General features: G+C 48.0%; 3 protein-coding genes and 1 non-coding gene across 4 annotated transcripts in view; 2 read left to right on the forward strand and 2 right to left on the reverse strand.

Moving 5' to 3' along the window:
* Nucleotides 1-6,109, forward strand: part of LOC144496908 (zinc-binding protein A33-like) — a 15,758-nt gene extending 9,649 nt beyond the window's left edge. The window contains exons 4-6 of the mRNA XM_078217523.1: nt 2,488-2,510; nt 2,613-2,728; nt 5,114-6,109. Of these exons, the coding sequence (XP_078073649.1) occupies nt 2,488-2,510; nt 2,613-2,728; nt 5,114-5,724 (750 nt within the window). The 3' untranslated portion in view covers nt 5,725-6,109. The remainder of the gene's footprint in view (nt 1-2,487; nt 2,511-2,612; nt 2,729-5,113) is intronic.
* A 12,576-nt stretch (nt 6,110-18,685) lies between these two features.
* Nucleotides 18,686-37,597, reverse strand: LOC144496910 (zinc-binding protein A33-like). Its single transcript, XM_078217525.1, has 6 exons — nt 37,070-37,597; nt 35,404-35,499; nt 35,037-35,270; nt 33,624-33,646; nt 33,392-33,510; nt 18,686-21,604 (listed from the first exon to the last, which is right to left on the reverse strand). Exons 1-6 carry the CDS (start codon nt 37,484-37,486, stop codon nt 21,048-21,050), a joined length of 1,446 nt encoding a protein of 481 aa, XP_078073651.1. The 5' UTR covers nt 37,487-37,597; the 3' UTR covers nt 18,686-21,047.
* Nucleotides 37,598-40,180: 2,583 nt separating this feature from the next.
* LOC144496909 (butyrophilin subfamily 1 member A1-like) lies at nt 40,181-79,974 on the forward strand. Its single transcript, XM_078217524.1, has 13 exons — nt 40,181-40,985; nt 45,833-45,955; nt 50,739-51,086; nt 56,035-56,316; nt 59,478-59,606; nt 62,165-62,191; nt 62,735-62,761; nt 65,797-65,823; nt 65,945-65,971; nt 68,387-68,413; nt 70,170-70,196; nt 72,557-72,583; nt 78,194-79,974. The coding sequence occupies exons 2-13, from the start codon at nt 45,859-45,861 to the stop codon at nt 78,718-78,720; spliced, it is 1,572 nt and encodes a 523-aa protein (XP_078073650.1). The 5' UTR covers nt 40,181-40,985; nt 45,833-45,858; the 3' UTR covers nt 78,721-79,974.
* Nucleotides 65,566-65,638, reverse strand: trnak-cuu (transfer RNA lysine (anticodon CUU)). Its single transcript has one exon. It is a non-coding gene; the product is annotated as a tRNA-Lys (tRNA).
* Nucleotides 79,975-144,179: the final 64,205 nt, after the last annotated feature.

A 144,179-nucleotide genomic window follows, 5' to 3' on the forward strand; every position in this document is an offset into this window, starting at 1 on the left:
GCTCTCTGCACAGAACAGAAAATGAAACTAACCAACAGCCTGTGAAACACCCCAATGACATCACCATTACATCATGTGACCAGCTCTTAAAGCAATCATGCAATCACTTAAATACGTAACAGTGGACTCATTGAAACTTAGAAAATTCTTATAGAGCATGCCATGTCAATGTGGATAGGATGTTTCCCCTGGCTGGTGGGGTTGGGGAGGAGGGGGGGTCTAGAACTAGGAGACTGAGTCTCAGAATAAGGAATAGGCTGTTTAGGATTGAAATTAGGAGGAATTTCTTTCTCAGAGTGTGGTGAATCTCTGGGACTCCCTGCCCCAGAGGGCTGCAGAAGCTCAGTCACTGAATATGTTCAAGATAGAGATGGTGTTGAGTTATATAATGAGATTGATAAGGGGAGGCAGTGGCGTAGTGGTACTGTCACTGGGCTAGTAACCCAGAGACTCAGGATGATGCTCTGGGGATCTGGGTTCAAACCCCATCATGGCAGACGATGAAATTTGAATTCAATAAAAATCTGGAATTAAAAGTCTACTGATGACCATGAAACCATTGTTGGTTGTTGTAAAAACCCATCTAGTTCACTAGTGTCCTTTAGGGAAGGAAATCTGCTGTCCTTACCCCGTCTGGCCTACATGTGACTCCAGAGTCACAGCAATGTGATTGACTCTTAACTGCCTCTCTGAAATAGACCAAATGAGACACTCAATTCAAGGGGCAATTAGGGAAGGGCAACAAATGCTGGTCCAGCCAGCGACATCCTCATCCCATGAATAATATTTTAAAAGATAATTGAATGGCAGAGCAGGCCCGATGGGCTGGATGGCCCATTCCTGTTCCTATGATGTTTGTGATGCAGATCAGTGTGTTGCTCTCCAGCCTGAGAATTATTTCCCATGATTTCCCAAAGGAATGAGTGTGAGTGTGTATGGGAGAAAGTGTGAGAGAGAGTGTGTGTGCGTGTGTGAGAGAGAGAGAGTGAGTGTGAGTGTGTGTGTGTGTGTGTGTGAGAGAAAGAGAGAGTGAGTGTGTGTGTGTGAGAGAGAGTGAGTGTGAGTGTGTGTGTGTGTGTGTGTGTGAGAGAGAGAGAGAGAGTGAGTGTGAGTGTGTGTGTGTGTGTGTGAGAGAGAGAGAGAGAGTGAGTGTGAGTGTGTGTGTGTGTGTGTGTGAGAGAGAGAGAGAGAGAGTGTGAGAGTGTGTGAGTGAAGATAGGTTATGAAGAAGAGTTGGTACTCCAGCAAAGGGGAACTAATCCCGGACAACATTGGCTCTTGCTGAATTCAGCTGGTGGTTATGTGTTCTACACTCATCATTTCTGAGAAGTAGCTGTGGGACAGATAATCCAGTGTTACATTTATTTTCGCTGCTGAAGGGGGGCATTTGGAAGGTTGTTTGGAATGTTAGGTGTTGGTGTTGGACCTGACTTGAACCATGTTCTCTTTGGGTGCAATGCCAGTACTTCTCATCCTATTCACCACTGCCCCCCCCACCCCCAACACCTACATTTTCCTTATTTGCTGCATCGAGCCAATCTAGCGGCCTCTTGTCCTTCCAGATGGTAGCGATCATGGTTTTGGAAGGCAACGTTAACGCAGCCTTGGTGAGTTGCTGCAGGGCATAATGTAGCTGGTACACACGGCTGCCACTGTATGTCGGTGGTGGAGGGAGTGAGTGTTTGTAGATGTGGTGCCAATCAAGCGGGCTGTTTTGTCCTGGATCCTGGATGGTGTCGAGCTTCTTGAGTGTTGTTGGAGCTGCACCCATCCAGGCAAGTGGGGAGTATTCCATCACACTCCTGACTTGTGCCTTGTAGATGGTGGACAGACTTTGGGGAGTCAGGAGGTGGGTTACTCAACACAAGATTCCTAGCCTCTGACTTGCTCTGGTAGCCACCGTATTTCTTTGGCTAGTCCAGTTCAATTTCTGGTCAAAGTTAACCCTAAGATGGGGAGGGGGTGAAGTGGGTGTGGGGAGGGGTGGGGGGGGCATGGGGGCAATGTGGGGAGGGTGTGATCAGCGATGGTTATACCACTGGATGTCAAAGGGAGATGGTTAGATTTTCTCTTGTTGGAGAGGGCCGTTGCCTGGCACTTGTGTGGCGTGAATGTTACTTGCCACTTCTCAGCCCAAGCCAGGATGTTGTCCTGGTTTTGTTGCGTTTGGACGCAGAGGGAGAACAGAGTTAACATTTTCGGTGCGATCTTAGTGGCCGTTCATGCCACGCTCCCGCTGCAGCGAGGTCAGGGAATTTGGCATCCAGACAAATCTCCATTCACTGCAGCGGGATGGGAAAATCCTGCCGGCGTGAATGGCCGTAACATTCCGACCTTTGAGTCTAATATGACTCTACCCTGGGACTGTTTCCAGGTCTGTTTTTAAATTGGCGAAATTCCAGATACAGGTTTACGTGGAATTTTCTGGGTTCTTATTCCGTTTTAAACTGACTGATAAATGTAGACGTGTATCTGTTTTTATTCCAGGAGGAAGGCTGCTGGAACACCAGGTGCGATATTCCATTTCTTGTTTCAAATAATAAAAAACACACCAGACTTTAAAAAAAAATAAAAGGAAATATTTCTGCAATGACCAACATTTGTGTTTGCAGTTTCAGTGAAAAACGTGAGTCTATGGCGTTGGTGGACAAGGAACTCCCACTGGGGATATTCAGAGGCCCCTTGCAATATATAGCGTGGAAAGAAATGATGGATTCCATCAGCCCTGGTACAGAGATTTAAATGTTCTCAATTGCCTCCTTAAGGGGTGATGTTGATATAGTGATAATAGCTTAATGTGTCACGCCGTGATCGTATAATGGTTAGTATTCTGCGTTGTGGCCACAACAGCCTTGGTTCAAATCCAAGTCACGGAATTGATCGTATGCATTGCTTTAGGGTGGCACGGTGGCACAGTGGTTAGCACTGCTGCCTCACAGTGCCAGGGACCCGGGTTCGATTCCCGGCTTGGGTCACTGTCTGTGTGGAGTCTGCATGTTCTCCCCGTGTCTGCATGAGCTTCCTCCGGGTGCTCCGGGTTTCCTCCCACAGTCTGAAAGACATGCTGGTTAGGTGCATTGGCCGTGCTAAATTCTCCCTCAGTGTACCCAAACGGATGCCGGAGTTTGGCAGCTAGGGGATTTTCACAGTAACTTCATTGCAGTGTTAATGTAAGCCTACTTGTGAAACTAATAAATTATAAATGATCTTATTTATAATATCACTGGACTAGAATCACTGGACTAGAAACCCTGCTAGGGCGACACGGTGGCACAGTGGTTAGCACTGCCGCTTCACAGCTCCAGCGACCCGGGTTCGATTCCGGCCTTGGCTGACTGTCCGTGTGGAGTTTGCACATTCTTCCCGTATCTGCATGGGTTTCCTTCGGGTGCTCCGGTTTCCTCCCACAGTCCGAAAGATGTACAGGTTCAGTGGATTGGCCATGCTAACTTGCCCCCTTAGTGTCCCAAGATGTGTAAGTTAGGTGATAAATGTGTGGGGTTAGGACGGGGGAGTGGGTCTGGATCCAACATGTCCTGGAATCAAGGAAAGAAGACTTTGTCAGGGAGTCGGTGCAGACTCGAAGGGCCGAATGGTCTCTTCTGAGCTGTAGATTCTATAATTATACGCCCTGGTACATGGACTTACACCACATTGAAACAGCTAAATTCAATGAATTCAAAGTAGGGGGGAGTGGAGCAAGTGGATTTTAATGGAGGAAATGTGAGTCTAGTTTTGGGCCTTAAAAAAGATAAAACAGACGTATTTTCCAAATGGTGAGAAGGTTGGGGGTTCAAAGCCATTAGCGGGTTGGGGTGGGGGGGCGCGGGGCAGGTACCTATTTTGTGACAATTCAATTAACCAATTCAAATAAATCAAATAAACTGAGAGAGAAATCAGAGGGGCAGCTCCTTAAAGGGACACCATCTGAGCCATAAAGAAAATCACAAATCAGACATCAAACCAAAGTGTGATTAAAATGGTCAGTAAGGCATCCCAGCTGTGGTAGAGGGGTAGACAGTCAGGTCGGAGAGCACCCTCGGTCGCCCGCTGCCTGGACCTGTTTATGGCGAGTTTGACCAGGTCCGGGAGCAGGTTCATGAGGAGGTCCCTCCGCCTTCCCCGTCCCCCCTCCACTGCTGGTGCCCATAGATCAGAAGCGTGGGATGAAGTTCAATCAAATCTGTAATGAAAGGCTTTTTAAGAAGACAAAAAGGCCGACCTTACCTGGTCTGCCCTTCATTTGACCCACAGTAATATGGTTGACTCTTAACTGCTCCTATGAAATGTCCCGAGTGAGACACTCAGTTCAAGGGCAATTAGGGACGGACAATGAATGCTGACCCAGCCAGAGACGCCCACATTGCATGAATGAGTCAAAATAGAATAGCTTTCGCAGGGATGGATGGTCCACTCATGATTTGGTGAAAGTTTCCCATGGTGTTGGGTCCATCTTAGAAGAGAGCTGACTTCATGAGTTCTCATTCGCCGAATCTCAGAATTGTTACGAGGGAGGCCATTCAGCCCATCGTGTTGGCACCAGCTCTACAAATGAGCATCATGACCTAGTGCCATTCTCCTGCCTTTTCCCCCCCGTAACCCCCGCACATTGTTTCGATTCCAATAATGATCTAATTCCCTCTCAAATGCCTGGATTGAACCTGCCTCCGCCACACTGCCAGGCAGCGCATTCCAGACCCCAACCACTCGCTGGGTGGATAAAGTTTTTTCTCACATCACATTTGCTTCTTTTACAAATCTCTTTAAATCTGTGCCCTCTCGATCTCGATCCTTTTACGAGCTGGAACAGTTTCTCCCGATCTACTCTGTCCGGCCCCTTCATGATTTTGAACATCTCTATCAAATCTCCTCTTAGCCTCTTCTGTCCAAGGGGAACAGTCCCGACCTCTCCAATCTATCCTCGTAACTGAAGTTTCTCATCCCTGGAACCATTCTTGTAAACCTTTGCCCTCTCTCCAACGCATTCACATCCTTCCTCTAATGCAGCACCCAGAACTGTACACAATACTCCAGCTGAGGTCAAACTAGTGTTTCAGTAGATGAATAAAGTGATTTGTTCTGATTTTTAAACAAGTATCTTTTGGTCCCTCAGTGCCAGCCGCTCTGACTCTGAATCCAAAGACAGCGAATCCCTGGCTCATCCTGTCCGAGAACCTGTCCAGTGTCAAGATGGGGGAGCAGCGGCAAATGCTGGAAGACACACCCCAGAGATTTGACCGCTGCGCCTGCGTCCTGGGAGCGGAGGGATTCACGTCAGGGAGGCACTACTGGGACGTGGAGGTGGGGGACAAAACCGAGTGGGACCTGGGGGTGGCCAAAAGGTCCTGCGCCAGGAAAGGGAGGATCAAACGGATGCCCGAGGATGGCTACTGGAGACTGAGCCTGCGGACCGGGGGCGAATACAAGGCCTTCAGCACACCTCCCACCCACCTGAGCCTGAGTGTGAACCCCCGAAAGATCGGGGTGTACCTGGACTACGAGGGGGGACAGGTTTCGTTCTACAATGCGGGCGACATGTCCCACCTCCACACTTTCACCGACGCTTTTGACGAAAAACTCTACCCCTATTTCTGTCCCTGCCTGAGTGACGGGGGGAGGAACACAGGGCGAATGAAAATCTGCCACTTTAACCAAGATCCGGAACAGGAATTCTCCAGGACTCCTTCGATGGCATCTTCCAGCATTGGAACCTCTACCACATAGAAGGACAAGTGTTATATACTTGTCCCTTTTAGCTCAGCCTGGAGTCCGCCGTAGTAATGTACACATAGAAGTGATGCACTGTGATGTAGAGTGGGAAGTCGGTATGGGAGAGAACACCCCGCAATAAAGTTACATTCGAGTGCTCCGGAGTGTCAATCTCCAAAACTGGCGACGAGGATAAATGGACGTGCACTTGCTTAACCACTCGGAAGAAGAGGTTTAAGCAAAGAAAAGACAGAAGACGGGAAAACTTTCATACATACTTTGCTGTCTATGGGGAAAATCAGTTGGCTAACATAGCTCTGAGTAGAAGATACTCTGAAAACATAGCTGGCTAGTAAATGACAGCTCAAGTTAATGCCTTGGGTAAATAAGAAAACTGGGGTAGCAGCCAAAACCATGGTTGCAAAATACACATAAATATGACGGGGGGGGGGTTTCGGCATCGCTGGAGCTTTTAATGAGAACATGGAGCTCTTACACAGAACATTTCGATTATTTTCGCTGGTGACAAAATAGATGAAGACATTATGGCGCCTACTTTCCAGAGCGTGGTGGGAGGTACAATGTTCGATATCCTCCTCAGTCTTGTGCAACCGGATAAACCAGGCACTGTAAAACGTACCAGCAACTTGTGGGAATTTTACCACCACATTTTTCACCAAAATCCCTGGTGATTGCAGAGCATTTTAGATTCTGTAGAAGAAACCAGGAGCTGGGGGAATCAATCGCACAATTTGTTGCAGTGCTTAAGAATGCAGAATAAGAATTTGGAGACGTGCGTAATGATACCATCAGTGACAGACTTGTTTGTGGTCTATGGGACAAAGCAACACAGAAACATTTTGTTAACTGAGGGTAATCTCACTCTGCAGAAAGCCTTTGACGTCACTGTTTCTGTGGAGCTGGCTGCAAAGGGAGCCCAGCAATTGAATTCATCCACTCGGTTGCACGCGTTGTCTGTTGAATCGATATCCTAAGCCATCAGGGCCTGTACATGTTACCGGTGTGCAAAGCTGGGGCATTCTGCTGCTGAATGCCGGTGTAAAGACATGGAGGTGGGGGGAGGGGCGATTTTACCACTTTGCCGCACCCATCGATGGGCAGGACGAGCCGGGAAAACCACGTTAAAGCCGAGAAATCAGTTTCGCGCCCGGTTTCTCGGCTCCTGTGATCTTATCGGCACAGGATATCCAGCTCATTCATTTCCAGAGAGAGGCTGAATATATTATTGAAATATATTTATTTAAGTGTATTTGACGAGCTCGGGACGCAATCGTCTGGGCTCACCTGCCTTTGTGACCTCACCGGGAGAGGTTCTTTCTGGCAAGGATCACGCATTGGACCCACGAACAGGGACCAGTCGCGATGGCCTCGCTGGTGGAACCGGAAGCCATTGAGGCCTGCCCAGGGGGTCGAGGGTGAGGGTGCCCCTTGGACAGTGCCAGCCTGGCACTCTGGCACTGCCCACTGGGCATCTTGACACTGCCCACCGAGCAGTGTCAGGAGTTGGGTCCTGAGGGGGGGGGCTATGGGGTGGTGCCTATGGAGGGGGAGGCCTGGAGGGTGTGGGGCCATGCTGGGGAAGGCCAATTGGATAGGGAGGGGGTCCCACTCCAACACTACATCGCAATCGGTGGGAGAGGGAGGGGCCTGCTTCCACTCTTCATTGTGATCAGTGGGGGAGGGGGGCAATCGGCCTCGGCGGTGGGGGGCACGATATTTCCGGGTGGTATGGTGCTCACAATTGGCGGCGGGCCCCTGCAATCGCTGGTGGGGGGGAGGGGGGAGGCTGGGCCGAGGCCAGCTGCAGCAGCAGAGGCCTGACATGTCTCTCTCTCAGACCCAACAGGCCTCAGCTGGTTGTCATTGCGCGTGTGCAGCCACAGAGGTCTGCACTTGCGCAATAGCGCCCTCTGCTGGTAAAGCTGGCTTGCTGGTGATTTAAACCCTGTCCCTTCCCAGACAGGCAAGGATTGGTTTAGCCTATTCTTTCATGCATTGAGTGCATAAACTTCTGGACTTGAACCCGCCCAAAAAATGAATGAGAAACTCTCCCATTTTCTAGCCCATCCTTAACTTAGACTCTTTTTGGTAAGATTGCCCCCGGAGTGTCAAAGCTGTGGGGACCAAAAGGACACGGAGGGGTGATTTTACCAATGCATTGAGCCCGTTTTTGGGTGTGACGTGGTGGTAAATTGGGGCGTAAAGCATTGAGCAAAAACTGGCACCATTTTATGAGCGCCGGATTTCCTGCACAGTCAGTCTCGCCGGAAATGGACAGCAGGCAGGTTAATGTATTTAAATTTATTTTAATGCTGTTTTACATCTGCTTCGTGAGCCTAGCGCTGAATCGTCCAGGCTTGGCCTCCTTGCCGGAAAAAGTTCTCGCCGGCGAGGAATAGACATGTTCCCCATGAACGTCAACTTGGCCGCGCCTGTGGAACCAGAGGCCGTTGAGGCCTCCCCGGGTAGGCCAAGGGCAAGGGGTGGGGTGCCTCTTGGGCAGTGCCAGACTGGCACCTGGGCAATGCCATCGGGGTCAGGCCAGGGGCCAGGCCAATGGAGGAGGGGCCAGTGGGGGAGGGGCCAATGTGGGGAAGGGCTAATGGGGGAAGGGGCCCGTTGCCACTCTGCAGTGATCATTGGGGGGAGGGCGGTGGGTCTGCGATTGGTGTGGGGAGGGGTCCGCGATCGGTTTGGGTTGCGGGGTTTTGGCAGGGACTCACATCACGGGCCGCAGGCTCCCACAATTGCAGAGGGAGGGGCGGCGGGGTGGTGAGCTGCTTCTGGCTACCTGCAGGAGCAGGGGCCTGACAGCTCTCTCTTTGTCTGTCAGACCTCTGCTACTGCTAATGCGGATGTGCAGCATCACAGACCTGCACATGCGCACTACCTCCCTCTGCAGGCTTTTGGGGGCACTTAGCCCCTCCCACAGGCTCCTGCAGCGAGCAACAGGCTCACTCAGAATCTTGCTGCCAGAGTGTGTATGGGGGGCGGGGGGGAGGGGGGTGGGGTGGGGTGGTGGGTGAGGGGAGTGGGGGGGGCTGGAAACACACCCAGAAGACGGATCTGAATCTCAGTTTCAAGTCCGCCCAGCACTTAGGAAAGCAATGATAAAATCTCCCCCATAGAGTATTTGCTACTTTTGTGTCAGGTCATCACCAACTGAGCCATTGTACTGCATCCCCGCGAAGATTTCCTTGAACCGGGTTTTAATATTTAAATGTGTCGGTAACGGTATATGTTAATAAAAAATAACCTTGTGAAAACCAGCCAATTGACTTCTCTTCCTTGGGTCCATTGTCTGCCTAACATGCTGCATCGTCTCCCTCCTGGAACCGGCTGCGAGCCTATGTGTCGGAGAGGAGGAAAATAAATGTAGGCCTTTGAGTGGCATTGGGCTATGGGGGCAGGTGAGGTGAGGGGAAGGTGGTGAAATTGGTCTTTACAGTCAAGATAAACGGATGATCATGAGTCGCTAACCATGTCCCTGGCACCATACCTCAGCCTCATTTTGAAAATTGCGACCTTGGAAGAATGTATAATGGCTGATTGTCTAAGGAATGGGATACTGACATTGGAGGCAGTCCAGAGAAGGTTCACGAGGTTGATCCTGGGTATGGAGGGGTTTCCTGATGAGGAGAAGTTGAGTAGGTTGGGCTCTGTACTCATTGGAGTTTAGAAGAATGAGAGATGACCTGATTGAGACATATTGGATTCTCAGGGGGTTTGAAAGGACAGATGCTGAAAGGTTGTTTCCCCTTGTGGGAGAGTCTAGGATCGGAGGGCAGAATCTCTAAGCGGTTATCCATTGAAGACAGGGATGAGGAGGAATTTCTTCTCTCAGAGGGTCGTGAATCTGGAATTCTTTACCGCAGACACTGTGGAGGCTGGGTCCTTGAGTATGTTCAAGGCTGAGATAGAGAGATTTTTAATCAGTAAGAGAATCGAGGGTTATGGAGATAAAGCGGGAAAGTGGAGATGGGAGTTATCACATCAAATCATTCATAATCTCATTGAATGGGGAAGCAGACTCGATGGGCCGAATGCCCTGCTTCTGCTCCTATGTTCTTATGGAATCTCTCAGCAAGGGTTATGGGGGATCGAGGAGGATTCTTCAATAGTACTTCACTGGGTGTTCAGCACTTTGAGATGTTCAGAGTTTGTGAAGACACTGTAAATTCTTTCTTTCGTCCATATCCTGTTTTACTCCCCCCAGAGAGAACAAAAGGATCATTTGTTCCATTGAGGGGACCTTTAGCTTTGTTACTGTATTCTCTAATAGGCTATGTTCTTGGGTGCTGAAGTTTGTCTCCTGGTTTAATGCCATGTACGGTCTCTGCAAGTGTCTTATTGCATTTGTCCGTTTGTTCCACCCCCCCCCCCCACCCCCCCCCCCCACCCCCCCCCCCGCTATGGTTATGTTCCAAATCCTTCATTTTCAAGACAGCAGTGTGAAAAGAAACAGACAAGTTAACAATTTGACGCGGCAGGGCAGCACAGTGGTTAGCAATGCTGCCTCACAGCGCCAGGGACACGGGTTCGATTCCTGGCTTGGGTCACTGCCTGTGTGGAGTTTGCACGTTCTCCCCGTGTCTGCGTGGGTTCCCTCCGGGTGCTCTGGTTTCCTCCCATGGTCCAAAAATGTGTAGGTTAGGGGATTGGAGGGTAAATATGTGGGGTTACGGGAATAGGGCCTGGGTGGGGTGTCAGAGAGTCGGTGCAGACTCGATGGGCCAAATGGCCTTCTTCTGCACTGTAGGGATTCTATGATAACTCACCGGGCTCAAGGAATTGGGTGGACACCAATGTTACATCAATGTTGCCTTCATTGGGGAGGGGTAAAATCAGGGGTGGTTACAAATCAGGGTTTCCCACTCCTTCCCTCTCCCCAACCACAGTTCCCATCAATTTTCCAATGAGTGGTTAGATTAAAGTTACCCCCTCCCATAAGGGTTAACTTTGCACTGCCGTTCAGTTCAAGCTTTAAGATAATATTTCCCACTGCTGCCTCCCCCCTCCCCCTCCACCAATGGTCTGGCCAAGTGACCACCCCCCCCCCCCCCCCCCCACCCCACCCCCCCCGCCCCCCGGCCATTTGTATTCATTTCACTACAGTGTGGGGTTAAATAGGGGTTTGTGCTTCCCAGGATACCCTGGGAGCCAACAGGCCCATCCGTCTCATCCTAATGGGCCAGGCAGGGAGTTATGTCCACCTAACTTGCGTTGGCACGTGCCCCTGGAAGAGGACATCATGATGACCCAGGCCTGGGAGAACGTGCCAGTGTCAGCCTCGTCACTTGGCAGATGCGAGTCAGGTTGTAGAATCATGCATTACAGAAGAGGCCCTTCAGCCCATTGAGTCTGCACTGACAAAACCACACTGAATCTCCTCTAATCCAACTTCCCAGCACTCGATCCATAGTTTTGAATGTTATGATATTTCAAGTGCTCATCCACGTACTTTTTAAAGCTGGCTGCTTTTCCGAGGCAGTGGGTACAGTAGACAGAATCCATCAACTCATAAGACCAAAAGACATAGGAGCAGAATTAGGCCACTCGGCCCATCGAGTCTGCTCCACCATTCAATCATGATATTTTTCTCACCCCCACTCTCCTGCCTTTTCCTCATAACCCCTGATCCCCTTATTAATCAGGAACCTATGTATCTCTGTCTTAAAGACACTCAATGACCTGGTCTCCACAGCCTTCTGCAGCAAAGAGTTCCACAGATTCACAACTCTCTGGCTGAAGAAATTCCTCCTCATCTCGTCCCTTTAGCATGAGGTTGTGCCCTGTGGTTTTAGTTTTACCCACTGGTGGAAACATCCTCTCCACGTCCACTCTATCCAGGCCTCGCAGTATCCTGTAAGTTTCAATAAGATCCCCCCTCATCCTTCTAAACTCCAACCAGTACAGACCCAGAGTCCTCAACCGTTCCTCATACGACAAGCTCTTCATTCCAGGGATCATTCTTGTGAACCTCCTCTGGACCCTTTCCAAGGCCAGCACATCCTTCCTTAGTTACGGGGCCCAAAACTGCTTATAATACTCCAAATGGGATCTGACCAGAACCTTATACAGCCTCAGAAGTGCATCCCTGCTCTTGTATTCTAGCCCTCTTGACATGAATGCTAACATTGCATTTGCCTTCCTAACTGCCGACTGAACCTGCACATTAACCTGAAGAGAATTTTGAACAATGACTCCCAAGTCTCTTTGTGTTTCTGGTTTCCTAAGCATTTTCCCATTTAGAAAACAGTCTATGCCTCCATTCCTCCTTCCAAAGTGCATAACCTCACACTTTTCCACATTGTATTCCATCTGCCACTTCTTTGCCCAATGGGTGGGAGGCTGGTTTGTGTGATGGATTGGGTTACATTCACGACCTTTTGTAGTTTCTTGCTGTTCAGTTACCCGCTAAGCTGCCATCTTCTTCCTTACTGTTACTTACATGGTTTACTTTATAAAAACCGTTAGTTTTATTTTCCTTGGATCATTGCAGAAAATCCTTGCACTTTGCCACATATTCAAATGTTCATGAGCATTTTTGTAAAGTTTTTAAAATAACCTCTTTGCAAACTTTTCTAAGATTTCCGTTACACACTCTTCACTTCTCCTCCGCATTGATCCAGTGGCGGTATTGATTATCCTGTCAATTGGCATTGATGCTTCCCTCTCCTTGAACCCCTGATGATTTCCCCTCTGCCGGTGCAGTGGTGACCATCCACCAGCAGAGGGTGGCATTGTATCACTTTCATCACAGGATAGAGACACCGGTTTGAGGAAGTGAGGCTTTGACCCAGAGGCAAAAGATCAAAAGCTCCCCCATTGCAGCAGCCAGCTGCTTCTGAAACGACTTTATTTCACTCCCAATAACACATCAGATCAGTTATTTCTCCCTGTAAATAACTTTCCCTTTTACATATGGATTGGGAGCAGTGTTCAGGCCCTCCTGCCAGCTCTGTCATTGGATAAGATCATGGCAGAGCCAATTGTGGCCTCAACTCCACTTTCCTGTCTACTCTCGATATGAGGGGGAGCCAGTGGCGCAGTGGTATTGTCACTGGACTGGTAATCCAGGGATCCAGGGTAATTCGCTGGAGACATGGGTTCGAATCCCACCACGGCAGATGGTGAAATTTGAATTCAATTAAAATTAGAAGTCTAATGATAATGAAACTATCATGGGTTGGTAAATCTGCCATCCTTACCAGGTCTGGCCTACATGTCACTCTTTACTGCCCTCTGAAATGGCCCAGCAAGTCACTCTGTTCAAGCGCAATGCAGTTAGGGATGGGTAATAAGTGCTGGCCCAGCCAGTGATGCCCACACCTAATGAATAGCACTACTGCCTCATAGCTCCAAGGACCCAGGTTCGATTCCCGGCTTGGGTCACTGTCTGTGTGGAGTGTGCATGTTCTCCTTGTGTCTGCGTGGGTTTCCTCCCACAGTCCAAAGTGTTATTTTTAAAGTTTATTTATTAGTCACAGGTCGGCTTACATTAACACCGCAATGAAGTTACTGTGAAATTCCCCTAGTTGCTGCACTCCGGCACCTGTTCAGGTCAATGTACCGAACCAGCAAGTCTTTCAGACTGTGGGAGGAAACTGGAGCACCTGGTGGAAACCCATGCAGGCATGGGGAGAACGTGCAAACTCCATACAGACAGTGACCCAAGCGGGAATCGAACCCGGGTCCCTGGCGCTGTGAGGCAGCAGTGCTATCCACTGTGCCACCGTGGGTTAGGTGCATTGGCCATGTTGAATTGACCCTTAGAGTCTTGGAATGCGTAGCTTAGAGGGATTAGCGGGGTAAATATGTGGGGTTACAAGGATAGGACTTGTGTGGGATTGTGGTCAGTGCAGACTCGATGGGCTGAATGGCCTCCTTCTGCACATAGGGATTCTATGATTCTTCTATGATTTTTGATTTGATTTATTATTGTCACATGTATTAACACAGTGAAAAGTATTGTTTCTGCGCACTATACAGACAAAACATACCGTTCATAGAGAAGGAAATGAGAGTGTGCAGAACAGTCATAGCTAGGGTGTAGGGAAAGATCAACTTAATGCGAGGTAGGTCCATTCAAAGGTCTGACAGCAGCAGAGAAGAAGCTGTTCTTGAGTCGGTTGGTATGTGTCCTCAGACTTTTGTACCTTTTTCCCGACGGAAGAAGGTGGAAGAGAGAATGTCCGGGGTGCAAGGGGTCCTTAATTATTCTGGCTGCTTTGCTGAGGCAGCGGGAAGTGTAGACAGAGTCAATGGATGGGAGGCTGATTTGCTATGATTCTATGAATAACTAAAAAAACCCTTTCCCTCCCTTGTCAATCACGAATCTATCTCACACAGCCTTAAAAATATTCATTGGACCTCTCCGAGAGGTGGGGCAGGAGGAAAAACCTCAGCCACCCTGATTGGTACATCATCATCATCCTATCAGTGTACGTGTCCTTCCCACCTCTGCAACCTCCCAGGATTCCACCCAGAGAAGATGACACAGAAATCACTGAGCATCAATATTTATCATGGCTAGAATATGAAGCATGATCTCCACCCCCCCGCCCACCCCCCTCACCGGCCCCGCCCACCCCCCTCACCAGCCCCACCATGAGGTCATTGGTCCCAAACCGCTCCACTTACATTGTCCCATCAAAATTCCCAGGACAGATATTGCAGAGGTTAGAAAAAGAGAAACAGTCTGCGCTTCTCGGCCTTTTGGCGAAGATCAAGTGTATGGAGGGCACCCCATGGTCGGCCCCACTTGGTCGAGGTCATTGGGTTGTGCTGAGGCTTCATATGTTTCATATGAAGCAATTTTTAAAAGCGGCATCTCGGCCTTTTGGCTAAGATGCAAATGAGCTCAAGTCTTGGAGGAGGCACCTCCCCCTTCTCCAATCAGCTTGGCTCATGTAGATCAGGCCCAAGACAGGGCAAAGGGTCGCATACCCTGTCTTGTCAGCCTGGTTCGGAAATGTCTCAACTTGTTGAGACTCTGAATTGGATTTGATTTGATTGAATTGGAAAAGTATTAAAACAAAAAAAAAACAGTCTGCCTGAATTCTGCACAGGGCAGCTACAGCATGAGGTTGTACACAAACACTCCACACTCTCCCCATCAAACCCTCCCAGGACAGGTACAGTATGGGGTTAGATACAGAGTAAAGCTCTCTCTACACTGCCCCCATCAAACACTCCCAGGACAGGTACAGCACGGTGTTAGATACAGAGTAAAGCTCTCTCTACACTGCCCCCATCAAACACTCCCAGGACAGGTACAGCACAGGGTTAGATACAGAGTAAAGCTCTCTCTACAGTGTCCCCATCAAACACTCCCAGGACAGGTACAGCACGGGGTTAGATACAGAGTAAAGCTCTCTCTACACTATCCCCATCAAACACTCCCAGGACAATTCGGAGCTCAATTAAAAGGGAAAGAGAGAGGTGGAAAGACATTATCAGCAAGAGTAACTCTCTATCTCAACTAGAAACTCCACTTGGGACTGTTTGGTTAACCTGGGTCACTCGCACACTCAGGTCAGCCTCCAGACTCACCTGGCTCAGTCACCGGCCAGGATTTCCCTCCCACCAGCCTGCACATTGAGACAGGGGCCCTCAGGGCCTCAATTGGCACAAAGGTGGTCTCGGCCTTGCCCGTCCCCCTGTAAAATGGCTGAGAGACCGGGCGAGCAGTAGCCCAGTGGGAAGCTGTCCGAGAAATTTCACTCAAACAAAAAATTGATAAAATGGCACTGAATTTGAGCCAATAGATGCAAGTCCAAAGATGTGCGAGTTAGGTTGATTGGCCAGGTTAAAAATTGTCCCTTAGAGTCCTGGGATGCGTAGGTTAGAGGGATTAGCGGGTAAAATGTGTGGGGGTAGGACCTGGGTGGGATTGTGGTCGGTGCAGACTCGATGGGCCGAATGGCCTCCTTCTGCACTGTAGGGATTCTATGTTTCTATGGAAGTGAAAGCTTTCCATTTGTCTTGGAAAGCAAAATGGCCGCCCTCGTCTCCCTCAGGCAGACATTTAACGGCTTTATTGGGGTTGGGATATAAAATCATGAGGGGCTGAGGAAGAGTGAGAGCAGAACGCTCAATTTTCAGTGAGTGTCGATTGAATGTCATGAATGCAAGGATTAGATAAAGAGGGTGATGGGAATCTGGAACTCACTGTCGGAAAGGTTGGCCGAGGCAAGAAACCTCATCGCAAACTTGGAACCTGTTGGACATGTGGTGGCAGCTAGAGTGAGGCCTAAGAAGGAGGGCCAGAATCTTCCGTACACACCTGGCACTGGGATTTTCCCAGTGCCGCTGAAAGTGAGTGCGTTTTGGCTGGAACACCAAATTTTCTACCCTCTCGCGCGACACATCCCACCACGGGTGAGGCCGGAGGGTCCCGTTCCAAGGGGGTGACCTGTGTGCGAATGATATAGTCGCAGCAGCACAGAAAGAGGGACGTTCGTCACAGCAATTTTGTCCGTCCCATCCCACACCAACACCCCCCCATCCGTCGTATCCTCACACCCGTGGCCCTGCAAATATCATCTCCTCAGCTCTCCGGCCAATTCCACTTTCGGAGGAGACGATTGAATCTGCCTCCACCACACTCTCAGGCACTGCGTCCCAGATCCTGACCCCTCACTGTGTGAAAACATTTTCCTCCTAGAATCCCTACAGTGCAGAAGGAGGCCATTCGACCCATCGAGTCTGCACCGACAACAATCCCACCCAGGCCCTATCCCCACAACCCCCCCCCCCCCCCATATTTATCCTGGCTAATCCCCCTGACACTAAGGGGCAATTTAGCATGGCCAATCCACCTAACCTGCACATCTTTGGACTGTGGGAAGAAACCGGAGCACCCGGAGGAAACCCACGGAGACACGGGGAGGACGTGCAGACTCCACACAGACAATGACCCAAGGCCGGAATAGAACTCGGGTCCCTGGCGCTGTGAGGCAGCAGTGCTAACCGCTGTGGCTCCAAAGATGTACGGGTTAGGTTGATTGGCCATGCTAAAATTGCCCCTTAGTATCCTGAGATGCGTAGGTTAGAGGGATTAGTGGGTAAATATGTAGGGATATGGGGTAGGGCCTGGGTGGGATTGTAGTCGGTGCAGACTTGATGGGCCTAATGGGCTCTTTCTGCACTGTAGGGTTTCTATGATTCTATGCCTCCTGTCACAATTCCCGGAAATTGGGATCCACTGGCTCTCGGTCCTTCGGGAACAGTTTCTCTCTCTGTGTCCTGGTCAGCAATTATCCCCCTGATTTTGAACGCTTCCATCAAGTCTCCCCTCAAACCCCCTCTTCTCGAAGGTGAACAACCCCAGCTTTTCCAATCTCATCATCCACTGTTATGATGACGGAAGGAAATTAAATTCCATGGAATTATCCACAGGAATACTGGACTTTAAAAACACCCGAGCTTTATATTTCAAAGTGGACACCGACCCCGATGATGGCTGAGAATGGGCAGTTAGTCACTGGCTGCAGGGGGTTTCTCGAAGGGTCAATGGAAGCCCTCCCCATGTTTCTAGACAAGTTCCTTCTAAAAGCATCCCAAAACCGATTACCATCTCTGGTAAAGACAAAGTGAAATAATTGCCATCCCATCTCGGAGACTCTGGCTGTAATTATCTGGATGGGCTCGTGTATTCTGGGTTTCCAGTTGGAATGTACAAAGAGGCAAGGTTAAAAGCTAGCTGAGAAAGCTGCCCAGGTCCTGCCTGCCTGTATCTGCCCTGCTGGTCTGTGTGCGTGTGTGTGTGTGTGTGTGTATTTGAGTGTGTGTATTTGTGTGTGTGTATTTGTGCTATGAGGAAAAACACTCAAGGTGCGTGACAGTCGCAGAAGCAAAAAGGAAATAGCCAGGAATATCTAAAACATCGCTCTCTGACTATAGAAATCAAGCAGCCAGCAAAAAAGGGTCACAACTAGGATTAGGAAGAGGGACTAGCAGTAGGGATTCTATGGACAGTTATTGAAACAAAGAATACTCATCAATACAGAATTAAAAGATAGAATTAAACACAAATGGGGAGCGGTTCGTACAAGTAAACCCTCTTAACTGTCTGTATTGCTGGAAAAACAAAGGTAGTTTTTGAGGGATTACTATTTGAATCAATAAATAAAGATATATAAATATTGTTTCAGGTGGGTTTAATTTAATGTTTCTATGTCTGGAAGGGACCTATAACTAGATTCATGCCGGACAAAGGTGTTTGTATATGTAGGGGTTGGTTAAGTTCCAACAATGTTTCTATTGTGCTTAGAGAGGGCTATGGTATGAAGAATAAGTATAGTTGCTGGGTGTTGCTTAGCATTTATTGTCCATCCCTAACTGCCCTTCAGAAGGTGGTGGTGAGCCACCTTCTTGAACCATTGCAGTCCCTGTGGTGTAGGTACACCCACAGTGCTGTTACGGAAGGAATTCTAGGACTGTGACCCAGTGACAGTGAAGGAACGGCCAATATATTTCCAAGTCAGGATGGTGAGTAACTTGGAGACGAACCTCCAGGTGGTAGAGTTCCTAAGTATCTGCTGCCTTTGTCCTTCTAGATGGTAACGGTCGTAGATTTGGAAGGTGCTGTCTAAGGAACCTTGGTGAGTTCCTGCAGTGCATCTTGTAGATGGTACAGATGGCTATCAATGTTTGTCAATGGTGGAGGGAGTGAATGTTTGTGGAAGGGGTGCCAATCAAGCGGGTTGCTTTGTCCTGGATGGTGTTGAGCTTCTTGAGCTGCACCCATGTAGGCAAGTGGAGAGTATTCCATCACACTCCTGCCTTGTGCCTTGTAGATGGTGGACAGGCTTTGGGAAGTCGGGAGGTGAGTTACTCGCTGCAAGATTTCCAGCCTCTGTCCTGCTCTGGTAGCCATTATATGGCTAATCCAGTTCAGTTTCTTGTCAATGGGCAGGCAATGACTCCGTTTAAGGCAATTTATACATTCAGGCAGTTTACATATTTATCCCAAAAATAATGACATCTTCAACAGGCAGCATCTGGCGTTTATTAGTCTGGCGTAATGTTAAAATTTGCCCCGATTTGAGTAACCTGTACCCAACATTCCAATTTCAGCATCTTGACATTGCTGCTTTCAGTGGAGATTATGAGTGCGATTTTCCGACCCTGCTATGCTGCTGGATTAGTGTAGCGGGGCGGGAAATTTAAGCGGGGAGACCAAAAACAGCCTCGGTCAGGATTTTCCTGGGCCATTTTGTCCCAACATAATCAGGCTCGCACTGGGAAATGGCTCGAGGCTGATTACAATATTCGTTGCCTCAATACAATCTATTTAGTGAGCCCAGGATAATAATCATAGAATCCCTACAGTGCAGAAGGAGGCCATTCGGCCCATCGAGTCTGCACTGTTCAGAATCCCACCCAGGCCCAATCTCCATAACCCCATGCATTTACCCTAGCTAGTCCCCATGACACTAAGGGGCAATTTAGCACAGCCAATCCTAACCCGTGGCTTGCCCACAGAAGGCAAAGAGTGGTTATAGATGGGTCATATTCTGCATGGAGGTCGGTCACCAGTGGAGTGCCCCAGGGATCTGTTCTGGGACCCTTACTCTTTGTGATTTTTATAAATGACCTGGATGAGGAAGTGGAGGGATGGGTTGGTAAGTTTGCTGATGAGGTGTTGTGGATAGTGTGGAGGGATGTCAGAAGTTGCAGCGAGACATTGATAGGATGCAAGACTGGGCGGAGAAGTGGCAGATGTGGTTCATTTTGGCAGGTCAAATAGGATGGCGGAATATAATATTAATGGTAGGACTCTTGGCAGAGTGGAAGATCAGAAGGATCTTGGGGTCCGAGTTCATAGGACGCTCAAAGCAGCTGTGCAGGTTGAGGCTGTGGTTAAGAAGGCGTATGGTGTACTGGCCTTCATCAATCGAGGAATTGAGTTTAGGAGTCGTGAGATAATGTTGCAGCTATATAAGACCCTGGTCAGACCACACTTGGAGTACTGTGCTCAGTTCTGGTCGCCTCATTACAAGAAGGATGTGGAAGCCATAGAAAGGGTGCAGAGGAGATTTACAAGGATGTTGCCTGGGTTGGGGAGCATGCCTTATGAGGATAGGTTGAGTGAGCTCGGCCTTTTCTCCTTGGAGAGACGAAGGATGAGGGGGTGACCTGATAGAGGTGTATAAGATTTTGAGAAGTATTGATCGAGTGGATAGTCAGAGGCTTTTTCCCAGGGCTGAAATGGTTGCCATAAGAGGACACAGGTTTAAGGTGCTGGGGAGTAGGTACAGGGGAGATGTCAGGGGTAGGTTTTTCACTCAGAGGGTGGTGGGTGCGTGGAATCGGCTGCCAGCAACGGTGGTGGAGGTGGATTCGATAGGGTCTTTTAAGAGACTTTTAGATAAGTACATGGAACTCAGTAAGATAGAGGGCTATAGGTAAGCCTAGTAATTGCTAAGGTAGGGACATGTTCGGCACAACTTTGTGGGCTGAAGGGCCTGTATTGTGTTGTAGTTTTTCGATGTTTCTATGTGACACGGTAGCACAGTGGTTAGCACTGCTGCTTCACAGCACCAGGGTCCTGGGTTCGATTCCTGGCTTGCGTCACTGTCTGTGCAGAGTTTGCACATTCTCCATGGGTTTCTTCCGGGTGCTCCAGTTTCCTCCCACATTCTGAAAGACATGCTGGTTACGTGCATTGACCCGAACAGGCACCGGAGTGTGGCAACTGGGGGAATTTCACAGTGACTTCATTGCAGTGTTAATGTAAGCCTTACGTGTGACTAATAAATAAACTTTTTATTTTATCTTGGACTGTGGGAGGAAACCAGAATACCCGGAGGAAACAAACGCACAAACTGAGAGAATGTGCAAACTCCACACAGTGACCCAAACCAGGAATCGAACCCGGGTCCCTGGCGCTGTGAGGCAGCAGTGTTAACCACTGTGCCACTCCTCTGGGCTCTGATGTTTCTGACTTCACTGATGGAGGTCTATACCAGCAGGGATCACGTATGGTCCCCAGCAACGGGGACCAGGCCTGATGACCCCGCGGGTGGAACCATAGGTCATTGAGGCCCCCTGGGAGGTCAGGGGCAGGTGCGGGGGGGAGGGGGGGGCACATTGCCCCTTGGGCAGTGCCATCCGTTTTCCCTGTCCATTGGGCACTTAGAATTTCTTTTGGAAAAATCATGCCCTATATGAAATCCTAAGAAAAATATTCTGCCTTTGCAACACAGACCTGTGACAACTTGCAGTTCCTGCGAGATTATTCCTTCATGTCAAACCTTAAAAACAAATTGCTGGACAGGTTCATGGAAATGTGATTTATTGTATGGGGTTTACTCTGACCAGAGACCCGTAACTGGGCAGATCTTCAGTGCTTCGGAGTTTTGATCCGCATCGATCAGTCCTGGGCTAAAGTAAGGGAAGAGTTTCTCCCTGAAAGTGTGGGTGAAAGTGTGCAGATGGGACATGTTGTCCGCATTGTAAAATGACACCTGCCCCCCCTCATAGTCCAGGTACACCCCCACCTTCCGGGGTTTGGAAGGTAGGGTCAGGTGGGTGGGGGATGATGTACAAGCCAGGTATTCCCTTCCTCTGGACAGCCACATGATCCAATATCCGTCCTCAGGGGCTGCGGTGACGTCACCTTTCCTATTGGCAGTCTCCCTAACCACCCCCACATCCCACTCGGTCTTCTCCCCCACCTCCACCTCCCAGTAATGTCTCCCCGAGGTGAACCCCTCCGACCCCAGGATGCTGACGCACTGATCGAACCTCTCGGGGCTGTCGGAGAGATCCTGCCATTTGTCTCCCGGTTTGACACTGGTCCGGTCCTCGGACACGATGAGCCAGGGATTCGCGGTGTTCGGATCCAGAGTCAGAGAGGCCGGAGCTGAGAGAGGGAAAAGGGAAATGAATGATTTGAATTAGTGAACAATCCCTATCGGCATAAGGGATGGCACAGTGCTTAGCACTGCTGCCTCACAGCGCCAGGGACCCAGGTTCGATTCCCAGCTTGGGTGACTGTGCAGAGTCTGTACATTCTCCCCGTGTCTGCGTGGGTTTTCCTCCGGGTGCTCCGGTTTCCTCGCACAGTCCAAAAGACGTGCTGGTTAGGTGCATTGGCCAAGGTAAATTCTCCCTCAGTGTACCCGAACAGGCGCCAGAGTGTGATGACTCGGGGATTTTCACGGTAACTTCATTGCAGTGTTAATGTAAGCCTACTTGTGACACTAACAAATAAACTAAGCTTTAATAACAGTTTCTCTTTCTCTCACAGGAGGTGGGCCTCACTGGCTAGGTTAGGGTTTGTTACCCATCCCTTATTGTCCTTGAGAATGAGCCAACTTTGTGAACCGCTGCTATCCATGAGGTGTCGGTACACCCACAGCTGGAGTACCGGAGACCAAGAGTTTTAGCAATTCTTCACCCAAGAACATAATAAATAGGAGGAGGAGGCCATTCGGCCCTTTGAGCTTGTTCCGTCATTCAATAAAACCATGGTCGATCTGCTTCAATTCCACCTTCCCTCGTTGTATCCCTCTATTCCCTTAGTAGCAAAAAAAAACGATCGACCTCCATCTTGGACATACTCATTTCAGACGGATTTGAAGAAGAATTTCTTATCTCAAAGACCGGTGAATCTTTGGAATTCTTTATCCCAGGAAGCTGTGGAGACCGAGTCCTTCAACACTTTCAAGGCTGAGATTGATATGCGTGGCACGATGGCACAGTGGTTAGCACTGCTGCCTCACAGCGCCAAGGACCCGGGTTCGATTCCCAGCTTGGGTCCTGTCTGTGTGGAATCTGCACATTCTCCCTGTGTCTGCGTGGGTTTCCTCCGGGTGCTTTGGTTTCCTCCCACACTCCAAAGATGTGTGGGTTAGGTGAATTGGCCATGCTAAATTGCACCTTAGTGTCAGGGGAATTAGCTAGGGTAAATGCATGGGGTTATGGGGATAGGGCCTGGGTGGGATTATGGTCAGTGCAGACTTGATGGGTCGAATGGCCTCCTTCTGTACAGTAGGGATTCAGTGATTCTAAATCAGCAGGAGAATTAAGATTTACAGAGAGAAGACAAGAAAGTGGACTTTGTAAGTGTTTGATCATCCATGATCTTATTAAATGGTAGAGCAGGCTCAAAGGACTGAATGGCCTCCTCCTGTTCCTATTTCTTATGGTCTAATCATTTGCTGCGTTAAAAAAGGTCCTTTTCAAATTGCCTTTAGTTCTTCCACCAGTCACCTTAACTCAGTGTCTTGTGGGGTTCTTAATCCTTCTGTCAATGGGAACAGTTCCCCCCTCCCACCCCTCGCCGTACCCCGCATGACTGTAGAGTCTGTAGCAAAGGAAGAGGCCATTCAGCCCATTGTGAGCATCTTGGCCAAAGAGCCTATCAACCACATCTTCTCCCTGCTTCTCCAAGTACAGAAAAGATTTATCAGGATGTTGCCTGGTATGGAGGGCATTAGCTATGCGGAGAGGTTGGAGAAACTTGGTTTGTTCTCACTGGAACGACGGAGGTTGAGGGGCGACCTGATAGAGGTTTACAAGATCATGATAGGCATGGACAGAGTGGGATAGTCAGAAACTTTTTCCTAGGGTGGAAGAGTCAATCACTAGGGGGAAATAGGTTTAAGGTGTGAGGGGCAAGGTTTAAAGGAGATATACGAGGCAGGTTTTCTACACAGAGGGTGGTGGGTGCCTGAAACTCGCTGCCAGAGGAGGTAGTGGAAGCAGATATAATGGAGTTTTAAGCGGCATCTGGACAAATCCATGAATAGGATAGGAATAGAGGGATATGGTCCCAGGAAGGGTAGGGGGTTTTAGTCCAGTTGGGCAGCACAGTCGGTGCAGGCTTGGAGGGCCGAAGGGCCTGTTCCTGTGCTGTAATTTTCTTTGTTCTTTGTTTTTTTATATCCATGTGACTGGAGTTCCTTAAGGCCGGAGTCATTCTCAAGAATCCTTTCTGCACCCTAACACCTTCACATCCTTCCAAAAGTGTGAGGCCCAGAACTGGACACAATACCTCAGTTGAGACAACACCACTGCCTTATAATGGTTCACCTTGATTTCGTACCCCTTACCCTAATAAAAGGTCCCACGGGCCTCAGTAACCCAAATTCTCAATCTGTCCTGACTACCTTCAACAAATTGTGCACATTTACCACCACCACCCCTGACAGATCCCTCTGCTCCAGCATCCCATTTGGGATTGTACTTTTTCTGTTATATTGTCTCTCCAAAATGTGTCACCATTCCTCAGAAATGTCCCGAAATGTCCATTTCTTGGGCACCGTGAAGCAGTCTTGTTGAAGAGACAAAGTCTTGATTAACAATACTGAACTATGTGGAGGGTACAAATATGGAGTGGGCCCCATATTAGGTCCTTCATGTTGCTACCTATCTCTGGTTTGATCTTAGCTCTCTCGGTCATGTGCCTTCTTACATCACTCTGTGGTGGTATTGTACTCAGTCCCATGGGCCACACAGTGGTTAGTACTGGATAAAAGCAAATTACTGCGGATGCTGGAATCTGAAACCAAAAGAGAAAATGCTGGAAAATCTCAGCAGGTCTGGCAGCATCTGGAAGGAGAGAAAAGAGCTGACGTTTCGAATCCAGGTGATCCTTTGTCAAAGCTAAAAGGCATAGAAAGTGGGAGATATTTATATTGCAGGGTGAGGGAATGAGAGATGAGTCATAGCCACAGAAACCAGGGGAAAGGACTGCTAATGGCTGTCCACAGAGAGAATAAAGGGTGTGAATGGCCAAACGGCAGAGAAGCTGTGAGCTGCGAGAGATGAAGATGTTGGGTGAGGGAGGGGGCGGGGGGGGGGGGGGGGGGGGGGGGGGGGAATGGGTGGGACAGCGGTAAAATTTAGCAAAGGGGAAGAAAAGGTCAGGGAAAGGGGATAAAGTAGGGGGAAAGAGTGGGGGAGGGGAGAAGAAAAATGAAGACAGACAAGAAAGAAATAAAAGGTAGAGAACAGTAAAAAATTAAATAAAATAGAATGAAAACAAAGGGGTCGAGGTGGGGTGGAGCAAATCATCTGAAGTTGTTGAATTCGATGTTCTGACCGGAAGGCTGTAAAGTGCCGAGCCAGAAGATGAGATGCTGTTCCTCCAGTTTGCGTTGAGCTTCACTGGAACAATGCAGCAAGCCAGGGACAGACATATGGGCCTGGGAGCAGGATTGTGTGTTAAAATGGCAAGCAACCGGAAGGTCAGGGTCCTGATTGCTCACAGACCGAAGGTGCTCAGCAAAGCGATCACCCAGTCTGTGCTTGGTCTCTCCGATATAGAGGAGACCACATTGGGAGCAGCGAATGCAATAGACCAAATTGAAAGAGGTGCAAGTGAAACGCTGCTTACCCTGGAATGAATGTTTTGGACCTTGGATGGTGAGCATAGAAGAGGTAAAGGGACAGGGGTTACACCTTCTGTGATTGCATGGGAAGGTGCCATGAGTGACGGGGAGAGGTGTTGGGTCAAGTGGAGGAGTGGACTAGGTTATCCCAGAGGGAACGGTCTCTGCGGAATGCTGACAGAGGGAGTGAAGGGAAGATGTGTTTGGTGGTGGCATCACGCTGGAGTTGGCGAAAATGGGGAGGACTATGTTTTTGCCCCTTAGTTTCAGGGGGATTAGCGGGGTAAATATGTGGAGTTATGGGGATAGGGCCTGGTAGGGTTGTTGTCGGTGCAGGCTCGATGGGTCAAATGGCCTTCTTCTGCACTGAAGGGATTCTATGATTCCTCAGAGTGTTCTGTTTTTCTCCCACACTCCAAGGATGTGCAGGTTTGGTGGATTGGCCATGCTGAATTAGTGTCCCTAGATGTGTAGCGGTGGCACAGTGGTTAAGCACTGCTGCAGGTTCGATTCCCAGCTTGGGTATCTGTGCGGAGTCTGCACATTCTCCCTGTGTCCGCGTGGGTTTCCTCCGAGTGCTCTGGTTTCCTCCCACAGTCTGAAAGACGTGCTGGCTTGGTGCATTGGCCGTGCTAAATTCTCCCTCAGTGTACCCAAACAGGCGCTGGAGAGTGGCAACTAGGGGATTTTCACAGTAACTTCATTGCAGTGTTAATGTAAGCCGACTTGTGACACTAATAAATAAACTTTAAACATTAGGTGGTAAATGTGTGGGATCATGGAGATAGGATGGTGGAATGTGTCTGGATCCAACGTGTTGTGGAATGAAGGAAAGAAGACTTTGTCAGAGAGTTGGTGCAGACCTGAGGGGCCAAATGGTCTCTTCTGCGCTGTAGATTCTATAATTATATGTGAACTTTCCCATTAGTGTCCCAGGATTTGTTGGTTTGATTTGATTTATTATTACTGTCACATGCATTGGGATTATAGTGGAAAGTATTATTTCTTGCTCATTGTACAAAATATACCACTCATGGAGTGCATTGGGGAGGAGAGGGTGCAGAATGTCGTGTTATAGTCATAGGGTGTAGAGAAAGATCAACTTAATGCGAGGTAGGTCCATTCAAAAGTCTGTTGGCAGCAGGGAAGAAGCTGTTCTTCAGTTGGCTGGGATGTGATTTCAGACTTTTGTATCTTTTTCCCGACGGAAGAAGGTGGCAGAGAGATGGATTAGCCATGGGAAATGTGTGGGGTTATGGGGATAGGCGAGGGGGGAAGGCCTAGGTAAGATACTCTGTCAGACTCGATGGGCCGAATGGCGTCTTCTGCACTGTAGGGATTTTATGATTGTATGAGTACTTGCCCAATATTTTCCATAACAAGTTAGAGAAAATGGTTAAATCATTCACATATTAATAGAACTGTTATCAGCTTCAAGTGATAAAAACAAAATAAATATTTACTCTTTGATTGGATACAGAGGCAGCACACGGCTCTCACTGTCAATGTTACACTCACTTGTCCTTGTTATGCATGTGTATCACTTTGGTCATACCAGTAGGAACGAAAAGTATGCAGATGGAAATCTGACAACACTGTGCATGGGTAACGGTCAACAAACTATCAACAAACTATCCAGTGTGCTGCACTCAGAATCTTGGTGGGCTGCTTGCAACTCACAGGGCCACAAGTTGCCAACCACTGCTTTATAGACTGGTCAGAGCACAGGAGGAGGCCATTCAACCCATCGTGCCTGTGCTGTCTCACAGCACCTGGGACCTGGGTTCGATTCCTGGCTTGGGTCACTGTCTGTGCGGAATCTGCATGTTCTCCCCACGTCTGCATGGATTTCCTCCGGGTGCTCCAGTTTCCCCCCACAGTCCGAAAGACGTGCTGGTTAGGCGCATTGGCCATGCTAAATTCTCCCTCAGTGTATTCGAACAGGCGCCGGAGTGTGGCAACTAGGGGATTTTCACAGTAACTTCATTGCAGTGTTAATGTAAACCTACTTGTGACACTAATAACTAAAGTAAATAAATGTGGAGAAGCTGAATATTATTGCAGTGTGTATGATGGCCGTGTTGAAATGTTTGTAATGTGCTTGCAAATATCATCAATTGTGTATATTTTCCCAAAAAAGCTTTCCTGAACCAGGACAGGATCGAGGGGGAAATTTCCCCCATCAATATGAAACAAAAGCTGCTGAATTTAATAGCTTGAATAAAAGTTTTGTTTGCAGTGCGTGCTTTCCATATTTGATGTTTTAAATGTTTTGACCATGTTGTCTGGGATTTTTTTCTACAAGTCAAACATGTTTTTCATCAGAATTGTGGTCAGAGAGGGGACTACAACAACGATTACAGCAACAGAAACAACGACAATTTTAGCTGTCAGAGCAACTGTGACAATGAGCATCAAGCATGCTGGGATTTTTGGTCAAGTTATGATCAAAAACAACTGCGGGTCATAAAGTGGCTGCAAGCTATGACCTGGCCTGTGACCTGACACTTCCTGTGCTGACCAAATAAGATAGTTGTTTGGACCAAGCTAGACATGTCAGAGTCATTGTTACCATTTATGGGCTAAGGCTTTGTGACCTACATGCCATTCGAACTAAGCATTTTGGAGTTGTTTGTGAGTAACTCCATTGGCCTGATCAAACCATGTAATAGGTTTCCAATTACACCATTGGCTGAGTGCCAGGGAACTTTCTGGAAGAATGAGAGAAGTTTAGGATGAAGAGATGCATTTGAGCCTTTGTCTTCAGTGATAACTCGGAGACCAACCATCGCAAGTGTGCCCTGAAGGAACATCTTCAAAGAAGATAAAGACGCATGTGGAGGAATCAGCCTGGCCAGCATTCAGTTTCAGTTAAAGAGTTGGAGTTTCAGTTAAGAATTAAAGTTGAAGTGTAAGAGTTAAAGTGTCGTAAGTTTGAGTTTGATACCTAAAGTGTTAAATAAACAAAATTTTGTTGAAGAGAATTTGAGTCCTTTGGTTTGTAATGCTGAACTAAATACCTGGAAAGTATCACAGAACCCCTTCAGTGCATCAGGAGGCCATTCAGCCCATCAAGCCTGCACCAAAACAATCCCACCCAGGCCCTATCCCCGTAAGGTCTTTGGCTCAATGGGCTTAGGCGGAAACGGGTGAGGCAAGGTAGGATTACTTCTTATTTTGTAATAACTTAAACTAGATAATTGTGATGGAGGGTCATGTGATGTGTTGTTGCTGCATGATGTGGGAGCTGGTGGACCCCACTGTGGATCCCAGTGAGCATGTCTGCAGTAAGTGTTGGTTGCTTGAGGAACTCCGGCTCAGGATTGATGAGCTGGAGTCTGAGCTTCAGACACTACGACATATCAGGGAGGGGGAGAGTTACCTGGACACTGTGTTTCAGGAGGCAGTCACACCCCTTAGACTAACTAATTCAGCCGGGGGTCAGGGACAAGAGGGTGTGGCTGCGAGTGAGGCAGGAATTGGGATCCAGAAGGTCGAGTTGCAAGAGCCTCAGTCCCTGAATCTGTACAACAGGTATGAAATTCTTGCTCCCAGTGTGGACGGGAACGGGGACTGCAAGGAGGACGAGCAAACTGCCCACGGCTCCGTGGTACAGGGAGCCATTCAGGGGGAGGAAGACAAAAGAAATGTAGTGGTCATTGGGGATAGTGTAGTTAGGGGCATTGACACTGTTCTTTGTGACCAGGTTCGAGAATCCCGAAGGTTGTGTTGCCTGCCTGGTGCTCGGGTCCAGGATATCTCATCTGGGCTGCAGAGGAACTTGGGAGTGGGAGGGTAACAATCCAGTTGTAGTGGTCCACGTAGGTGCCAACGATATAGGCAGAACAGGAACAGAGGTTCTGCAGAGGGAGTATGAAAAGCTAGGAGCCAAATTAAAAAGCAGAACCAACAAGGTGGTAATCTCTGGATTACTACCTGAGCCACAAGCGAATTGGCGCAGGGTCAATAAGATTAAGGAGGTAAATGCGTGGCTCAAAGATTGGTGTGGGAGGAATGGGTTTGAATTCATGGGACATTGGCACCAGTATTGGGGAAGATGGGACCTGTTCAGATGGGATGGTCTTCGTCTGAATCGTGCTGGGACCAGAGTCCTGGCGAATCGTATAACCAGGGCTGTAAATAGGGCTTTAAACTAAATAGTGGGGGGGGAGGGTTCAGGGGTATGGGGAATTACAAAATCAAAGGTAAAGGAGAGGGTATGAGTGAGGGTTAATGATGAGGACATTCATCTAGTTAAAGGAGTCAAGGGCTCAGGCAGAGTAAAAAAGGTGACAAACACAAGAAGGGAGGTGGTCAACGCAGTGCAAGGAGATGGTCTGGGGAAGGATAACCAGTTTGCCACAGGTAGGGACAGAGCGTGCAATTAAAAGAATGCACTAACAAATGGGGTCCATATAAAGGCGAGCATAAAGAAACTTTACCTGAATGCACGTAGCATTCGAAAGTGAATGAGTTGATGGCACAAATCAGTACAAATGGGTATGATCTAGTGGCCATTACAGAAACGTGGTTGCAGGGTGACCAGGACTGGGAACTGAATATCCAGGGGTATCAGACATTTCGGAAGGATAGACAGGAAGGAAAAGGAGGTGGGGTAGCTCTGTTAATTAAAGATAACATCAGGGCGGTAGTGAGAGGCGATATAGGCTCTAAGGAGCATAATGTGGAATCGTTGTGGGTGGAGATAAGGAATAGTAAGGGGAGAAAGTCACTGGTGGGCGTGGTCTATAGGCCCCCAAATAATAACTTTGAGGTGGGTCGGGCTATAAACAAGTAAATAATGGATGCGTGCCAAAGCGGAACAGCGATAATCATGGGGGATTTTAACCTGCATATTGATTTGTTGACTCAAGTCGGACGCGGTGGACTTGAAGAAGAGTTCTTAGAATGCTGTTGGGATAGTTTCCTCGAACAGTATGTTACAGAACCTACGAGGGAGCGAGCTATCTTGGATCTGGTCCTGTGTAATGAGACAAGTAAAATTAATGATCTTCTTGTGAGGGATCCTCTTGGAATGATTGATCACAATATGGTTGAATTTCTAATACAAATGGAGGGTGAGAAAGTAGGGTCCCAAACCAGTGTCCTCTGCTTGAACACAGGGGAGTACAATAGGATGAGGGCAGAATTGGCTAATGTAGACTGGGAGCGCAGACTAGTTGGTAGGACAGCTGAGCAACAGTGGCGGATTTTTAAAGGAGATTTTTCTCCGTACTCAGCAAAAATATATTCCTGTGATAAAAAAGGAATGTAAGAAAAGGGATAACCAGCCGTGGATAACTAAGGAAATAAAGGAGAGTATTAAATTAAAAACTGATGCGTACAGAGTGTCCAAAACTAGTGGGGAATTAGAAGATTGGGAAAGCTTTAAATAACAATAAAGAATTACGAAGAAAGCGATAACGAAAGGAAAGATAGATTATGAAACTAAATTAGCACAAAATATAAAAACTGATAGTAAAAGTTTTTACAAATATATAAAAAGGAAAAGAGTAGCTAAAGTAAATGTTGGACCCTTAGAAGACGAGAAGGGGGATTTAATAATAGGAAACGAGGAAATGGCCGAGGCCTTAAACAAGTTTTTTGTGTCGGTCTTCACGGTAGAGGACACAAATAGCTTACCGAAAATTGATGGTTGTGGGACTGTAGGGGGTGAGGTCCTTAAAAAGATTACTATTACTAAAGAGGTAGTGCTTGATAGGCTAATGGGAATAAAGGTAGACAAGTCCTCAGGCCCGGATGGAATGCATCCCAGGATACTGAAAGAAATGGCAGAAGTAATAGCGGATGCGTTGGTTGTAATTTATCAAAATTCGCTGGACTCTGGGGAAGTGCCAGCTGATTGGAAAACAGCTAATGTGATGCCACTGTTTAAAAAAGGAGGTAGACAAAAGGCGGGTAACTACAGGCCAATTAGCTTAACGTCTGTAGTTGGGAAATTGCTGGAATCCATCATTAAAGAAGAAATAGCAGGACACCTGGAAAAAGATGGTTTGATCAAGCAGACGCAGCATGGATTCATGAAGGGAAAGTCGTGTTTGACGAATTTATGAAGATGTAACGAGTGCGGTTGACAAAGGGGAACCGGTGGATGTGATGTTTTTGGATTTCCAGAAGGCGTTCGATAAGGTGCCTCACAAAAGGTTGCTGCAGAAGATTAGGGTACACGGAGTTGGGTGTAAAGTGTTAGCGTGGATTGAGGATTGGCTATCTAACAGGAAGCAGAGTGCTGGAATAAATGGGTGCTTTTCTGGTTGGCAGTTGGTGACTATTGGTGGCCGCAGGGATCGGTGCTGGGGCCTCAACTGTTTACCATATACATAGACGATCTGGAGGAGGGGACCGAGTGTAGGGTAACAAAGTTTGCGGATGATACGAAGATGAGTGGGAAAGCGAATTGCGTGGAGGATGCGGAAAGTCTGCAGAGAGATTTGGATAGGCTAAGTGAGTGGGCAAGGATTTGGCAGATGGGGTATAACGTTGACAAGTGTGAGGTTATCCACTTTGGAAGGAATAATAGTAAAATGGACTATTATTTAAATGGTGAAAAATTACAACATGCGACTGTGCAGAGGGATCTGGGGGTCCTTGTGCATGAATCGCAAAAACTCAAGTTTGCAGGTGCAGCAGGTGATCAAGAAGGCAAATGGAATGTTGGCATTTATCGCGAAGGGGATGGGGTATGTAACCCCCTGCTGACCACTATATGGGGCTACTATTTAAATATTCAATCAACAGGATCTCAAATTCCTAGCGGTTGATGTTGATTTGGCTAATTCCCTGTTTACCCATAAATGTCAGTACTGTAAGTCGGAATATCAAAAATAAATTTAATAACACATATCATTAACAACATAAAACAGTGAGCTCTGATCTATAACCGTTGGTGCACATATGGGGAAACTCATCCTCCGTAACACATTCGTAGATACTGTTCCAGTTGGACTGTATAGTCCCCACCAGTTACTCACGACACCCACACACAGTCCAGGAGAGACACATGTGTGGAAGATGATGCCGCAGGAGGCAGAGGTGCTGCGAGCTATCCGTGCAGCAACGTAGGTCGAGTGCGCTGAATGCTGTCCTCCTCGGCAGTAATGAAAAGAACAGGCAGGGGAACGCCTGGCTGCCTCTCCCTCCAAACCGAATTCTCCCTGCCTGGAAAAAGCTCTCTCTCTTCAGCTCTGCACCTTCAGCTCTGCACCTTCAGCTCTGCCTCTCTCTCTGCACTCCTTCACTTCCTGGCGCCTTTTTTTTTTCTCCCGCCCCCAGAGCAATCCCATTGGCCCAGCCCACATCACTCAACCAACAGCATCCTGTTCACAGCACCCACCCGGCAAACAGGACACTGAAGCCCACCAGGGACAAAGAACACTGGTAACTGTCTTCCCCACAAATTTTCCTCAGTCCCTTACAGGTATAAAAGCAGGGAGGTCTTGCTGCAGTTGTACAAAGTACTGGTGAGGCCGCAACTGGAGTACTGTGTGCAATTTTGGTCCCCTTATTTGGGGAAGGATGTATTGGCCTTGGAGGGAGTACAGAGAAGGCTCACCAGGTTGATACCGGAGATGAGGGGGTTAGCTTATGAGGAGAGATTGAGTAGATTGGGCCTGTATTCGTTGGAGTTTAGAAGGCTGAGGGGAGATCTTATAGAGACATATAAGATAATGAAGGGGCTCGACAGGGTAGAGGCAGAGAGGTTCTTTCCACTTATAAAGGAAACAAGAACTAGAGGACACAGCCTCAAAATAAGGGGGAGTTAGTTTAGGACAGAGTTGAGGAGGAACTTCTTCTCTCAGAGGGTAGTGAATCTCTGGAATTCTCTGCCCATTGAAGCAATGGAGGCTACCTCGTTAAATATGTTTAAGTCACAGGTAGATAGATTTCTGATCAATAAGGGAATTAAGGGTTATGGGGAGCGGGCGGGTAAGTGGAACTGAACTACTATCAGACCAGCCATGATCTTATTGAATGGCGGGGCAGGCTCGAGGGGCTAGATGGCCTACTCCTGCTCCTATTTCTTATGTTCCCCCACATTTTTACCCTGCTAATCCCTCTGACACTAAGGGGCAATTTAACATGGTCAACGCACCAAACCTACATATCTTTGGAGTGTGGGAGGAAACCGGAGCAGCCGGAGGAAACCCATGCAGACACGGGGAGAACATGCAAACTCCGCACAGACAGTGACCCAAGCCGGGAATTGAACCCAGGTCCCTGGCAGCAGTGCTAACCATCCCTAAAGTAGTTTAAGTTTAGAGCCTAATAACAGGATTATAGAATAGGTTTACCTGGGTTGATGCTGTCTATCATCTCTCTCCAGGTTATATACTGCAACGGACCTTTGAACGCACCCAGACTCAGATCTTCATCTACAAATGGCAGTGCAGAGTATTCCTTGCACTCAATGCTGGAAAATGATTTTAAAAAAATATTGGGACACAGGGGTTGCAGCACAAGGAAATTAAATAAACACGTCAAATGCAATCTTTATCATTTAAAAGAAGTCAGAATATGTCTCACCCATTCTTCCGAGAAGCTTCCACCTAAACAATAACAAAAGCAATGAGTTCAGGCTGGGCGACAGAAGTCTCATAAATCCCATTGAAAACCCCACTGCATGATGAAAACGAGATACAAACACCAGGAAAGGGAACAGGAGTAGCCCTCTCGACCCCGCGAGCCTGCTTTGCCATGTAACACGGTCACGACTGGTCTGATTGTAGCCTGGATTCCACTTCCCTGCCCCTTCCCCCACTCACCATAATCCTTGTCAATCAAAGATCTGCCTGTTGTAGCCTTGAATATAATCAATGGCCCAGCCCTCCATGCTCTCTTGTAGTGGAGAACTCCAAAGAAAGACAAAATTCTTCCTCATAGAATAGAATCATAGAAACCCTACAGTGCAGAAGGAGGCCATTCGGCCCATCGAGTCTGCACCGACCACAATCCCACCCAGGCCCTACCCCCACATATTTTACCCGCTAATCCCTCTAACCTACGCATATCAGGACTCTAAGGGGTAATTTTTTAACCTGGCCAATCAACCTAACCCGCACATCTTTGGACATCTTTGGACTCCAAGTTGCACATGAAAGTCCATACCTGGGATCAACCTAGTGAACCTTCTCTGGACATCGCCAACGTCAGTGGACGGCACAGTGGTTAGCACTGCTGCCTCACAGCTCCAAGGACCCGTGTTCGACTCCCGGCTTGGGTCACTGTCTGTGTGGAGTTTGCATGTTCTCCCCGTGTCTGCGTGGGTTTCCTCCGGGTGCTCCGGTTTCCTCCCACAGTCCAAAGATGTGCAGGTTAGGTAGATTGGCCATGGCTAAATTGCCCCTTAGGTTCAAAGATGTGTAGGATAAGGGGATTAGTAAATGCACAGGGTTACAGGGATAGGGCAGAAGGGTGGGCCTCGTAATGCTCTTTCAGATAGATGGTGCAAACTCAATGCACTGTAGGGATTGTATGGATCCCTTCTCTCATTCAATCCATCCCACCTTCCACCTCATACACATAAAAAAATACTTTATATATTTTTTATTTTTTTCACTGGACTTGGGGGGGTCGCTGGCTAGGCCAACACTTTTTATCACCACCTTACCCGCACATCTTTGGAGTGTGGGAGAAAACTGGAGCACCCAAGGAAACCCGAGCAGACACGGGGAGAATGTGCAAACTCCACACAGTGACCCGAGGTCAGAATTGAACCCGGGTCCCTGGCGCTGTGAGGCAGCAGCGCTAACCACTGTGCCACCCCAAGCTGTTTTAGTTCCCTCTCTCTCTCCACAGATGCTGCCTGAGCTGCAGGGCATTTCGAGCTTTTCCGGTTTTATTCTTGATCAGGACTTTCTACTTTACCCTGAATTGCTTCCCCTCCCACTCCCCTGCAACTGTCTTGTGGACTTTGGTCAAATTAAACAAGCACCTTACCTTCAGAAAAGCAATCGTGTCTTCTTGACTCATGCGTTCCTGTAAGTCTGACAGTTCTCGCTCAACACAGTCCAACTCCTGTTGGATCACATGGAGGTTTTTCTCCATTGCATCCAGAATCCGCGTCTCGTCTTCCCCGAGATCTCCGAGTAAACGCTGCTCTTTCTCGGCGAGGATCTGGTGCATCCTGGCAAACTCGGCAGCGACGTGGGCTTTCAGCCTGCTTGAACGCTCCTACCGAGTGAAATGCGGCACATAGTTAGTGGCACCGCCGGCAAAGTGAACAAAACCTGCCACGATCCCGGTAAAATCGGCAAGGTGGCGGGGCAGGGGATGGTGGGTGGGGGGGTTGGGGGGAGAACCTTACCCTAACTTTGGAAATCTGCTGCTTCTGCTTCAGTTTTGCCTTCAGAACTTGCAGCTTCCTCCTGGCGGCCGAATTCAGTGATAATTTCAATCTCCCCTGGAATCAGAGAGTCAATGCCGAGATTAAATGGAAGACTGAGGAAGCAAAAAAACCTTCTGCAGTCAAGGAGTTTTACAGCACAAAAAGAGGACCTGCATTTATATAGCACCACGCCTGACATCAGGCCATCTCCAAGCATCTTACAACCAATGAAATGCTTTCCGTTGATGTGTGATCAGCCAATGAAATGCTTTCTATTGATGCGTCACTGTTGTAATGTAGGAAAGATGGCTGCCAATTTACAGACAGCACACCCAACACACAGCAGCTGGCTTAGAGGGAAAACTGTAGTGTAGTGGTACTGTCGCTGGATGAGAAATTTCCCGAGCTATTGCCCTGAGGATGTGGGTTCTAATCCCACCACGGCAGCTGCTGGAATTCATAGTAAATCGATAAATCTGGTCTCAATAATGGCGACTGTGAAACTTTTTTTTTCCATAGAATCCCTACAGGAGGAGGCCATTCAGCCCATCAGTTCTGCGCTGACTCTTCGAAACAGCATCTTACCAGGTCCACACCTCCCCGCCCGATCTCCATAGCCAATCCATCTGACCTAGTCACCTTTGGACACTGAGGAGCAATTTAGCATGGCCAATCCGCCTAACCCGCACATCTTTAGAGTGCGGGAGGAAACTGGAGCACTCGGAGGAAACCCATGCAGACATGGGGAGAAATGTGCACACTTCACACAGACAGTCACCCAAGGCCAGATTCGAACCCAAGACACTGGTGCTGAGGGAGCAGCGCTAACCACTGGTTATGCTGCCCTGATCACCAATTGTTGGAAAGAAAAACCCCATCTGGTTCACGGACATGCATAAAGGAAGGAAATCTGCCAGCCTTTCGCTGGTCTATCTTATATATGACTCCAGATCCCCAGCAATGTGGTTGACCCTTAACTGCCCCTCTGGAATGGCCGAGCAAGACACTCAGTGAAATGCAATTAAGGACGGCCAACAAACACTGGCATTTGCAAGTGACACCCACATCCCAGGAATGAATATGTTTTTAAGCTTTACATTTTATTTGTGTCACAAGTAGGCTTAATTAACACTGCAGTGAAGTTGTGAAAATCTCCTCGTCGCCACACTCTGGTGCCTGTCTGGGTACACTGAGGGAGAATTTAGTGTGGCCAATGCACTCTCACCAGCACGTCTTTCAGACTGTGGTAGGAAACCGGAGCACCAGGAGGAAACCCACGCAGACACGGGGAGAATGTGCAGTCTCTGCACAGTGACCCAAGGCAGGAATCGAACCTGGATCCCTGGCACTGTGAGGTAGTAGACTGTGCCACCATAAGTAGGATAGGGACTGGGTAGGATTGTTGTCAGTACAAGCTTGATGGGCCAAATGGCCTCCTTCTGCACTGTAGGGGTTCAATGATACTAGAAAATTAATATCATTGCACACTTTGTAATGTCCATTTTGACGTTTTGTAATTAATTTCTTTTGAGATATTTTATCAAAGCATATTTTCACAAACAAATAAAGTTTCCAGCATTCCCTGTTTTTGTTTATTTATTTTGCTTTCCTGATCAAAGTCCTCTTTATTTGTGTGTTTTGTTACCTGATATATCTCTACAGCTTCGTCCAGCAACAGGAAGCTGTGGTGCCTGTGGCTGCTGGAGTCTCTACACAGCAGGCAGCTGAGCTTGCCGTCAGTTTCACAGAGCAGTTTCAGCTCCTCCTCGCTGTGCTGCGGGCAGCGAGCTCTTCCGCCTTCCCCAGCCCCGCCGCCCGGGCTCACACTCAGCTCCCTCGCCTTCTCAGCCAGGGCGGCCAGCGAGCGGCTGGCCCGCAGGCTGCCCCGCGGGGAGACGGCTCGGCACTGCGGGCAGGACTCCCGCTGCTGCTTCGCCCAGCTCCGGCTGATGCAGGAGCGGCAGAAGTCGTGGCCGCAAGCCAGCACCACCGGGTCGCTGAGGAACTCCAGGCAAATGGAGCATTTCAGCTCCTCGCTCAGACTCTCCAGCTGACTCGCCATGCAGACTTTGACTTTAAACGCGTGAGCCCCTTTTAAAAAGCCCCTGTGCAAAATTAAACAAACACAGGAAAACAGTTCAAAACAAAATCCTCCCCCTATCCAACTTCCTGGTGTGTCACTACGTTCACGCAGCAACTAAAGATTACGTTACATTTATGTCCCTCCCACTCTCCATAGCCTTGTATCAATCCCAAACTAACCCCCACTGTCCCCTCTCTCTCTCCACAGCCCTGTATCAATCCCAAACTAACCCCACTGCCCCTTCTCTCTCTCCATAGCACTGAATCAATCCCAAACTAACCCCATTGCCCCTTCTCTCTCTCCATAGCACTGAATCAATCCCAAACTAACCCCACTGCCCCTTCTCTCTCTCTCCATAGCACTGTATCAATCCCAAACTAACCCCCACTGTCCCCTCTCTCTCTCTCCATAGCCCTGTATCAATCCCAAACTAACCCCACTGCCCCTTCTCTCTCCATAGCCCTGTATCAACCCCAAACTAACCCTACTGCCCCTTTTCTCTCCATAGCCCTGTATCAACCCCAAACTAACATCACTGCCCCCTCTTTCGTGATGTGGAGATGCCGGCGTTGGACTGGGGTGAACATAGCAGGAGTTTTAACAACACCAGGTTAAAGTCCAACAGGTTTATTGGTAGCAAATACCATTAGCTTTCGGAGCGCTGCTCCTTCATCAGATGGAGTGGAAATGTGCTCTCAAACAGGGCATAGAGACACAAAATCAAGTTACAGAATACTGATTAGAATGCAAATCCCTACAGCCAACCAGATCTTAAAGATACAGACAATGTGGGTTGGGGGAGCATTAAACACAGGTTAAAGAGATGTGTATTGTCTCCAGACAGGACAGCCTGCAAGTCCAGGAGGCAAGCTGTGGGGGTTACTGATAATGTGACATAAATCCAACATCCCGGTTTAGGCAGTCCTCATGTGTGCGGAACTTGGCTATCAGTTTCTGCTCAGTGACTCTGCGCTGTCGTGTGTCGTGAAGGCCGCCTTGGAGAACGCTTACCTGAAAATCAGAGGCTGAATGCCCGTGACTGCTGAAGTGCTCCCCCACAGGAAGAGAACAGTCTTGCCTGGTGATTGTCGAGCGGTGTTCATTCATCCATTGTCGTAGCATCTGCATGGTTTCCCCAATGTACCATGCCTCGGGAGGAAAGGATGTCCATGCAGACGCTACGACAACGGATGAATGACACCGCTCGACAATCACCAGGCAAGACTGTTCTCTTCCTGTGGGGGAGCACTTCAGCAGTCACGGGCATTCAGCCTCTGATCTTCAGGTAAGCGCTCTCCAAGGCGGCCTTCACGACACACGACAGCGCAGAGTCGCTGAGCAGAAACTGATAGCCAAGTTCCGCACACATGAGGACAGCCAATACTGGGATGTTGGATTTATGTCACATTATCAGTAACCCCCACAGCTTGCCTCCTGGACTTGCAGGCTGTCCTGTCTGGAGACAATACACATCTCTTTAACCTGTGCTTAATGCTCCCCCAACCCACATTGTCTGTATCTTTAAGATCTGGTTGGCTGTAGGGATTTGCATTCTAATCAGTATGCACGGTAGCACAGTGGTTAGCACTGCTGCTTCACAGCTCCAGGGTCCCGGGTTCGATTCCTGGCTCGGGTCACTGTCTGTGTGGAGTTTGCACATTCTCCTCGTGTCTGCGTGGGTTTCCTCCGGGTGCTCCGGTTTCCTCCCACAGTCCAAAGATGTGCGGGTTAGGTTGATTGGCCAGGTTAAAAAAAATTGCCCCTTAAAGTCCTGAGATGCGTAGGTTAGAGGGATTAGCGGGTAAATATGTGGGGGTAGGGCCTGGGTGGGATTGTGGTCGGTGCAGACTCGATGGGCTGAATGGCCTCCTTCTGCACTGTAGGGATTCTATGATTCTATGAGTATTCTGAAACTTGATTTTGTGTCTCTATGCCCTGTTTGAGAGCACATTTCCACTCCATCTGACGAAGGAGCAGCGCTCCGAAATCTAATGGTATTTGCTACCAAATAAACCTGTTGGACTTTAACCTGGTGTTGTTAAAACTCTTACTGCCCTCTCTCGTCCACAGCCCTGTATCAATCCCAAACTAACCCCACTGCCCCTTCTCTCGTCCACAGCCCTGTATCAACCCCAAACTAACCTCACTGCCCCCTCTCTCTCCGTAGCCCTGTATCAATCCCAAACTAACCCCGCTGCCCCTTCTCTCGTCCACAGCCCTGTATCAATCCCAAACTAACCCCACTGCCCCTTCTCTCTCCATAGCCCTGTATCAACCCCAAACTAACCTCACTGCCCCCTCTCTCTCCATAGCCCTGTATCAACCCCAAACTAACCTCACTGCCCCCTCTCTCTCCATAACCCTGTATCAACCCCAGACTAACCTCACTGCCCCCTCTCTCTCCATAACCCTGTATCAATTCCAAACTAACCCCACTTCCCCTCTCTCTCCATAGCCCTGTATCAATCCTAAACTAACTCCACTTCCCCCCTCTCTCCATAGCCCTGTATCAATCCCAAACTAACCCCACTGTCCCTTTTCTCTTCATAGCTCTGTATCAATTCCAAACTAACCTCACTGCCTCTCTCTCCATAGTCCTGTATCAATCCCAAACTAACCCCATTGCCCCTTCTCTCTCCATAGCCTTGTATCAATTCCAAACTAACCTCACTGCCTCTCTCTCCATAGCCCTGTAACAATCCCAACCTAATCCCACTGCCCCTCCTCATAGCTCTGTATCAATCCTAAATGAATCCCACTGCCCCCTCTCCAGAGTCCTGTATCAATCTCAAACTAATCCCAATGCCCCCTTCTCCTCACTATCTGCATCAATCCCAAAATTAATCCCACCCTCCTGCATTTTCCCCGTAGCCCTGTATCAATCTCAAACTAATCCCACTGCCCTCCTCTCTCCATAGCCTTGTACTAATCCCACTGCCTCTCTCTCCCCATAGCCCTGTATCAATCTCCAAACTAATCCCACTGCCCCACTCACTCCATGTAGCCCTGTATCAATCTCCAAACTAATCCCATCGCCCCACTCTCTTTCTCCAGTAGCCCCTTTCTCAACTCTAAACTAGGGCCACCCACCAGCTACCTCGCCCTACATCAATCCTAAATGCAGCTTTTTATGACTGAGTTGTAATGATCAAACTGCCCTGGTGGAATTTGAACACACTGAATATTTCCACATCTCGGGGATGTGTGGGCCGGTGATATAAACGTTATGAAGGGTGCAGTAAAGAGGGGAACCGCCCAGTTGCAAAGATCAGTAGCTGGGCTCCCCCTTCTCGATCATGTGGAATTGCAACTGAATTTAGTCTGTCGATTTCACAAGGAACAAGCGCCATCTTCACATGCAATAAAACGTTGCCCTGCATGTTTAAAAAAACCCCACCATTTTGGACAGGAATCAGCAATATTTGGCGGGGAACGTTGTTGAGATGAGGCTGTCCTGGGGAACAATCGGTTGTGAAAGGTGAGTTTCTCATGGGCATCTTTTGCCTTTATTCAAAGTGGCTCTTAAGGATCTCTTCCTGGTGGAGTGTATTCTCAAGATCACAGTGTGAACCTGGAGACACACAGATCAATAACCCTCCCAGCCCAACACATATTCCCTACACAGGCGCCACTGAATAACCAGGGGGTCGCAATAGTGAATGTAACAATTTTTAAATAGAAGTTATAAAGTATCGTTACAGGGTGCGTGGAGCTGTGTAGTGTTCCGGGTTTGAGTAACTAAAGTCATAAGCTTTCATTATCTCTACTGTTCTGTGTTGAATAAGTTAACAACGTTATTGCGAATACGTTTTTTAAAATAAATATCTCAGAATGATTATAATATTTTGTTATATCTCACTAACATCCATGCAATTTCACCCCACCCTGCCATAGTCTGAAATTTACTTTCGTTTTCACAACTGAAACCCTCTCCTGCCTTTAGTTACTTTTTGGGCTGAAGGAAAGCCCCCTTATATTCTAAACCCCCTCCACCCCCAACCTAAGCTCATCCAGACCTCTGCTGCCCGTGGACTTAACTCTCCACAGAGTCCACTCTGCCCATCACCTCACTGCGAGCTGGCTGAGCTACACTGGCTTCTGATTTGAACAAAGCCTCCATTTTAAAAACTCTTTGTGTTCACACCCTTCCCTTCCGATCTCGCAGCAAAAGGAAATAAAATGCTGGAAAATCTCAGCAGGTCTGACAGCATCTGTGGAGGGAGAACAGAGGCAACGTTGAGAGTCAGGATGCCCCTTCATCAATATTCTCTTCAGCACTGACAAAGGGTCATAAAATCCCTACAGTGCAGAAGGAGGCCATTCGGCCCATTGAGTCTGTACTAACCATAATCCCACCCAGGCCCTATTCCCATAGCCTTCATTTACCCTGCTAATCCCCCCGTCACTAAGGGGCAATTTAGCATGGTCAATCAACCCGTAAATCTTTAGACTGTGGGTAGAAACCGGAGCACCTGGAGGAAACCCACGCAGACACGGGGAGAACATGCAGACTTTGCGCACACAGTGACACAAGCTGGGAATCGAACCCGGGTCCCTGGCGCTGTGAGGCAGCGGTGCTAACCACTGTGCCACAGTGTCGAGGGATAACGTGCCTGTGAAGTGATGTTTACTATTTTAAATGTCCTTTACAAATCTGAGTTGTGGTTATATGGAATGTACAGTAGGGTAATACGCCATTTGGCCCAATTGGTATGTGCTGGTGTGTTTCCTTCATAATATTCTTATCCAACTGCCCATTGAATGCCTCCATAAATCCTTGAGAACAATTCGTCACAATTTTTTTTTACACAGAGCAGGGTGTGTAGCAGGCATCGACTATGGGGTCCTGGCTGAACTAGCAGCTTCCATTTCCAGAAGGATAGTCATCATCCAGTTGACCTGTCCATGGCATGTGGCCATTGTCCTGAATGTTGATTCCGAGCATTGAACCCATGGCTTCTGTATTCAAATCACAGACTCATTCATGGACATTTCCAGCACAGAAGGAGGCCATTCAGCCCATCATGTCGGGTGGCACAGTGGGTTAGCACTGCTGCCTCATAGCACCAGGGACCCAGGTTTAATTCTGGCCTAGGGTCACTGTCTGTGTGGAGCCTGCACATTCTCCCCGTGTCTGCGTGGGTTTCCTTTGGGTGCTCCCACAGTCCAAAGATGTGCAGGTTAGGTTGATTGGCCATGCTAAATTGCTCCTTTTGTCCCAAGATGCGTAGATTAGAGGGATTAGCTGGGTAAATATGTGGGGTTACGGGTTTAGGGCCTGGGTGGGATTGTGGTCAGTGCAGACTCGATGGGCTGAATGGCCTCCTTCTGCACTGTAGGAATTCAATGATTGTATAATTGTATGTCCATGCGACTCAACAAGGATCTGACTGCACTAATCCCATTTTCCAGCACTTGGCCCATGGCCCTGGAGGTTAGGACAGCGCAAGTGAATACCTAAATACTTCTTAAATGTTACAAGAGTTTCTGCCTCTGTCACCCTTTCAGGCAGTGAGTTCCGGATTCTCACCACCCTCTGGGTGAAAGGTTTCTCCTCAGCTCCCCTCTTAGCCTTCTACCTTTTACCTTTGGTCAAATCCCACCCCCCCCCCCCCCCTCCCTTGTTATTGACCGCTATACCAATGGAAAAAGTGCCTTCCTATCCACCCTATCTATGTCCCTCATTATTTTATACATCTCTATCAGGTCCCCTTGCAACCTTCACTGCTCTGTGGAAAACAGCCCATCCTATCCACTCTTTCCTCCCAGCTCAGGTAACATCCTGGTGAATCTCCTCTGCACCCTCTCTATGCAATCACATCCTTCCTATAATGTGGTGACCAGAACTGCACACAGTACTCTAGCTGTGGCCTAAGCAGCATTTTAGACAGTTCCAGCATGACCTGCCTGCTTTTGTATTCTATGTCTCGGCTAATAAAGGCAAGTATTCTATATGTCTTAACCACCTTGTCTACCTGCCCGCCACCTTCAGGGACCTGTGAATGTGCATTCCATGGTCTCTCTGATCTTCAGTACTTTCCAGGGTCCTGCCATTCATAATGGAATCTTTTGCCTTGGTAGCTCTCCCCAAGTGCATTACCTCACACTTTTCTGGGTTGAATTCCATTGCCACTGCTCTGCCCACCTGACCAGTTCATTGATATCCTCCTGCAGTTTATCGCTATCCTCCTCACTATTTACCACCCTCCCAATTCTTGAGTCATCTGCCATCTTCTTGACCATACCCCTATATTTAATTCCAAATCATTAATGTACACAACAAGTAGCAAGAACACCAGCACCAAGCCCTGCGAAAACCCACTGGATACCGACTTCCAGTCATGGTAACATCCCTCTGCCATCACCCTCTGCTTCCTGCCTCTCTGCCAATTTTGGATTCAATGTGCCTTTGCCTTTGATCCCAAGGGCCCTTACTTTCTCGATCAGTCTGCCATGAGGGATCTTATTAAAAGTCTTGCTAAAGTCCATATACATCAAATGTGTTCCTCTCATCGCTACTCCTGGTTGCCTCCTCAAAAAATCTTAATTAAATTTGTCAAACACAACCTTCCCCTTAATGAGTCTGGGCTCACTGTCCCTAATTGATCCATATCTATCCATTCAACCTCTCAGAATTATTTCTAGTAACTATTTCTAGTAACCACCTTGGAGGTTAGACAGACTGGCCTATAATTTCCTGGTTCTATCCCTACCTGTTTTTTTTTAAATCATGGGACAATATTTACAAGACCTCCAGTCCTCTGCCACCTCACCTGTGGCCAGTGAGGATTTGAAAATGACTGCCAACGCCCCTGATATCTCCTCACTCGCCTCCCTCAACAGCCTGGGATACATCTCATTCTGCACAGGAGAAGGCCTTTTGGTCCATCATGCTGGTACTAGCTCTTTGAAAGAACATTCCAATGATCCTTCCTCCCAACTCTTTCATCATTGTCCTTTCACTCTTTTTCCTTTTCAAATACAGTGTGTAACCAGTTTGTTTTTGAAAGCTGCTCTGAAAGAGTTCCTGCTCCCTGTCTGGCAACACAAACTTGATTATTAAAAAAATAAATTAATATCAGTCATGGCCTCTGGGAAGGGTTGGAGCAGCAAGTTAACTGGATGCTTGGGGGGAGGGAATGGAAAGGATTTTTTCTCCGCACACGTCCATTTTGTTTTAATCAGCAATTTATGTGGCCGACCAGCGGTCCAACTCCACACTAAGACCACCATCTCTCCCATGCCCTCCCACTGATAGTGGGCCTGTATCAACTGGTGATCAAAATAAGGATAGACCTATACTGACTGGGTGGCTCCCACAGTGTACGCTGACCCTCCCATGGTGCGTCACACAGCACGACACCCCCTTAGGACGCAGTGTCAGCCTGGATATTTGTGCTCAAGTCCTGCAAAAGGGGCAGCATGGTGGCACAGTGGTTAGCACTGCTGCCTTATAGCGCCAGTGATCCGGGTTCAGTTCCGGCCTCGGGTGACGCTCTGTTCTCCCTGAGTCTGTGTGGGTTTCCTCCGGGTGCTCCGGTTTCCTCCCACATTCCAAAGATGTGCGGGTCAGATTAGTTGGCCATACTGAATTAGAATTATAGAATCCCTACAGTGCAGAAGGAGGCCATTCAGCCCATCGAGCCTGCACCGACAACAATCCTACCCAGGCCCCATCCCCTAACCCGACAAATTTACCCTGCAATTCCTCCTGGTACTAAGGGGCAATTTAGCGTCGCTAATCAACCTGACCTGCACATCTGGGAGGAAATTGGAGCATCTGGAGGAAACCCACACAGACACGGGGAGAAAGTGCAATCTCTGCACTGTCAGTCACCCTTTAGTGTCAAGGGGACAAGTAAGGTAAATAAGTGGGGTTATGGGGAGAGAGCCTGGGTGGGATTGTAGTGCAGACTCGATGGGCTAAATGGCCTCCTTCTGCACTGTAGGGATTCTATGATTCTATAAATGCAACTTGAAACTGGAACCTTGTGACTCTGAGGTGTAATCGTTACCCACCGGGGTACAAACTTCCCAGACAGAGCATCTATATCACTTCTTCCAAAAAATTTGCAACATTTGAGAAGTGTTAATTTGCTACAATTTAAGCGGCATTTGCTTCTGTAAAAGAACACACAATTGTTACCTTTTCATTTGGTTATTGCTGGGTTCATCTAAAATCAGTATAGTGTTTTGAATTAGAATTTGTATTTAACCATTCTTGCCAGAGAGTCAGTACATGCTTGATGGGCCGAATAGCCTCCTTCTGCACTGTCGTGATTCTATGATTCTTCTATGAAATCAAGTCTGAAATATTTCTTCCAGCTTCGAATGAAAATGCTATGACGTGAATGGTTTTGATCACTCGCTGCTCTGGTCCGACCCTGTCAAACATGAAGTGGAAATGTTTTATTCTGAGTCTTCTCCCGCTAGTATCTTCAGCTCCTGGTAAGAAGCAACAAACTTGTGTATCTCTCGAATCATAGATTGATCAAGAAAGTTGTTAACTGCTTTTAACTATAGTTTCACAAGTTTCAGCAACTCCATACTGCTTTATTTGAAGTGAACATCCTTAATCTTGCAGAACAAAGTGAATTAAATATTTGGCCATAGCTGGAATTACAACATAATTTCTACAGTGGGGAGGTTGAGGGGGGGGTTTGGGGGGGGTGGGGTTGGGTTGGGTTGGGGGGGGGGTTAGGTTGGGGGGGGTTGGGTTGGGGGGGTTGGGTTGGGGGGGTTGGGTTGGGTTGGGGGGGGTTGGGCTGGGGGGGTGGGGCTGGGGGGTTAGGGGGAGGGCGGGGTTGAGGGGGAGGGTGGTGTTGAGGGGGAGGGGGGTTGGGGGGGAGAGGGGTTGGGGTGGGTTGGGGGGATGGGGTTTGGGGTGGGTTGGGTGGGGGGTTGTTGGGGGGAGGGGTGGTTGGGGTGGGGGTTGTGGGGGGCAGCTGTTTTTTTGATTCGATTCGATTTATTATTGTCACATCTATTGACATACAGTGAAAAGTATTGTTTCTTGTACGCAATACAGACAACACATACCGTTCATAGAGAAGGATACGAGAGAGTGCAGAATGTAGTGTTACAGTCATAGCTAGAGTGTAGAGAAAGATCAACTTAATGCAAGGTAGGTTCATTCAAAAGTCTGATGGCAGCAGGGAAGATGCTGTTCTTGAGTCGGTTGGTATATACCTTCGACTTTTGTATCTTTTTCCCGAAGGTAGAAGGTGGAAGAGAGAATGTCCGGGGTGCGTGGGGTCCTTAATTATGCTGGCTGCTTTGCCGAAGCAGCGGGAAGTGTAGACAGAGTCAACGGATGGGAGGCTGGTTTGAGTGATGGGATTGCACTACGTTCATGAAGTTTTGTAGTTCCATGCGGCCTTGGACAGAGCAGGAGCCAGACCAAGCTGTGATACAACCAGAAAGAATGCTTTCTATGGTGCATCTGTAAAACTTGGTGAGAGTCGTAGCTGACATGCCAAATTTCCTTAGTCTTCTGAGAAAGTAGAGGCGTTGGTGGGCTTTCTTAATGATAGTGTCAGCATGGGGGAACCAGGACAGGTTGTTGGTGATCTGGACACCTAAAAACTTGAAGCTCTCGACCTTTTCTACTTCGTCCCCATGCGTCCCCAATGTATCTCAAAGATTTGGATGTTTGAGACCAAGTGTAATATTTCCAAGTTGGCAGATGATACAAAGGCAGGTGGGAATGCATGTTTGTGTAGAAGATGCAAAGTGGCTTCAAGCGGATTTGTACAGACTTAGTGAGTGGGCAAGGACATGGCAGATGGAACAGGAGATGGAGAAACGTGAGGGGCCTCCACTTTGTTTGAAGGAACAGATGAGTTGAGCTTTTCTTAATGGTAAGAGATTCGGAAGTGTAGATGTACAAAGGGTCCTTGTCAATAAGTCACTGAAGGTGAACATGCAGGTTCTGCAAGCTATTAGGAAGGCCAACCGAGTGTTAGTCCTTATCACAAGAGGATTTGAGTCCAGGAGTAGTGAGGTCTTGTATCGGGGTTTGGTTAGACTGTACCTGGAGGACTGTGTGCAGTTTTGATCCCCTGACCTCAGAAAGAATATTATTGCCACAGAAGGAGTGGAACGAAGGTTCACCAGACTTGTTCCGGGGTTGGCTGGACTGTCTTATGAAGAGAGATTGGGCAAACTGGGCCTGTATTCCCTTTCGAAGAATGAGAGGTAACCTCATGGAAACCTACAAAATACTTAAGGAGGCAGGGTAGACGAGGGTAAGATGTAGCCACTGGTTGTGAGTCTAGAACCAAGGGACACAAGTTCAAAATAAAGGGGAAGCCATTTAGTACCAAGGTGAGGAGAAATGTTTTTACTCGGAGGGTTGTGAGATGTGGGCTTCACTGGTTAGGCCAGCATTTATTTTCCATCTCTAAGTGTGAAGGCAGCGGTGAGCTGCCTTCTTGAGCCGCTGCAGTCCCTGAGGTGTAGGTACACCCATAGTGCTGTTAGGGAGGGAGTTCCAGGATTTTGACCCAGCGACAGTGAAGGAATGGCCGATATATTTCCAAGTCAGGATGGCGAGTGACTTGGGGGTGAACTTCCAGGTGGTGGTGTTCCCAGGTAACTGCTGCTCTTGTCTTTCTAATTCTCTACCCCAGAGGACTGTGGAGGCTCAGTCATTGAGTATGTTTAAAGAAGGGATTGAAAGATTTCCAAATACCAATGACATAAAAGGATTTGGGGGAGAGAGAGAGAGAGTCATTGAAGTGGACAATTAGCCTTGATCATACTGAATAACAGAGCAGGCTCAATGGGCTGAATGGCCTACTCCTGTTCCTATGTTCCAAAAGACATTTGATAAGTTGCCACATCAAAAGTCAGAAGTGGGGATGTTCACAATGCATTCGGGGCTCCTCAGGTACTGAAGCAGTTCATGTCTAAATGCAGCAAGGCCTGGACAATATCCAGGCTTGGACTAACAAGTGGCAAGTATCATTTGTGCCACGCAATGACCATCCCCAACAAGAGAGAATTTAACCAGCACCCTTTGACAGTCAATGGCATTACCATCACTGAATTCCCCGCTATCAACATTCTGGGGTCATGATTGACCAGAAACTGAACTGGACTAGCTACATAAATACTCTAAGAGCAGGTCAGACATTAGGAATCCTGTCGCAAGTAACTTGCTCCTGACTCTCCAAAGGCTGTCACCAATCTACAAGGCATCAGTCAGGAGTGTGATGGAATACTCCTCACCTGCCTGCATGGGTGCAGCTTCAACAACACTCAAGAAGCTCGACACCATCCAGGACAAAACAGTTCGCATGATGGCACCACTTCCACAAACACTCATTCCCTCCACCACTGATGCAGATTAGCAGCAGCATGTGCAACATCTAAAAGATGCACTGCAGGAACTCACAAGTGTTCCTCAACCTTCCAAACCCACGACCACTACCATCTGGAAGGCAAAGGGCAGCAGGTACCTGGGAACACCACCACCGAGGATTTTCCCTCCAAGTCACTCACCATCCTGATTTGGAAATATATCGGCCATTCCTTCACTGTTGCTGGGTCAAAATCCAGGAACTCCCTCCCTGACAGCACTGTGGGTGTACCTACACCACAGGGACTGCAGCGGCTCAAGAAGGCAGCTCACCGCCACCTTCTCAAGAGGCAATTAGGGGTGGGCAATAAATGCTGGCCGAGCCAGCGATGGCCACGTCCCATGAGTGGCGAATAAAAATAAATACACCAAAAGGGGATGACATAGGGGACAACACACGGCACGGATAGAAAATTGACGAGCTAACAAGAAACAGAATAGGCATAAATGGATTGATTTTTTGGTAGGTAAGTTATAATAATTGGTGTGCCACAAGGATCAGCGTTGGGGCCTCGGCTTTTTACAATTTAAGTAAATGACTTGGATGAAGGGACCAAAGGGGATTTTCACAGTAACCTCATTGCAGTGTTAATGTAAGCTTACTTCTGACACTAATAAATAAACTTTAAGGGCAGGACAATGAATTTCAGTAACCCCACACCTCCCTTTTCCCCATTCTGGGTCTTTTGATCACCACTGAGTGCCTTTGAATGAGGAAACCTTCTCCCCCACCCTAATATCCTGGGAGCCAGCCAGGTTTTGCTTGTTGTTCTGCCCGCTGGTGCGTTAATACCAGCCCCGATATTATTTGGCATTCATTGCGAAAATTCATCACCTGGGAGCACACCAGATTCCACCCAATGTCTTGCCATTTCCTTGGAGCGGCGCAGCGGTTAGCACTGCCGCCTCACAGCGCCAGGGACCAGGATTCGATTCCCAGCTTGGGTCACTGTCTGTGCGGAGTCTGCACGTTCTCCCCGTGTCTGCGTGGGTTTCCTCCGGGTGCTCCGGTTTCCTCCCACACTCTAAAAATGTGTAGGTTAGGTGGATTGGCCATGTTAAATTGCCCCTTAGTGTCCAATCATGTACAGGTTAGGGGGATTAGCCATGGTAAGTGTTTGGGGTTATGGGTATAGGGTCTGGGTCAGAGGGTCCAGGTCTCTCTGTGAGAGAGTCAGTGCAGACTCGATGGGCTGAATGGCCTCCTTGTGTCGAGATTCTATGAAGTCTTTTACATTTACCTGAGAGAGAAAATTAGGTTTTAGATTGATGCACCTTCAACAGTCCAGCACTCCCTCTGGAGAGAGCCATCGAGCTTTACAACACAGAAAGAGGCCCTTTGGCCCAGCCAGTCTATTCCATTTTCTTTCACATGGTCTGTATCTTTGTCAGTCTGGATATTCACAACCTTTTAAACAATATATTTCATGGGACATGGGCGTTTATTGCTCACCTCTCGTTGCTCTTGTGGGGAGCATTTAAGAGTCAACCGCATTGTTGTGGGTCTGGAGTCACATGTAGGCCAGACCAGGTCAACGGATTTCCTTCCCTAAAGATCATCAGTGAACCAGATGGGTTTTCCGACAAACGACAATGGTTTCATGGTCATCAGTGGATTTTTAATTCCAGATTTTTCTATTGAATTCAAATGTCACTGTCTGCAGTGGTGAGATTCGAACCCAGATCCCAGAGGATCTCAGGATTATTTGTCCAGTGACAATACCACTAGGCCACTGCTCCCACTTGAGGCAAGTGTGCTACCGACTGTGGTATAGCCGACCCTGGTCTACTTTTGCGACGGCGGTGGTTGGGGGATGTAAATGCAAGTTGATTTGACTGTTCCGCTTTTGTCCCTCACCCTGTTTCTAGATCAGTTCATCGTTACCACTCCAAGCAAGCCAGTAATTGGCACGGTTGGTGGAGACGTTGTCCTGGACTGCCAGTTGATACCGGCGGAGGCTCCTGAAGCGATGGAAGTGAGGTGGTTTCGATCGGAATGGTCCAAAACGGTGCATCACTACAGACAGGGCAACGATCTCCCCGAGTCGCAAGTTCCGAGGTATTCCGGCCGAACGGAACTGTTTCACGGATTCTTCCACAATGGGAACGTCTCCCTCCTGCTCAAGAAAGTCACTGTACAGGATGACGGGGACTACACCTGCTTTGTCATCTCCAAAGCCCTGGATGCAGAGGGAGTTGTTCATCTGAAAATCGGAAGTGAGTTGGAGTCTCCATTCGGTTCTTCCATACTCACTCAGGCCTGGCTTTTCCTGTGTCTGTATCAGAACTGGTGGTGGCTGGGTGATGGGGGGGGAAGTGGGGTGGGTGAGAGCAGGATTACAAAATATCGGCAGGAATCCAATTCTGGGATTCCCGCACACATTCGTGTTTGAGTTTTTTTGTGCGGCCCTGCGATAAGAGTGCGGGTAAGCGAGCCCACACTCACCACCCCTGCCCCTCACCTCTGCCATTAGAACCACAGAAAAGGTACAGCACAGAGGGAGGCCATTTGGCCATACATGTCCACCGATGACTGAAAGTGGCAACGCAGGTGGATAAGGTTGTCAAGAAGGCATACGGCATGCTTGCCTTCATCGGTCGGGGCATTGAGTATAAAAATTGGGGGTTCTGCTGCAGCTGTACAGAACCTTAGTTAGGCCGCATTTGGAATATTGTGTCCAATTCTGGTCGCCACACTACCAGAAAGATGTGGATGCTTTGGAGAGGGTATAGAAGAGGTGTACCATGATGTTGCCTGGTCTGAAGGGTATTAGCTATGAGGAGAGGTTGGAGGAACTTAGTTTGTTCTCACTGGAACGACAAAGATTGAGGGGCGAAAAATATCCAGAAATAAGCCAGAAAATATCCCTTCCCCAGTACTTGCTCCTTCCTGTCGCTCAACCCAGCTTCATATCCACGTCCCTTAGTACTGCCCACTATGGGTAAACTGACCTATAGTCGCTGGGCTTAACTTTACACCCTTTCTTTGGACGAGGGTGTAATGTTTGCAACTCTCCAGGTTTCTGGCACTACTGCCTTGTGCCTCCACAATTTCCACTCTTGTTTCCCTCTCTCTTCAGATACACCTCGTCTGTTCCCAACTTTAAGCCCACCCAATACCGCCCCCTACTCAATTTTGAATACTTCTAGTGTCCACATTACCTTCTCTTTCACCTGGAGAGCATCTTCTTCCTTTAAGCAAATCCCCTTTTTGGTCCTATTCCTCCTTTTACTATTTATATGCTCATGGAAGACATTTGGACTCCCTTTTGTGTTAGCTGCCAGTCTCTTTTCATACTCCCTCTTTGACTCTTTCTGCTATTTCACTTCCCCTTCTATATTCAGTCTGGTTTTCGATAGTAATTTCAATATGACATCTGTCGTAACTGCTTTTTTTCTTCATCTTAATTTCTATCCCTTCATCATCCAGGGAGCTGGAGATACCTTTCCCTCTTGGGGAACTCAATTCGAATGTACATGAGCTATCTCTTCTTTAAATTGTCCTGCTATCGCTTTTCCTGCCAACCTTTTGACTCCCAATTTCTCCGGCCCAGATGTGTTCCTACCCCGTTGAAGTTGGCTTTTCTCTGTTAAATTCACTTATTTTTAAGTACTCTTAACTCTTGATTTGTCCTTTTCCACAGTTAGCCTAAGCCTGATGATCCAGTGATCACTATTCCTTCAATGTTCTCCTGCTGACCCTTGATCCACTTGACCCATCTTATTTCTAAGAACCAGATCCAACAGTGTTCCTTTTCTCATCAAACAGGAAACTACTGCTGTAGAAAATTTTCCAGAACACACACAATGAACTCTTGCCCTTCTTTTCCCTACCTAGACTACTACCCCCAGTCTCTACTTGGATTATTAAAGTCCAACTACTGTATAATTCTTGCACCTCCTGGAATGTTGGCCTTTTTATCTGAAGGACTGGAGAATAAGGATGCAGATCACAGAATCTCTACAGTGCAGAAGGAGGCCATTCGGCCCATTGCATCTGCACTGAACACAATCTCACCCAGGCCCTATCCCTGTAACCCCATGCGTTTACCCTAGCTAGTCCCCCTGATACTAACGGGCAATTTAGCATGGCCAATCTGCCTGACCGTGCACATCATTGGACTGTGGGAGGAAACCGGAGCACCCAGAGAAAACCCACGCAGACACGAGGAGAATGTGCAAATTCCACACAGATAAGGCTCTCGAGCTGGAATGGAACCTAAGTCCCTGGATCTGTGAGGCAACAGTGCTAACCACTGTGCCACCATGCCGCAGCTATACAAAGCTCTGGTTAGACCCTACTTGGAGAACTGTGAGCAGATGTGGACACCGCACCTTAGGAAGGATATATTGGCCTTAGATGGAGTACAGTGTAGGTTTATGAGAATGATGCCTGGGCTTCAGGGGTTTAATTATGAGGCCTGTTTTCTGTAGAATTTAGAAAGTTGAGGGGTAATCTGATTGTAGTCTTCAAGATACTAACAGGAAAAGACAGAGTAGATAAAGGGGAACTATTTCCACTGGTTGGAGATTCTTGAATTAGGGGACATAGTCTAAAAATGAGGGCCAGACCATTCAGGAGAGATGTTCGGAAGTAGTTCCACACACACAGGTTGGTAGAGGTTTGAAACTCTCTTCCACAAACGGCTGTTGATGCGAGATAAGTTGCTAATTTTGAATCTTAGATAAAAGTTTGTTAAGCAAAGGTACTAAGGGATGTGGGCCAAAGGCAGGTATATGGAGTTGGGCCACAGATCAGCCATGATTTCAATGAATGGCGGGAACATGCTCGAGGGGCTGAATGGTCTACTCCTGTTCCTTTGATCTTGGGTAATTATCTCGCAAACTTGATCCTCTACAATGTTTCCACTAGTCAGTGGCCACAGACTGCACCAAGTAATGCTATTGTACTTACTTTTCTTCCTTGGTTCCAGTCACATAAATTCTGTCCTTGAGCCTTCTGGGATATCCTCGTGCTGTCTCTCTCTCTCCAGCTTTGCAATGTTATCCTTTAATCAATACTGTCGAGATGCCGGTGTTGGACTGGGGTGGACAAGATGAGAGGTCACACGACACCAGGTTGTAGCCCAACAGGTTTATTTGAAATCTCAAGCTTTCGGAGCGCTACCCTCTTCGTCAGGTGAAGTGGAGCATCCCGAAAGCTCGTGATTTCAGATAAACGTGTTGGACTACAATCTGGTGTCGTGTGACCTCTCATCTGAATCAATATTCCACCACACCTCCCCTTTTCTTCCTTTCCTATCTTCCCTGAGTATCGTGCATCCAGGAATATTTGTCACTCATGTGGGACACATGGTCTCTGGCTGGCCAGCGTTTATTGCCCATCCCTAGTTGCCCTTGAGAAGGTGGTGGTGAGCCGCCTTCTTGAATCGCTGCAGTCCATGTTCTGTGGGTTGATTCACAATTCCCCCATTAGGGGGGCGAATTCCAGGATTCTGACCCAGCGACTCCGAAGGAACGATGGTATATGTTCAAGTCAGGACTTGGAGGGCAACTTGCAGGCGGTGCTGTTCCCATGTACCCGTTGCCCTTGTCCTTCCAGATGGAAGTGGTCTTGGGTTTGGAAGGTGCTGTCCAAGGAACCTTGGTGAGTTCCTGCAGTGCATCTTGTAGATAGTACACACTGCTGCTACTGAGCGTCGGTGGTGGAGGGATTGAATGTTTGTGGATAGGGTGCCAATCAAGCGGGCTGCTTGGTCCTGGATGGTGTCAAGCTTCCTGAGTGTTGTTGGAGCTACACCATTATATTTCCACAACATCATACTTTCACACAGCAAACGAGTGTGTGACTTGTCAAGCTTATTTACCACATCCTATGTGTTTGCAGTGGTGCACAGTAACCCTGATTTAGACCTTGCCTCTATATGTCCCACTCTAGTCCTATTGTCTCTCCCAGTATCCTGTGCACCATTGTGCTCTTCCCATGATATTTCCTTCTGGTCCCCACACCTCTGCCAGCATAGTTTCAATCCTCCCTTGTAGTGAAAAAGATTGGCCTTGGAAACGTTAACTGCGTGGATGCTGCCAAACCTGGTGAGCTTTTCCAGTCCTTTTTCTGTTTTTATTTCAGACCTCCAGCCTCTGCAACATTTTTGGTTTTACTGCGTGGCAAAAATGTTGCTTGGTTCAGAGATGTCATAGAATCCCTACAGTGCAGAAGAGGCCATTCAGCCCACCAAGTCTGCACTGACTCTGAGCATCTTACCCAGGCTGTCTTTCACCCACCCTATCCCCATAACCCCACACATTTCCTATGGACAATCCCCACCACCACACATGTACAGGGTGATGGTGAGGCCACCCCTGGAGTATTGTGTGCAGTGTTGGTGTCCTTATCTGAGGAAGGATGTCCTTGCTATAGAGGGAGTGCAGCGAATGTTTAGCAGGCTGATTCCTGGAATGGCAGGTCTGTCATATGAGGAAAGACTAAGTCGGTTAGGATTGTATTCATTGGAGTTCAGATGAGTGAAAGGGGATCTCAGAAACTTATCAAATTCTAACAGGGTTAGACAGGGGAGATCCAGAAAGAATGTTCCCGATGGTGGGGGAATCCAGAACTAGGGGCCACAGTTTGAGGATAAGGACTGAGGACCTTTTAGGACTGAGGTGAGGAGAAATTTCTTCACCCAGAGAGTGGCGAATGTGTGGAATTCACTACCACAGGAAGTATTTGAGGCCAAAACATTGTGTGATTTCAAGAAGAAATTAGATACAGCTCTTGGGGCTAAAGGGATCAAGGGATATGGGTGGGAAGGTGGGATCAGAGTATTAATTTTGATGGTCAACCATGATCAAAATGAATGGTGGAGCAGACTTGAAGGGCCGAATGGCCGCCTCCTGCTTCTATTTTTTAAATGTTTCTCTCTTGGGACGCCCTCTCCCCCACCCTATCCCCGTTACCCCACACATTTACCATGGATAAGCCCCCTAACCCACACATCCTGGGACACTGAGGGGCAACTTAGCTTGGCCAATCCACCTAACCCACGCATCTTTGGAGTGTGGGAGGAAACCGGAACACCCGGAGGAAACCCACGCAGGAGTTCAGCCGCAGGTTGGCTGTGATCTGACTGAATGGCAGCGGGAGCAGGTTTGAAGATTCTGATGGTTCATAAACGAGCAAAACCTGTGTTTTAAATTCTAGATGTGGGCCTTGAGCCAGTGGTGAAGTTGGCAGGCTACCAAGGCAGCGGGATAAAGCTTACGTGTGCGTCCGAAGACTGGTATCCAACACCCAGCATAAGTTGGTCGATGGCAAATGGAAAGGAGTTCACTGGAATACTTGAAAAACAAACAGTCAACTCGAGAGGACTCTTAATTGTGGAGAGCAGCCTCGAGGTTACAGCTGATTCCAATAACAGATATACCTGTACCATCATCAACGTATTATTGGACAAAAGAAAGCAAAGCAACCTCCAAATATCAGGTCTGTAAAATCCCATCTTCGGAAATTTGTAAAAATGTTTTCATGAGATATGAGCAACGCTGGCTGGACTTGCATTTATTGCCCATCCCTAATTGCCCATTGAGCTGACTGGATTGGTCGGCCATTTCAGAGGGGGCAGAGAAGAGTCAGTCAAGTCGCTGTGGGCCTGGAATCACATATAGTCCAGACTCGGTCAGGATGGCAAAATTCCTTCCAGGGGCAGCATGGACAAGTTGGGCCGAAGGGCCTGTTTCCATGCTGTAAACCTCTATGACTCTATGGCGACTAGAGGATTTTCACAGTAACTTCATTGCAGTATTAATGTAAGCCTACTTGTGACTAATAAAGTGTTCAGATAGGTGCTTTCTTTTATAAAAGTTGGCAATGGTTACACCGTAAACATTAGTTCCGGTTTTTCTTTTCCCCTATTGAATTCAAATTTCACCATCTGCCATGGTGGGATTTGAACCCGGCTTCCCAGCGTTACCCTGGGACTCGAGATTGCTAGTTCAGTGACACTGCCACTCTGCCACTGTCCTCCTCTCAAGTGTGGACTATTATGTTGTACACTTTGGACCGGAACTTTATAAATGGCAGGCGGGACGATGAGGAAGTCCCACCCCATTTCCAAAGGATCCCATTTTTGCCCGCAGAGTGAAGGGGGCAGGGCGTGATTCACGTAGGCAGGAAATCCAAACTGGTGCGATCATTTTGACTTGGTGCTGAGTTTGAACACACCCGATTTAGGCTGTTCCATGGACCTTAACCTGCAACATGCGAGTTATAAATTGATGGAGGAGTCATAAGCGCTTTTAAAGGGCCGATTAAGTTCGATTTAGTGTCGTGATCTGGTGTTTTTTTTAAATATCCTGTCTAATGTCAGTGACATTTAAAAAGAAGACCCTCTGCCAGGTTTGCACCTGCTGTAGGTTGCATCAAAATATTGGTATCTGTTTGTGCAGTTGGAATAGAGGTGTTTGATATTTGCCCAAGGGCTATTCTGAGCTGAACTTCAAAAGCTACAATCTGAGTCACAATTTGATTGACAGTTTAAAGAGGTTATTAAAGGATTAGCTGTATTTATTTTTCCAGATTTACAAAAAAAAAACTTTTCCTTTCTTAAAGTTATAAAACCAGTGCGCCGAGTGGACAGGGCAAGCCTCTTGCTTGCTTCAAAACCAATTCAAATTAAATTCATGGTCCCCACAAGAGAGATGTATCTGACCCAAGTTGACCAGAAAAGGCACTGATCCGAGCCAAAAGGCCAAGGAGTGATAGGATTAGCTGTCTTTGAGTGTGGCGTCTGAGTGAAAGTGTGTTTGCTTTTATAAGAAGTTCATGCTTGTTGCCCATCAAGAGATTTTTAAAAGCGGAATTATGGATGTGCTCATTCTGGTTGTTCATTTCTATTACACGTGTAGAGTTTATTTTGTGGTGGGAAACATCTAACGTAGGATAAATAAGATTGGTAACTGTTGTGTGGTGAGGCTAAAATGTGGCGACTATTGTCTTCAAATGTTGGTATCATACTTGATTTATAGGGAACAAATTACACTTATTTCAATATCAATTGGATATATTTTTGTCAAAGATCTTGTTCACATTTGCATTACAAAACCAGTTGTTCTAAAGCAATTGCAGAGCATGTTTCCGTTCTCGGGACTCTTGGTGTCACAGGAACAATTGTCGAGGTCTCCTTCCTTGGTACCTTTTTTCATTGGAAGAAATACTGTATGGGGCCTTGGGGGGAGGCGATAGCCTAGTGGTATTATCGCTAGAGTATTAATCCGGAAACTCAGCTAATGAACTGGGGACCCAGGTTCGAATCCTCCCATGGCAGATGGTGGAGCTTGAATTCAATAAAACGTACCTGGAATTAAGAATCTACTGATATCATGAAACCATTATTGATTATTGATAGGGCGGCACGGTAGCACAGTGGTTAGCACTGCTGCTTCACAGCTCCAGGGACCTGGGTTCGATTCCCGGCTTGGGTCACTGTCTGTGTGGAGTTTGCACATTCTCCTCGTGTCTGCGTGGGTTTCCTCCGGGTGCTCCGGTTTTTTCCCATAGTCCAAAGATGTGTGGGTTAGGTTGATTGGCCATGCTAAAATTGCCCCTTAGTGTCCTGAGATGTGTAGGTTAGAGGGATTTGCGGGTAAAATATGTAGGGATATGGGGGTAGGGCCTGGGTGGGATTGTGGTCGGTGCAGACTCGATGGGCCAGATGGCCTCTTTCTGCACTGAAGGGTTTCTGTGATTTCTATGATTATTAGAAAAATCCATCTGATTCATTAATGTCCTTTAGGGAAGGAAATATGCGGTCCTTACCTGGTCTGGCCTACGTGGACATATAGGTGGTACAGTGGTTAGCACTGCTGCCTCACAGCACCATTCCCGGCTTGGGTCACTGTCATAGAATCATAGAATCCCTACAATACAGAAGGAGGCCATTCAGCCTTTTGAGTCTGTACTGACCATAATCCCACCCAGGCCCTGTTCCCATAACCCTCATTTACCCTGCTAATCCCCCTAACACGGGGGTCAATTTAGCATGGCCAATCAATCTAACCCGCACATCTTTGGGCTGTAGGAGGAAACCCCCGCAGACACGGTGAGAAAGTGCAAACTCCACGCAGATAGTGACCCGAGGCTGGAATTGAACCTGGGTCCCTGGCGCTGAGAGGCAGCAGTGCCAGCCACTGTGTCTGTGCAGTTTGCACATTCTCCCCGTGTCTGTGTGGGTTTCCTCCGGGTGCTCCGGTTTCCTCCTTTAGTCCGAAAGACGTGCTGGTTAGGTGCATTGGCCATGCTAAATTCTCCCTCAGTGTACCTGAACAGGAGCCGGAGAGTGGGCACTCGGGGATTTTCACAGTAACTTAATTGCAGTTTTAATGTAAGCCGACTCGTGACACCAATAAATAGACTTTAACACGACTCCAGAGCCACAGCAATATGGTTGACTCTCATCTGCCCTCTGAAATGGACCTAGCGAGCCACTTGTCACCACCTTCTCAAGGGCACCTAGGGATGGGCAATAAATGCTGGCCAGCCAGCGCCGTGCATGTCCCACAAATGAATAAAAAAAGACAATTTTTTGAAGGAGGATCTGATTCCCTGCCTTTTACTGATGCGGTTTGTCCTCTGCAATCGGTTTGTAGATGAATTTTTCCCCCACGTTACTGGATGGCTCGTGGCTTTCTGGATAATTTTCGTTCTTCTCCTGGGAGGAATCGGTGTCGTGTTATACTTCTATCGGAAGCAGCGAATACAAGATGAGACAGTAAGAAGTAAGTTTGCTGAGCAACATTTGGAATTCAAATGCAGCATTTCTTTTTGCTTTTGTAAATTGGGTGCCATTAAAAGGATGGAATGGATAGAGGCGAAAGAGGACCCTCACTTTGCCCTGACGTTATACACTTTAATCAGTCAGCTCAGCAAAACCCCAAGTCTATTCTCACCCACATTGCCTGCGCAACCATATGTTTGGTCTCCTTTTCTGAGGAAGGATGTTCTTGCTCTCAAGGGAGTGTAGCGAAGGTTTACCAGGCTGATTCCAGAGATGGCAGGATGGATGTATGAGGAGAGATTGACTAGGTTAGGATTGTTTTCGATGGAGTTCAAACGAATGAGGGGGTATCTCATAGAGACTTATAAAATTCTAACAGGACTAGACGGGGTAGATGCAGGAAGGATGTTCCCGATGGTGGGGGGAGTCCAGAATTAGGGGATCACAGTCTGAGGATTCAGGTTAGACACTTTAGAACAAAGAACAATACAGCACAGGAACAGGCCCTTCGGCCCTCCAAGCCCGCGCCGCTCCCCGGTCCAGGATTGAATCCTGAATCCAGGATCCCCGCCCAATTCTCCAGCCTATCTACATCCTAATATCCTATCCACCGAGCTGTCCCTCACAGCTACGATGCTTTGTTCATCACAACCTATTAACTCACCCCCACCCCCCCATTCCAGACCATGTGATCTCCAGGGAGAGGCGAAAACCCAGAGTGAAAACCCCAGGGCCAATATGGGGGAAAAAAAATCTGGGAAATTCCTCTCCGACGCCCTGTGGCGATCGAAATGAGTCCAGGAGATCACACTGGCCCTGATCAGAAAATGCCTCCCAACCCTATTCATTTCCACTTCTGCTTTACGAACACCATCTGAATTCCCTGCCCCCGAGACAGGTTCCCAACTATCCGCAGTCTCGCTCTGTACTGGCACCAGCAAGATGATCATAGAATGAAGCCTTGAAACGAGAAACAAAGAACAATTAGCCCGCGCCGCTCCCTGGTCCAAACTAGACCACTCTTTTGTATCCCTCCATTCCCACTCCGTTCATATAGCTGTCTAGATAGGAGGTGAGGAGGCATTTCTTCACCCAAAGAGTGATGAACCTGTGGAATTCATTACCACAGGAAGTAATTGATGCCAAAACATTGAAAGTATGCAAGAGGCAGCTGGATATAGCACTTGTGGCGAATGGGATCAGAGGTTATGGGGAGAAAGCAGGATTAGGCTATTGAGTTGGACGATCAGCCATGATCGTGATGAATGCTGGAGCAGGCTCGAAGGGCCGAATGGCCTCCTCCTGCTCCTATCTTCTATGTTTCCAGCAGGGGTCAGTGTAATAGTGACTGGCAAGAAGAACCTTCACTGTTAGATTCCACTCTGGTTTGATTTATTATTGTCACGTGTGGTTGGATACAGTGAAGAGTATTGTTTCTTGCGCGCTATACAGACAAAACATACCGTTCATCAAGTACGTAGGGGAGATGGAAAGGAGAGGGTGCAGAATGTGGTGTTACAGTCACAGAGAAGGATCAACTTAATATAAGGTAGGTCCATTCAAAAGTCTGATGGCAGCAGGGAAGAAGTTGTTCTTGAATTGGTTGGTACATGTCCTCGGACTTTTGAATCTTTTCCCCGACGGGAGAAGGTGGAAGAGAGTGTGTCTGGGATGCGTGGGGTCCTTGATGATGTTGGCTGCTTTTCTGAGGCAGTGGGAAGTGTAGACGGAGTTAATGGGTGGGAGGCTGGATTGCGTGATAGCTTGGGCTACATTCACAACCCTTTGTAGTTTCTTGTAGGCTTGGTCAGCCCTTGCATATTTCCCCTTCACCAAGTTACTTGCAGTTCACAAGGTGGATGGTGGGCTGGATTGTGGTCACTTTCATCATTCCTGGCTGCTTTTCCGAGGCAGCGGGAAGTGTAGACGGAGTCGGTGGATGTCTCCAACTTCCCTGTCAAAGGTCCACAAATCTACTTCTGTCACAATATCTAATAGCTCAGTAAGAAGTCTCACACCAGGTTAAAGGCCAACAGGTTTATTTGGTAGCACGAGCTTTCAGTGCACTGCCCTTCATCAGGTGAGTGGAGAATTGGGTTCACAAACAGGGCAGAACTAGACACAAACTCAATTACAAGAGAATGGTTGGAATGCGAGTCTTAACAGGTAATCAAGTCTTTACAGTCTTTACATCTAATAGCAAGTAGCTCACCATTGTACTAATAAAGACACTCATGAATTATATGAAAGCTAAATAATGCAGATGCTGGAAATCTGAAATGTGAGCAGAAAATGCTGGATAAATTCAGCAGGTCTGGCAGCATCCGTGGCGAGAGAAACTTTTAATCTATCGGACTCTTCTAAAGAACTGATAAATTATTCACGTTGTGGGTGATGTTGGAACTGCTTTGTTCTGGTCCTGCCAGAATTACTGCCTCAGAGGAGATAATGGAAGAATGCACATCACTAAAACATACCCAGCATAGACATAGTCATGTACAACACCAAAAGGGGCAGCTGATATGATAACTAACTAACTGTACCCATCTTATCTTTCAGAACTCCATCAGCGACCTACAATCTCTGGTAAGTCTAATATTTAACAATTAAAATATCCCATCTTTAAGATAGAGTGCAGGAACTTGAACAGAATTTCTCATAGGCAGTTAATACACGGGCGGCACGGAGGCACAGTGGTTAGCTCTGTAGCCTCACAGCAGCAGGGAACCGGGTTCGATTCCTGGTTCGGGTCATTCTCTGTGTGGAGTTTGCACATTCTTCCCGTGTCTGTGTGTGTTTCCTCCCACAGTCCAAAGATGTGCGGGTTAGGTGGATTGGCCATGCTAAATTGCCCCTTAGTGTCAGGGGGACTAGCTGGGGTAAATGCATGGGGTTATGGGGATAGGGCCTGGCTGGGATTGTGGTCGGTACAGACTCGATGGGCCAAATGGCCTCCTTCTGCACTCTATGCTTCTGATGCTGAAACCCAAACTTTCAAACTGTTCTTTGCACACAGCAGCAATATCTCGCGATGTTTTATAAAACTTAAAAGCTCTCGTCAAGCTTTTCAGAGTGTTATATTGAACATGGATGTTGATTAAATAAATTCTCTGTGTTCTTTTATTTCAGAGTACGAAGCATTGAAAGTAGAGCTCCGTAAGTGACTCCTAACCAAACCGTACAAATTGGTTCTACTAAAACATATTGAGCGGAGTTTTCCCATCCAGCCCGCCACGGGAACCGTAGTGGGTGGGACAGAAAATTCAACAGACCATTTAGAGGTCCGGTGACCTCGGGCAGGAATTGTCGGTTTGGGATGTGCGCAAGACCGGAAAATCCGCCCGCTATTTTGCAGTTAAAGTCTTAGAGAATGGGTGTAACTCTTATGCGGGTCCCATGCAATGCTGCTAACATATATGTGCGTGGTCATGGGTACAGGTTGTTATCCCTTGGACGCATTTAAACGGGAAACAAGAACATGCTTCGTGTTTAACCCATTTGTCAAATCAGTTATTTGAAATAAAAAAACTGAAATAACTCCTCAGAGGCCGACGTTCCTTCACCAGATTCCCTTTTTATTTTACAAACTCTATTCCACTCTTAGAGTGCTTCAGGTACAAGGTCAGAAGCCGGAGTGCCAGTGGACCTTGCACCCCTATATTCACACACAAGTGAGACTCCCTTGGGGCGGCACGGTGGCACAGTGGTTAGCACCTCTGCCTCATAGCGCCAGGGATCCGGGTTCGATTCCCGGCTAAGGTCATTGACTTTGCGGAGTCTGCACATTCTCCCCATGTCTGCGTGGGATTCCTCTGGGTGCTCCGGTTTCCTCCCACAGTCCGGAAAATGTGCTGGTTAGGTGCATTGGCCATGCTAAATTCTCCCTCGGTGAACTTGAACTGGCGCCGGAGTGGGGGATTTTCACAGTAACTTCATTGCAGTGTTAATGTAAGCCTACATGTGACACTGATAAATAAACTTAAACTGATTGGGCAGGCAATCATTATCTCAATCTGGGGGCTGATACTCCAAGAGGCCAACCTCACTGGAAGTCATTACAAACAGCTTTGATGCCACCAGTTATTTTTGCGAATTGAAACTTGAACTGTTTGCTGGAATTCTCACAGACCTTGCCCACGGATTTAGGGAACCAGAAGGAGTGCAGTGGTTGAAGAAGGCGGCTCACCACCACCTTCTGGAGGGGCAATTGGGGATGGACAATAAACGCTGGCCCTGGCCAGCGACGCACACATCCCATCAAATAGTTTTTAAAAGTGACTGGGGATTAAGAGTTGACACTGATTCAAAATGAAGAAGACTCTGATGCTGCATTTTAAGTCTGTCATCAATTAAAGCTCTCTCCAAGAGCGGGGGGGGGGGGCGGAAAGCAATGAGAAATTAATTTAATAAAGCATTTGGTACAAAACTTTGCAAGAGCTGAATTTGATGGTGGATAATACATCGGAGTCTTGCATTGGGAAAGGGCAAGGATATTTCAGACGCTTGGGTAGCACAGTGGTTAGCACTGCTGCCTCACAGCGCCTGGGATGCAGGTTCGATTCAGGCCTCGGGTCACTGTCTGTGTGGAGTTTGTACATTCTCCCCGTGTCTGCGTGGGTTTCCTCTGGGTGCTCCGGTTTCCTCCCACAGTCCAGCGGGGTAGGTTGATTGACCATGATAAATTGACTTCGTGTCAGGGGATTGGCAGGCTAAATATGTGGGGTTACGGGAATAGGGCCTGGGTAGGATTATGGTCGGTGCAGACTCGATGGGCCGAATGGCCTCCTCCTGTACTGCAGGGATTCTGTGATTCTATGATAAATATGTTAACTTTGTCCTTTACCTTCACTGAACATTGAAGCAAACCACTTGAAGCAATTAATCTCACATATAGGAAGTATATTTCCAGTTTTGGGCAGGCACAGTGGTTAGCACTGCTGCCTCACAGCGCCAGGGACCTGGGTTCAGTTCCGGCCTTGGGTCACTGTCTGTGCGGAGTTTGCACGTTCTCCCCGTGTTCGCGTGGGTTTCCTCTGGGATTCCTCCCACAGTCCAAAGATGTGCAGGATAGGTGGATTGGCCATTTCTTTGTTCTTTTCGGGGGTTTAGTTTAGATGGGCAGCATGATTGGTGCAGGCTTGGAGGGCCAAAGGGCCTGGTCCTGTGCTGTAATTTTCTTTGTTCTTTGTTAAATTGCCCCTTACGTGTCCCAAGTAGGTTAGATAGATTAGACTTGGGAAATGTTACGTAGATAGGGAGGGTGAGCCTGTGTAAGATGCTTTGTCAGAGGGTCGGTGCAGACTCGTTGGGCCGAATGACCACCTCCTGCGCTGTAGGGATTCTGTAGCCTTCTGAACCTTTCCCCTCGCCCGGTTAAATCACCACTAGTCACCTCTCTCCCTCAAAGGGCAGAGTAGCCTGTGGTCACCTGGGTCTATGGTGACTTTACTTTTTACCCCCTTTCTGCAAAGGATACCGAAAAACTGTGCAAAGAGACGGACCCTGTAGATAAAACATGAGACCCTCCATATACACACAAGCTGGAGTACCCCCCTCTCCGCAACACCCCACCCCTCAATCTTTCCTCTTCCAAAGTCTTGGAAACCTCCATCTGTATTATTCAATGATTCCTTAATCATAGAATCCCGACAGTGCAGAAGGAGGCCATTCAGCCCATCAAGCCTGCACCGACCACAATCCCACCCAGGCCCTATCCCCATAACCCCACATATTTACCCTGTTAGTCCCCCTGATACTCAGGGCAATTTATCATGGCCAATCCACCTAACCTGCACATCTTTGGACTGTGGGAGGAAACCGGAGCAACCGGAGGAAACCCATGCAAATGTGGGGAGAACATGCAAACTCCACACAGACAGTGACTTGAGATCGGAATTGAACCCGGGTCCCTGGCGCTGTGAGGCAGCAATGCTAACCACCGTGCCACCCCAAAATAATAGCGCCCAATGTGGGGCTTGAACCCATGACCCTGAGATTAAGAGTCTCACGCTCTACCGACTGAGCTCGCCGGGTATATATTGTGCTTGAAAACTCTTGGTTAGTGCTGACTCTCATTGAAAAGTGTTCCCAACTCAATGTGACTGATCAACAAAACGTATGTAATTATTATTGCTGAGAAAGTTCTGAAGGTTTCTGATACTTATCAATGCTGTGTTTTCTCACTCACACAGATAAGGGGCAAGCACTGGCAGAACAAGGTGGGTCAGGCCGGGTTTGTGTGTTTATCTCATAAAGAATGTTTAGTAATGAACAGAATTTTTAAAGTTTGTGAATGGGCTGCCTAACCATTTTTGCCATCTTTTTCTCTCTCCCTTGTAGAAAAGAAGAGGCTGTTGAACGAGATAGGTAAGGCACAGCATCACGCTGCAGTTATTGTGTTATTCTTATGCTGGCAAGGTGCAGCTGGAGATGAATAGAATTTGCTCCACTTCACGGGGCTAATCGATCTCGACGCTTTACCAGGAATCCCACGGGATCAGTGGGCCCAGTGGGAGGGACGGACACTGTCTTTGGAATCATGGGGGCAGGTGTAGACCATTCAGCCCTTCAGGCCTGCTCCGCAATTCAGTAAAATCATGGCTCCCCCTCCCATCTTGACACACAACCTCTCGCCTGCTCTCTCACCTGCTCAAATCACTCTCCGCTGCTTCTAGAATTAAGAACAATATGCAGGATGCACATTCTGCTTTATACCCAACTTGAGGGTTAAAATTTCAGTTCCATTCCACAATCTTAATTGATTAATTTTCCGCCCTCACTATCGTTCCACCTCCAGGCCCTGTCGCTTCTTCCTCCACGCCCATACGTTGTTCACTCGAAGCAGCTGGGCCCGTCAAAAATCACTTCAGTGTCACACAATGTAATAATTTCTTTGTATCGTTGTTCCTGTGTGGGGGTGCGTTCGTTCCTGTGTGGGGGTGCGTTCGTTCCTGTGTGGGGGCAGGGCGTTCCTGTGTGGGGGCGGGGCGTTCCTGTGTGGGGGCGGGGCATTCCTGTGTGGGGGCGGGGCGTTCCTGTGTGGGGGGGGGGGGGCGTTCCTGTGTGGGGTGCGTTCCTGTGTGGGGGCGGGGGGCGTTCATGTGTGGGGGGGGTGTTGTTCCTGTGTGTGGGGGGGGTGTTGTTCCTGTGTGGGGGTGGCGTTCCTGTGTGGTGGGGGGGGCGTTCCTGTGTGTGGGGGGCGGCGTTCCTGTGTGTGGGGGGGGCGTTCCTGTGTGTGTGGGGGGCGTTCCTGTGTGGGGGGGGTGTTCCTGTGTGGGGAGGGGGGAGGCGTTCCTGTGTGTGGGGGGGGCGGTGTTCCTGTTTGGGGGGGGGTGTTCCTGTGTGGGGGGGGCGGTGTTCCTGTGTGGGGGGGGGGTGGTGGTCCTGTGTGGGGGGGGGGGGCGGTGTTCCTGTGTGGGGGGGGGGGGGGGGGTGGTGGTCCTGTGTGGGTGAGGCGTTACTGTGTGGGTGAGGCGTTACTGTGTGGGTGAGGCGTTACTGTGTGTGGGGGGGGGCGTTCCTGTGTGGGGGGGGGGGGCGTTCCTGTGTGGGGGCGGGGGGCGTTACTGTGTGGGGGGGGGGCGTTCCTGTGTGGGGGGGCGTTGCCTGAGCATTAGCTGAAACTGGTGATTCAGTCACTGTCTTGCCTCTCGTAACCAGGAGGAGCCTGTGACCTATTCTTTTATTTGAATACCTTCTTCTTTGGAGAAGATAATCTCTGGGTGGAATCTTCCTCATGGGCGTGCAATGACCCTGATCAGAAGCGTGTTAGGTAGTCAGGGTCAGACTCGCTTTTGATGCATCATGCGGGCATGTAGGCCCTTTGGCAGTTGGGTGAATCAGGCCTGTTTAAATCGGGAAATGTGCTTAATCCAGAGCCTCAATATTGAGTAGAGGCAGAAAGCTGTTGATGGACAGAGATGGTGATGTAGTGGAATTGTCACTGGATTCGTAATCCAGAGATCCAGGGTAACGCTCTGGGGACCCGAGTTTGAATCCCGCCATGGCATTATTTGAATTCAATAAAAATCTGGAATTAAAAGTCTAATGACCGTGAAACCATTGTCGTGAAAAACCCATCTGGTTCACCAATGCCCCTTAGAAACATAGAAACCCTGCAGTGCAGAAGGAGGCCATTTGGCTCATCGAGACTGTACCGACAACAATCCCACCCAAGCCCTATCTCCACTTCGTAACCCTGCCAATCCCTCAAACCTATCACATCCCAGGACACTAAGGATTAATATAGCATGTCCAATTAACCTAACCCGCACATCTTTGGATTTTGGGGAAGAAATCTGCCGTCCTTACCTGGTCTGGCCTACCTGTGACTCCATATCCACAGCGATCTGGTTGACGCTCAGCTATTCTCTGAAATGACTGAGTGAGACACCTCAGTTCAAGGGGTAATTAGGGAGGGGAACAGATGCTGACCTTGCCAGCGATGCCGATGTCTCGTGAAAGAATAAAAGAGAAAGGTATATCTAGACTTGATGGGAGCATCCAATCTCTGAAACTGAGCGCCTTGCTGTTAATTGTTAATGGTATCTTTTAATTATGTTGTTAAGATACACAGGTGAAGGACATTGTTTAATTCGGTATTTAGAGCATTTGTAAAGAGAGACTGCCGGAACGCTGGGTTGGTATGTCGGAAGCACACTGATCTGTTGGTGCATTTTGGGAATAAATCTATTGTGATGAAACCTATTACATGCTTAGTTTCATACTGCACCAACCAGCATGGTATCGGAATAACATTAATTTGTGTCTATTTTCTTTCAGAGAATGAAAAACTGGCTTCCAAATTGGGTATGAAAACATTATAATTCGAATCAATATTGTTAATGCTTTTCCCAGACATCTGGATTTGAATTTTGAATTGATTTATTATTGTCACATGTATTAGTTTACAGTGAAAAGTATTGTTTCTTGCGTGCTATACAGACAAAACATACCTTTCATAGAGAAGGAAAGGAGAGGGTGCAGAATGTAGTGTTACAGTCATAGCTAGGGTGTAGAGAAAGATCAATTTCATGTGAGGTAGGTCCATTCAAAAGTCTGATGGTAGCAGGGAAGAAGCTGTTCTTGAGTCGTTTGATATGTGACCTCAGACTTTTGCATCTTTTTCCTGACGGAAGAAGGTGGAAGAGAGAATGTCCAGGGTGTGTGGGGTCTTTAATTATGCTGGCTGCTTTGCTGAGGCAGCGGGAAGTGTAGACAGTCAATGGATGGGAGGCTGATTCGTGTGATGGACTGGCCTACATTCACAACCTTTTGTAGATCCTTGCGGTCCTGGGCAGAGCAGGAGCCGTAACAAGCTGTGATACAACCAGAAAGAATGCTTTCTACGGTGCATCTGTAAAAGTTTGTGAGAGTTGCAGTGGACATGCCAAATTTCCTTAGTCTTCTGAGAAAGTAGAGGCGTTGGTGGGCTTTCTTAACTATAGTGTTGGCAATGGGGGAACCAGGACAGGTTGCTGGTGATCTGGACACTAAACAATTTGAAGCTCTCGACCATTTCCACTTTGTCCCTGTTTATGTAGACAGGGGCATGTCCTCCATTACGCTTCCTGAAGTCGATGACGATCTCCTTCATTTTGTTGACATTGAGGGAGAGATTATTGTCGCTGCACCAGTTCACCAGATTATTTATCTCATTCTTGTACTCTGTCTCGTGATTGTTTGAGATTCAACCCACGACAATAGTGTCATCAGCAAACTTGAAAATCGAGTTGGAGGGGAATTTGGCCACACAGTCAATGTCAGCATGTCAGGATATCAGCATAGCTAAGTAGCAACACAATGCTCCTGAGTCAGAGGTTCATGAACTCAAACCCCTACTCCTGTGAAATCACCTAACCTGATGCTCCCTGTGCGGTCTCGAGGGAGTGCTGCATTGTCAGAGGTGGAGGATGGCTTTCCAGATGGGGAATTAAACTCAGGAGTCCTTATTCCCTTTCTCTTGGGAAAAGGTCCCTTGACACTATTCAACAAAGAGCAGAGGCATTTTAATGGTGTCCTGTTCGATTTATTCGCCCCATCAAACACCACCAGAAAATAGGTTATCTATTCGTTTATCTTTGTTGCTTCAGATGGGATCTTGCCGTGTGCAACTTCTGTGGGACACAAGTAATTACTGAAGGGGCTTTCCTGGCCCTGGGGTGGCAGGTAATGATTGGTTGAGGAGGGAGGGGGTGCAGGTTACTGCGATTACAGTGAGGATGCAGGTCAGGATGGCTTCCCAGTGCATTTCTGACTCTGTAGGGATTCTATGGTTTCTATCTCTGTAACAGTTTTAACAACATCAGGTTAAAGTCCAACAGGTTTATTTGGTAGCAAATACCATTAGCTTTCGGAGCACTGCTCCTGTGCCAGACCAGCTCTGAGCAAGTTGGGAGTTCGAGGAGCCCACATTAGATCTCGACAGTAAAACCCTGTCCAGCTCTTCAGTAACACTTTATTGACTGCAAAATGCTTCAGGTTGTGAAAGATGCTAAATAGATGTAATTTATAATTCGTAATTTAAAACCTTGAAGTTATATCTCGAACGTATTCTTTCTTGCAGCATGTGACAAACTTCGCCATCTGATCGGTAAGATACTCTTGTCAGTCGCACTTGCATCGTCTTGTCTTTCGTTTCTTTGAGGCTATCTTTTATTTCCACCTCATAAGTTTTAAAGTTTATTTATTATTGCCACAAGTAGGCTGACATTAACATTACAATGAAGTTACTGTGAAAATCCCCGAGTCGCCACACTCCGGCGCCTGTTCGGGTACACTGAGGGAGAATTTAGCACGGCCAATGCACCTAACCAGCACGTCTTTCAGGCTGTGGGAGGAAACCGGAGCACCCGGAGGGAACTCACACAGACATGGGGAGATTTTTTTTTAAATTCATCGGTGGGACATGGGTGTGGCTGGCTGCCCAGCATTTATTGCCCATCCTTAGTTGCCTTTATAACTGAGTGGCTTGCTAGGCCATCTCAGGGGGCAGTTGAGAGTCAACCACATTGCTGTGGCTCTGAGGCACATGTAGACCCAGACCAGGTCGCATTAACATTGCAATGAAGTTACTGTGAAAATCCCCTAGTCGCCACACTCGGCGCCTGTTCAGGTACAATAAGGGAGAATTTAGCATGGCCAATCCACCTAACCAGCACATCTTTGGACTGTGGGAGGAAACCAGAGCACCCGGAGGAAACCCACGCAGACACGGGGAGAACGTGCAGACGCCACACAGTTTGTGACCCAAGCCGGGAATCGAACCCGGGTCCCTGTCACTGTGAGGCAGCAGTGCTGACCACTGTAATGTTTGTGAGTGTAATGTTATGGGATTGAAGTTAGAACTTTTAAATTCAAAAAACAGAAAACGCTGGATAAACTCAGCAGATCTGGCAGCAGCTGTGGAGAGAGAGAGAGGAAAACAGAGTTAATGTTTCGAATCCGTGTGACTTACCTTCTGAACAACCTTTCACCCATCCTGTGCTGTGTTATAATCTTGTGGATAAATTGTTATATTCCGGTCCGGCAGTTCCAGTTAAAGGCAAAACGCTGCAGAGGCTGAAATCTGAAATGAAAACAGAAAATGCTGGAAAATCTCAGCAGGTCTGATAGCCTTAGAGAGAGAATAGAGCCAACATCCAGACTCGAAACATTGACTCAATCACAAGGGGGTCTGTGTTTTAGTGGCCGGGGGAAGAGGAGGGATAAGGCGGATGACCTTGAGAAGGGAGACACGGCAGAGAGGAAGGGATATTTCCTGGCAACCTGAGGACCCACAAATGTATTCCCCACCCCTCCCTCCCTTGCCTATCCAGCTGAAGCTGCTGGCTTCTCTCACTGTGTGGGCCTGTCCCCTGCCGTGGGTAAAGTAATGGCGGGGCAAAACGGGACGAGGTGCTTGAGTGAGCATTAATTTCTGGTGGGGTGGTCGGGGAACACGGCGCCCTGTAAGATCCGGCCCTTACTGCTTCCAGCAGAGAGGATTTGAATTGCAGGAACTGGGATTAGCCGGAAGATTTGTGAGCAGTGATTACACAGATCAGGGCCGATATATTTATTAATTAATTATAATCTCCCCTTCCAAACCTCCTGTCTGACTGCTGAAGATGATTCCAGATATAACAGCCTTGTATCACTATATAGAGGAGGTGGTGGTGTAGTAGCTTCGTCACTAGGCTAGTAATCCAGAGACCCAGGGTAATTCTCTGGGATCTCAGGTTCAAAGCCTGCTGCTGTGATATTGAATTCAATAAAAGCCTGGAATTAAAACTCTACTGATGACCATGAAACCATTGTTGTAAAAACCCATCTGGCTCACTAATGTCCTTTTAGGGAAGGAAATCTGCTGTCCTTACCCGTTCTGGCCTACATTTGACTCCAGACCCACAGCAATGTGGTTGGCTCTTAGCTGCCCCTTTAAGGGCAATTAGAGATGGGCAATAAATGCTGGTCCAACCAGCATGGATGTCTTCAAACCCACCTGACGGAGAGTATAAAATCCAGTGGTACAGTGGTTAGCACTGCTGCCTCACAGCGCCAGAGACGTGGGTTCCATTCCCGGTTTGGGTCACTGTGTGGAGTTTGTACGTTCTCCCCGTGTCTGCGTGGGTTTCCTCCGGGTGCTCTGTTTTCCTCCCACAGTCCAAAGATGTGAGGGTTAGGTGGATTGGCCATGCTAAATTGCCCCTTAGTGTCAGGGTCTAGCTAGAGTAAATGCATGGGGTTATGGGGATAGGGCCTAGGTGGGATTGTGGTCGGTGCAAACTCGATGGGACAAATGGCCTCCTTCTGCACTGTAGGATTGGATGATTACGGCCATATTCAAAATGGAGCATTCTTGCTTGGCTTCTGCCACTCCTTTTGTTAGTTCCTTCTTGTTTACAGAGCTGTTTTTATTTATGAAGTGCACTGGTCGTCATTAATGACACATTATCTTCTGCTTCTTTTCAGCGTGGGATAAGATGCTGAGATGCGCAGGTAAGAGAAATGATCGCCAATTGGTTGATACAAAGTAGGCACCAGAGCATTGGTGTAAAAACCCCTCCTGTAAAACGATTGTGTCCCCTGAGAGCAGGTTGGCCTCTAGTTTGGTTGCCTGCATCTAGAAATGCATTGAAATACTTGGGGCAGGTCATAATGGCCTGGGACTGCTTGGTGACACTTGCCAGGGATCTTGAGATAAATCTTGCGCCAGCCTTTTCCCTTTGTTTGCAAATGTCTCAGGAGGCACAGTGTTTGAAGATTATACCTTAACAAAGAATGCAGAATGAGGGGGGGATGACCATACGATTAAAAATAATAGGAAGAAAAGTCAGGCCATTCAGCTTTTCCAGCCTGCTCCATCATTTAATAAGACTATGGCTAATCTAACACTCAATAAGTCCACTTTCCTGCCTTCTCTCCATCACCCTTAATTCCCCTACTGATTCAAAATTTATCGATCTCAGACTTGAAAATGTTCAGGGACCAGCCCTCTACAGCTTCCTGGGGTAAAGAATTCCAAAGATTCACCACTCTTTGAGAAAGTAAATTCTTCCTTAAATCAATCTTAAATGAACACCCCTTTATTCTGCGATTATGCCCCCTGGTCCATGATTGGAGACATCCTCTCAACATTTGCCATGTTACAGTAAGAAGTCTCACAACAATAGGTTTATTTGGAGTGACCTCACCTGATGAAGGAGCAGCGCTCCGAAAGCTCGTGATTCCAAATAAACCTGTTGGATTTTAACCTGGTGTTGTGAGGCTTCTTACTGTGCCCACCCCAGTCCAACGCAGGCATCTCCATATCATGGCTACCACTGACACTGCAAACCGCCAGCTCAAAGTGAAGAGGATCTCCAAGGAGATCGTGCATATCGACACAGACATCAAGTTTCACTCACCTGAGGAAGGAGCAGCGCTCTGAAAGTTTGCGATTTCAAATAAATCTGGTGGACTTTAACCTGGTGTTGTGGGACTTCTCACTGTGCCCACCCCAGTCCAATGCCGGCATCTCCACATCATGTTTGCCATGTTAAAAATCCCTAAGAATCTTTATGTTTCAGTCAGATCATAGAAACATCGAAACTAGAAGCAGGAGGAGGCCATTCGGCCCTTCGAGCCTGATCCGCTATTAATTATTATCGTGGCTAGTCATCCAACTCAGTAACCTGTTCCCGCTTTCCCTTCATGTCCTTTGATCCCCTTCACTATGTCCAACTCTTTCTTGAGAACATGCAATGTTTTGGCCTCAACTGCTTTCTGTGGTAGCAAATTCCACAGGCTCACCGCTCTCTGGGTGAAGACATTTCTCCTCCTCGTAAATCCTAAATGATCGACCCTGTATCTTTAGACTGTGATTCCTGTATCTGGACACACCCTTTGGGAACATGTTTCTTTATTTGTGTCACAAGTAGGCTTACATTGACACTGCAATGAAGTAACTGTGAAAATCCCCTAGTCGGCACACTCCTGCGCCTGTTTGGGTCTAATGAGGGAGAATTTAGCACAGCCAATGCACCTAACCAGCGCGTCTTTTGGACTGTGGGAGGAAACCGGAGCTCCCGGAGGAAACCCACGCAGACACGGGGAGAACATGCAGACTTCCCACAGACAGTGACCCAAGCTGGGAGTCGAACCCAGGTCCCTGGCACTGTAAGGCAGCAGTTCTAACCACTGTGCCAATCATTGTGCCACCAAGTATTCTCAATGTGGCCTCACGAGAAGCTTGTACGTTTGCAAAAACCACATTCCTGTTACCTTCTGCACCTGCACGCTAGCTTTCTGGTTTACATGAACAAGTCCCTTTTGTGCTCCAGCTTTCTGCAGTCTCTCTCCATTTAAATAATAATTGCCTCCTCATTTCTTCTTCCAAACTGATTCCCATTTTTCATTTGCCAATTTTCCACCCACTCAGAGAAAGGAAGTGACTTGGTTAATGGAACTGGCTTCAGATAGCAACAGGAAGTTAATCTTTCCGAAGAGGAAGTGGGTGTGAGGATATGGACTCCCTCTCCTCTCTTCCGACCTGTCCATTCCAAATTCCTCTAATCCATGTGAACCACCTCTTGTGCCCTCCAATCCTATTTCCACTAAACCGCTCCGAACACCTCCTGCTCCTGCTTCCCGCATTAGCTGACATAGAAACAGAAAACAGGAGCAGGAGGAGGCCATTCAGCCCTTTGAACCTGCTGTGCCATTCACTATAATCATGGCCGATCATCCAACTCAATTGCCTGGTCCCGCCTTTCTCCCCCCGACCCCCCCACCTCTCCCTCCCCATAGCATTTGATCCCCTTTGCCTCAAGAGCTTGAAAACATTCAATGTTTTGGCCTCAATTACTTTCTGTGGCAACAAATTCCATAGGCTGACCACTCTCTGGGTGAAGAAATTTCTCCTCATCAATCTCCGAAACTGTCTACCCTATATCATCAGAGTGTGACCCTGGTTTCTGGACAGCCGCCCACCCCCCCACCATTGGGAACATCCTGCATCTACCCTATCTTGTCATAGAGTCATAGAGGTTTACAGCATGGAAACAGGCCCTTCGGCCCAACTTGTCCATGCTGCTCTTTTTTAACCCCTAAGCTAGTCCCAATTGCCCGCAATTGGTCCATATCCCTCTATACCCATCTTACCCATGTAACTGTCTAAATGCTTTTTAAAAGACAAAATTGTACCCGCCTCTACTATTACCTCTGGCAGCTTCTTTCAGACACTCACCACCCTCTGTGTGAAAAAATTGCCCCTCTGGACCCTTTTGTATCTCTCCCTTCTCACCTTAAACTTATGTCCTCTAGTTTTAGACTCCTCTACCTTTGGGAAAAGGTATTGACTATCTAGCTGATCTATGCCCTGATTATTTCATAGACCACTAAAATATCACCCCAAAGTATCCTACGCTCCAGAGAAAAAAGTCCCAGTCTATCCAGCCTCTCCTTATAACTCAAACCATCAATCCCGGTAGCATCCTAGTAAATCCTTTCTGCACTCTTCCTAGTTTAATAGTATTCTTTCTATAATAGGGTGACCAAAACTGTACACAGTATTCCAAGTGTGGCCTTACCAACGTCTTGTACAACTTCAACAAGACATCCCAACTCCTGTATTCAATGTTCTGACCAATGAAACTTGGTATGTCAAATGCCACCTTCACCACTCTGTCCATCTGTGACTCCATTTTCAAGGAGTTATGAACATGTACCCCTAGATCTCTTTGTTCTGTAACTCTCCCCAACGCCCTACTGTTAACTGAGTAAGTCCTGCTCTGGCTCGATCTACCAAAATGCCTCGCATTTATCTAAATTAAACTCCATCTGCCATTCGTCAGCCCACTGGCCCATTTGATCAAGATGCCGTTGCAATCCTAGATAACCTTCTTCACTGTCCACTTTGCACCGCTCTTGGTGTCATCTGCAAACTTACTAACCATGCCTCCTAAATTCTCATCCAAATCATTAATATAAATGACAAGTAACAGTAGATGCAGCACTGATCCCTGAGGCACACCACTGGTCTCAGGCCTCCAGTTTGAAAAAAACCTATCCTGTTAGAATTTTATAGGTTTCTATGAGATTCCCCTCATTCTTCTGAACTCCAGCAAATATAATCACAGAATCATAGAAACCCGACAGTGTAGAAGGAGGTCATTCGGCCATTCTGTACTGACAACAACCCCACCCAGGCCCTATCCTCATCACCTGACATATTTATCCTGCTAATCCCTCTAACCTACGCATTCCAGGACACTAAGGGGCAATTCAGCATGGCCAATCAACCTGACCCGCACACTTTGGAGTGTGGGAGGAAACCGGAGCACCCGGAGGAAACCCATGCAGACACGGGGAGAACGTACAAATGCCGCACAGACAGTGATCCAAGCTGGGAATCGAACCCAGGTCCCTGGAGTTGAGGCAGCAGTGCTAACCACTGTGCCACCATGCCATAAGCAACTCCTCAATCTCTCCTCATATCTCAGTCCTGCCATCCCAGAAATCAACCTGGCGATGGCCTAGTGGTATTATCGATAGCTGAGTTTCTGGATTAATAGTCTAATGTTCTGGGGACCTGGGTTCGAATCCCATTACGGCAGATGGTGGAATTTGAATTCAATAAAAAATATCTGGAATTAAGAATCTACAGCTGACCGTGAAACCGTTGTTGATTGTTGGAAAAATCTCATCTGGTTCACTAATGTCCTTTAGGGAAGGAAATCTGCCGTCCTTACCCGGTCTGGCCTACATGTGACTCCAGAGCCACAGCAATGTGGTTGACTCTCAACTGCCCCCGGGCAACTCGGGATGGGCAATAAATGCCGGCCAGCCAGCGACGCCCATGTCCCACGAATGAATAATAAAAAAAATCTTTTCTGTATTCCCTACATAGCAAGAACATCCTTCCTCACATCAGGAGACCAAGTTGCACACAATGTTCCAGGTGTGGCCTCACCAAGGTCCTTGTAACTGCAGCAAGACATCCCCGCTCCTGCACTCGAATCCTCTCGCTATGAAAGCCGATATACCATTTGTCTTTTTTACTGCCTGCTGCACCTGCATTCTCACCTTGAGTGACTGGTGTACGAGGACACTCAGGTCTCCTTGCACATTCCCCTCTCCTAATTTATGGCCATTCTGATGGTAATCTGCCTTAATGAGCATGGCTGTCACTGGAGCGTAGGCTCACTGGCTTGGTCCCTGGAGTGGGAGATTGAGTAAATTGTGTTCTCTGGCGTTTAGAAGGGCGAGAGCTGATCTCAAGACTTTGAAGGGGTTTGGCAGGGTAGACTCTGGCCATTTCTCCTGGCTGAGGAATAGAAATCATAGAATCACTGCAGTGCAGAAGGAGGCAATTCGGCCCATCGAGTCTGCATTGACAACAATCCCACCCAGGCCCTATTCCCGTAACCCCACATATTTACCCCGGTACTCCCTTTTACCTACGCATCCCGGGAGACTACGAGGCAATTTAGCACAGCCAATGCACCGAACCCGCACGTTTTTGGACTGTGGGAGGAAACGGGAGCACCCGGAGGAAACCCACGCAAACATGGGGAGAATGTGCAAACTCCTCACAGACAGTGACCCAAGCCGGGAATTGAACCCGGGTCCCTGGCACTGTGAGGCAGCAGTGCTAACCACTGTGCCATCCTGCCACCCTGATCTAGAACAAATGGCAGACACAACGTGGGGATGGCCGGGGGGGGGGGGAACAGGCTCAGGTGAAGGGCCGATCATTTGGGACTGAGACTCGGGAGAAATTTGTTCGCTCACAGGGTTGCAAATCTTTGGAATTGTCTACTGTAGAATGTTGTAGGTGCTCCAATTGTTGACTAAATTTAAGGTTGGGTTAGATGGATTTTTGATGCCTCGGGACGTGGAAGAAAACGGAAACTTGAGGCATAAGATCACCCCTGATCGTGTGGAGTGGTGGTTCAGGTTGGAGTGGGCCCTGGGCCTAGTCGTACTCCCGCTCCTGTGCCATGGTCAGCGCTGAGAATCCCCTTGCCGGGAGCTCGGGCTCCTTTGTTGTTTGCCAATGTTTGCTGCTCTTGTGTGTAGGAACACTGCATCCATTCGATAATGACCCCAGTGATGTTCTTTCTGCAGTTCCAGTTAGCCTGGACCCTGACACGGCAAATGGGAACCTCGAGGTGTCACAGGATCGGACGACGGTGAAGGACGGCGGAGGCTGGCGGAACGTCACGGAAAACGCCAAACGCTTCGAACGCTATCCGTTTGTCTTGGCCACGGTCGGCTTCAAAGGCGGGAAACATTACTGGGAGGTGGAAGTGGGAGAGAGCAACAACTGGGACCTGGGCGTGGCCAAGGAGTCGGTGGAACGAAAAGGCAGGATCAATCTCGACGACGAACATGGCTACTTTGCCATTGGACGTTACTGGGATAAGTATGAGGTGAAAAATGTGGAAAAGAGCGAGATCGTCCTTAACGAGAAACCCACGAAGATCGGCATTTTTCTCAATTACGACGAGGGGATTGTTTCGTTTCACAACGCAGATACAAAAGACCAGCTCCATGCATTTAACACCAAATTTACTGAGACTATATTTCCGCTCTTCTGTCCATGGAGGTCTCAGGCACCTTTGAAAATTACCCCGGTCACGTTGGAGAATTAACTGTTTAAAAGCCTGGTGACAGAGGCGACCGGAAGTCAATCCTTAACTGCAAATGATATCATTTGGTTATCTGCGCGTGCGGAGTTGAATTCTGCAGCCATCATGCATCGTAAGGTGACAAGGTGCTTTGAAATGGTCGAGCAAGCCACTCTCACAAAGCCCCTGCTCCCTCTCATGGAATCCCAACATTGGTATATGGCCAGGGGACCATAGAAACATAGAAAATAGGAGCGGGGGAGGGGGGGCTATTCGGCCTTTGTGTCTACTTCACCATTCATTCTGATCATGGCCAATCGTCCAACTCAGTAGCCAAATCCCACCATCTCCCCATATCCTTTGATCCCCTTCACCTCAAGTGCTATGCCTACCTTTTAATCTTTTACTGAAATCAATCAACCGTGCATATAAATCTACCATGTTCGTAAGTCGATCAGCCATTTTTGCACGTCATGCCAATGCAGCCTGTCACCTCGATAGAGCAAAGAATGTTCCAACAATTAAATGTGTCGTGTTGTATTATGTGCTTTTAAGACGTCAGTGGAAGACATCTTGAGTTTTGACTTGGCTGTCGCCTTTATAGATTTCAAGTTACAGTTATGCATGGTGTTGCTCCACGCAGGGAATCTTCTCTAAGGACCTCTTACGATGTGACTCTATACATCATGTTAACACTTGCCAAATGGCACGCAGACACCTAACACATCAAAGTGGTTGCGCAAATATTGCGCATCTACAATATTTACCGCTGACGCCCTGGATTTTGGTAAACTCTCATTTTAGGGTTCACCTCCCTGAGAGTAATGAGGGGTAACTCTACAAAGACCTTTTTTTAAGCTGTGTCTGTGTTTTCATTGAGCTCTCTCTTTATGTTCCAAATAACTATGATGATCGTGCATGTTAATTCATCCAGACTTGCTGTGATTCTTTGGAAAATGCGATTGTGACTGATACTTCTCAATACATTGTATGAAGAGTCTATCCTTGTAACTTCTTAGGTCTGAGCTGAGACGCTGAGCCCACTTCAGGATACACTCAGAAAATATACTTGGAAAAAACAAAATGCCTGAACAAATTAAAACCTTGTTATGACCTTAACAGGAGCAACCGGGTGTGAGCTCGCTACTGATAATTCCTGTATTTATATTACATGCACATTGGACTTTCCATGTGCAAAACCTGCCATATGTTAGCACACCTCTGATTTTTTTTAAGCCGTGTAAAGACTTACTGAACAAGACAAAGATGAATATTTTTAAAAGACATTTGTTTTCTCGAGTGCTTATTGACAACCACAAGGTTAGATCAATGGGCAGCTGCACTGTCGCTCAAACCAGTTTGTCAGCCCCATCCTAATCATTCAAAGGATCTGAAGCTGGAAGCCACTCCTTACTGAGTTTCACAGAGTCACAGCGCAGAAGGAGGCCATTCGGTCCATCGTGTCTGCACCAGCTCTCCAAATCAGCATAGGTGCCATCCTCCCGCCTTTTCCCCAGTGCGTGTGTCATTGAGGACATTGGGTTCCAGTCCCGTTTCTTTTCAGACACCCAGAATAATGAGACATAGAAATTATAGAACACATCATTAGAGACATCGTCCAGAGCAATTCCCCGCCCAACTTGTTTCTGAAGGTCAGGAAGAAGGTGAGAAGCTTTTGCTAGGAGTTCACTGTGGCAAATGGAAATAATTCACTACCTATAGAATAATAGGCGCTTCATTACTCCTCCACCACCAACCCCCGCACCACCCCCCCACCCCCACCCTCCCCCCCTCCCCAACACACACACAAAAGAAAACCTATAACTTTAATTTCCACCCTCGTTGAGCACAATGGGCTGGGATTCTCCATGTTCTTCAGAACCCCCCACATAAAACGTGAGGTCCTGGGGAGCATAGGATTTAGGAGTGGGTCATTCAGCCCTTCGAACCTGCTCTACCACTCAATATGATCATGGCTGATCTGGTTGTGGTTTTAATGAGGGACATAGATAACGTAGACAGGTGAAAAAACACTTTACCCCTTAGTGGAGGGATCAATGACTCGGGGGGGGGGGGGGCCTGGATTTAAGATAAGGGGCAGGAGGTTTAGAAGGGATGTGAGGGAAAAATGTTTTCATCCCAGAGGGTGGCAAGAGTCTGGAACCCGCTGCCGCTGTCTAATAGGCTGGTGGAGGCAGAGCCCCTCATTACATTTACGAAGTATTTAGAAGTGCATTTACGATACCCAGTACAGTAAGAAGTCTCACAACACCAGGTTAAAGTCCAACAGGTTTATTTGGAAGCAAAATCCACCAGCTTTCGGAGCACTGCCCCTTCGTCAGGTGAGTGGGAGTTCTGTTCACAAACAGGGCATATAAAGACACAAACTCAATTTACAAAATAATGGTTGGAATGCTAGTCTTTACAGGTAATCAAGTCTTAAAGGTACAGACAATGTGAGTGGAGAGAGGGTTAAGCACAGGTTAAAGAGATGTGTATTGTCTCCAGCCAGGACAGTTAGTGAGAATTTGCAAACCCAGGCAAGTCGTGGGGGTTACAGATAGTGTGACATGAACCCAAGATCCCGGTTGAGGCCGTCCTCGTGTGTGCGGAACTTGGCTATCAGTCTCTGCTCAGCGATTCTGCATTGTCGTGTGTCGTGAAGGCCGCCTTGGAGAAGGTCCTAGTACATACATGGCTATGGGCCAAGTGGATAAGGAGCAGCTGTTCCCCTTAGTTGAAGGGTCAGTCATGAGGAGACATAGGTTCAAGGTGAGGGGCAGGAGGTTTAGGGGGGATGTGAGGAAAAGATTTTTTACCCAGAGGGTGGTGACGGTCTGGAATGCGCTGCCAGGGAGGGTGGTAGAGGCGGGATGCCTCACATCCTTTAAAAAATACCTGGATGAGCACTTGGCACATCATCATATTCAGGGCTATGGGCTAAGTGCTGGTAAATGGGATTAGGTGGGAGGTCAGGTGTTTCTCAGGTGTGGGTGCAGATTGTGTAGGTCGAAGGGCTCCTTCTGCACTGTATTAATCAATGCTGGAAAATGGGATTAGAATCGTTTGGTGGTTTGTCTTTGACCAGCACAGAAGCTGAAGGGCCTTTTTCTGTGATTTATACCTCTATTACTTCACTTTGCCGTTGCACCCACCTTGCACTGCACCCCCCCCCACTTCCCTCCCCAACTTAGATATTAAAGATGTCTCCATATTGAATAAATTCAATGACCCAGCCTTCATCGCTGTGGTGGGAAGAGATTTCCACAGCCTGATTCTCCTTTGAGGGAAAATAAATTCCCCTCCTCCGTTTTAAACCATGTTTATCGGTTCCCCTGTCTCCCACAAGTGGATTGGTTGCTGGCAGCAACTGGACGATGGTGGCTTAAGAGGATTGATTAAAGGTGACCATGAAACTATTGTCGATGGTCGGAAAAACCCATCTGGTTCACGATTTGATTTATTATTGTCACGTGTGTTCGTATACAGTGAAAAGTATTGTTTCTTGCGCGCTATACAGACAAAGCATACCGTTCATCGAGAAGGAAGCGAGAGAGTGTAGGGTGTAGTCATGCCCTTTCGGGAAGAAATCTGCCGTCCTTACCCGGTCTGGCTGACATGTGACTCCAGAGCCACAGCAATGTGGTTGATTCTCAACTGCCCTCTGACAACTGCAGATAGGCAGTAAATGCTGGCCAGCGACACCCATCTCCGGTGAATGAATAAAAAATTACTGCGGATTCTGGAATCCGAAACAACCAAAATGTTGGAAAATCTCAGCAGGTCTGACAGCATCTGTGGAGGGAGAACAGAGCCTGGATGACGTATCAGCCGCATCAGTCACGCTATGAATGCAATCGTCAGCAATATGGTTGGATGTTTCTTGTGAATGGACATTCTGGAGGGTTCATGCAGTAGAAGATGATAAATATTGATCTGGTAAGGTCCAAAGTGGAAAGAGAGCATGTTGAGGAATCAAGTTTAAAGTTTATTTATTAGTGTCACAAGTAGGCTTACATTAACACTGCAATAAAGTTACTGTGAAAGTTCCCCAGCCGCCACACTCGGCACCTGTTCGTGTACACTGAGGGAGAATTTAGCACGGCTAATGCACCCAACCAGCACGTCTTTGGACCGTGGGAGGAAACCCACACAGACACGGGGAGAACTTGCAGACTCCACACAGTGGCCCAAGACAGGAATCGAACCCAGGTCCCTGGGGCTGTGAGGCAGCAGTGCTAATCACTGTGCCACCATGCTGCCCAGGTGCAAAGCATCCTCAAAATCAGATTGAATTGGCTCCGTAATCAGTTCAATTGTCAGCTTCAATGGCACGGGCAGCCTCTCTGTCCATCCACGGGAACCCTCCGCAGTGGTTGGAATGCCCCCCGGGAGTTGTCCCAATGCAGTTTTGCCCTTACTTTCTCACCCCCTCCCCCACCATACACCTCCATCTGCTATCACAGGTTCAGGAAAATTCAGCCAATGTCTCTCCACAGTGCAGACTGATTTCCAGAGAGAAATTGGGATTTGGTCATCTGTTTTACTCGGAGATTCGATGGGTGTTGTTTTCTGTATTCACTGAGGATTGGTTATTGTAAAACGAGGCTATTCATCTCACTGTGTCTCCTTGTCTGATTCTCCTCTCTCTCTCTCTCTCTCTGTCTTATTCTCTGCCTTAGGTAACCAACTCTCAAGGGGGATGAAAGTAAGGGACAATTTGGAATGGGGCACTGCAGGAACAGAGGGTGGGGTAAAGGGAAGGGGAAGTTGTGCTGGGAGCTGGGGACGTGCTGTCCAGGCTGGGGGAGAGACTGGGGGTCGGGAGTGAGGAGGAGGGTGGGGTGGGGGGTGGGAGAGGTGGTGGAGGGGGCGCAGTGGGGGAGTTGCGGCACGGGGTGGTTTGGGGAGTGCTGGCAGAGCTATGGGAGCAGACCACCGGGAACAGGTCCACATGCATGAAAATCAAAAGCAAACAATCCCAGACATAGGTTAACCACCTCAAATACATGACAAAACCAAGGTGGCCTGGTTCTCTGCTCTCTCTTATTCTTCCTCTCCCACTTTGCCTGCTTCTGCCTCACCTTTTCTGTTTCCCCTTTCTCTCTCTTTGGCTTTAACTCACATGTTCTCTCTTGCAAGCTCTCCCTCTCTGGTTTTCTCTCTAACCTGGTGTTTGTCTATCAGACTTTTTCTGTCTCTCTCTCTCTTTCAGTCCATTTTTCTTTCTCTCTCTCTCACTCTTCTGGCTGTTTTTGTCTCTTTCAGGTTTTCTTTCTCTCACTTTCATTCTGTTTCTCTCTGTCTCTCTTTCTGTCTTTTTTTACCTCCACGTTCTCTTCCTCTCCCTCTCTCATTCCATTTCCCTTGTCTCTCTCTCTCTTTTCCCCTCTTTTCTCTCCACCCTCTTTCTCTCTTTTCTTCTTATTTCTCTTTCTCACTCGTTCTGTCTCTCTTTCCCTCTCCTTTCTCTCTCCCCCTTTCTCTCTTTCCCACTTTCAGTCCCCCTTTTCTCCACCTTTGGCTTGGCTGTGTTGAACCAAAACAATATGATGCATTTCATAATATGAAATATATGGTTTAAAAGTAGTTGTTAAAATTTATTTCTTAAACTTATGTAGATTTCAATCAAGCTCTCCATACATCCTACCTAGCGACAGGAGATTGATTGACAATCCTCACATTCTCCAGAGTTTCCTGGCCCAGGGTGGCAACACACACTGGGCTGCACAGTGCCCCTCACTAAGATGGCAGCTGCACATGCTCCCTGCTCCACACTGCCCCCTAGAAAGATGGTGGCCACACAAACTCACATACAAACTCATTTCTGTAGGACCGCCAATCCACCGCCACCTTGTGGCCGAGGGTGGAGGTGAAGCTGTGCTAATGGTTCCCAGCCTCTCCTGGTTGTGGCCCTACTTTAATGCCTCAGTGTCTCCTTGGAGGTGGGGCTGGTGGGCCATTAGCTTCAGCTCCGAGCTGGGCCAGGGGCTGGCTTAGCTCCTGAGTTGCGTGGGGCCACGGCCCAAAGTTTGGAAAGTCCTGCTGTAGAAAGAGGGGCCTAAATACAGGCCCCCAGCTGGTGTAATGTGGGAAATGTAGCAAGCCTTTTTGTGCACAGCAAGATCTTTTTATATTTATTAGTGTCACAAGTAGGCTTACATTAACACTGTAATGAAGTCACTGTGAAAGTTCCCTAGTCGCCACACTCCAGCACCTGTTCGGGTACACTGAGGGAGAATTTAGCATGGCCAATGCGGCTAACCAGCACGTCTTTCAGGCTGTGGGAGGAAACCGGAGCATCCGGAGCAAACCCACGCAGACACGGAGAACATGCAGACTCCGCACAGTGACTCAAGCCGGGAATCGAATCTGGGCCCCTGGCACTGTAAGGCAGCAGTGCTAACTACTGTGCCACCGTGCCGCCCTATCACTCTGTAGCTGGTTGTGTGATATGTATTCAGATCAATCTGTTTTAAGTGATCAAAAGAGAAAATGCTGGAAAATCTCAGCAGGTCTGGCAGCATCTGTAAGGAGAAAAAAGAGCTGACGTTTCGAGTCCAGGTGACCCTTTGTCAAAGCTCCATTCCCTCTATGTCCAGCTTTGTCAGAGGGTCATCTAGACTCAAAATGTCAGCTGTTTTCTCTCCTTACAGATGCTACCAGACCTGCTGAGATTTTCCAGCATTTTCTCTTTTGGTTTCAGATTCCAGCATCCGCAGTAATTTGCTTTTATCCATGCAAACCCGGCACTAAACATCAGGGTGGACAGGAACCAGTCAAATAGGACAATCCCCTCCGTCCACAGCTCACATCAAACCTCAGAAACGGGGCTCAAAGAATCAAGTGGGAAATGGGGTCGGATCCTCACCTCCATTCTACTGACACTAAATGATAAACCACAGTGGTTTTTCTGAAATACATCAAAAGATGAAATATAGAAAGAAAAGGAGGGGAAATGGGAGTGGGAAGGAGAGGAAGCTGGACTGACAAAACCAAGGTATTATCCACAACGCCCACCACCAACGCCTCCCCCCACCCCACCCCACCCCACCCCACCACTGTGAAGTCTCGGCAACCATCCCCACCTCTGACTTTACGACGAAGGCCATTGATGAAGCAGCTGAAGGTGGTTAGGCCTAGGACGGTACCCTGAGGGACTCAAGGTGGCACAGTGTTTAGCACTGTTGCCTCACAGCGCCAGGGATCCGGGTTCAGTCCCAGCTTGGGTCATTGTCTGTGTGGAATCTGCACGTTCTCCCCGTGTCTGTGTGGGTTTCCTCCGGGTGCTCTGGTTTCCTCCCACAATCTGAAAGACTTGCTGGTTAGGATGCATTGGCCGTGCTAAATTCTCCCTCAGCGTACCCAAACAGGCGCCGGAGTGTGGTGACTGGGGGACTTGCACAGTAACTTCAACACGGTGTTAATGTAAGCCCACTTGTGACACTAAGAAACAAACGTAAAGTCCTGCAGAGATGTCCTGGACTGAGATGATTGAGGGGAGCATGATGGCACAGTGTTAGCGCAGCTGCTTCACAGCACCAGGGACCTGAATTAAATTCCTGCCTGGGTCACTGTCTGTGTGGAGTTTGCACAAAGAACAAAGAACAAAGAACAATACAGCACAGGAACAGGCCCTTCGGCCCTCCAAGCCCGCGCCGCTCCCCGGTCCAGGATTGAATCCTGAATCCAGGATCCCCGCCCAATTTTCCAGCCTATCTACATACCAATATCCTATCCACCGAGCTGTCCCTCACAGCTACGATGCTTTGTTCATTACAACCTATTAACTTACCCCCACCCCCCCATTCCAGACCATGTGATCTCCAGGGAGAGGCGAAAACCCAGAGTGAAAAACCCCAGGGCCAATATGGGGAAAAAAAATCTGGGAAATTCCTCTCCGACCCCCTGAGGCGATCGAAACGAGTCCAGGAGATCACAATGGCCCTGATCACAAAATGCTTCCCAACCCTAGTCATTTCCACTTCCACGAACACCATATGAATTCCCTGCCCCCGAGACAGGTTCCCAACTATCCGCAGTCTCACTCTGTACTGGCACCAGCAAGATGATCATAGAATGAAGCCTTGAAATGAGATACCAGGAACAATTAGCCCGCGCCGCTCCCTGGTCCAAACTAGACCACTCTTTTGTATCCCTCCATTCCCACTCCGTTCATATAGCTGTCTAGATAAGTCTTAAACGTTCCCAGTGTGTCCGCCTCCACCACCTTGCCCGGCAACCCATTCCAGGCCCCCACGACCCTCTGTGTGAAATATGTCCTTCTGATATCTGTGTTAAACCTCCCCCCCTTCACCTTGAACCTATGACCCCTCGTGAACGTCACCACCGACCCGGGGAAAAGCTTCCCACCGTTCACCCTATCTATGCCTTTCATAATTTTATACACCTCTATTAAGTCTCCCCTCATCCTCCGTCTTTCCAAGGAGAACAACCCCAGTTTCCCCAATCTCTCCTCAGAACCAAGCCCCTCCATCCCAGGCAACATCCTGCTAAACCTCCTCTGTACTCTCTCCAAAGCCTCCACGTCCTTCTGGTAGTGTGGCGACTAGAACTGGACGCAGTATTCCAAATGCGGCCGAACCAACGTTCTATACATCTGCAACATCAGACCCCAACTTTTATACTCTATGCCCCGTCCTACAAACTCCCTGTGTCTGCGTGGGCTTCTTCCGGGTTTCCTCCCACAGTCCGAAAGATGTGCGGGTTAGGTTGATTGGCCATGCTAAATTGACCCTGGTAACAGGGGGATTAGCAGGGTAAATATGTGGGGTTACAGGAATAGGTGGGATTGTGGTCGGTGCAGACTCGATGGGCTGAATGGCCTCCTTCTGTACTGTAGGAATTCTATGATTCTATGACCTCCATCAACCATCTTCCTCTGTGCTCAGTATGACTCCTGTGTTTGGAGAGTTCCCTCCCAACTGCCCCTCCACCCCCCCCGACCCTCTTGATTCCCAGTGGCTTCAATACTTCTTTGGTCTTTGCCCTCTAGAGGGGGCCATGCTACGTTGTTTTGACTAACATTTTCATGTTGCGACTCACAGTCAGTTGACAAGTTGTTTCCTGAACGACATTCCATAAATAAATGATGAATATTTGAATTGAGCAAGAGATTTTATTGCATCAACATTCTCTCTTGAAGTTACGGCACTTCACTTACCTGGAACCGCATTTTTAAAAAATTCCTTTGTGGGATGTGGGCGTCCCTGGCAAGGCCGGCATTTGTTACCCATCTGTGGAGATTGTCCCTTTGAGAGCAACACGGCAGAAGAGGGTGAACTAGCGACAGGGACCAGTCGGGATGGAGAGTGGGTTATCACCCCAAGGTGAAGACAGTGTGTAGACAGGTTAGAAGAACATGTAGGGGTTGTGGCAGCTGATGGGATGCTTCAGGGCAGTCGGGGATGGGGAGGTGGGGGTTCTGCCGGCCTTCGGACAGGCTTTTGTGTTGCTGACAAAATCTGTGATCATGCACCATTGCACCGTCCTTACTTGCTCTTGGACTGAGTAGCTTGCTTGGGCCATTTCAGAGGGCAATTAAGAGTTCATTACATTTCTGTGGATCTGGAGTCATATGTGGACCAGACCGGGTAAAGATGGCAGATTTCCTTTTCTCTGAGGTACTTGATATGTGGCAACCATTCAGTCCAGGGTGGCACAGTGGCACGGTGGTTGGCACTGCTGCTTCACAGCGCCAGCGACCCGGGTTCAATTCCGGCCTCACGTCACTGTCTGTGTGGAGTTTGCACGTTCTCCCTGTGTTTGTGCGGGTTTTCCCTGGGTGCTCTGGTTTCCTCTCACACTCCAAAGATGTGTGGGTTAGGTGGATTGGCCATGCTAAATTGCCCCTTAACGTCAGGTGAACTAGCAGGGTAAATATGTGGGGTTGCGGGGATAGGGCCTGGGTGGGATTGTTGTTGGTGCAGACTCGATGGGCTGAATGGCCTCCTCCTACACCACAGGGATTCTATGAACAGCCCAAATTCAATCTTTACCATTTTCCATTTTGGTGTAAACTCACTGTTATAAGAACATAAGAACATAAGAAATAGGAGCAGGAGTAGGCCATCTAGCCCCTCGAGCCTGCCCCGCCATTCAATAAGATCATGGCTGATCTGACGTGGATCAGTACCACTTACCCGCCTGATCCCCATAACCCTTAATTCCCTTACCGATCAGGAATCCATCCATCCGCGCTTTAAACATATTCAGCGAGGTAGCCTCCACCACCCCAGAGATTCACCACCCTCTGGGAGAAGAAGTTCCTTCTCAACTCTGTCTTAAACTGACCCCCCTTTATTTTGAGGCTGTGTCCTCTAGTTTTAACTTCCTTACTAAGTGGAAAGAATCTCTCCACCTCCACCCTATCCAGCCCCCGCATTATCTTATATGTCTCCATAAGATCCCCCCTCATCCTTCTAAACTCCAACGAGTACAAACCCAATCTCCTCAGCCTCTCCTCATAATCCAAACCCCTCATCTCCGGTATCAACCTGGTGAACCTTCTCTGCATTCCCTCCAATGCCAATATATCCTTCCTCATATAAGGGGACCAATACTGCACACAGTATTCCAGCTGCGGCCTCACCAATGCCCTGTACAGGTGCATCAAGACATCCCTGCTTTTATATTCTATCCCCCTCGCGATATAGGCCAACATCCCATTTGCCTTCTTGATCACCTGTTGTACCTGCAGACTGGGCTTTTGCGTCTCATGCACAAGGACCCCCAGGTTGAAAAGGAGGAAACTAACATTTGTGGGATTTTTAAATAGGCAAGTTAAAGTCTGGCAACAGTGGTGCACACAGTTATATTGTATAACAGCTTAGGGACGAGCTTCCCCACTGGGAAGTTCTAACCCTGTCAATCAAAACTTGTTCAACACATAATGGGGCAAAATTTACCATAACTGGCAAATGAATAATAAATTTGCCCACACACCTCTGGGATGGGAAATGGAACCTCAACATGCTGTGGTGCCCTCTACAGGGTATCAGGGACTCAGCAACTGTGTCACCAGTAGCCACGATGTCAGCATACTGCAGGGCTGTGGGATTAAGTGCAGTCACTGTGTATACCAGGAAGACTCGGTTTCTGTCTGAGGACAGAGGTCATCAAGAGGGAATGCAGACTCGCCTCGTTCAGTTCCCTGTGGTTTCAGTTAATCATCGACTCATCTCGCCAGGAATGCTTTGAAGTCAGTTGTCACGGAATGTGCTTAGCCGCCGTAACAGATGCTCATAGGCATTGTCATAGAAGTCATAGAAACCCTACAGTGCAGAAGGAGGCCATTCGGCCCATCGAGTCTGCACCGACCACAATCCCACCCAGGCCCTAACCCCACATATTTACCCACTAATCCCTCTAACCTACGCATCTCAGGACTCTAAGGGGCAATTTTTAACCTGGCCAATTAACCAATTAACGAACAGCCTAGCATTGCCTGGGCAATAATTTGATCGGAGCTGGGGAGTTCCCACTTTGAACAGAGCTCTATCCTCCCACTTTCAGTTATTTCCTTCATAGACCATCACTCAGGTAGTGAGATGTTTTGCTCTTTCACAAGCAACCGGGAGGCACAATGGTTAGCACTGCTGCCTCACAGCGCCAGGGACCTTGGTTCGATTCCCAGCTTGGGGTACTTTCTGTGTGGTGTTTGCATGTCCTCCCCATGTCTGTGTGAATTTCTTCCAAGTGCTCCAGTTTCCTCCCAGATGTTTAAGTCAATCTGAAACTGGGCAGATCCAGAATTTTCTTTCCTTTATATAATCTGTCTGTCTCGATTAAAAAATGTCACTATTTGGGAAATACATTCAGATCAAAGAAATTAAAATAACTAGCAGCGGAGACAGTAGATATCTGATTCTATTTCTTAGCACTCACTTTTTTCCACTTTGAATCTTAGAGGATTGAGTCTTGATGGCGGCACAGTGGTAAGCACTGTCACTTCACTGCGCCAGGGACTTGGGTTTGATTCCCAGCTCGGGTCACTGTCTGTGTGGAGTCTGCACATTCTCCCCGTGTCTGTGTGGATTTCCTTCAGGTGCTCCAGTTTCCTCCCACAGTCTGAAAGACGTGCTGGTTAGGTGCACTGGCCGTGCTAAATTCTCCCTCAGTGTACCCGAACAGGCGCCAGAGTGTGGCAACTAGGGGATTTTCACAGGAACTTCATAGCGGTGTTAATGTAAGCCTACTTGTGACACTAATAAAGAAACTTTAAGGCAATGTGCTAAATCCAAGCTGAGGTTTCCTCGATTCCCACTAAAACATTGCATAATCTTAAATGTGATGGGTTTTTTCCCAGTTGATCACATTCAATGTGAGCACAATTCTTGATAAATGGCCCCTTCCCACGAACAAATTGTTGCACAAGCAGCAGGAGCAGCAACTGAGTCAAAGACATTCCGAGTAAACATAAAATAATTTCTTTATTGTTTCTTGGGATGTGGGCATCGCTGACAAGGCCAGCATTTCATAGAATCATAGAATCCATACAGTGCAGAAGGAGGCCATTCGGCCCATCAACTCTGCACTGACCACAATCCTACCCAGACCCTATCCCCGTAACCCCACATATTTACCCTACTGAGCCCTAGGGACAATTTAGCATGGCCAATTAACCTAACCCGCACATCTTTGGATTGTGGAAGGAAACCGGAGCACCCGGAGGAAACCCACACAGACACAGGGAGAATGTGCAAACTCCGCACAGACAGTGACCCAAGCTGGGAATCGAACCCGGGTCCCTGGCGCTGTGAGGCAGCAGTGCTAACCATTGTGCCACCGTGCTGCCCGATTGTTGCCCATTCCTAATTGCCCTTGAACTGAATGGCTTGTCAGCCATTCCAGAGGAGCAATTAAGGAGCATTGCTGTGCATCTGGAGTCACATATAGGCCAGGCGGGTAAGGATGGCAGATTTCCTTCCCTAAAGGGCATTTACACATTGATGAACTACCAGAACTCAAATACTAACAATTACCATTCAGTAACATTCTTCATTGCCACATATATTTGTTGACAAATGAAGATAGTACCTTCCATCCTATTTTCTACCATTTACAATCCTGACAGACAGATTGGGAGCAGTTGTTCTCAAACATTAAGATAGAAGCAAAATACTGCAGGATGCTGGGATCTAAGACAAAAACAGAAAATGCTGGAAAATCTCAGCAGGTCTGACAGCACCTGTGGAGAGAGAACAGAGCCGACGTTTTGAGTCAGAGTGACCCTTTGTCATATTGTCTTCAGCCCTGATAGAGGCACAGTGGTTAGCACTGCTGCCTCACCGTGCCAGGGACCTTGGTTCAATTCTTGGCCTCAGGTGGATAAATCCCCTGGGCCTGAGCAAGTACATCCTCAAATCTTGTGGGAGGCTGGGGAAGAAATCACAGAGGCCTTGCAAAGATATTTGCTCCATCTCTTTCCACTGGCAAAGTTCGGGAAGACTGGAGGGTAGCTAATGGTGTTCCTTTGTTTAAGAAGGGTAGCAAAATCAAGCCAGGGAATTACAGGCCGGTGAGCCTGACATCAGTGGTGGGCAAGTTACTGGAGGGGATTCTGAGGGACAGGATCTACCAATATTTGGATCGTCAAGGTCCGATTAGGGATAGTCAGCACAGCTTTGTGCGTGGGAAGTCATGTCTGGTGACTCTTTCAGAGTTTTTCAAAGTGGTAACCAAGAGGATGAATGAGGGTAAGGCAGTAGATGTTGTTTATCTGGACTTTAGCAAGGCATTTGACAAGGTCCCGCATGGCAGGCTAGTCTGGAAGGTTAGATTGCATTGGACCCAGGGAGGGCTAGTTAATTGGATTCAAAATTGACTCGATGATGGTAAGTAAAGGATCATGGTCGACAGTTGTTTCTCAGGCTGGAGGCCTGTGGTGTGCCTCAGGGGTCGGAGTTGGAACCCTTGTTATTCGTTATTTATATAAATGATTTGGATGTGAATATACAAGACATGGTTAGTAAGTTTGCGGATGATACTAAATTAGGAAGTATTGTTGATAGCGAAGGTTATCAAGAATAACAAGGGGATCTTGATCAGTTAGGAAAGTGGGACGAGGATTGGCAAATGGATTTCAATGCGGATAAGTGTGAGCTGTTGCATTTTGGAAAGTCAAACCAGGGTAGGATTTATACAGTGAATGGTAGGGCCCTGGGGAGTGTTGAGGAACAGAAGGATTGAGGAGCACAAGTGCATAGTTCATTGAAAGCGGCGTCATAGGTCGACAGAGTGGTAAAGAAGGCGTTTAGTGCACTGGCCTTCATCAGTCAGGGCATTGAGTACAGGAGTTGGGACATTATGTTGCAGTTGTATAAGTCGTTGGTGAGGCCGCATTTGGAGTATTGTGTACAGTTTTGGTCACCCGTTATAGGAAAGACATTGATAAACTGGAAAGAGTGTAAAGAAGATTCACGAGGATGTTGCTGGGACCAGTGGGCCTGAGTTTTAGGGAGCGGTTGGCAAGGCTAGGACTTTATTCCCCAGAATGTAGGAGAATGAGGGGTGACCTTATTGAGGTGTATAAAATCGTGAGGGGCACAGATAGAATGAATGCACATAGACTTTTTCCCAGGGAAGGGGAATTGAAAACTAGAGGGCGTAGGTTTAAGGTGAGAGGGGAAAGATTTGAAAGGGACCTGAGGCGTAACTTCTTCTCACAGAGGGCGGTGCGTGTATGGAATGAGCTGCCAGAGAATGTGGTTGAGGCAGGTTCAATAGCAACATTTAAAAAACACTTGGATAAGTAAAGGATAAGAGGGATATGGGCCAAATGTGGGCAATTGGGACTATCTGGGAGAGCACCATGGTCGGCATGGACTGGTTGGGCCGCAGGGCCTGTTTCCGTGCTGATTTTCTCTATGACTTTGTGGCTGTCTGGGTGGAGTTTGCACATTATCTCCAAAGATACGCAGGTTAGGTGGATTGGCCAATTAGTGTCCAAAGATGTGTACGTTAGGGGGATATGGCAGGGGTGGACCTGGGTAGGATACTCTCTCGGAGAGATGGTGCAGACTCAATGGGCTGAATGACCTCCTTCTGCACAGTAGGGATTCTATGATTTTATTGTTTCCTGTTTTTGGTTCTCATACATTTTTAGACTAGAATAATCGAATCCCTACAGTGCAGAAGGAGGCCATTCGGCCCATTGAGTCTGCACTGACCTCAATCCCACCCAGACCCTATCCCCATAACCCCATGAATTTACCCTAGCTAGTCCCTCTGACACCAGGGTCAATTTAGCATGGCCAATCCACCTAACCCGCACAGTTTTGGACTGTGGGAGGAAACCAGAGCACCCGGAGGAAACCCACGCAGACACGGGGAGAAGGTGCAAACTTCACACAGACAGTGCTCCAAGCCAGGAATTGAACCCATGTCCCTGGTGCTGTGAGGCAGCAGTGTGGCACCGTGCCGCCCCAGTTTGGTTGGATCGATGGGCCCCTTTTCGAATGGATTGATAACAATGGATTTTCATCTAAATTTTCAGATGGCAAACCCTTTGCCTATTTTTTATCTCTGATTGTAAAGCTGGTGAAAGCTCTGTTAAAGGATCTTACATGAAATAATGGTTAGCTAGGGCTGTCTGATCATAGTGAATGTTGATGTGATGATAGAGGTTTCCACTCCCAACTATAAGTATAGTATTGCTGCCTCACAGCGCCAGGTACCCAAGTTTGATTAGTGGCTTGGGTCACTGTGCGGAGTTTGCACGTTCTCCCTGTGTCTGCGTGGGTTTCCTCCGGGAGCACCGGTTTCCTCCCACAGTCCGAACACCGTGCCGGCATTGGCCGTGCTAAATTCTCCCTCAGCGTACCCGAACAGGTGCTGGGGTGTGGCGACTCGGGGATTTTCACAGTAACTTCATTGCAGTGTTAACCTAAGCCGAATTGTGACATTAATAAATAAAAATAAATAAAAGTTAAGTCGGGATCCGCTGCTGCCTCAAGGTCAATGGGTGCCAACCTCTTCACTCCTGACCATGAAAGAATCCACTCACCCAACGAGGAACCACGCTGCGTTGCAAACTGTAGTGGTGTTCAGCGGCTTACAGACGCTGTTCTCTTCAAGTGACCAGGTGAGGACTTTTGGAGTTTTAAAATCGGTCTTTATTTACAAGCTCTAGCTAAGGCTCCAGCACGCAGTCCAGAGCACTGGATATGGCATCACACAAACAGGTAGACTTCCAGGTCGATGCGGCGGCACAGTGGTTAGCACTGCTGCCTCACTGCAACAGGGACCCGGGTTCAATTCCCAGCTCGGGTCACTGTCTGTGCGGAGTCTGCACGTTGTCCCCGTGGGTTTCCTCTGGGTGCTCCTGTTTCCTCCCACAGTCCGAAAGAAGTGCTGGTTAGGTGCATTGGCCATGCTAAATTCTCCCCCAGTGGACCCGAATAAGTACCAGAGTGTGGCGATGAGGAGATTTTCACAGTAACTGCATTGCAGTGTTAATGTAAGCCCACTGGTGGCACTAATAAATAAACTTACCTTAAACTTCCAGATTCGGTTACAAGTAATTAGCATACACCAATCGGAGATGTACATTTGTAACAGAGTTATCCATATCCATTAACAATTGGGATTACATCATGTATAATATAAAGGTGTGGCTGCCTAATTACAACGTGTGCATGTTTACCTAATGATAGATGGAAAGTTGAGCTCAGTTGGATAGACAGCTGGTTAGTGATGCAGAATGGCGTCAACAGGATGGGTTCAATTCTCGTATTGACTGAAGTTATTCAGGAAGGCCTGTCTTCTCAACCTGAGGGCAGCATGATTGCACAGTGGTTAGTGCTGCTGCCTCATGGTGAGAGGGACTCAGGTTCAATTCTGGGCTCAGGTCACTGTCTGTGTGGAGTTTGCACATTCTCCCCATGTCTGAGTGGGATTCCTTCGGGTGCTCTGGTTTCCTCTCACACTCCAAAGATGTGCGGTTTCGGTTGTTTTACCATGTTAAATTGCCCATTAGTATCAGGGAAAATTAGCAACGTCAATACATGGGGCTATGGGGATAGGGCCTGGGTGGGACTGTTGTTGGTGCAGGCTTGATGGGCTGAATGGCCTCCTTCTGCACTGTAGGGATTCTATGATTCTTGCCGCTTGCCTAAGGTGTGGTGATCCTCAGGTTAAATCATCACCAGCCACAGCCTATGGTCATCTGGGACTTTATCTTTTACTAATTATGATATCACCAAGCACGTATTTCTTTCGCGGTGGTAGGGGCAGCACTGTGGCACAGTGGGTTAGCACTGCTGCGTCATAGCTCCAGGGATCAGGGTTCAATTCCCGGCTTGGGTCACTGTCTGTGTGGAGTCTGTATGTTCTCCCCGTGTCTGCGTGGGTTTCCTCCGGGTGCTCCGGTTTCCTCCCACAGTCAGAAAGACATGCTGGTTAGGTGCATTGGCCTAAATGCTAAATTCTCCCTCAGGTGCCAGAGTGTGGTGACTAGGGGATTTTCACAGTAACTTCATTGCAGTGTTAATGTAAACCTACTTGCGATACTAATAAATAAACTTTAAACAATTATGAAGTTATCTTTCTAACCAGCGGTATATCGACTCCCCTTTCCCATTGTCTGGTTAGAACATTGTCTCTGGTTAGAACTGAGGTTCTATCTCAGACAATGTGCATAAATTCAATGGTCTTCTGGTGTGTACCCTGTGTGACTAAGTCCTCCCTTGTAACTGGGGGTTTTATGATCTTTGACACGTACCTGGGTCTGCTTTATTCAAGGCCTGTGGCTTTCCTGTGTGAATGAGTTTAGCAGGTTGTAGCTTTGTGATTTTTAAATTTGTGTCTGATTATTACCCTGTTTCACAAACCAGCAGAGTAAAGTGCGGATGAAGGGGTGCCAGTCATAGAATCCCTCCAGTACAGAAGGAGGCCATTCAGCCCATTGAGTCTGTACTGACCACAATCCCTCAGGGCCTATTCCCCAACCCAACATACCCTGCAAATTCCCCTGATACGAAGGGGCAATTTAGCATGGCCAATCAACCTAACCCGCACATCTTTGGACTGTGGGAGGAAACCAGAGCACCCGGAGGAAACCCACGCAGACACGGGGTGAACGTACAGACAGTGACCCAAGGCCGGAATTGAACCTGGGATCCTAGCGTTGTGAGGCAGCAGTGCTAACCACTGTGCCACCCTGAAAGCAGGAGATTCATTGTCAGCGTGCAGTCAGAAGGTTTCGCAGCTCCCCATCAGCGAATTGAACCCCGGTCTCCCGCGTGACAGCCGAGATAACCACGATGCTGACCAAGAAATGCTGACAAAGAAATAGAATCGCTCGGTCGACACAGACCCAGCACCCAATCGCTGCTCCCGTTTTGCACCTGGATCTCCGGCAGGCAGGAATTCCGCTACAGGCGGAGGAGGTCAGGGGTCGGGAAGGTTAGCGACCCTGGTGACAGGAATCAGAACAGACGGTGACTGATTTGCAATTTCCCGCTGATGTTGCTTCCACTGGGGAAGCTGCCTCTCAGTTGTCTGTGTGGGGGAGGGACGTCAAATCAAACAAGTGGTGGTATTGCCTCCGACTCCTCGTGGGGGGGTAACCGCAGGGGAAGGGTTAGCAGAATCCAACTTCAAAAGCATCTCGGTAGGGAGGGTGGGTTCACTCCTCGCTTCCAACTCCGGTCCCTCAGGGAGAAACCCGTCTTCCTGGGGCTCCACAGCGCTGTACACCTGGAAGATAATAATGGAGAGCAGGAGCGCAAGGAGACTCTTGGCCACATCCTTCTCAGCGGGGAGCGATCTCCGAGGCTGCAAAGACAAACAAAGTGACAACAGGTCAACGGGACAACAGGGGCGGCACGGTAGCACAGTGGTTAGCACTGCTGCTTCACAGCTCCAGGGTCCCGGGTTCGATTCCCGGCTCGGGTCACTGTCTGTGTGGAGTTTGCACATTCTCCTCGTGTCTGCGTGGGTTTCCTCCGGGTGCTCCGGTTTCCTCCCACAGTCCAAAGATGTGCGGGTTAGGTTGATTGGCCAGGTTAAAAATTTTCCCCTTAGAGTCCTGAGATGTGTAGGTTAGAGGGATTAGCAGGTAAATATGTGGGAGTAGGGCCTGGGTGGGATTGTGGTCGGTGCAGACTCGATGGGCCGAATGGCCTCCTTCTGCACTGTAGGGTTTCTATGATTTCTATGGGACAACCTTCAGGAATGACCGACAGCAGAATGCAAGCAAGAACGTCATGATAACACCGCATTCGTTCAGAGTAACAGTCAGAGCAATTTTAACCTAACCCAGCCTGTTACCTGACTAGGACTGGGTAGAATTGTTGTTACGCATCCCATCCATTTTTACCCATTGAGCTATATTTACCCAGCATCGATATTAGTTCCCTCATCAACATTGCGGTGTTAACCAGCCCTACCTCATCACCACCTCTACTGTCTCAAAATGATTTGGATTGTTCAGAACCATAGAATCCCTAACAGAAGGAGGCCATTCAGCTCATCGACTCTGCACTGCCTCTCCGAAAATGTATCCCGCCAGCACCCCCCACCCTGCCCTAACACTGTAACTGCGCATCTCCCCTGGCTAATCAACCTAATCTATATGTCTTTGGACCCTAAGGGGCAATTTAGCATGGTGGCACAGTGGTTAGTGAAGTAAGAAGTAAAATTTACTTATTAGTCACAAGTAGGCTTACATTAACACCGCAATGAAGTTACTGTGAAAATCTCCTCGTCGCCACAGTCCGGCTCCTGTTCGGGTACACTGAGGGAGAATTTAATATGGTCAATACACCTAACCAGCACACCTTTTAGACTCTGGGAGAAAACCAGAGCACCCGGAGGAAACCCACGCAGACATGAGGAGAACGTGCAAACTCCGCACAGACAGTGATCCAAGCTGGTAATTGAACCCGAGTCCCTGGCGCTGTGAGGCAGCAGTGCTAACCACTGTGCCACCCCGTAGCACTGCTGCCTCACAGCTCCAGGGACCCAGGTTCAATTCGGGCCTTGGGTCACTGTCTGTGTGGAGTTTGCATGTTCTCCTCGTATCTGCATGGGTTTTCTCCGGGTGCTCTGGTTTTCTCCCACACTCCAAAGATGCGCAGGAAAGGTAGATTGGCCATGCTAAAATGCCTTTTCGTGTTCATAGCTGTCTAGGTTAGAGGGATTAGTGGGGTAAATAGGTGGGGTTACGGGGATAGAGCCTGGGTAAGGTACTCTGTCAGAGATTTGGTGCAGACTCGATAGGCTGAATGGCCTCCTTCTGCACTGTAGGGATTCTATGACTCAATTAATCCACTTAACCTGCACATCTTTGGACAAACTGGACAGACAAATGTTTGGTAATGCACTTGGGAAGGGCTAACAAGGCAAAAGATTACAGTATGAATGGTAGGACCCTGGGTAGCACTAAGGATCAGAGGGACCCTTGGAGGGCATATCAACACATCCCTGAAGTTGGCAGGGCAGGTAGATAGGGCAGTTAAGATGGCATATGGGATTCTTGCCTTTATTAGCTGAAACATAGAATACAAGAGCAGGGTAGTCGTGCTGTATAAAACACTGGTTAGACCACAACTGGAGTACTGCCTGCAGTTCTGGTCACCACGTTAGAGGAAGGATGTGATTGCCTTAAAAGGTGGTTGAGTCAGAAACTCTCGTAACATTTAAGAAGCATTTAGATAGTCACTTGTGCTGCTATAATCTTCAGGGTGAGGGCCAAGCGCTGGGAAAGGGGAATTAGTGTAGTTGGATCTTTGTTGAGCGGAGTGGGGCATGATGGGCCAAATGGCCTCCGACTGTGCTGAAAAAGTCTATGAATCTAATCTATAACACCCGTCACTCCTGTGCTCACTTAGCTATGTTGAATCCCAGTTAAGCAACACCTTAATTTTAAAATTCTCTTCCTTGTCCAAAACATTCCGTAGCCTCACCCTCTCCGTGCCTCTGTCACCACCTCTGGTTCCAAAACCCTCTGAGGTGCCTGCGTTCCTCTAATTCCGGCCTCTCGAGCATGCCCCATTTGAAAAGTATCTCCGCTGCTGACTCTGCCTTCAGTTGCCTGGGTTTTAAGCTCTGGAATTCCCTCCCTAAACCTCTTTCTTTCCTTCCTTTAAGGCACTGCTTAAAACTTATACCCTTTCACCCAGCCTTTGGTCACTTGCCCCAATGTGGTTCAGTGCCAACCGTCCTTTCATAATATCTCTGAGACCCTCCGGGAGATGTGTGTCATAGAGTCATAGAGATTTACAGCATGGAAAAAGGCCCTTCAGCCCAACTTGTCCATGTTGCCCTTTTTTAAAAAATCACTAAAGCTAGTCCCAATTGCCCGTGTTTGGCCCATATCCCTCTATACCCATCTTTCAAAGACGAAATTGTACCCGCCTCTCCTACTACGTCTGGCAGCTTGTTTCAGACACTCACCACCCCCCGTGTGAAAAAATTGCCCCTCTGGACACTTTTGTATCTCTCCCCTCTCACCTTCAACCATGCCCTCTAGTTTTAGACTCCCCTACCTTTGGGAAAAGATGTTGACTATCTGACTTCTTTAACAGGCGCTATATAAATGCAAGTCGTGGCAATAAGCAATCTAAGACAACATTTCTCCTGAATGAACCGTCTTGCCTGAGGATCTTTAACTTCTCCAAAGCATGCTTCTTGGGGATCAATTTGAAACTGTACCTCTCCTGCCTCTGTAAGTAAAGCAGCAGAGTTCTTACCTGGGAAATTGGATAAAGCACTTTAAACAATCGCCTCTTGGGTCTGTTGCCGGGTTTGGGCTTTGGGATTGGGTCGAAGGTAAAGATTTCAGGTTCTGTGGATCTCCGGGTACTGAAGCCGCAAAGCTTCCCCATCGACAGATCGCTGGGAACATCTGGAGAGAGCATCGCTCCACGTAACCACGCGACAGAAACCACCTCTGTAATCCCTGCCCCAGTCAGTGCCGACCTGAACACTGGGATCGACACCCTTTAGCAGCACCCGCTTCGGAGTGACTGGTTTGTGGCGAGGTAATTGCTCCACCAATCGTGGGAAGCTAACACCAAGCCCGGCCTCCACTGTGCATTGATTGACTTAGCTGGAAGAAGGTGAGTTATTTTGGGGGAAGGACAGACAGTCACCTAAATCTGAAACCAAAAGGCAAAGGGGGCTGGGGGGTTAGTCTGCAATTCTGCCCCCCGTTGCACCTCCATACACAGGGCGGCACGGTGGCACAGTGGTTAGCACTGTTGCCTCACAGTGCCAGGGACCCAGGTTCGATTCCCGGCTTGGGTGACTGTCTGTGTGGAGTCTGCACGTTCTCTTCGTGTCTGCGTGGGTTTCCTCCGGGTGCTCCGGTTTCCTCCCACAGTCCGAAAGACATGCTGCTTAGGTGCTAAATTCTCCCTCAGTGTACCCGAACAGGCGCCGCAGTGTGGCGATGAGGGAATTTTCACAGCAGCTTCATTGCAGTGTTCATAAGCCTACATGTGACACGAATAAATAAACTTTAAACCTTTCTGCTTTTAATCACTCTGCCACTTGGCAATAGTGTCTGGGCCCCAAACTGAAATTCCCATCCTACCCCTCCCCACCTCTCCCTCCTCCCTTTGCCCACCTCACAGCCGATACCCTTTCACCCGTCCTCATCTCTGCGGTGTCAGAGATTAGTCGATAACACTCCTGCGAGGTAGCTTCGCTATGTTGACGGCGCTATATAAATGCGCACTGTTGTTGAAATACAAGCAGAACATTTCAAGGTGACGGGGAAAGAGCAGGCGAATGGAATGCATTTAATTGCTCTTTCAGAGTTGGAACAGGTATGATGGGCTGAATGGCCTCCTTTACTGCTGTAAGATTTATCGCTGGAGACCCACAGCAGGTCCGGGCGGCATCTGTACATCAGAAGTCTCTGAACGAAGTGTCCAGCAACTTTCTGTTACCTTCACTGAAGTTTTTATTATTTGATTTGATTTGATTTGTTTTATTATTGTCACATGTATTAGTATACAGTGAAAAGTATTGTTTCTTGTGCGCTATGCAGACAAAGCATACCGTTCATAGAGAAGGAAAGGAGAGAATGCAGAATGTAGTGTTACACTCACAGCTAGGGTGTAGAGAAAGATTAACTTAATGCAAGGTAGTTCCATTCAAAAGTCTGACAGCAGCAGGGAAGAAGCTGTTCTTGAGTCGGTTGGTACGTGTATCGTTTTCCCGAAGGAAGAGGGTGGAAGAGAGAATGTCCGGGGTGCGTGGGGTCATTGATTATTCTGGCTGCTTTGCCAAGGCAGTGGGAAGTGTAGACAGAGTTAATGGATGGGAGGCTGGTTTGAGTGATGGATTGGGCTACATTCACGATCTTTTGTAGTTCCTTACGGTCTTGGGCAGAGCAGGAGCCATACCAAGCTGTGATACAACCAGAAAGAATGCTTTCTATGGTGCATCTGTAAAGGTTGGTGAGAGTCGTAGCTGACATGCCAAATTTCCTCAGTCTTCTCAGAAGGTAGAGGCGTTGGTGGGCTTTCTTAACCATAGTGTCAGCATGGGGGGACCAGGACAGGTTGTTGGTGATCTGGACACCTAAAAATGTGAAGCTCTCGACCCTTTCTATTTCGTCCCCATTGATGTAAACACTCAACTCACTTCCTGAAGCCGATGACAATCTCCTTCATTTTGTTGACATTGAGGAACAGGTAATTGGTGTTGTTCCAGTTCACCAGACTCTCTATCTCATTCCTGTACACCTATTGCTGGAATAAGTTTGAGTGTTCCAATGCAGGGATTTACAGTTTAATATTTACACAGGGCAGAGAAATAAACCATTGCCGTTTATCCAGGCCTCCTGCTCGTACCCACAACCCTTCATCTAATCCCATCAATATCTCCCTCGATTCCCTTCACCCCCTCACCCCCTCCCCCTCTCCCCCTCTCTCCCTCACCCCCTCTCCCCCTCACCCCCTCCCCCTCTCCCCTCTCTCCCTCACCCTCTCTCCCCCTCGCCCCCTCTCCCCCACAGCCCCCCTCCCCCTCACCCCCTCACCCTCACCCCCCTCCACCTCACCCCCTCTCCCCCTCGCCCCCTCACCCCCCCTCCCCTCGCCCACTCTCCCTCTCTCCCCCTCACCCCCTCACCCCCTCTCCCCCTCACCCCCTCTCCCCCTCACCCCCTCATCCCCCCTCACCCCCTCTCCCCCTCACCCCTCATCCCCTCTCCGCCTCACCCCTCTCCCACTCATCCCCTCTCCCCCTCATCCCTCTCCCCCTCATCCCCTCTCCCCCTCACCCCCTCTCCCCCTCACCCCTCTCCCCCTCATCCCCTCACCCCCTCTCCCCCTTGCCCCCCTCACTCCTCTCCCCCTCATCCGCTCTCCCCCTCTCCCCCTCACCCCTCTCCCCCTCATCCCTCACCCCCTCTCCCCCTCGCCCCCCTCTCCCCCCTCCCCCTCGCCCCCTTGCCCCTCACACCCTCGCCCCCCTTTCCCCCTCGCCCCCTCTCCCCCTCACCCCCTTTCACCCTCGCCCCCTCTCCCCCTCACCCCCTCTCCCCCTCGCCCTCCCCTCGCTGCCTCTCCCCCTCGCCACCCTCTCCCCCTCTCCCCCTCGCCCCCTCACCCCTCTCCCCCTCTCCCCCTCTCCCCCTCGCCCCCTCTCCCCCTCTCCCCCTTGCCCCCTCTCCTGCTTGCCCCTCCCTCGCTGCCTCTCCCCCTCGCTGCATCTCCCCCTCGCCGCCTCTCCCCCTCGCCCCCTCTCCCCCTCACCCCCCCTCCCCCTCGCCGCCTCTCCCCCTCGCCGCCTCTCCCCCTCGCCCCCTCTCCCCTCGCCATCTCTCCCCCTCACCCCCTCTCCCCCTCACCTCCTCTCCCCTCGCCATCTCTCCCCCTCTCCCCCTCCCCCCTCTCCCCTCGCCATCTCTCCCCCTTGCCACCTCTTTCCTTCGCGACTGCTCCGCTTGCCACCTCTGCCCTTTGCTGCTTCCCTTCCCCTTGCTGTCTCTCCTGCTTGTCACTTCTCTCCCCCACTCTGAGCCCCCTCGCTTACCTCCTCCCACCCAGCCACCTCTGGCTGTGGGCTGGAGGGTGGGCAAGCGGGAGGGTCAGCGAGCGGGAGATTTGGGGAGGGAAGTGGCGAGATGGGAGGGGAGGCCAAGGCGGGGGAGGGGACAGGGGGTGTGGAATGGAGATGGGTCTGAGGGAGGGAAGCAGTGAGAGGAAAGGCAGGGAGTAGGGGGGTGTGGGTGAAGAGGGAGATGGTGAGCAGGAGAGACAGTGAGTGTGAGATAAGTAGATAGAGGTGGTAAGTAACTTGATTTGATTTGATATATTATTGTCACATGTATTAGTATACAGGGAAAAGTATTGTTTCTTGCGCGCTATACAAACAAAGCATACCGTTCATAGAGAAGGAAATGAGAGAGTGCAGAATGTAGTGTTACAGTCACAGCTAGGGTGTAGAGAAAGATCAGCTTAGTGCAAGGTAGCTCCAATCAAAAGTCTGATAGAGTTTCAAATAGAATAAAGTTTTAGAAGCATAGAAAAGGGGCGGTACGATGGCACAGTGGTTAGCACTGCTGCCTCACAGCACCAGGGACCTGGGTTTGATTACCGGCTTGGGACACTGTCTGTGTGAAATCTGCACGTACTCCCCGTGTCTGCGTGGGTTTCCTCCCACACTCCAAAGATGTGTGGGCTAGATTGATTGGCCATGCAAAATTGACCTTAGTGTCAGGGAGATTAGCAGGGTAAATATGTGGAGTTACGGGGATGCGTCAGTGCAGGCTCGATGGGCCGAATGGTCTCCTTCTGTACTGTCGGGATTTTATGATTCTATGAGAGTAAAAGATATAATTAGAAGGTATGTTGGGTGTAGTTTGCAAGAAGTTGCCTCACTCCGGCCCCAGTTAGTAAGTTATTCAAAGTTGATAAACTATAAAAATTATTAAGAGTATTTTGAGCCAGTTAGAACATAGAACATAGAAAGCCACAGCACAAACAGGCCCTTCGGCCCACAAGTTGCGCCGATCACATCCCCACCTCTAGTCCTATCTATAGCCCTCAATCCCATTAAATCCCATGTACTCATCCAGAAGTCTCTTAAAAGACCCCAACGAGTTTGCCTCCACCACCACCGACGTCAGCCGATTCCACTCACCCACCACCCTCTGAGTGAAAAACTTACCCCTGACATCTCCTCTGTACCTACCCCCCAGCACCTTAAACCTGTGTCCTCTCGTAGCAACCATTTCAGCCCTTGGAAATAGCCTCTGAGAGTCTACCCTATCCAGACCTCTCAACATCTTGTAAACCTCTATCAGGTCACCTCTCATCCTTCGTCTCTCCAGGGAGAAGAGACCAAGCTCCCTCAACCTATCCTCATAAGGCATGCCCCCCAATCCAGGCAACATCCTTGTAAATCTCCTCTGCACCCTTTCAATGGCTTCAACATCTTTCCTGTAATGAGGTGACCAGAACTGCGCGCAGTACTCCAAGTGGGGTCTAACCAGGGTCCTATAAAGCTGCAGCATTATCTCCCGACTCCTAAACTCAATCCCTCGATTAATGAAGGCCAGTACGCCGTACGCCTTCTTGACCGCATCCTCCACCTGCGAGGCCGATTTAAGAGTCCTATGGACCCGGACCCCAAGGTCCTTCTGATCCTCTACACTGCTAAGAATGGTACCCTTCATATTATACTGCTGCTTCATCCCATTGGATCTGCCAAAATGGATCACCACACACTTATCCGGGTTGAAGTCCATCTGCCACTTCTCCGCCCAGTCTTGCATTCTATCTATGTCTCGCTGCAACTTCTGACATCCCTCCAAACTATCCACAACACCACCTACCTTGGTGTCGTCAGCAAACTTACCAACCCATCCCTCCACTTCCTCATCCAGGTCATTTATGAAAATGACAAACAGCAAGGGCCCCAGAACAGATCCCTGGGGCACTCCACTGGTCACTGACCTCCATGCAGAGAAAGACCCCTCCACAGCCACTCTCTGCCTTCTGCAGGCAAGCCAGTTCTGGATCCACAAGGCAACAGCCCCTTGGATCCCATGCCCTCTCACTTTCTCAAGAAGTCTTGCATGGGGGACCTTATCGAACGCCTTGCTGAAGTCCATATAGACCACATCCACCGCTCTTCCTTCGTCAATGTGTTTGGTCACATTTTCAAAGAACTCAACCAGGCTCGTAAGGCACGACCTGCCCTTGACAAAGCCGTGCTGACTACTTTTGATCATACTAAACTTCTCTAGATGATCATAAATCCTGTCTCTCAGGATCCTCTCCATCAACTTACCAACCACTGAGGTTAGACTCACCGGTCGGTAATTTCCCGGGCTGTCCCTGTTCCCTTTCTTGAATATAGGGACCACATCTGCAATCCTCCAATCCTCCGGAACCTCTCCCATCTCCATCGACGATGCAAAGATCATCGCCAAAGGCTCCGCAATCTCCTCCCTCGCCTCCCACAGTAACCTGGGGTACATCCCATCCGGTCCCGGCGACTTACCAACCTTGATGCCATTCAATAGTTCCAACACATCCTCTTTCTTTACGTCCACATGCTCAATCCTTTCTGTCCACCGCAAACCAGCAGTACAACCACCCAGATCCCTTTCCACCGTGAATACCGAGGTAAAGTATTCATTAAGCACCTCCGCCATTTCTAACGGTTCTGCACAAACTTTTCCCCCTTCACCTTTTAAGGGTCCTATGCCTTCACATCTCATCCTTTTACTCTTGACATATTTGTAGAAAGCCTTGGGATTCTCCTTAATCTTACCCGCCAAGGCCTTCTCATGACCCCTTCTCGCTCTCCTAATTTCCTTCTTAAGCTCCTTCCTACATCCCGTATACTCCTCTAAATCCTTAACACCTCCTAGCTCTCTGAACCTTCTGTACGCCTCTCTTTTCTTATTCACCAGGTTCATCACAACCTTCGTGCACCACGGTTCCCGTACCCTACCAACACCCCCCTGTCTCATCGGAACGTTGTCATGCAGAGCTCCAGACAAACATTCCTTGAAAATCCTCCACTTTCCTTCGGTACTTTTCCCCAAGAATGCCTCCTTCCAATTTACCCGTCTAATTTCCTCCCTGATGACACTGTATTTCCCTTTACTCCAGAGAAACACTTTCCTAGCCTGCCTGATCCTATCTCTTTCCAATGCTATCGTGAAGGAGATAGAATTATGATCGCTATCCCCAAGATGCTCACCCACCGAGAGATCCTCCACCTGTCCAGGTTCATTAGCCAGCACCAGATCAAGTACAGCCTCTCCTCTAGTAGGCTTATCCACATACTGTGTCAGGAAACTCTCCTGGACACACCTAACAAACTCCTCTCCATCCAAACCCCTAGCCCTAGGGATATTCCAATCTATGTTTGGGAAATTAAAATCTCCCATCACGACAACTCTGTTATTCCTACATCTCTCCAGGATCTGTTTCCCCATCTGCTCCTCAACATCTCTGTTACTATTGGGTGGCCTATAGAAAACACCCAGCAACGTTACCGACCCCTTCCTGTTCCTAACCTCCACCCACAGAGACTCCGTAGTCAATCCCTCCACGGCGTCCACCTTCTCTACAGCCGTGACACTATCCCTGATCAACAGTGCCACTCCCCCCCCTCTCTTGCCTCCCTCCCTGTCCTTCCTGAAACATCTAAAACCCGGCACCTGAAGCACCCAGTCCTGTCCCTGAGACATCTAAGTCTCCGTAATGGCCACCACATCACAATTCGAAGCAGCAATCCACGCTCTAAGCTCATCCACTTTATTCACTACACTCCTGGCATTAAAATAGACACATCTCAGACCTTCAGCCTGAGCACTTCCCTTCTCCATCACTCGTCTAACCTCCCTCTTACCCTGTTTACATTCCTTATCTATTTGCGAGCTAACCTCCTCGCTCTCAGTCCCCTCATTTCGATTCCCTCCCCCCAACCTTTCTAGTTTAAAGTCTCTCCAGTAGCCTTAGCCAACATTCCCGCCAGGATATTGGTCCCCCTGGGATTCAAGTGCCACCCGTCTTTTTTAAACAGGTCACACCTGCCCCTAAAGAGGTCCCAATGATCCAAGTACCCAAATCCTTGTCCCTTGCTCCAGTCCCTCAGCCACGCATTCATTCTCCACCAATTCCTGTTCTCACTCTCCCGCGGCACAGGCAGCAATCCCGAGATTACTACCTTTGCATTCCTCTTTCTCAGCTGTCTACCTAACTCCCTATATTCTCTTTTCATGACCCCTTCCCTCTTCCTACCTATGTCAGCAGTACCTATATGCATCACGACCTTCGGCTCCTCTCCCTCCCCCTTCAGGATTTCTGGGACTCGACCAGAGACATCCCGGACCCCTGCACCAGGGAGGCAAACCACCATCCGAGAGTCCCGTCTGTGTCCGCAAAAACGCCTATCTGACCCCCTCACCGTAGAGTCCCCAATTAGCACTACCCTCCTTTCCTTACCCTTTTGCACTACTGGGCCAGGCTCAGCTCCAGAGACACTGCCACCGCTGCTTCCCCCAGGTGGGCTGTCCACCCCAGTAGTACCCAGACAGGAGTACTTATTATTAAGGGGCACATCCACCGGGGTGCTCACCATCAACCGAGCTTTCTCCTTCCTCACTGTTACCCAGTTACCCTCCTCCCGTGGTCCCGGTGTGACCACCTGCCGATAGCTCCTGTCAATGACCTCCTCACTATCCCTAACCCGGCGAAGGTCCTCGAGCTGCAATTCCAGTTCCCTAACATGGTCCCTTAGGAACCGCAGCTCAACACACCCAGCACAGATATGGTCGTCCGGGAGGCTAGGAGCCTCCAGGACCTCCCACATCCTACATTGGGAACAACATACTGGCCTCACACTCATAATTGCCCCTTTAAACACACAGGGAAAAAAAAAGTGAATGAAAATTTTAAACTTACCTTTCCTCCTCCTGTTTTCTCCAAAGCCCTGCTCTCACTGGGTCTTTTTTTTAGGTTAGAGGAGGAGGGAGGGTGGGATACTCTACAAGTGTAGAGTATCGGGATTCCTCTCTGTTCCAATTTATTGGGGAAAAAAAAAAATCTCTCTCTCCCAGACCTCCCTGCGCGACCACTTCCGGGTTTAGATATTTTTTAAGAAAAAACCCGCGAAAAAGTAAGTTAAAAAATAACAGCACTTACCCGCAGCACTCCTCTCGCGAATCTCTCCCTCTCTGCTGCACTTCCAAGACGCAATGAGCGTCTACATTAGGTTTATAATGTAAAAATGACAGGTCAGAAATGTAGCCCACCTTTATTACAGTGTTTCTTTTAGGAAGGTAATATTCATTTCGCATGTCCTTTCTACTTACCTCACACTCACCAACCCTCCTGCTTGCCATTTTCCTCTTCACCTACCCTCCTGCTCACTTACACCCTGCTGTTTAGAACACTGTTGTTTAGGAAGATATTGGGAGTATTTGATGAGGAATAGAGGTAAAGTAATCAAGTAAATAAAAGTGAGAAAGAATACAAGTAATTAAGATAAAGATTATCATTTGTTTTTGAAAGTTGAAATCTGCACTGCCGCAACCATTGCTAATGAAAGCTAAGGGCGCATTGCGTGAAGATAAGTAGAGATATTAAGCATAATGTACATCAAACCTTGGTTAGGTCTCACTTGGCTGGGGTGCTCTTACAGGGAGTGGGGTCAGTGTGGACTCGATGGGCTGGCTTCCTTCTGCAGTATGGGGATTCTATGATTTGATTTGATTTGATTTGATTTGATTTATTATTGTCACATGTATTAACATACAGTGAAAAGTATTGTTTCTTGCGCGCTATACAGACAAAGCATACCGCTCATAGAGAAGGAAATGAGAGAGTGCAGAATGTAGTGTTACAGTCATAGCTAGGGTGTAGAGAAAGATCAACTTAGTGCGAGGTAGGTCCATTCAAAAATCTGATGGCAGCAGGGAAAGCTGTTCTTGAGTCGGTTGGTACATGACCTCAGACTTTTGTATCTTTTTCCTGACTGAAGAAGGTGGAAGAGAGAATGTCCAGGGTGCATGGGATCCTTAATTATGCTGGCTGCTTTTCCAAGGCAGTGGGAAGTTAGACAGAGTCAATGGATGGGAGGTTGGTTTGCGTGATGGATTGGGCTACATTCACGACCTTTTGTAGTTTCTTGTGGTCTTGGGCAGAGCAAGGGCCATACCAAGCTGTGATACAACCAGAAAGAATGCTTTCTATGGTGCATCTGTAAAAGTTGGTGAGAGTATGGTTCAAGGTTCTATGGAAGGTGCATTCATAACACGGCCAAACAGGTTGAGTGTCAACCTGCAAAATTCTTCCAAATACGCCAATGACTGGCGGTAAGAGGAAGGGAGACTCCTGGTCAGCTATTGCTTGACATGAAGTGGCGACCCCTCATTCTTTAAGTCCCCTGGTGACAACTAGCGACCTGTTCCGGGAATTAGGCAAAATTCTGCGGACGCTGGAATCTGAAACAAAAACAGAAAATGCTAGAGAAACTCTGCAGGTCTGACAGCATCTGTGGAGAGAGAATAGTGCCCTGACGAAGGGTCATCCAGATTCGAAATGTTGTCTCTATTCTCTCTCCACAGATACTGTCAGATCTGTTGAGTTTCTCCCAGCATTTTGTTCCAAGAATTACTAGCTATGGAAACAGACAAAACTCTGCCTTAGGCCAATTTACCATCCTTATGTCCAATTTACCATCCTCTTCCTACTAGGCGCAGGAAGAGGATGGTAAATTGGACATATCCCTGGAGGGGAAATAGACTATTAAGATGATTCCTGCAATCGCTGCACCAGGAACTTTGATACTGTTAGTTTGGACGGGTTAATTGGCAGTTATTGGCAGGTCTCTCAGGAAAGGAAAATTCTTGGTGATGGATCAAAATGACTTACTCCTGCTGGTCTACAGAAGACAGAGGAGGAGCTGGAAGCTTTGTTCACCGAGTGATCACACCACCAGTGAGTGAAACCTGTAATTGTATCTCTCCCAGTTACGTAGGCATGACCTCGCCTTCTACTTACTGATAACATCAGCCCTTCCAAACGTCTGCTACCTGTACTCAAACTCACATCATCCCATTCGCTCACCACCCCCCTGGGCTCGTTGACCTCGATTACATACTGGCTCCCGGTCTCGCAACACCTTGATTTTAAAATTCTCCCACCCCACTCCCGCCAACACATATTTCAGATCTCTCCACAGCCATGGGAAAATACCTCACGTATGACCAGACTAACACAGGTTCAAATGACAGTGATGTTTTTCACGCATTAAACATTAACAAAGTTTAAGATACAACCTATAAGTGCAAGGGGCAATTTTTTCACACAGAGGGTGGTGAGTGTCTGGAACAAGCTGCCAGAGGTAGGAGTAGAGGTGGGTACAATTTTGTCTTTTAAAAAGCATTTAGACAGTTACATGGGTAAGATGGGTATAGAAAGATATGGGCCAAATACGGGCAATTGGGATTAGCTTAGTTGTTTAAAAAAAAAGGGTGGCATGGGCAAGTTGGGCTGAAGGGCCTGTTTCCATGCTGTAAACCTCTATGACTCTAAAAAAAAGATCAAAAGTATTTGAGAACATAAGACCGTAAGTTATAGGAGCAGAATTAAGCCATTCGGCCCATCGACTCTGCTCCACCATTCAATCAGAGAGATAAGTTTCTCAACCCCATTCTCCTGCCTTTTTCCTGTAAACCTTGATCCCCTTATCAATCAAGAACCTATCTATCTCTGTCTCAAATACACTCAGTGACCTGACCTCCACAGCCTTCTGTGGTGATGAATTCCACAGATTCACCTCCCTCTTCTGAAGAAATTCCTCCTCATCTCAGTTCTAAAGGGCCGTCCCTTTCTCTGAGGCTGAACAGTTACAGATGAGCTGAGGTAGATGTGTGAGGATGAAGTCAGATGGATGAGTGCCACAATACCATGATAGTAGATCTCGTGTTCGGAGTAACTATCATGCACTGCGGCAGTTAAGACTTTAATTGGGTATCGCGACTATCTCTCTCGCGGTGTATGAGGGCATCAAGCAATATCGGTCATTGTATATACTTCCTGTTGTGTATATGCCTTGGTGAGACTATACAATTAAAATACTCTTAACACATTCTGCAGGTGATGCAACGTTAACTGCTGTTAATAGCAGCAATAGGCTGTTCAGCCCTTCGAGCCTACCCCATCATTCAATTTTATTTATGGCTGGGGGGATGGCACAGTGGTTAGCACTGCGGCCTCACAGCGCCAGGGACCCGGGTTCAATTCTGGCCTTGGGTCATTGTCTGTGTGGAGTTTGCACGTTCTCCCCTTGTCTGCGTGGGTTTCCTCCAGGTGCTCCGGTTTCCTTGCACAGTCCAAAGATGTGCCAGTTAGGTTGATCAGCCATGCTAAATTGACCCTTAGTGTTAGGGGATTAGCAGGGTAAATATGTAGGGTTACGGGAATAGGACCTGGGTGGGATTGTGGTCAGTGCAAATTCGATGGGCCAAATGACCTCCTTCTGCACTGTAGGAATTCTATGGATTCTACGATTCAATGAATTGTACATCTCCTCCATTTGTTGCATAATTCTCTGACACCTTGACCTGACAGAAAAAAAAACGTGTTGGCCTCGGTTTCAAACAGATCCAGCATCCATGGACATTTGGTAACAGCATTGGGGTGACGCACTGGCACAGTGGTTAGCACTACTGCCTCACAGCTCCAGGAACCTGGGTTCAAATCCGGCTTTGGGTGACCGTCTGTGTGGAGTTTGCACACTCCCCCCATGTCTGCGTGGGTTTCCTCGGATGCTCCGGTTTCCTCCCACACTCCAAAGATGTGTAAATTAGTTGGATTAGCTATGCTAAGTTGCCCCTTAGTGTCCCAAGATGTGTAGGTTGTGTAGGGAAGGCAGTGGCTTAGTGGTATTGCCATTGAACTAGTAATCCAGAGATCCAGGGTAATGTTCTGGGAATCCAGGTTGGAATCCCACCATGGTAGATGGTGAAATTCAAATTCAATAAAAATCTGGAATTAATAAAACCATTGTTGATTGTCACAAAAACCTTTCTGGTTCACTAATGTCCTTTAGGAAAGGAAATCTGGCATCTTTACCTGGCCTGCTATACATGTGACTCCAGATACGCAACAATGTGGTTAAATCTTAAATGACCCAACAAACTAGTTCAAGGGATGGGCAATAAATTGAGAACATGTCTACATCAACGGGGACAAGTAGAAAGGGTCAAGAGCTTCAAGTTTTTAGGTGTCAAAATCACCAACAACCTGTCCTGGTCCCCCCATGCCGACACTATAGTTAAGAAAGCCCACCAACGCCTCTACCTTCTCAGAAGACTAAGGAAATTTGGCATGTCAGCTATGACTCTCACCAACCTTTACAGATGCACCATAGAAAGCATTCTTTCTGATTGTATGGCTCCTGCTCTGCCCAAGACCGCAAGGAACTATAAAAGAACAAAGAACAAAGAACAATACAGCACAGGAACAGGCCCTTCGGCCCTCCAAGCCCGCGCCGCTCCCCGGTCCAGGATTGAATCCTGAATCCAGGATCCCCGCCCAATTTTCCAGCCTATCTACATACTAATAGCCTATCCACCGAGCTGTCCCTCACAGCTATGATGCTTTGTTCATCACAACCTATTAACTCACCCCCAACCCCCCTTTCCAGACCATGTGATCTCCAGGGAGAGGCGAAAACCCAGAGTGAAAACCCCAGGGCCAATATGGGGAAAATAAAATCTGGGAAATTCCTCTCCGACCCCCTGAGGCGATCGAAACGAGTCCAGGAGATCACACTGGCCCTGATCGGAAAATGCTTCCCAACCCTATTCATTTCCACTTCCACGAACACCATATGAATTCCCTGCCCCCGAGACAGGTTCCCAACTATCCGCAGTCTCGCTCTGTACTGGCACCAGCAAGATGATCATAGAATGAAGCCTTGAAACGAGAAACAAAGAACAATTAGCCCGCGCCGCTCCCTGGTCCAAACTAGACCACTCTTTTGTATCCCTCCATTCCCACTCCGTTCATATAGCTGTCCAGATAAGTCTTAAACGTTCCCAGTGTGTCCGCCTCCACCACCTTGCCCGGCAACCCATTCCAGGCCCCCACGACCCTCTGTGTAAAATATGTCCTTCTGATATCTGTGTTAAACCTCCCCCCCTTCACCTTGAACCTATGACCCCTCGTGAACGTCACCACCGACCCGGGGAAAAGCTTCCCACCGTTCACCCTATCTATGCCTTTCATAATTTTATACACCTCTATTAAGTCTCCCCTCATCCTCCGTCTTTCCAAGGAGAACAACCCCAGTTTCCCCAATCTCTCCTCATAACCAAGCCCCTCCATACCAGGCAACATCCTGGTAAACCTCCTCTGTACTCTCTCCAAAGCCTCCACGTCCTTCTGGTAGTGTGGCGACCAGAACTGGACGCAGTATTCCAAATGCGGCCGAACCAACGTTCTATACATCTGCAACATCAGACCCCAACTTTTATACTCTATGCCCCGTCCTATAAAGGCAAGCACGCCATATGCCTTCTTCACCACCTTCTCCACCTGTGACGTCACCTTCAAGGATCTGTGGACTTGCACACCCAGGTCCCTCTGCGTCTCTACACCCTTTATGGTTCTTCCATTTATCGTGTAGCTCCTCCCTACATTATTCCCACCAAAATGCATCACTTCGCATTTATCAGGATTGAACTCCATCTGCCATTTCTTTGCCCAAATTTCCAGCCTATCTATATCCATCTGTAGCCTCTGACAATGTTCCTCACTGTCTGCAAGTCCTGCCAGTTTTGTGTCGTCCGCAAACTTGCTGATCACCCCAGCTACTCTTTCTTCCAGATCATTTATATAAATCACAAACAGCAGAGGTCCCAATACAGAGCCCTGCGGTACACCACTAGTCACAGGCCTCCAGCCGGAAAAAGACCCTTCCACTACCACAAAAGGTTGTGAATGTAGCCCAATCCATCACGCAAACCATCCATTGACTCTGTCTACACTTCCCGCTGCCTCAGCAGAGCAGCCAGCATAATTCAGGACCCCACGCGCCCCAGACATTCTCTCTTCCACCTTCTTCCATTGGGAAAAAGATACAAAAGTCTGAGGTCACGTACCAACCGACTCAAGAACAGCTTCTTCCCTGCTGCTGTCAGACTTTTGAATGGACTTACCTTGCATTAAGTTGATCTTTCTTTACACCCTAGCTATGACTGTAACCCTACATTCTGCACTCTCTCATTTCCTTCTCTATGAACGTTATGCTCTGTCTATATAAGCGCGCAAGAAACAATACTTTTCACTGTATGTTAATATATGTGACAATAATAAATCAAATCAAATCAAAATGTTGGCCCAGCCAGTGATGCCCACATCCCATGAATGAATAAAAAAAGGTTAAATGGATTAGCCATGCTGAATGTTTGGGGTTACAGGGATAGAACAAAAGAGAACAAAGAACAATACAGCACAGGAACAGGCCCTTCGGCCCTCCAAGCCTGCGCCGCTCATGTGCTCAACTAGACCATTCGTTTGTATCCCTCTATTCCCAGTCTGTTCATGTGACTATCTAGATAACTCTTAAACGATCCCAGCATATCCGCCTCAATCACCTTGCTTGGCAGTGCATTCCAGGCCCCCACCACCCTCTGTGTAAAATATGTCCCCCTGACATCTGTGTCATCACCTTGAACCCATGACCCCTTGTGTTCGTCACCTCCGACCTGGGAAAAAGCTTCCCACTGTTCACCCTATCTATGCCCTTCATAATTTTATACACCTCTATTAGGTCACCCCTCATCCTCTGTCTTTCCAGGGAGAACAACCCAGTCTACCCAATGTCTCCTCATAGCTAAGACCCTCCATACCAGGCAACATCCTGGTAAATCTTTTCTGTACTCTCTCCAAAGCCTCCACGTCCTTCTGGTAGTGTGGTGACCAGAACTGGACGCAGTATTCGAAATGTGGCCTAACCAACGTTCTATACAGCTGCAACATCATATGCCAACTTTTATATTCTATGCCCCGTCCAATAAAGGCAAGCATGCCATATGCTTTCTTGACCACCCTCTCCACCTGTGTTGCCACATTTCAGGATCTGTGGACTTGTAAACCCAGGTCCCTCTGTGTGTCTATACTCCTGATGGTTCTGCCATTTATTGTCTAGCTCCCCCTTACATTAGATCTACCAAAATGCATCACTTCGCATTTATCTGGATTAAATTCCATGTGCCATTTCTCCGCCCAATGTTCCAGCCTATCTATATCCTGCTGTATTCTCTGACAATATTCATCACTACCCGCAACTCCAGCACTCACAGCAAAGATAATGGAGCCAATGTTTGGATGTCCCAAGGGTCATCCAGACTCGAAACATTGGCTCTATTTTCTCTCCAAAGATGCTGTCAGACCTGCTGAGATTCTCCAGCATTTTCTGTTTTTGTTTCAGATTCTGGCATCCGCAGTATTTGCTTTTATCTTAGGGCAGGTGGAGGGGCTGGGATTCTGTGGGATAACCCGGGATATTCTGACAAAGAATTGCTACAGACTCGATGGGCTGAATGGCCTCTTCCGCACTGTAGGGATTCTATGATTCTATTCTGTAGGAGCGTGGAACAGTTTGGGCTACTGGTCTGTTTCTGTGCTTTACGTTCTATGCATTCCTCAGAACCCACACCCACTGAATCAGAAGGATGTGGGTTCGAAACCTGCTCCAAAGCCTTAGCACATGGTGTGGGCTGAGGGAATGCCACCCTGATGTCTCACCGTGTTTTATAATCGCCGGGAGCGGGGATTTGACCCTTAATGTTCTGACTCAGAGCAGAGAGAGTTAACAACTCAACTGGAACTCTGCCAGGGATTCCCAACACACCTATCGAAAAGAGGAAATATCGCGTGCATGACCAGACTAATACAGGTTCAAATGACAGTGAAATTATTCACACGCTAAACATTAACAAGCTTAAGGAACAATCTATAAGCAGAAGAAAAATGGATCAAAAGTACTCCAGAGCACAGGATAATATTTACGTGTATGCAAAAAGGGGTTACAAAATGTCCTTGGCAGACAGGATTAAGGAGAATCCCAAAGCATTTTATACATAGGTTAGGAACAAGAGGGTTGTCAGAGAAAGAGTCAGACCTCTCAAGAACAAAGGAGGGGAATTATGCTTAGAACCCAAGGAAGCAGGTGAGATCCTAAATGAATACTTTGAATCAGTATTCACAATGGAGAGGGACACGTTGATTGGTAGTGTCTCAGAGGGATGTGTAGACCCGTTAGAACAAATCGCAATGACAAGAGAGGAAGAGTTAGGTGTTTTCGGAAGCATTAAGGTAGACAGATCCTCAGGGCCAGATGGCATCTGTCCTAGATTACTGAGAGAGACAAGAGATGAAATTGCTGGGCCTCTAACAGAAATCTTTGTTTCTTCATTGGACACAGGTGAGGTCCCAGAGGATTGGAGGACAGCAAATGTGGTCCCATTATTTAAGAAGGGTAGCAAGGATAACCCGGGTAATTATAGGCCAGTGAGCTTGACGTCCGTGGTAGGGAAATTGTTGGAGAAGATTCTTCGAGATAGGATCTATACACATTTAGAAATGAATAGTCTCATTAGCGATAGACAACATGGTTTTGTATGAGAGAGGTCATGCCTCACAAATTTGGTTGAGTTTTTTGAGGAGGTGACAAAAATGATTGACGAGGGAAGGGCCGTGGATGTCATCTACATGGATTTTAGTAAAGCATTTGACAAGGTCCCTCATGGCAGGCTGGTGCAAAAGGTTAAATCTCACAGGATCAAAGATGAACTAGCTAGATGGGTACCAAACTGGCTTGGCCATAGAAGACAGAGGGTAGCAGTGGAGGGGTCTTTTTCTGATTGGAGGTCTGTGACTAGTGGTGTTCCGCAGGGCTCTGTACTGGACCTCTGCTGTTTGTGATATATATAAATGATTTGGAGGAAGATGTAGCTGGTCTGATTAGTAAGTTTGCGGACGGCACAAAGATTGCTGGAGTTGTGGATAGTGATGAACATTGTCAGAGAATACAGCAGGATATAGATAGGCTGGAAAATTGGGCAGAGAAATGGCAGATGGAATTTAATCCAGATAAATGCGAAGTGATGCATTTTGGTGGATCTAATGCAGGGGGGAGCTATACAATAAATGGCAGAAGCATCAGGAGTATAGACACACAGAGGGATCTGGGTGTGCAATTCCAAGGATTCTTAAAGGTAGCAACACGGGTGGAAAAGGTGGTGAAGAAGGCGTATGGCATGCTTGCCTTTATTGGACGGGGCATAGAGTATAAAAGTTGTCATATGATGTTGCAGTTATATAGAATGTTGGTTAGGCCACATTTGGAATACTGCGTCCAGTTCTGTTCACCACACTACCAGAAGAACGTGGAGGCTTTGGAGAGAGTGCAGAAAAGGTTTACCAGGATGTTGCCTGGTATGGAGGGTATTAGCTATGAGGTGAGATTGAGTAAACTAGGGTTGTTCTCCCTGGAAAGACGGAGGTTGAGGGGGGACCTAATAGAAGTTTATAAAATTATGAAGGGCATAGATAGGGTGAACAGTTGGAAGCTTTTTTCCCAAGTCGGAAATGACAAACACAAGGGGTCACAAGTTCAAGGTAAGGGGGGCAAGGTTCAATACAGATATGCGGGGGACGTATTTTACACAGAGGGTGGTGGGGGCATGGAATGCACTACCAAGCAAGGTGGTTGAGGCAGACACGCTAGGATCATTTAAGACTTATCTAGATAGCCACATGAACAGACTGGGAATAGAGGGATACAAACGGATGGTCTAGTTAGGAACACATGATCGGTGCAGGCTGGGAGGGCCGAAGGGCCTGTTCCTGTGCTGTATTGTTCTTTGTTCTTTGTAATTACTCGGTTTTCCATTTGATAAACCTCAATATCCAATGGCTCTTTCAGTGACACTGTCACTGGAATAGAATTCCAGAGACCCCGGGTGAAGTTCTGGGGACCCAGGTTCGAATCCCACCAGGACAGATGGAGAAATTTGAATTCAATAGAAATCTGGCATTAAAAGTCTAATGATGACCATGAATCAATTGTCATATAAACCCATCTGGTTCGCCAATGTCCTGCAGGTAAGGAAATCTGCCACCCTTACCTGGTCTGGTCTACATGTGATACACCCATGGCAGTGTGGTTGGACTCTTAAAATGCCACTCAGTTCAAGGGCAACTAGGGATGGGTAATAAATGTTGGCCCAGTCAGCGATGCTCACAACCCTTGAATGAATAAAAAACTCCCATCCTGGTGACAGTGAATAAACTTACTTTGCCTCAGATGCAGCTTACAAGGTATAGTTAGAAGTTACATTGCTGCATTTATGCCTTGGGTAAAATTCATGGCTGGAATTTTCCAGCCATTCATGCCACCGCTGCCAGCGAGGACGGTGAATTTGGCACTCAGCCAAATTTCCATTCACTGCAGCGGGACTGGAGAATCCCGCTGGCGTGAACGGCCGGAGAATCCCACCCATGTTATCAAGTGCCTGCATTCCTGGCCAGAACGCCTAGCCTGCCCCTCGATCCCCTCCTGAAGTCTGCCGCCCATTCCATAAAGTTTATCCCGCAACCTCCCCCAACCCCTGAAACTTTTTATTTATCTTTCTATAATTCAAAACCATTAACTTGCTCTAAATTTGTGTTCAAGTTGTCAGGTTATTTTCCAGTTATGTAAATGACACACACACAAATACACACACTCATTCCTACACACGCACTCCATACACTCCATACATGGGCGGCACGGTAGCACAGTGGTTGGCGCTGCTGCTTCACAGCTCCGGGGTCCCGGGTTCGATTCCTGGCTCGGGTCACTGTCTGTGTGGAGTTTGCACATTCTCCTCATGTTTGTGTGGGTTTCCTCCGGGTGCTCCGGTTTCCTCCCACAGTCCAAAGATGTGCGGGTTAGGTTGATTGGCCAGGTTAAAATTGCCCCTGAGATGTGTAGGTTAGAGGGATTAGCGGGTAAATATGTGGGGGTAGGGCCTGGGTGGGATTGTGGTCGGTGCAGACTCGATGGGCCGAATGGCCTCCTTCTGCACTGTAGGATTTCTATGATTTCTATGATTACACACTGACGCATACACATGTACACACACTCACTCCTACACATACTCATATGCACACACACTCACTCACACATACTGACACATACACATGCACACACACTCACTCCTACACACACTCACACATGCTCCTACAAACTCACGCAGGCACACTCCTACACACACCCAAACACACATACGCACTCATTCCTACGCACACACACACACAACCTCACTCCTACACACACTCACACACCATCTTACACACAGACACACACACACTCACAGAAGGACCTCATTTGCTTAGATTTCAGACCCGTGTTTCCCGACTGTTGAAGCTGTTTTGTGAATTTGCCGTGGAGATAGAGATTGTCGTATGAGGCGAGACTGGGTTGACTGGGCCTGTATTCACTTAGAATGAGAGAGGACCAAATGGAACCTACAAGATTTTGACAGGGCTGATCAGGGTATCAATCACCAGAAACCCATGCTGTTTGCTTAATGACCCTTCAGCCATTGCAAACAGTTTATTAAAACAAGAATAAGATGGGGGTGTGGCCTACATTTACAGACCATCCCTAACTGCTGTTGGTCTGGAGACACATGTAGGCCAGGGCAGGTAAGGTTGGCAGATTTCCTTACCTAAAGTGGGATTAATGCAACTGATGTGTTTTTTATGACAAACGTTTCATGCTTAACTTTCAATTTTCAATTTTTACTCAAGTCAAATCTGTCGTGGTGGGATTCGAACCCGGGTTATTGTCCTGGGTTCCTAGATTGCTAGTCCAATGAGAATTCCACTGAGCCACCACTGCCCCTACTGAAAAGTTTTATTTTTAAAATCCTGTTTTCAAATCTACTCTTTGGTTTCTTTGTTCTAACAACAACTTATATTTCAATGGTGCCTTTATGTAACAAAACATCCCAAGGTGTTAAGAGGGTTACAAAACAAAATATGGGGCTGAGTCACATAAGGAGACATCAGGATGGACAACCAAAAAGCTGGGTAAAAGAGGTAGAATCATAGAATCCCTACAGTGCAGAAGGAGGCCATTCGGCCCATCAAGTCGACAGAATCCTATTCCCGTAACCCCTCGTATTTACCCTGCTAACCCCCTGACACTAAGGTTAATTTAGCATGGCCAGTCAACCTAACCTGCACATCTTGGGACTGTGGGAGGAAACCCGGAGGAAATCCACACAGACACGGGGAGAATATGCAAACTCCACACAGACAGTGACCCAAGGCTGGAATTGAACCCAGATCTCTGGCGCTGTGAGGCAGCAGTGCTAACCACTGTGCCACCATGCCACCCCGAGGTTTAGAGGAGTGTTGTCTGAGGAGGAAAGTGAGGTAGAGAGGAGGAGATGTGGAGGGAGGGGATTCCAGAGTTTAAGACCAGTGCCAACCAGAGGCGTCTCCACCCACGTTGGTGTGGTTAACGCCCAGGTTGCTTTTTTCCCCAGGCCAGAATCAGATGAGCACCGATATTGCGGATGGGATGCGGAGCTGTAGGAGATTACGGAGACAGGGAGGGGGAAAGGTCATGGATGGATTCGAAAACAAGGATGAGAATTTTCAAATCTAAGTGTTTCTTGAATAGGACTCAAGATGGTGGAGGGGAGGGAGCAAAGGGGTGACAGGAGGACAGGAATTGGTGCAACTTCAGATACAGGTAGCAGAATCATCTGCAGGTTAGAATCTTAGGATAGAATCCCTGCAGTGCAGAAGGAGGCCATTCTTCCCATTGAGCCTGTACTGACAACAATCCCGCTCTATCCCCATGTATTTATTCTCTAGTCCCCCTGACACCAAGGGGTAATTTAACGTGGCCAATCATCCTAACCTGCACATCTTTGGAGTGTGGGAGGAAATTGGAGCACCCGGAGGAAACCCACGCAGACACGGGGAGAACGTGCAAACTCCACACAGACAGTCACTCAAGGCCACAATTGAACCAGGGTCCCTGGTGCTGTGGGGCAGCAGTGGTAACTACTGTGCCATCGTGCTGCCCATGGTTAGAGAAAGGGACATGGGAGACCAACCAGGAGCACTTTGGAACAGTTGACTCTAGAGGTACGAAAGGCATGATCAAGAGTTTCAGCAGTGGTTAAGTTGAGACTGGGGCAAAGGTGGGTTATGTTAGGTGGAAGTAGGCGTTATTAGAAATGACATGAACGTGAGGTTGCAAGCACCTCAGGATCACATGTGGCAGCACGGAAACAGAGCGGCTTAATCTCAGATTGTTGCCAGGAAAGGTAAAAGTGACCACACCCACCCCACCACCCAACTTGTAAACTGTACGTAACTTGGTGAAGAGAAAACATGTAAGGGCTGACTAAGCTTGCGAGAAACTACAAAGGGTCGTGAATGAAGCCTAGTCCATCACGCAAACCAGCCGTCCATCCACTGACTCCCTCTACACTTCCCGCTGCCTCAGCAAAGCAGCCAGCATAATTAAGGACCCCACACACCCCGGACATTCTCTCTTCCACTTTCTTCCGTCGGGAAAAAGATACAAAGGTCTGAGGTCACGTACCAACCGACTCAAGAACAGCTTCTTCCCTGCTGCTGTCAGACTTTTGAATGGACCTACCTCGCACTAAGCTGATCTTTCTCTACACCCTAGCTATGACATAACACTACATTCTGCACTCTCTCCTTTCCTTCTCCCCTACGAACTCTATGAATGGTATGCTTTATCTGTACAGTGCACAAGAAACAATACTTTTCACTGTCTCCCAATACATGTGACAATAATAAATAAATAGTAATTTGCTGACTATGTCAGGTGATCGAATTTTGATATGACTGCCAATAATCAAGTGGCTGACGAGGCCGGTGAGAGGGTTGACCAACTTTGACTGATGTTGGACACCCGTGGTGTCTGCCAACAATCACTGAGCTGCGAGGAGGAATGTTCAGCCGATCCAGAGCAGATCACACAGGCAGCATGCACAGGGAGCAGTGCAGGAAATTGTGCTCCAAGGTTAGTGAGCTAGCTTATAACTTCAGGAAGACATGCAGTACTGCAGTTATACAGGGCCTTGGTTAGACCACACCTGGAGCATTGTGTGCAGTTTTTGGGTGGCACGGTGGCACAGTGGTTAGCACTGCTGCCTCGCAGCGCCAGGGACCTGGGTTCGATTCCTGGCTGTGCGGTGTCTGCACGTTCTCCCGGTGTCTGCATGGGTTTCCTCCGGGTGCTCCGGTTTCCTCCCACAGTCTAAAAGATGTGCTGGTTAGGGTGCATTGGCCGTGCTAAATTCTCCCTCAGTGTACCCGAACAGGTGCCGGAGTGTGGCGACTAGGGGATTTTCACAGTAACTTCATTGCAGTGTTAATGTAAGCCTCCTTGTGATACTAGAACATAGAACATAGAACAGTACAGCACAGAGCAGGCCCTTCGGCCCACGATGTTGTGCCGAGCTTTATCTGAAATCAAGCTATTCCACTCCCTATCATCCTGGTGTGCTCCATGTGCCTATCCAATAACTGCTTAAATGTTCCTAAAGTGTCTGACTCCACTATCACTGCAGGCAGTCCATTCCACACCCCAACCACTCTCTGTGTAAAGAACCTACCTCTGATATCCTTCCTATATCTCCCACCATGAACCCTATAGTTATGCCCCCTTGTAATAACTCCATCCACCCGAGGAAATAGTCTTTGAACGTTCACTCTATCTATCCCCTTCATCATTTTATAAACCTCTATTAAGTCTCCCCTCAGCCTCCTCCGCTCCATAAATAAAAAACTAATAAATAAATAAATAAATTTTTTGTGTCCCTACCTAAGAAAGGATATACTTGCCATCGAGGGAGTGCCGCGGAGGTTCACTAGGCTGATTCTGGTGTTGGTGGAACTGTCCTGTGAAGAGAGGTTGGTTCGACTGGGCTTCGCTGGAGTTTCGAAGGATGAGAGGGGATTTGATTGAAATGTATAAAATTTTAACAGAGCTGGGCAGACTGGGTGCAGGGAGGATGTTTTCCTGGTTGTGGAATCTAGAACCAGGGTTCACAGTCTCAGGATATGGGGGAGACCATATGGGACTGAGATGAGGAAAGTTTCTTCACTCAGAGGGTGGTGAACCTGTGGAATTCTCTACCACAGAAGGCCGTGGAAGTCAAGTCACTGAATGTATTCAAGAAAGAGATGGATAATTTTTTTAGATTTTGATGGCATTAGGGGGTATGTGGCGAATGCAGGAATATGGCATTGAGAAAGAGGATCAGCCATGATCATATTGAATGGGGAAGCAGGCTCGAAGGGCCGAATGGCCTACTCCTGCTGCTAGTTTCGATGATCAGCTTCTTGGAGAGCAGAAGGACAGAACTGACCATTCGCGTTGTCCTGACTTTTGGACAAATCCAGGCAGCCTTGCCCATGTGGATGTGTTAATATCATCTCAGTCAGCGTAAGGTTTTGGGATGTTGAATAAAGGTGCTGTGTGTAAGCAATCATTTGGTAATCTTGAGTTGTTGATACCCAGAGTAAACCCCTGAACCAGAAGTAGGGAGTTAGCCCACAAGGTGTGGAATAGAACTGATCGTTAAAGAATCATAGAATCCCTATGGCGCAGAAGGAGGCCATTCGGCCCATCGAGTCTGCACAATCCCATCCAGTCGCTATCCCCAAGACCCCACGTATTTACCTTGCTAATCCTCCTGACACACAGGGTCAATTTTAGCATGGCCAAACAACCTAGCCCGCACATCATTAGGCTGCGGGAGGAAACCGGAGCACCCGGAGGAAACCCACGCAGACACAGGGAGAACATCCAAACTCCATACCGACACTGACCCGAGGCCAAAATTGAACCTGGATCCTTGGCACTGTGAGGCAGCAGTGCTAACCACTGTGCCACCGTGCCACCCATTAGGGAATGCCGGAGCCGGGATTGAAAACAATCAGCGGGAATTTCCTCCGTGGCGTGTTCCACAGCAGCGGGAGGCAGCATCCCACTTGCTAGCGGTGGGATCTTACGGTCCTGCCTTTGTCAATGGAGTTCCCATTAAACACGCCCCTTGCTGTCAGGAAACCTGTAGCGGGGGTGTAGTATTGGCAGGACTGCAAGATCCCACATGCAAAACTGGCAGCAAGATTCTGGTGCATGGATTCAGTCCCCCCTGTATCAAATTAGAGGAAATTTCTGATCATCCAGGTACCAGATGTTGGATAAGAAGTCCAATAATTTAGCAACAATGGTGGAGACCAGTGAGGGGGGTGTTGGTAAGGTAAAGAAGCATCATGGGAGTACAGTGTGGAAACTAACACAAGCCCAGTTTCACCAATTTATCACATAACCCCTCAACACCGGATCCAATCTATTAAATCTTTCCTGCAATGTCTCCAAAGCTTTCCCACGCTTCCTAAAATGTGGTGCCCAGAGTTAAACTCAGTCCTCAGGCTGGGGTGGGACTGTTCATTACAGGCTTAATATACATTCCTTACTTTGGTGGTGCACACATCAAAAGATAAAATCCAGGATCAGGCATGCTTTAATAGCAGCCTTCACAGCTGGTGCTGCCACCTTCAAACACTGACGTGGGCACACTGCCAAGGTATTCTTTTTTTCAGCTTGGCATTGTTTCACTTCGAGCATCTCTCCTCACTCCCTCTCTGCCTTGTCCTGCCTTGTCAAAAGGCATCACAGCAGATTTGTCCGTGTGGAATGTTATCCCCCACACGTGTCTGTCCATTTCCCCGACATTTTATCCCGCAATTAGTCTCAAGGTTCTTCCACCCCCTCCTGCACCCCCCCCCCCACACACACTCCCTATCCCCTCCCACCCCAAAACCCCCTATCCCTTCCCACACCCCCTACCCCTCCCACCATGCTCAACACAATTCCTCTCCCCCAACAACATCCCCCCCATCTATCCCATTCTCCGCTCTCCATCCCCATCCGCTCCCATTCCCCCCCGTCACCATCCCGACCCCGCCCCCCCGCCCCTTCCATTCCCCCTCTCTTCATTCTGCCTACCACCACCCCAACCCCTTCCCCCTCCCAATCCCCCCTCTCCTCAAACACCTCCCCCTTACACCCACCACTCCTCCAACACCCCACTTCACCCCCTCACCACCCTAACCTCCAATACCCCTCTCCCCTACCCCCCTCCCCATCCCCTTTCCACCACCTCAAGTCCCCTTTCCATTGCCCCTCCATTTACCCTTCCCCCACCACATGCCCCCTCAACCCGCAACCCTTTCACCTCCACCCTAATACCGCCCACCTCCCCACCCCCTCTCCCCAGCACCTCCCCTAAACTCTCCTCTCTACCTCCTCTCCCACCCCCCCAATTCCTCTTCTAGCCACCAACTCTCCCATACCTCCTCCATCCTCTCCTACAGCCTTCCCCACCCACTCTCATACCCCCCCATGCCTCTCTCACGCCCCCCCCAACCCTCTCCCATCCCCCACTACCTCTCTCACTCCATCCTATACCCTCTCTCACCCTGCCCCGCTCTTCTCCCACTCTGCCCTCGGTCTTTGTCTCCTATTGGGAGTTCTGTTCTGGAAGGATGTTGGGAACTGGAAGAGGGAAGGGGATAAATAGGCTAATGATGCACAACTGCCTGGAACGAGATGGTCATTTCCTGCCCTTCTTTCTTACATGAGCTGTTTAAAAATAGCAAACAGAGGAGTGAGCACGAACATGTCCCCCGGTTATGTTGTAACTGTCCCCCTCTGTGTCATAGAATCCCTGCAGTGCAGAAGAAGGCCATACAGCCCATCGAGTCTGCACCGACAACAATCCCATCCAGGACTTATTCCCCTAACCCCACGTACTTACCCCAGCTAGTCCCCCTGACACTAAGGGGCAATTTAGCATAGTCAATGTACCAAACCAACACATTTTTGGAGTGTGGGAGGAAACCGGAGCACCCGGAGGAAACCCACGCAGACACGGGGAGAATGTGCAGACTCCGCACAGGCAGTCACCCAAGTCTGGAATTGAACCCGGGTCCCTGGCGTTGTGAGGCAGCAGTGCCAACCACTGTGCCACCGTGCCGCCTCACCGTGTCACAAGACCTCACAATGGCAGCGGCGAAATGAGGGGCTTGTAAACTGGATTGGGCAGCTGTACAATTGCACCAGGGGGAATATAAAGAGGGAGCGGAGGGCAAGGCATTGATAATCACATTCAAAGGTTACTCACATTGGAGATAACAGCAACCCGGGGAGGCGGTGGGGGGGGGGGTGGTGGGGGGCAGTGCAGGGAAGGAGGAAGACCACCTCGTGAACCTGCTCCTGGGCCTGGCCAAACTTGTCAATTCCAGGCAGCGGACAATTAAGGGGGTCATCTGACCCGAGTGTCTGCCCCTTTACATTCATAGCCATTGGGAGATCAAGTTTCTGTGAGGTCTTGTGACACGGTGGGCGGCACGGTGGCACAGTGGTTAGCATTGCTGCCTCACAGCGCCAGGACCGGGTTCAATTCTGACTTCGGGTCACTGACTGTGTGCAGTTTGCACATTCTCCCCGTGTCTGCCTGGGTTTCCTCCTGGTGCTCCCGTTTCCTCTCACAGTCTCCAAGATGTGCAGGTTAGGTGGATTGGCCATGCTAAATTGCCCCTTAGTTTCAGGGGGCTTTGCCGGGTAAATACGTTGGGTTATGGGAATAAGTCCTGGGTGGGATTGTGGTTGTTGCAGACTCGATGGGCTGAATGGCCTTCTTCTGCACTGTAGGGATTCTATGACACAGAGGGGGACAGTTACAACATAACCGGGGGACATGTTCGTGCTCACTCCTCTGGTTGCTATTTTTAAACAGTTGGCGTACGAAAGTAGGGCAGGAAGTGATCTGGAGAGGGAGCATACTGTGTCCATGGTGCTATCAAGGCCTTCCGTGCACGTTGGGCACCGCAGTGACTAGGGTGCCTTATCAACTCCTTTAATCACCTTTTCATTGAATGTGTTACGCTCCATTTGTCAGATGTTTCACACAGTTCCCCTTTAACGGGCTACCCCTTCTACTTTGTTCCTCAGTTTATTTGATTTAGTTTAACTCATTCAACTTCAGAAGAGTTGGAGACAACAGCAATTTCTCCTGAACCTACTCACACCTACTTACACCAGGCGGAAAAAGCTATCGGATTGATATTGAGAACATAACCTGTTGGCAAATACAAATAGTCATCATAGAATGATAGAATCACTACAGTGCAGAAGAAGGTCATTTGGCCCATCGAGTCTGCACCGACCACAATCCCACTCAGGCCCTTTCCCAAAACCCCATGCATTTACCCTGCTAGTCCCCCTGATATTAAGGGGCAATTTAACATGGCCAATCAACCTAACCTGCACATCTTTGGAGTATGGGAGGTAACCAGAGCACCCGGTGGAAGCCCACGCAGAAACAAGGAGAACGCACAAACTCCATACAGACCTGAGGCTGGAATCGAACCCGCGTCCCTGGCGCTGTGAGGCAGCAGTGCTAAGCATTGTGCCACCATGCCGCCCTTTCCCATTCCGCCCTTGGTGTTATATTTGTATTTTGTGGGTGTTAGGGATAAGATGTGGCTTTAATCTTAAGCTTAATTCATATTTCTGCTGTTGAGGGTTAAGGAAACTGGAGTTGTACTTCACTTTGAAAGATTCCTGCATTTATATTAAACACTTGCCCACTGATGATACCTACAGTAATTCCTCGCCTAGAATGGCATGTGTGGCACCGTCTCAGATCACTGTCTCTGTGGAGTTTGCACATTCACTCCGTGACTGCGTGGGTTTGCTCCCACAGTCCAAAGATGTGCGGGTTAGGTGGATTGGCCATGCTAAAGTGACCCTAGTGTAGAGGGATTAGCAGGGTAAATATGTGGGGTTGCGGGAATGAGGCCTGGTCTAGATAGTGGCCGGTGCAGACTTGATGGGCCGAATGGCCTCCTTCTTCCCTGTCGGGATTCTATGATCCAACTGCTTGGAGCATTCCATAGCAGCGTGGCCAGACTCACAACATCGGGGACAGATAGAGCCTGAACACACAGTGACACCCACCTGAATTATATCAGGCTCATAATGACAGTCTACCAACCTCATAGTGATAGTTAACCAATCTCAATGAGGGTGCTGGTTACAGACAGTATGTCTTAAAGAAGTCTCATAATCCCTGTAGGTTAACTGTAAGTTTTCATTAACTACTAAAACTAGTTACACTGGTACGCAAAGGGCACTACTCAGAGCTGTGTTTATGCTTAGGTCTATATCCGTCTCGGCTCAACACCACACTAACCCTGGACTAGAGCATGTGCCATCTTACATCATTGGTGTGGATGTGTGGTTCTGTACTCAGTCCCACATGAGCTCTGTATGGGACCAACCCTTATAATACATATAAGCCGATATATATATATACACATATACATATTTATATATATATATATATCTATATACAGACATATATGAACAACAATGTGATTATCCATCAACCTCACAGTTGTCTGATTTGATTTGATTTGATTTAACTTGATTTATTATTGTCACATATATTGGGATACAGTGAAAGTATTGTTTCTTGCACGCTATACAGACAAAACATACCGCTCATAGAGTAAATAGGGGAGAAGGAAAGGAGAGGGTGCAGACGATAGTGTTACAGCTACAGGTAGGGCGTAGAGAAAGATCAGCTTAATATATGATCGGACCATCGAAATTCTGATGACAGCAGGGAAGAAGCTGCTCTTGTGTCAGTTGGTACGTGTTCTCAGACCGTTGCATCTTTTTTCTGATGGAAGAAAGTGGAAGAGAGAATGTCCGGGGTGTGTGGAGTCTCTGATTATGCTGGGTGCTTCGCCGAGGCAGCGGGGAAGTGTGGACAGAGTCAATGGATGGGAGTTTGGTTTGAGTGATGGACTGGGCTACATCACCACCCTTTGTAGTTTCTTGCGGGCTTGGTCAGAGCAGGATCTCGGTCAGTCTACTAACTTAAGCATAATGTCAGGATAAATTCTGAGCATGACATGCAGTAAGTGTAGTCTTGCTGACATTACCTCCAACATGAACTCAGCACCAGTGATAACTTTTGCAATAAGTAAAAAGTGTGTTTAATTGTATAATTTATATACATTCTTCTATTTTGTTGTAGGAAGGGTCAGTGGAATATATTATAACATGTGGAATATATTATAACATGGGACAGGACGTCGGGGCAAAAGGATGAGCAATGCACACAACCCTAAAAGGACAAGTGATACCCATATTTGGATATCTTTCTCGCTCACACGCACATCACCAGTCAGAGCGCTTTTGTGTATTTGGTGAAACATCACTTTAAACATTAATTTTGCCCTCAGGGTAGAAACATGAAAAGCTAAACTGAATTGAATTGACAATGTTTAATTTAACACAAGGCCTCCCTCCCTAAATCTCTCCACCCTCCTGTCCACATTTCAAGTGCTCTTACTCATCTGAGAAAACTTTGGATTTGAAAAGGAAATATATCCTATATCTCTCTCACTCAGTGTCAAATCGAGGATCTCCTTGGGACATTTTACCACATTAACAACATTTATTACGCTCCCAGTGTAAGGGAGGCAGTGGCGTCATGGTAGTGTCACTGGACTAGTAATCCTGGGTAATCATAGAATCCCAACAGTGCAGAAGGAGGCCATTCGGCCCATTGACCACAATCCCACCCAGGCCCTATCCCCGTACCACACATATTTACCCTAGCTAATCCCCTGACACTAAGGAGCAATTTAGCATGGCTAATCAACCTAACCCGCACATCTTTGGAGTGTGGGAGGAAACCGGAGCACCCGGAGGAAACCCACGCAGACACGGGGAGAACATGCAAACTCCACACAGACAGTGACCCAAGGCTGGAATTGAACCCGGGTCCCTGGCGCTGTGAGGCAGTTGTGCTAACCACTGTGCTACCATGTGTAATCTTCTGGGAACCCAGGTGCGAATGCTACCAGGACAATAAAAATCTAAGTTGTTTAAAACCCATCTGGTTCATTTCAGGGAAGGAAATCTGCCATCTTTACTCTGGCCTCCCTGTCCCCACAGCAATGTGGTTGACTCTGGACTCGAAGCTGTTCAGTTGAAGGGCAATTAGGGGTGGGAAACAGATGCTGGTCTCGCCAATGATACCCACATCGCTTGAACAAGAAACAAAGTTACCCTGAGGTGTTCCCTGAGAATCAATGAGAAATTGGCGAAACATTTGAAGTGGGAAAGATTTGCAGTGCCATGGGGGAGAGGAAGAGCAATGGGCTGAATGGACTCATTCTCTGCTGCTTTATTATTACGATTCTAAATACCAAAAGCAAATTAACTAGTCATTCATTTTGGGATCTTCCAGTCTATAATATGGCTGCCATCTTACACTCACATAAAAATATTCGCCCACTCCTCAAAGTAAATATTTGATGTTAAGTGCTTAGAGATTGAGAGAATGCACCAATAAAGGTAGATTTCATTGAGGAGTTCAGGGTGATGAAATGATTTTATATGTTAGAGAGAGAGAGAAAGAGAAACTATTTCCTCCAGTTAGCAGAAGTCCAGAAGATTGGAGCATACCCTTAACATTAGAGCTCAGCTATTATTTAGGGCAGTGCGGTGGCACAGTGGTTAGCACGGCTGCCTCACAGCGCCAGGGACCCGAGTTCAATTCCAGCCTTGGCTCACTGTCTGTGTGGAGTTTGCATGTTCTCCCCATGTCTGCATGGGTTTTCTCCGGGTGCTCCGGTTTCCTCCCACAGACACGAGAAGAAAACTCCACACAGACAGTCACTCAAGGCCGGAATTGAACTCAGAATCCCTGGCACTGTGAGGCAGCAGTGCTAACCACCATGCCACCCCAAAACTGAGGGAGGAATGTGATGGCTTATATTCTGTAAAAGAGGGAGCAGAGTAGAAGGTCAGCGGTAGGCGAGAGCTTGGACAGATTGCAACAAAGACGAGTAGATCAACGAGACAGAGGAAGCATTGATGGCAGGAGAAGGTGCTAGTAATCGCATAAAGGCAAGATATCAGAATGTCTTAATGGGAGAAGAAAGGTCAGTGCACAGTGAAAGCAAAACTGAAGAATAAATAACAGATGGGGAGTGGGGAGGTTGCATTGGGACAAGAAAGATGTGCAGGTTAGCTGGATTGGCTATGCTAAATTGCCCCTTAGTGTCCCAAGATGTGTAGATTAGATGGATTAGCCATGGTAAATTTGTGGGGTTACAGGGGAAAACGTGGAGGAAAGATGGGGGAAGGGCCTGGGTAAGGTGTATTGTCAGAGAGATTCGGTGCAGACTCGATGGGCTGAATGGCCTCCTTCTGCACTGTAGGGATTCTTTGGTTAAAGTGGAGGTATCAGGGAATCTTTGTTCAGATAAAGCATTGTGGAAATGTGGAGTCCCCAAAAATCTGTGGATGCTGGGAATCAATTCAAAAGTCCAAAGATGTGCAGGTTAGGTGGATTGGCCATGCTAAATTGCCCCTTAGTGTCCCAAGATGTGCAGGTTAGGGAAATTAGTGGTGTAAATATATTGGATAATGGGAATATGGTCTGGGTGAGCTGCTCTATCAGAAAGAATCGGTGCAGACTTGATGGGCCGAATGGCCTGCTTCTGCACTGTAGGGATTCTATGATTCTAATTGTAAATTTTAAAAGTGAGAGCGATAGATTCTTGTTAAATGAGAGCACTAAGGCAAGTTGCAGTGTTATGATACAGATCAACCAGGATTGAGTGGCAGCACAGAGTGGAGCGGCTGTGTGGGCTGTTCCCATGTTCCTCCAAGAGGCACAATAAGGTGCCACATAAATACAGAGTCCTCTTTTTTGCGCCCCCCTCAGGGCAGATTATTTGTCACGTGGGGTTGATAATTGTGGATTACTTTACACACTAAAAATGCTGGACCTGCTGCAACGTTCCAGCGAAGCCCAACACAAACTGAGGGAGCAAAAGTTAAAGTTAAAGTTTATTTATTAGTCACAAGTAAGGCTTACATTAACACTGCAATGAAGTTACTGTGAAATTCCCCTAGTCGCCACACTCCGGGTCAATGTACCTAACCAGCACGTCTTTCAGACTGTGGGAGGAAACCGGAGCACCTGAAGGAAACTCACACAGACACGGGGAGAATGTGCAGACTCCGCACAGACAGTGACCCAAGCCAGGAATCGAACTTGGGTCCCTGGTGCTATGAGGCAACAGTGCCAACCACTATGCCACCTTGCTGCCCAACAGCAGCACCTCACCTTCCGATTAAGCATGTTACAGCCTTTGGGACTCAACATTTGATTTTGGACTATGACCTCTCTCCTCCATCCTCACCCTTTATTTTCTATTTTGTTATATCCAAATCATTTTCTTGTCCCAATGCAACCACCCACTCCCCCACCCCTCCCCCCACTGGGCCATCTGTCACTTGTTCTTCAGTTTTGTTTTCAATGTGCACTGATATCTTATGCGACTACTAGCACCTTCTCCTGCCATCAATGCTTCCTCTATCTCATGACCGACACGTCCTTATTGCAATCTCTCCCAGCTCTCGCCTATCACTGACCTTCTACTCTGCTCCTTCTTGTACAGAACATAAGCCATCACAATGCTCCCTCTCTTTGGGGTGGCATGGTGGCACAGTGGTTAGCACTGTTACCTCATAGTACCAGGGACCCAGGTTCAATTCCGGCCTCGGGTCACTGTCTGTGTGGAGCTTGCATGTTCTCCCCGTGTCTGCGTGGTGCGCTCCGGTTTCCTCTCACAGTCCCAAGGTGTGCAGATTAGGTGGATTGGCCATGGTAAATTGCCTCTCAATGCCCAAAGATGTGTGGATTAGGGGAGATTAGTGGGGTAAATACATAAGGTTATGGGGATAGGGTCTGGATGGGATGCTCCATCAGAGAGTTGGTGCAGACTCGATGGGCCGAATGGCCTGCTACTGCACTATAGGGATTCGAAGATTCATACGGGCACAAAGCGTTAATGCTATTTTCGCTTTCCACAGATGCTGCCAGACCTGCTGCGCTTTTTCCAGCTTTTTCTCTTTACGTCTGTATTAAGAATCTCTGTATTTTATCTGAATCTTCCATCAATGAGGGAAATACACACTGACCTTGTTTTTACATCACTTGATGCGGGTGACTGACTTTGAAGAAGCATTTTATTTTGGTGACCCGCTTTCCCCTCCCACTTGTAGCTCTCTCTCTCTTTCTCTCTCTTTCACTGCGGTGTCACACAAGGCATGCAGGTGGCAGGTGCATTGCTACACATTTTAAGGACCGAATGGAAGTCACCGGTACTCATGTTATAAAAGATTCTGGGCATATTTCGGATGGCATTTAGGTGCATCAACCAGCTGTGCATGTGCAGTTTGTGCTCAGAATCTGTCCTTATTTGACATGAACCATTGGTTCCCCCACCCCCCCAATGCCTGGAGCAGCTGTTCCTCTTGACTTGGACCACCCTGCACTCACCAGAACAAAGTGCAAGGTTTGACAATGACACACGCTGCCTCTGGCACAGGACGGTTTCCCCGCCAATACCTGCCGCTTACTGCAGCGACTCCTCCCGTGGCCATTGTTAAACCAGTGCTTGCTCTCAAGGGGAGGTCACACCCAATCACCTCAGCGATGATCTCATGCCTGCTCACGTTTCAGGAATTGCTGACTATTTTACAATCACATCAACTTGGTATGATCGTAATGCGGCTCAGGTGGGATTGAAATCCCCCAGCGGCAGCGTGCAGTGGGGCAGAGGGAACTGTCTTAAAACTGGACGGTGCAGGTTGTTTGGGGGTCTTGTCAAGGTCTTGTCAAGGTTCATTCTGGCAAGCACGCGGATGGTTAGGGTTGACAGGTCCCAGTCGTTTCGGAATGGCTGGAGGTAGTTCCCAGTAAATGAACAAATGGAGGGAGGCAGGGAGGGAGGAAGGAAGAAAGGAAGGAGGAAAGGAGAGAAGGAAGGAAGGAGGGAGGGATGGAGTAAGGAAGGAAGGGAGAGAAGAAGGACTGAAGAACGAAGGAAGGGAGGGAGGGAGGGACCAAAGTCCAGCTGTTCAAAAACTAGAATTGCCCAATAACTGGCCATTTGTCTCCTGGGAGACCTTGCCACCATTCCCAGAACAGAGTTAGCACAGGACTGAAATGGACTGGCCATTCTGGGCTTGATCCTTTGCACACACAGGATCTGAGTCCATTGCAGCGCTTTCAGATCTGAATTTTCTGGGGCCTCCCTATTCTTTTTGATACAAAGTTGCCTTTTCCACTGGTTAGTGACCTGGAAAAATCTGGAATCTGCCTTGGTCTTGGTCACGGCTCCGAGGTGCCTGACTTTGGGAATCGAGACCTGTCGTGTGTCTCAGGGTCTAAGGACATCACAGAACACTTCACTGGTAATTAAGTAAGTTGGCGCATAGTCATGACTGCAATGTAGGAATGAGAGCAGCAATTTAAGCGCACATCAAATTTCCACAAATTAGCCTGGACAGTACTGCGATAAATGGCTGAATATTCTGTGTTTGATGATGTTGATTGAGGATTAAATGTTGGCCAGGACATCGGGGAAAACTCTCTTATCCTTTGAATGGGATTTTTCACATATGCCCCAGGTAGCAAGAAGTGCCTTTGATTCATCATCACCTTTAACAGTGCGGCACTGCTTCAGTACTTCACTGGGAGTGTCAATCTAGATTAATATGCTGATTTCCCTTGGGAAGGAACCATCTGACTCACTGATGAGAGTGCTAACCATTGAACAAAGCTGACCAGAGCAGAATCTTTCACGTATACAGCTCCTTGAATATTGCTGAAAAGGGAGACATGCTGCCAAAGCTTTGCGTCTTGCACTCATCAGGACAAACACAAGAATGGCAAATTTCGAACAATCCCAACAATGTATACTGCAGGAGGAAAGGGGTGCGGACTGAGTCAAATCTGATTGGCCAAGTTGTGTTACGAGCTTGAACTGCGGATGATCTTAAATTGGTTGTTCCAGTGGCTATCAGTGCACTCAGGATTGTTCAGAAAGTCCTGCCCAATCACAGAATCACAGCCAACAGTAGACATTTTCTTTTTGAGTTTTGGAGGTGCAGCTGATTGAGTATGGTCTCGACTCAAGCCTATTGTGAACAACTGAAATTCAGAGTCAGTTTTCCAACCTGTCAGTACGTTTTTTCTCCTCCAGTATAAATTGTTGGTGAGCATTTGAAATTTGGCATTCTTGCATTTGTCCTGATGATTGTAAGGCCAAATGCTTTGGCAACGTATCTCATTTATCAGCAATATCGAGCTCCTTTTATGTTGCAATAACATCCCATGCTGCTTCACTGGAGCATTATGTGACAAAATCTGAAACTGAGACTCATCAGGTGACATTGGGACAGGCGACATGAAGGCAGGTGACATTGGGACAGGCGACATTAGAACTGGCAGCATTAGGAGACGTGACATTAGCACAGGTGACATTAGGACAGGTAACATCAGGACAGGTGACTTTAGAACAGGTAGCCAAAAATTTGGGTAAAAAGGCAGGTTTCGAGGGACGTCTCAAAGAGAGGGAAATAGGAAATGATGAAATTCCAGATCTTGGGGCCTAGGCAGCTGAAGGCATGGCCTGCCATTGGCGGAGCGATTAGGCATGTATAGGAAGCCTGAGTTGGAGGAGTGCAGGTATCTTGGTGGGCTGTGAGGCTGGAGGAGATTACATGATGTGGAGCCGGCAGTTTGCGGTGTCGATGGTAGTCACGGTAGTCGATGGTAGATGGAAATTACAGACATAGAGTGGGGACGTATCCTTGAAGACAAGGGTGATAATTTTAAAATCAAGGTGTTGCCAGGCTGGGGCCAATGCAGATCAGTAGGCGCAGGATTGATGGAGTTTTTCTGAAAGTTAGGACACAGACAGCCTGAATGAGTTCCAGTCCCTGTAGAGTGGAAGCTAGCAGGTTGATCGGGGAGCATGGGAATGGTTAATATCCAGAGGGCACAACCTCCAAGTTGCAGATGGTAGGGCCAATGGTTGGGGGAGGGGGAGGAGGGGAAGTCTCCTAATGGGCGAGGACATGCTGCCAGTAACAACTCTTGCAGTGACATCCAAATGGAGAGGGATTGGATTACAAAGGAGTGTGACAAAAAAACAGGGCAGAGTTCTTTGAATTTAAAGGAGGTGTTCAAGATCCTGGAGGGTTTTGATGGTAAATAAGGAGAAATTATTTTCAGTGATGGACTGGTTGGTAACCAGTGGAGGTCAAATGACCTGTTTCTGTGCTGTAGTTTCTATTTAATTCAGTGTAAAATGAATCAGGATTGGAGCTTTTCTACAAAAAAAGAAAATGCTGGAAAATCTTAGCATCTGTGGAGAGAGAATAGAGCCAACGTTTTGAGACTGGATGACCCTTCATCAGAGCTGAAGACAAAGAAAATAGGCTGAGATTTGCACTGTAAGGTTGGGGGATTTGATTTTGATTTGATTTATTATTGTCACGTGTATTAACATAGTGAAAAGTATTGTTTCTTGCGCGCTGTACAGACAAAGCAAACTGTTCATAGAGACGGAAAGGAGAGAGTGCAGAATGTAATGCTACAGTCAAAGCTAGGGTGTAGAGAAAGGTCAACTTAATGCAAGGTAACTTAATGTAAGGTAGGGTAATGCAAAGAGAGGGCTGGTGTGTCATTGACCAAGATGTCATAGATAAAATTTTTACAGATGCACCATAGAAAGCATTCTTTCTGAATGTATCGCAGCTTGGCATAGCTCCTGCTCTGCCCAAGGCCGCAAGAAATTACAAAGTGTTGTGAACGAAGTCCAGTCCATCATGCAAACTAGCCTCCCATCCATTGACTCTGTCTACACTTCCGCTGCCTCGGAAAAGCAGCCAGCATAATTAAGGGCCCCACGCACCCCAGACATTCTCTCTTCCACCTTCTTCCTTCTGGAAAAAGTCTGAGATCACGTACCAACCGACTCAAGAACACCTTCTTCCCTGCTGCTGTCAGACTTTTGAAAGGACCTACCTTGCATTAAGTTGATCTTTCTCTACACCCAAGCTATGACTGTAACACTACATTCTGCACTCTCTAGTTTCCTTCTCTATGAATGGTATGGTTTGTTGGTATAGCGCGCAAGAAACAATACTTTTCACTGTATGCTAATACATGTGATAATAAATCAAAACAAATCAAAAAAGGGCAAAAGGAATATAAATGGTGGTTATAAAGGCTGAGAATGGTGCTAATAGCATTCACTAAGAGTAAGGAATGTCGTAATGAATGCGTAAATGGCAGTATGCAGGTACGGTTTTGGTAAACACCTTGTCAAATACTCGGTGGGAAATAGAAAGCAATGAAGGTGGACAGGATAAAAAAGGCAAATTTCATGGGATGTTGACACTTAATTGCCCATGTTCAGAGGGCATTTAAGATCAACCACATAGCTGTGGGCCACATGTCAGACAAACCAGGGAAGGATGGCAGATTTCCTTCCCCAATGGGACTTTTGTGAACCAGATGGGCTTTTTACAACAATGGTCTCATGGTTAGACTTACATTTCCAGATGTTTTTAAATTGAATTCAAATTTCACCATCTGCCATGGTGGGATTCGAACCCAGGTCCCCAGAGCGTTACCCTGGGTCTTTAGATTACTCGTCCAGTGACAACACCACTACACCATCATCTCCCTGACTCTACTGAAGCAACCCAGAAAAACTGGGCACGCAATCGACCCTGCCTGATCGGTGCCCGGATGATGAAGACCAATAATTACTCTAAACATTGTTTCGTAATTCACTTCGCTAACCTGATGTAAAAACAGAAAGTGTTGCAAAACCTCTGACAGCATCTCTGGAAAGAGGAACAGGATTAACGCTTCCAGTCCCAATGACTGTTCAACCCCAGCTGCCCATTTACACTGAAGTCCGATAAGTCTTCTTCATGGGCAGTCCCTCAGAGTCGAGGATGACTTGTTCCCCACACGAGCTCTCAGAGACTGAGGAGTCCAATGCACGATGTCGCAGGTGGGGCAGATGGTGGTTGGAGGAGCGGGTGGGAGGCTGGGGTATCCGGGTTGCTCCTTTTGTTGTCAACACTTGGCTTCGGCTTGTCCTCTCTGGGATGAAAATCGAAATGTTGAGCTCCTTCCGGATGCTTTTCCTCCACTGCGAGCAGCCTCGGATCAGGGATTTCCAGCTGTCAGTGGAATGTCGCACATTTTTCAAGGAGACTTTGAAGCCTTGAAACATTTCCTCTGCCCTCTTGGGGCTCGCTTGTTGCACTAGAACTCCGAGTAGAGCCCTTGTTTTGTGAGTCTCGTGCTGGGTATGGGGGTGATGTGTCCCACCCAGCAGAGCTGATCCAATGTGGTCAATGCTTCGATGCTGAGGATGTTGGCCTGAGTGAGGACACTGACGTTGGTGTGCCAATCATAAAATCCCGACAGTGCAGATGGAGGCTATTCAGTCCATTGAATCTGCACCGCAACCAATACCACCCAGGCCCAATTCCCATAACTACACATAGTTACCCACTAATCCACCTGACACTAAGGGGCAATTTAGTATGGCCAATCTACCCACACATCTTTGGACTGTGGGAGGAAACTGGAGCACACAGAGGAGACCAGACGCAGACATGGGAAGAACATCCTGCCAATGGATTCAGATTCTTGCAGAGGTGCACGGTGGCACTGTGGTTAGCACTGCTGCCTTACAGAGTCAGGGTTTGATTCCCAGCTTGGGTCACTGTCTGTGTGGAGTTTGCACGCTCTCCCCGTGTCTGCGTGGGTTTCCTCTTGGTGCTGTGATCTCCTCCCACAGTCCGAAAGACATGCCGGTTAAGTGCATTGGCTATGCTAAATTCTCCCCAGTGTACCTGAACAGGTGCAGGATTGTGGCGACTAGGAGATTTTAACAGTAACTTCATTACAGTGTCAGTATAAGCCTACTTGTGACACTAATAATTTTTTTTAAAAACTGGTGTTACTTCTTCAGGATGTTGAAGTGGCAGCTGAACATAGTCCATATCTCTGAGCTATATAGGAGGGCAAATATTAGGCCAAATATTGAGTGTGAACATTACCTACCACCCGAGGAGCTACAGATTTTTAAATAGTTTTACTCAACATTTTCTGCCAATCTGGTAACAATTAGCTCCCCCTTTGACATGACGATACAAGAGATTTTTCAGATTCCAGGCCTGGTGTGTAACTGATGTTACAGATTGGGCAGCCTGTTCTGATGGATTACAACAGGGGAAGACAGTGGTGTAGCAGCAACATTACTGGGACTTGTAATCCAGAGAAATGGGGCATGGTTGCAAGACAAGCAGCATCTCACCATTCTTGTAGACCCAGAAGACGATCCTTCGACTAAACCTGGTTTGTCATGAAACACTGGGTTAGGCTCGAGTTGCAAGGATCATGTTCAGTTCAGATCTTATGATGAACCATGTTTTAGGAAGGCTGCCGAGGCCTTAAAGAGAGTGCAGAGATTTTCCAGAATGGCAGGAGAATGGGCAACTTCTGCAGGCAAAGAAGCCAGTGTTTTTCCTCCCTACGCTCGTCTAAAAAACCCACCACAAACAGTATTGAAAGATGAAGCAAAAGGACAAACTTACTTCCCGTGGGAGTAGAAAGATCAGTAACCAGGGGGCACAGATTTAAGATAACTGGCACAAAGATGTGCAGAAGGAGACCATTCAGCCCAACAAGCCTGCACCAACAACAATCCCACCCAGGCCTATTCCCCACAAACTCATATTTATCTCTGACACCAATGGGATATTGACCATAGCCAATCAACCTAATATTTGTACAGTGGGCGGAGACCCATGCAGACACAGGAAATGTGCAAACTTCACTGTCACCCAAAGCTGGAATTGACCCCAGGTCCCTGGCACTGAGGCAGCAGTGCTAACCACATTGCTACCATGCTGCCCCTCAAACACACTCCTGGGAGGAGAGCTACCAGCAGGGGCAGGATCACCAACCATAAAATCTCTACAGTGTAGGAGGCGATTTGGCTCATCAACTCTCCAATAGAGCACCTTACACAGACTTTATCCCTATATCCCCATATATTTACAGTCAGGTGGATTGGCCAGTCAGTTGTAGCTTGGTGTCCCCAGATGTGTAGGTTAAATGATTTAGCCATGAGAAGTATGTGATTACATAGATGGGGCAGTGGGACAGAGGGCTTGAGTAAAATACTGTCAAAGTTGGTGCAGACTTGATGGGCTGAATGGCCTCTTCTGAAGTGGAGAGATTCTAAAAGGATTGCAATGATGAGAGGGAACAAGTGAGAGAGATACTGCAATATCGAATGTTAGTGGCAGCAGATTCCCTAGCAACTCTCAAGGGAATCAGATAAAGACTGTGGGGTGGCGGGCGGGGGGAGATAATTGGACAGGTCTAAGAACCAACAATGCATCGTATGATTCTATAAACAGTATCTCGAGACCAATTTCACCACCATTATTTTAACCAAGAAATTTAAGCAAATTGGATTTTCTTAAACTAAGCAAACCTCATCTAGAAACACATTTGATTAGAGCCATTTATAACAGAAACTAGTATTTTCTTTAAATAAAACGTTTTATTATAAATAATTGTTCACAGAACATACCATCGAAAAAAAATGGAGACAGATTGGTAGCACAAATTGTCTGCTCCATTAACCCCAGACTTAGTTATAAAGTGAGTTTTTAGTCTCACTGCTAGGTGAGATAGTCAACACAGACTGACTCAGTAAGAGACTTCGAAAGCAAGTCTCCTACTTAAATAACACTTATAAATAAGTTAAATACGATAAATTACACAAGCTATCAAAACTCTTATTTAGTCAACTAAGAGGCTTTAGACGACTAGTATTGAAATAGCCGACACAATAAATTACTGGGGTTTTAAATATTATTACAGCTCTCAAGTTACACAGCAGCAAAAATAAATTATTGGGGCTTTAAATATTATTAGAACATAGAAATTGAGTCAAAGTCTTTTGAAGAAAGGTGGAGATCGACTCTATTCTTTCAAGTCACTGCATGGGAGAAAAAGTGGTCCCTTTTCTTCATTCGACATTTGCAACCATTTGAGCTAACTACTCCTCGAGTTGCTTGCTGGTCAGTCGACCCTCCGACCCCCACACCTCAGTTTGCAGGACCGGACGAGTTAGTGTCCCGCTGCAGATTGCATCCGGCTGCAGTTGTTCTCAGCACCAGGGGCCGCAGAGGGAGGGAGGAGGACCACCGAGAGGACGGCAGAGGGAGCAGGAGACTGGCTGGAGAACGTGGAGACTTGCTCCGGAGCGGGTAGTGTCAGCTCGTCTTCAGCCGCGGTGGTGTACACCTGAAAGAGGACGATGGAGAGGAACAACATCAGCAGCCTCTTGGTCGTGTCCTTCTCAGTAGGAAGAGACCTAACCTGGAGAGAGAAAAAAAGAACCTGTTAACCAAAGATCCAATACTTCCAACTTTAAAATAGAAAAGTGAATTCGGTATTTATTCCCCCCTCCCCTTTTTGCAGAAACTAGTACAAAAATTTTTAGAATACTAGAACATTGGAAATTGACTCAAAGCCTTTCCATGAAAGGTCGGAGATATTTACCTGGCGATATGGATAGAGGATTTTCAGAGACCGTCTCTTGCGCCTTTTCGGTTTCTCACTTTGCAGGATGGGTTCAAAAGTGAAGATCTGGGGCACTTTAGACTTGCGGCCGGGGAGTCTCACAGTCTGCCGCTCTGAGCTCGCCCGCTGGCTCAATTCGCAACTCCCGCTGAAATGTATAGCGCTTGTAGTGTAAATCACCTCCATGGTAAAGTGAGATTTGTGAATGGAGGACAAGCGCGCCACCGGCCTTTTATCGCCTCATCCCGGCCCCGGCCCCGCCCACAACGTCCCGATTGGATAGTGCGTCACAATGCCGTTCCTGGGCCCGCGGCGCGGTTGGTCAGTGAAGGAGCTGCGGCGCCGCCATTGGCTCAGAGCCCGGCGGCCGGCGATTTCTTTCCATGAATGAAAGGGACGAGGGCCACGTGGTCGGAAATTCCCCAGTTTGTGGCGACATCGTGGGAGGGACAGGAGAATGTTCAGCCTGATGGCAAGGGTCAGGATTGTGCAACTATGAAAATGAAGCAAAATCAAAACACTGATAATGCAGGAAATCTGTGGTTAAAAAATAAAAATATTGATAATGCATGAAATCTGTAATAAAAAATTCATAACACTGATAATGCAGGGAATCTGTAATAAAAATTAAAATAGCGATAATTCTGGAAATCTGTCATAAAAAAATTAAAATATTGATAATGCTGGAAATCTGTAATTAAAAAATCAATTGCAAAGAATAGGATGGGAATAGGGGAATATGGTCCCCGGAAGGGTTGGGGGTTTTAGTTCAGTTGGGCAGCATGGTCGGTGCAGGCTTGGAAGGCTGAAGGGTCTGTTCCTGTGCTGTAATTTTTGTTATAATTCTGGAAATCTGTAATTAAAACTCAAAATACTGATAATGCTGGAAATTTTTCATAAAAATTAAGGTATCAATGATGCTGGAAATCTGTAATAAAAAAAAGTGTTTGAAGTATTCGGCAGGTCAGCCGGCATCTGGACCACTTTTTAAAAAAAGGGTTGCCCATTTATAGAACATAGAACAGTACAGCACAGAACAGGCCCTTCGGCCCACGATGTTGTGCCGAGCTTTATCGGCACAACAATTGGGCCGAATTTATAACGGAGTTGAGGGAGAAATATTTTCACTCAGAGAATCGGGAGTCTTTTGGAATCTCTTCCTGAAAGGGCTGGAAGCAGAGCCTTTGAATATTTTGAAGGCAGAGCTGGACAGATTCTAATCTCTGGAGAGATTCGACAAATTAGGTCTTTATTCGCTTGAATTGGGATGGTTGAGGGGGTAATCTGACAGAAGTATATAAAATATTTACAGGGAAGGACAGGGTGGATAAAGATAAACTGTTTCCACTAGTTGAAGGTTCTAGAACCAGGGGCCATAACCTAAAAATTGGGGCCAAGCCATTCAGGAGAGATGTTAGAAAACACTTCGACACGCAGAGAGTGGTAGAAGTTTGGAATGCTCTTCCTCAAACGGTGGTTGATGTTGGTTCAATTGTTAGGAAAAGTCAGAGATAGACATTTTTATTAAGCAGGGGTATGAAAGCATATGGGCCGAGGGCAGGCACATGGAGTTAGGCTACAGATCAGCCATGATCTTACTGAATAGAAGAGTGGGCTCAAGGGGCTTGAATGCCCCACTCTTGTTCCTATTTTCCTATGTGGGTGATAGGTTATTGGCTTAGGCAGGATGCTGATTCGAGATTACTATCAAATCAGCCATGATCCTATCAAGTGGCAAAGCAGATTCAATGGGCTGAATGGCCTTCTCCTGCTCCTTGTTCATATCTGTATTAATGTCTCAGGACGTGAAGACCGTGAACCAGAATATGAATAT

The sequence above is a fragment of the Mustelus asterias genome, chromosome 8, assembly GCF_964213995.1.
Source record: "Mustelus asterias chromosome 8, sMusAst1.hap1.1, whole genome shotgun sequence".
Lineage (NCBI taxonomy): Eukaryota > Metazoa > Chordata > Chondrichthyes > Carcharhiniformes > Triakidae > Mustelus > Mustelus asterias.

Coding starts and splice junctions, on each gene's coding strand:
- LOC144496909 (XM_078217524.1), top strand. CDS start 45,859: ATGGTTTTGATCACTCGCTGCTCTGGTCCGACCCTGTCAAACATGAAG. Junction 56,317..59,477: donor AAGCAACCTCCAAATATCAG/GTCTGTAAAATC, acceptor ATCGGTTTGTAG/ATGAATTTTTCCCCCACGTT. Junction 70,197..72,556: donor CAAACTTCGCCATCTGATCG/GTAAGATACTCT, acceptor GCTTCTTTTCAG/CGTGGGATAAGATGCTGAGA.
- LOC144496910 (XM_078217525.1), bottom strand. CDS start 37,486: ATGGCGAGTCAGCTGGAGAGTCTGAGCGAGGAGCTGAAATGCTCCATT. Junction 35,500..37,069: donor AAGCTGTAGAGATATATCAG/GTAACAAAACAC, acceptor CTCTGATTCCAG/GGGAGATTGAAATTATCACT. Junction 35,271..35,403: donor AGCAGATTTCCAAAGTTAGG/GTAAGGTTCTCC, acceptor TTCACTCGGTAG/GAGCGTTCAAGCAGGCTGAA.